General features: G+C 40.2%; 1 protein-coding gene across 1 annotated transcript; it reads left to right on the top strand.

Annotated features, from left to right (window-relative positions):
• The first annotated feature begins 5,042 nt into the window (after positions 1 to 5,042).
• AGTPBP1 (ATP/GTP binding carboxypeptidase 1) lies at positions 5,043 to 110,907 on the top strand. The gene is made up of 26 exons (XM_065406008.1): positions 5,043 to 5,102; positions 5,479 to 5,552; positions 15,656 to 15,786; positions 35,631 to 35,698; positions 36,413 to 36,476; positions 36,743 to 36,889; positions 37,504 to 37,635; positions 41,050 to 41,143; positions 41,493 to 41,530; positions 42,996 to 43,204; positions 44,232 to 44,409; positions 45,433 to 45,530; positions 47,085 to 47,201; positions 50,717 to 51,429; positions 55,850 to 55,933; positions 56,196 to 56,282; positions 56,369 to 56,517; positions 61,550 to 61,637; positions 62,413 to 62,557; positions 63,698 to 63,851; positions 64,659 to 64,839; positions 67,540 to 67,669; positions 69,972 to 70,103; positions 75,104 to 75,280; positions 79,093 to 79,253; positions 110,571 to 110,907. Exons 2-26 carry the CDS (start codon positions 5,521 to 5,523, stop codon positions 110,746 to 110,748), a joined length of 3,687 nt encoding a protein of 1,228 aa, XP_065262080.1. The 5' UTR covers positions 5,043 to 5,102; positions 5,479 to 5,520; the 3' UTR covers positions 110,749 to 110,907.
• The last annotated feature ends 33,272 nt before the right edge of the window (positions 110,908 to 144,179 follow it).

Genomic DNA, 144,179 nt, shown 5'->3' on the forward strand with positions numbered 1-144,179 from the left:
TGTACTGAAGTGCTTTACAAGTGGAGCCAGCTACAGAGCTAAAGTAACTAGGATCACAAGATATCAATTTGTTTAATTCTGAAGCCCACAAAAGCACTTTGGTGCAGTTCAAGTGTCTGAATGCTCTAGGTCAAGAGAAAAATAATGACAGGAAGAGGGGGGGGGGGAAAACAGGAGGAGACAATAAAAGAGATGGGGAAAGAAAAGAACGGGGCTGTTAATGTTAGCAACCCACATAACTAGAGAATTGTGTGCAAAGTGTACTGATGAATTATCAAAATCTCTCTTTAGTAGTCTGCTAGACCATGCAGTGAACTTGTATTTAAACCCTTAAAAAAAAACTAAAGAAATAATCCTCTGATCCTATCCACTTGCCCCACACTAAGATATTCCTTTATTGCTGGCAGTCAGACAGCATTACCTACAGCTTTCTTAAAGAGACGTTGTCAATTTGAAATTTAGTGAATTAAAATAAAAACTTAGTATTTTCAGATACCATATCTGCCCCATTCCCACTCAGAACAGGTATAGTATCTACAGGAATTTAAAAATAAGGTGTGTGGGGTTTTGTTTAGTCATATTTTTAATTACTAGATTTCCAGCTGATATTTCATATAGTCCAATATGCATGAAGTAATAATCCTCTATGGGCTCAAAGTTTACCAGTTACAGAGAAAGAGTCTAACTTCCAACATTAGGACTACCAACAACCCAACAGACCAAACCTGCATACAACTACACTGGACCCTCGCTAGAACACGGGATTTGGGATCCATGTGCTGTACCGCGGGGACTGCGTTAAAATGAATTGCAATTAAAGTAATTAAATTTGGGATCCATGGCTGCGACCGCATTATATGCGAATTCACGTTATGTAGATGCGCGTTCTACCGAGGGTCCGGTGTATATATTTTTTAAATTCCCAAATAAAAATGCTTCTTTAAGCTGGAGTTGCAGTTTTATGTACATAAAAACAGCCAAAATCCAGGAGATTCAAAGTTAAACTTCTCATTCAAAGTGTATTTAAATATATAAAGAGAACAGAAACAGAGTTTGGTATCAAACACTCTCTTAAATTTGCAACCCTGTCCATCCACAACATAAGCTTTGTATGTGTATGAGATCGGTATCACAGTTATCTATTCATTCAGGCTCTTATACTGGTGCTCAATTGTAATATGACCTGACATTTTAAGCTATTTTTCCAATTCAACCAGAAACATCTAAACACCAGAGTTCATGAGCTTTAAATTTATGATTAAACTACGTCAGTGATTTATGTAGCAGAGCATACATATCCTAAACGCATATATAAATTGGGTTTATGAGGTTTCCAGCCACAGGCAGCCCTAACTACTGCGCACAGAAACAGGTTAAAATGGTTACAAGAGTACCACAGCATTAAATGAGAAAAGTATATTAGAAAGGGAAGAAGTTAGTTGGTCTTTGGTTTATAAGCATGATGTGTTAATACCTTGCATTTATATAGCAGCTTCTATCTGAAACTCTCAACATGCTTTATGAATTTCAGTTAATTTAACCTCACAGCACATCTGTAAAACATCTTTGACCTTCCATTTTTCCACATGTGAAGAGGGAATAAGCAATTTCCCCGTAGGAACTCAGTGTTGGAATAATGTGACTCCACACCACTCACTCAATCCATTAAGTAATCTGCACGGTACCCAGGCATGCAACCTAAAAACCAAGGCCAGAAAGGTTTGCATTGAGGAAACCTATACATGTACTACACACACCCCTCTGTCTCTAGCCATGAATCCTGAGAGAGGAGCCAGTCAGACACTCAACTAGCACAAATCTAGAGGAGGTGAAACAGCTGACCCACATTGTGATTTTGGAAGTTGTACATGCAGTTATTTGTATTTTAAGAAAACTTAGAGACATTAACCAAGATCGGGGGCCATTGTGATAGACTAGTGCAGGGGTCGGCAACCTTTCAGAAATGGTGTGCCGAGTCTTCATTTATTCACTCTAATTTAAGGTTTTACGTGCCAGTAATACATTTTAACGTTTTTAGACGGTCTCTTTCTATAAGTCTATAATATATAACTAAAATATAGTATATAAAGTAAATAAGGGTTTTAAAATGTTTAAGAAGCTTCATTTAAAATTAAATTTAAAATGCAGAGCCCCCTGGACCGGTGGCCTCTGGCATGCGTGCCATAGGTTGCCTACCCCTGGACTAGTGCTTGAAGGGTTTCCCTTGACACCCATCTGCCCAATGAGTAAGCCCATTACCTTGGGTGAAAAGGTACCTATAACACAGGGGTGGGCAAACATTTTGGCCTGAGGGCCACATCTGGGAATTGAAATTGTATGGTGGGCCATGCATGCTCACAAAATTGGGGTTGGGGTGCTGGAGGGGGTGAGGGCTCCAGGGTGGGGCCAGAAATAAGTTCAGGGTGCAGAAGGGGGCTCGCACTGGGGCAGGGGGTTGGAGTGCTGGAAGGGGTACAGGCTCTGGTTGGGGGTGCGGGCTCAGGGGTGGAGCTGGGGATGAGAGGTTTGGGGTGCGGGAGGGTGCTCTGGGTTGGGATAGAGGGGTTTGGAGGGCGGGAAGGGGATCAGGGCAGGGGGTTGGGGTGCAGGGAGAGGCTCGGGTGCAGGCTTATCTCAAGTGGCTCCCGGAAGCAGCGGCAGTTCCCTTCTCTGACTCCTATAGGGAGGCGCAGCCAGGCACTGCCCCTGCAGCTCCCATTGGAGCGCAGGAGGGGGCCCTTGGAGCGGGTCCATTGGAGGGCATAGGAGCCGAAGCGGGGCCATGCCACAGCTTCCGGGAGCTGTGTGGAGCGGGGCCATGCCATGGCTTCCAGAGCCGTGTGGTGCAGCCCCCAACCCTGCGTCCCGGCTGGAGTGCTGGAGCGGGGTAAGTCCCAGATCCTGCTCCCTAGCGGGAGTTCGCGGGTCAGCTTAAAAAGGTTTGCAGGCCGGATCTGGCCTGTAGTTTGCCCACCCCTGCTATAACACCATGTTCCTGGAAAACATTTCTCCCTACCAAAATCAAGTCAATTCCTTCTCTCCCATCCCCCTAATCCCCACTCCCATCTCATCTCTCTTAGCATTGTCCTTTTCACTTTCATATGCACCAGCACACAAAGTTTCAAGACTCCTTAGCAAGCCTATAACTCATCCAGTTGTATTCTCAATCTTTATTGCCAAAAGAAGCAGGAGAGGGGAAAGAAAATGGAAGCACCATGACCAGACAATGAGTATATTGGCCAGGAATTGGGTTTCTCCCTGGTACCTGGCTGAAAAACTCCTCTATTTTGTACTTCTCTTAAGACTAGAGAGTCAACTTCTAAGATACCTATTTGTTGCAAACAAAAAAGGGTACTATATAGTAGAAATCTCATTTGCTCTGAATAGCAGTTATGTTCAAACAGTAAACAACCAGCTGAAGAAATAAGATGCGGATATATCCTGCCTGTGTGATAGCTTGCTCGTTGCACTCTTCCATGCTTGCTTATGTGATGTATACCCTTGTAACAGTGATGGAACGGGGGGTGGGGATGAAAAAAATCTAATGTCTTTAAAAATCACTTTAATCTAACCTGAGATCACAAACACTAAAAAGCTGTAATCATAATTGTATGGTTATTGCATGATATCACTACAGGGCAGAGGTAAGGTTGTTTGGGTGCCTTAACTGTTTCTTTCTTTCTTTAAGATGTTGGGATTTCCTATGTGTAACCTTAACTCTAAATTCCCTAGGGTTGTATTGCTTGGTTTAAAGATAAAGAAATAAAAATTGGAGATGTTGTTAGTTAATACAAGTTAATGAAACATTTTCTGCCTAGTAATATGAACAGGTTATTGGCAACATGCTTCTTGAAAATTTATAAGGATTTTTTTATTGCCGTCTTCTAACGCTTGTTTAATGTGCATTCTTCTATAGTAATATGAGTGTCCTCTCAGACAACTACCATAAAAGAACAATCTATGGTAACTTAATCATGTCTTCTCCCTCCAGTTAGATCTCTGGCCTGGTTTGAATAATCTGAACTTTATAACCTTGTAGATAAGGTATTTTGTGTAGTAGACCCAGTTGTAGTCCTTGTAACCAATTCTTCCCCCACCTCCCTCTTTTTATGGGAGGAAGCAGAGAAATTCTACATTTGAACATTGGTTGGACAAACTGGCCAGCCACCTGTTAGCCAGACACACACTGTTGGTGCTTCTTGTGAGAAGCCAAGCATTCTCCCCCCTCCCCCCCCATTGGTTGCTAGGAAAGGAAATTGCTTCAGGTAAGTGGAGGGGAGCTGCTGTTACGCCTCACTGTTTATATTGGTCTTGGCTTGTAAGTGTCTGAAAAGTTTGGAGTTGCTTCTGCTGTTGGTTTGGGGTTCTCTCTTTCTTCTATTGGCATCAGTATCCTATTTGCGCGTGAAGCATCCTATTCTTTCTCTCTATTTAAATTTTTGATAGTTCCTCCTTTCTCTCCTACAGATCACTTTATACCTCTTCTGCTGTTCTTCATCAGCTAGCTGCATAACAAAACTGGAAGTTTTGTTACTGCCTGTTATCTTCAAGTGGCAGTGATAATAACAAGATCTTGTAAACTTGAGGGCTAGTACGCAGCAGAGAAAGTTTCTCACCCACAAATCGCAAGAGGATAAGTGCCTTTGTTTTCCGAACATATTGTTTGAGTTTGTCTTGTACTTCAGTGCTTTATAACAAACATATGGCCTCTCAGAGAACTCTTCTTTGTATTATAGGGGGTCTCACTCACATTTTATCTCTGATAGAATCACTGAGATTCAGTTTATGGTCCTATAAACTGCAACCTTAATTGCTCAGAGGCACCATATAAAACTGAGAGAGACTCCGAGGACACTATGTACTTAAAAGGATAGGAAAACTAAGCTATTGGCATGCTGTGGTTTCTGTCCAAGAAATATTTTCAGGTCCTACTTAAATAAGAATACCAAACACTTTGTTTCTGACTGTGCATCTAGATTTCTAGTCTCAAAATTAAGAACATGAAGTGGCCATCAAGAAAAGGAGGTATAGTGTGGCATCTCAAATTTTTTCAAGAAATTTGGAAAAACGTACATGTTTGGCTCCAGGAGATGCCTAAGCAGGTAGCTTTCTTCTCTGGACATATCGCGCAAGTTGTTCATGATACATGCATTATGATAAAATTACTGATTTTCAATATCTTATCAAAGTCTGTATTCCCTGAGATTAGCATGATTAAACTATAATTTAAGACCTTACTGCATGCTTACTGCATTTTCAGTATTCTATTAATTTTGCTCCATTCCTTAGGCCCTATATGTTGAATTGGGAACAGAATTACCTTTTTTCTTCAGTGTACCAAGTACTCTTTATGAAATCACTTGTATTTAAAACTTCCAGTGCAGAGATTCTGAGCACTATAATATGATGGTAGCACTTCGTTGTACAGCAAGACAATACATTGCTAATAAGTCTTAATTTTTTTAATGTGTTTTACAGGTTATCTGAGATGGTGAATTGAAGAACTAAGTTTTTTCCAAGATGAACAAAGTAAAAACAACATCAGAGAAAAGGTAAATGTAGCAGTATATAGACTTCTTGAAGTTCAACCTAGTTACTTTTCCATGTAACGGATCTTGAGAACTTTACATTTTAAGGAAGCATAATACATTTTTTAAAAAAAAGGGCAAAAAATACAAAACCAATTATGTGGGTCCATAGGGCTACAGTAGTAATCAAACAGTTACTGTAACCTCTTCATATAAAAATAGCTTTAATTAAATGAATTATTTTCTTTTAAATAGTAACTGATTTGGAATTATTTTCTCTCTTGTATTGATCAGCATAGTGAAATGGATAACAGATGCTATCACCTTCCTAAGTGCATTTTTGTCATATTTGAATTAGACTTACTATATGAATAAACACTTTCAAAATTGCATTTAATTTCTTTGAAAGAAGTAGTAATAAATTACCACAACACTAAATATTTTGGAAGAAATATTTTGTGCATGCAGTTATCCAAACTGCGCATGCAAAAATGGTCATTTGGACACCTGTTACCTGAAACGCAACCATAGTAATTAACCTTGCAAATACTGTATAGGAAAACTATTACCTGCCTGTATTTGAGCACATCTCTGGGATTCCATCTCCGAATTTGTCTTGAATAGCAATCCTTCAAAGCATTGCATAACTACAAATATGAACAGAAGCACCAACTTCAGTGGGGCCATACGCATGTATAGAGAGATGTGCTCAAGACTGTCTATATTCCGAACTAAGGGGGTGATTCCCCTGTTCATGTACATATGTTTGCGTCGCTCTCATCAAGCTAGCACAAGTATAAATATCAGTGTAGCTGCAGTAGCATGGGTAGTGGCTGTAGAGGCACAGCTTAGCTGTGCAAAGTACATACCTACTGATTTCCGGCAGGTTTGTACTCAGCACAGCTAAGCCATGTCTCTCCTGCCACTAGTTTTGGATCCAGGGCTACACTGCTATTTATACTTGTGCTAGCTCAATGAGAGATAGCAGGGGAATCGCACCCTTAGCTTGTAGTGTAGAGGTAGCTTAAGTGGTTGCAAAATCATAGCCTTGACTTTCTTTTGTTTATACCAAGTACCTACGAAGAAGCTTCTGGGCATATGGGGGTGGCAGCAGTGGAAGCAAGCATACAGGCAATTTGAGTATACGGTACTACAAAATGTCAACAGTATTAAACTTTTCTCCAAGCACTTCAAAAGCAAAACCCCTGCCCATTCACCCCATCCTTTTTGGCATAACCTCATCCCATCCATTTTGGCAAAACCTTTCTCAGATAGCAATTTCAGTCAGGCAGGTTTCATGCTCATGAATGGTTATTGCTGAAGGAATAAAGTGTAATTTTATAAATCACATACATGACACAAATTTACATGTTGTGTTACCAAAACATGAGCCAGAGACATTTCCTGCTCCAAAGATCTTGCAGTCTAATATAGAGGCAAGGGTGTCAAAGTCAAAATGCTGATTACTGATGCATATATATGGCTGATGGCTCAACTCTTGAAGTTTATATATAAGGAACAGATTATTTCATCATTATGAAACTATTTAGAGAATTTACAAAATGTCTTATGAATGGAAGAAGCTTAAGACATTTGTAACAGTTCAGTTTGGTATTCACTGCAATAGCAAAACCATCTAGCTAGTTTGCTCTCTTGGAAAACTTTCTACCCCTCCAGTGCAAATAAAATTTGCAGGGTATTTTACCTTTCAATGTATTTCTCTATAGTATTCCTTTCTAAATTAGAGTATGGATTTACATGTTGGACCCATATGCCACCATGTGGATTTATCTCAACCACAGGAGGGATTTCAAGTTCGTTATGAGGATCTCTTACCCCCATTTGGAGTAGTCTTGGCTCCTTCGTTGTCCACTGGAGCCACGGAACAGTTTGACATTTGAGATTAGTGCTTGTTGTGTTCCCCACCTGGGCAGCTAATGAAAGACCGATCTTTAGAAATGGTCAAGAGATCAATATGCATCCCAGCCAGGGAGCATTAGTTTTTGGAAAGTGAAGTCCTTTCTCAGCAATGGGTATTCCTGAACTTGAGTTCCCACTAATGATGGTACCAGGAAAAAGGTATCCTTAACTGGATTCAGCTCAGGCTATATTGGCCTTTTGCATGGAAGGATAATCGGAACTAAACAGATGTAGATGAAGATAGTCATTTTGTTATTTTTTAAACACAGTTAATTTTGTTCAGCCATATAACTCAAAACAGATATACCTCTAATAATGAGTAAACTATGCGAAATACATTGCATATCGTAGACAGTTGGTATTACTGAGCTGTGTGCCTGCTGTGGTCATTAGAGTGTTGTGAACCTTCAAATATCCGGTTAAAATAAATTCACAAGCATTTAATTGGAACTGTTTTGCATTGGGCTCTGAAATAATAAAATAATAATAAAACAGAACAAAATGCACAAACCCCAAAACTGGGCTTAGAGAAACCTCTTATGAGAAATCTTATAGTAAAATTTGAGTTTGCTGGCTCACTGGACGTGTGACAAGCAATCATATTGGGAATGGGTCATATGACTTGGCCTCTGTGACTTTTCCCAATAAGCATTTCTTGATCTCTAAATTCACTGAGTTGCATCCTCAGTGTATACAGATAGAGGAAGTAGAGCAAAATAGCTGACAAACTATGAAAAGTACCAATGACTTCCTCCCTCTGGCTGCACTTCATTCTTAGTGATAGAATTCCTGTAGGAAGTGTAGCCCTAAGCCATTCTAAGATGACATCTAATGGTTGCTATAGTAACTCCTCAGGATTCAATTCTCTTTCTGGTCAAGCTCTAGAATTAGGTCATTGAGTAGAAACTGAGCAAGGTGTAGGATGTATTTAGCTTGCAGCGTAGTAAAAGTCCTCTGCAGAAGGAGTAATGGATATGTGTGAACCCATCATTCCTGCAGAAATACAGTGAGGATGCTTAGACCTCTTGGGAAGCGGGCAGGACTTGACAAATCCACTTACCAATGGCAAGCAGAGACCTTTACCTGGTGAGTGGGAAGACCTACGACATAAACTTCTGCAGAATTCCATCTCTTTTGAAAAGAAAATTTGTTTATGGCTGTGATGATACCCTTCCAAATATGAACCAATGCTCAGTTCTCTGTTCTTGATTCTGCAGACAGCTCCAGTGCCTCCATAGCTGCTAGTTTTCCCAAGCTGTTGTCGAGTGAAATGGACAAGAGTGGGCAGTTACAGCTTCTCACAGGATTCTGAATGGCAGCAGTGAGGGTGACCAGTTGATCCATTTAATTTAACTGCAGCTTGGTGGGGTGTGGGAAGCTACAAGCTGAAGCACAGTCAGGCATTGGCACTATCCACCGGGGAAAAAAGGTGACCCAAAAATAGCAGCCCTGCCCTGCAACAGTCAGTAGCTAGGACACTCTGTCTTACTGCAGCTTGGAGGCTTTAGGGTGAGAGAGGGGAAAATGTGCCTCTGCTCCCTGTTAGTAATCAGAAGGATTCTTGGGTGAGAGAAAATAGGCTTCACATTTATCAGAGATTGACACAAATGTTTGGAGACCCCAGACATGGCCCAGGAGCAGCATCTTCTGCTTTCCCAGGAATTTTGACGTACTTGGTTTCTGAACAGTGCTTTCCCTATGGAGCTTTCTGATGGCAGTGTCCTCTGTCTTTCTTACCAGCTTCTCTTAATTTTTCTGGCCCTGGGTAAACCTAGGAGGACCAGATTGCCCGAGACAAAGTTAGTGCTAGGTGTGAATGTAGATAATTTCTCTTATGGCTATTTTAAGCAGCTGTGTGTGAATCATACATAAACTGTTGTTGACCTTTTTTCCTGTTTGGTGTATACCAGAGTTCTAGGATTTTGTGTATTGTCATACATTATTCTTGTGGAGTAGTCTAAATTGGTCTTCCCTTAATTAGTGCTGGGTGTATATAACTGGTTAAGATGGGTGTTCATGAAGTTAAACTATACCTTAAAAGTTATAAACTAAAGGAGAGTAGGTCATGATAAAACAAACAAACAAACAAAACCCTCTAATCCTTATTACTGATAGATTTGATACCCAAAGTAGATGTCTGTAGTGGCTAGGCCCTGGCAAATCTTAGTTTTGATTTTTTTTTTTCTCCTTTGACTCTTCTTGCTTTTCTCTCTACCAGAACTGTCAACATTCTAGGGTTGAAATATCAGACTCAAAATGAAGTATACAACAAAAATAGAATGAAAGCTTCAAATGTTTAATTACTTTAATATTTTTAGTTATCTAGAACTTCATTTTCAGAATTCAGCTTTTCTGTTATCTATTTAAAAATCTCAGCCATAATATATGCTCTATTAAAGTAGTCTAGGTGACTGAGTCATCTTCCATTGGTGGTGATGAACATTTGCATCTAAATTCACAAGCTGCTTTGAAAACTTTAATCCTACAAATGTTGTCTCATTTCCAAAGAGGTATATTTGAGTTGGACTTTATGTAACTTGTGATCAAGTACAACTGGAGGTATATTATGGTCATTCTTACTATGGGACCCAAACCCATAACAACAGTATGATTCATGGAGCTTTTTACCTTTGCATTTTATTGTCACATACCTACCCTGACAGCTGCACTTCCAGCACAGCTAATAGCATGAGGCCTATATGGTGCTAACACTCCTGTCACCCAGGTCTCTGATTTAAAATACCTGTATTCTATAATTGTCTGGCGTTTATGCTTAAAATATATTTTTAAAAAATGACCCAAGCAGGATTAAACTCTGTGGAATGCTTCCACTAGAGACTAGCCCTCGAACTCAGAGTGCCACCCTGCTAGATGGGTATGCACTCTCTTGACAGAGCTTCCTAAGTCTACAGTTGGGGTGAAGTATCAGGGGGTAGCCGTGTTAGTCTGTATCTACAAAAACAACAAGGAGTCTGGTGGCACCTTAAAGACTAACAGATTTATTTGGGCATAAGCTTTCGTGGGTAAAAACCTCACTTTGGGGTGAGTGGATTATGGCGGTGTGGAGGGGCAGCAGCATGAATGTGTAGAGTGGCTGTGACTAACTGCTGTATTGATTATCTTATGCCTAGCTTGGTTTGCATAAATGGACATCAGTGAGTTTAATTTAGTTTCTGGATTCAAAGAATAAGTATTAATATAGCAAATCCTATCTAAAATTTAAAGAAAAGTTTAGTTCCTGCTTTATTTGAAAAACTCAACTCAGCCTTAACTGTGGAGTCAGGTCCATCTCTACAATAATCCTCTTATTTTTACACTTTCTGATTCTAGGTTTATCGTTTTCAAGACAGTTTTATTCAGTTAATGTTCTGAAGATAGTTAAGCTCTTTAGAATGTTCCTGGTTGGTTGCTATAATGCCAATTTCCAGCACCCTTTTAAGTCTAGACAAATAAGCCTCTTCTAAACCTTATGGATGAAAATCTTGAAGTATTTCTGAAAGATACTATTTTGTAGTGAGAATGGCTTATCCTTTCTAAATCTCTAAACGCTTCCAGTAAGTGTTGAGTGATTATGCTACGTGTTGACTGGGTTTGTAAAGTGCAGCTGAATGGCTCTTGATATGAATAAGGCAAGCTTGCATAGAGAAGTATTTAGAGACCATATTGCTTCCTGGCTAAATGAGGCAAAAATCCTGTTTGTTGTAAAACACCTAATGCCTTTACTGGGAGCTGAGCAGGATTGGGAGTACGGTGAAGTGAATGAGATTTGCAAAGAGTAATTATGAAAAGTTTTGAGTAGGGATCTTGGCTGTATTACTCCCTCTCATGGGTATGAATACTATGGCGGATGGATTGATATTTGTTGGATGGTTCGGTTTACTGGGGAATGGATTGGAGAAAGGTCTTGTATTTGAGTGCTTTCATCTACTGGAACCTTGGGGGTGTCTTGTGTTGTGTTATAGACCCTTGCAACCTGCTTTTGGAGTCCTTGCTCACCTACCTAAGTGGCAGATACAGTCATTCAGTGCCACTGCGGGATAGCTGAGAGGGTTCGACAGCATTACAATAAATTTAGTATATAGAGGCCTGGGGTTGGCTGAAGGGGCTTGGATTTTCTGTTACTTGCTGAATTAGGCAGGGGATTGGACAAAATAAGACCACAAAAGAGCAAGGGTAATGTAGCTAATATTAATCACACTACTCTAGTTTGTAGTCTCTTCTTTGGTGTACTGAATATTGGTTTTGAGCAACTTAACTCTCTTAATAAGCTGTTATTAAAATAAAGTTAATGCTTTTCATGATAACGTGCACGTGGTATAAGACCTGTCAGGATGACTGCAGGACTGTTGTTACTCCAAATGTTTCCTTCTGGGTTCTCGGCTCAGCATGAGGAAAAACAGGATTGGGGAGGTGTTGTGGCTGTACTGGTCACATTTGTGTTTAAATGTAGGATATTTTCCATCCCAAAACTACATTCAAGTATGAGAGTGAGTCATGAGAGACCAAAATGGAAATTCTTTCTTGGTGAACAAGCTGCTACAATACACAGTAGTTTCTAGTCAGGCTGGTTGGATTCCTGTCCATTTTGGGTCTAAAATTGTTGAGGATGAGCATCCTTGAAGATTACCATTGAACATTGAGTCAGCAGTCAGCTATCATGACTTCCGTTATAATCATGGGATCGTCCTGGGTGATTTCAAGCTCAGTGCATACATATACCACTGAATCTCAGTTTTGGATGGGGATTAGAGGTAGAAGTCTGGAATGAGGGATGTGAAGATTATCTGTTATCATGGAGTATTATCACCTCCTGTTTTAGTAGCAGTGCTCACCTCTGCCCTGGATGACTAGAGAATTAATTAGATTATGTCTAGTCTTGGAAGGATTACATTTTTATTGATAAATGTTGGTAAATGTCCGTTAACTGTACACACAGAAACTGACAGAAATCCACTGGTGATCAAAATTTGCAGATAGACAAAGTAAGAAGAATGCTCTTGAGAATTTTAGTTTGATTTAAGGATTTTCACTTTGTGTTCTTCTTTTGACATGTGGTGTTTAGCAGTTATAAAGCTTTTAATTTTTTTAATCTGTCTTATTAAATAATTGCCTAACCTGCCCTTTGCAGCTTTGAAAATTTAAATATTTAAAAATAATGGATAAAACCCATAATTTTGCACAACTGTGAAAACTTAAATTGATAAAATTCAAAAATGGTTAAAAATAAACATCGATATTATTCATCAGTTTTTTTTTAAAATCGATTTCTGACCACCCTAATGATCTCGTTGCACATACAAGGAAGCAAAACTGGAACAGCTGAGAGGGGAAAGGGAGATTGTCAGATTAAAACTTTTTTTTATACACTTTTAACTCAAACAGTTGAGAAGATGCATATATTTAGTAATGGGATTTAATGATATAAACTTTAGATTACGGAGGACATCTTCAAGCAGTTTATATCAGTTTTAAGAATAGGCCATGTTATTGGGCATAAACATGTGGCAATCTTCCTTTTACTTTGGTTTTGGTTGTGAAGTTATAGTTTAGATGCCAGTGTAAAGAAATTAAGTGTGGCTAGAATAAGTTTCCTTTGCTGCTGTTGCATCAAATTGTTTCCACAGTTATAAAACACTTGCTGTCAGCCATTTTTTTTTCTTGTTTTAACATTTACATCCAAGGGTAAATTCATCCTATGGCAAACTTAATAATAAGAGCAAAACCATTCTAAACTATTGCTCAAGCAATAATAATCCATCAACTTCTTTATAAACAACATTGTCACTATTTATAAAACTAGTGTCATTCTTTAGTTTTATTGTGAATAGCCAGAACTCACTGTACATCAATTAAAATAAGTTGTCATTTACTATTGCTGAACTGTAATGGAATGCTTTGCTGTGCCAGTTGTTCCTTAGAAACCATACTTGTACACAGCAATAATGTTAATCATGGAAATTTTTTAAACATATTTTCAAATGGTGGGGTGAATGTAAAAATGAAGAATGAATAAAATCTGATTAGTAGTAGTTTGTTTTAACTTTGTCAATGACATCTCAAGTATCTTACATTCTACAAAGATGAAGGTGATTTGATTTATGTTGTAGGCGATTTGAACTAACCTTAAGGCGTTTAATTAAAGAATATAATTAAATACGGTAGTGGGGGAGATAATATAAATATCTGGATAAAAGTGCTCCTTATGAAATGTATCTCCTCTTAAAACACCATCACTTTTATGTAAATGACTAAGACATCAAGCCAAGCTGTACTTGTGTACCTCAAAATGAGACAAAACTGTGACAGAATAAGTCATTCCCATCAATGTCAATTTAAAACATTCTGATTCTCTACAGTTCTTCACTTTTATGAACATTATAAAATAAAGACCCTCCCATCTAATAGTGATAGTTTATTAAGTTTTGTGCTGTATTTCTTCCAAAAAATATTTGCAAAACTTAAGAAACCAAACTGGTTGCATATATTCTCTAAAGATAAGCGAATAAGTAATAAAGAATGGGATTGTCTCAAAATGGTTTGCAGAGAGTATGAGGTAAAACTTAATACGGCTGTATTTTTTCACTGTTAGAGATTTATCAGAAAATGTTGAAAGTGAATGTTTGCTGTGAGAAAACAGTTGATATCAGTGAAAAAGTGATATTAAAACTTTCAGCCAGTTTTTTTTTTCTTGCTGCATGTGTGCAGAGTAAAGCCTAACACATGGATATGATTGACTACTCAGTCTTGTTAGGTAGGATAGCAGGAGCCAGGAAGGGATGGGAGACTCTAGATATGACCTCCTCTTGGGCTCTCTACAGCCTCTGCTTGAGACCTGAAACATTGCTATGGGGGTGTGGGAAAGAAAAGATAAGAACCCACTAGAAAGGTGACCTGTATCTCCCAAAGAAAACAGCATTATTTTCTCAGGATAGGGTTGTCTTCCATTTCTTCTAAGCTTTTTGTCTAAACTCTCCTTTCCTCTCCCTGGTGTGGTCATTTTCAGAACAGGCTTATTGTTCAAGCTGTCTGAGGAGGAATAAAAGTTTGGAAGAGCGGAAAAACGCTCAAGAACTGAAAAGTGATCCGCTCTTGTTTTTCTCCATAAACAGTAGTCTTTTTTGGGAGGGTGGGCTCTGGTTCTGTTATATTCTTGAGTACTTTATTTCTCCACATCTGGATGATTACACACCCTAAAGGCTAGCCAGACTTTGGGGCTTTTGTAGGCATTTTTGTAGACCAGTCTGGCAGACTTCAAAGCCAGGGCTACTGTATAGGCAATAAAATGTCAAAGTAGTTGAAAATGGATTCTGATAGGTGGATTCCCCCTCCTGTGGTAAAAATTCATGAGAGATGGCCAAGGAGGAAGTAACTTCTGCAAAGTCCCCATCCTCCCCTTCTAGTGGTGTTCTCTGGATGTTTTATTGGGGTGTAGGGTGAAAATTGTCCCCCTCACTTGTGGAATGAATCCTTGGGGGAGGCCCATAATGGCTTTAGAGCCTAAGTGGTTTTCCCCGTCAGACCCTTCCCCATGTTCCTTGAGAGCATGGCTCCACCAGAGATGTGCTGCCCGGGACTTCCCTGGTCATGGTGGCACTGGAGACACCCCTTGACAAGAGGGATCTTAACTGTAGAGGGGGTTCCATGGAAGATGTGATACAGCCCCAGTTTTATATAGTTATAGCTATTTTCCAATCAAGACTAAATGTTGTGGTGTTATAGGTATGAATTTGAAGAAATAAGTTGCTAATAACAGTAAATTTGTAATAGTACAAATTAGTTAGTTTTAATTAATTAGTCAGTCATGAATTTCCCATATGATTTCCTTGGGTAACCTCAGTAGTTGGGGTGATCCCTTATGTCCTTGGAAAATAATGGGAGTTTTGCCACTGAATTCAAGGGAAGCAGATTTAGTCCCTTTTAAGAATGTAGCAAAGACAACGCTGCCCTCCTCTGTACAGCTGTCTTAATGAGTGTGTCATTGATAGCAGGGAAGAAAAGCTAATTTTGAGAAGTAACTAAATAGAGCAAAACATTCTGTTTTAACTATAAAACTGTACAAACCTACTGATCTAAACCTAGTTCACTGAAGAACTAACTTTGACTTTAAAAAAATGTAACTAATTGGGTTTTGCCATGTGAGGCGAAACAAAATATTTTTGTCATATGTTGAATACGGATTGAAACATCAATATAAATGTTTCTTCTAGTCTTACTAACAATTCTCGGATTGTGGGTCTGCTGGCACAGCTGGAGAAGATTAATTCAGAATCTTTGTTGGTAGAAGCAGACACTGCCAGATATGTTACCTCAAAGATCCTTCATCTGGCTCAGAGTCAAGGTAAATATTTTATTTTACTTAATGTTTTAAAAATTGTCCCTTCTTATCTTTCTACACCTCATCCCAAAACACACTTGTATACAGCATATTTGACTGCCACATTTCAGCACTGAAGTTCTGTTGGTGTTTTCTCACCTTGTCCTTCAAAAGAATTTCTATATTCCTGTTTTATGTGAACAAACAGTGAGAAGTTGTATTTATTACTTGTCTCTATGTACTTGCATGTGGAACACAAGATTCTTCTATTAGGATAAGGTTCTCCTATCTGAGTTCTTCATAATCTGACAGTTTGCCTTATTGTACGGTATTTTTGGTCTCCTAAGAGTACTACCACGAGTAATTCTATCAAAATAAATGACAGTACTTTTGGATTAAGGTACTATTCTACATGAACAAGGATGGCAGAGTCAAGGCCCTTTCTGAGCTGTCTATCACTTCTGTCATAGCTTGTCCTTACTACTGTATTTAGGCATTCACATTAAAAAAATAAAGAGAAGCAAGCACTTGTATTGTTGCTTAAGAACATGCTATATAGAAATGATTGATTTTTTTTTTGGTAATTTACCTAAAAGGGGGAAAAATAACAAAAAGACACAAGTATTTTTTCTGCATCTCTTGGCTGAAGAATGTAACCTTGAAGGTCTTTGGGTAAAAGATTCTTTCTGGTACCCTAAAAACACATCCAGTAACACTCTGGAATAACAAAGGAGGAACCTCATTAATATATAAAGCAGCTAACTGATCAACAGAACTTCCCAGTACAGCCAAATCCATTGGAACAGCCTGGCAGACAGAAAGGGAATGGCAAATATCCCAAAGAATGATGTTGAGGTGGCTTTATTTCTCACATGCCCTACAATGGAGGCATCTTAGTTCTTTTCTTTCCTTCCTTCCTTTTGAATTCAGATTCCCCTTCCTCAAGTGCTGTATGATCTCAGTTTATTTTGCTTCTGTCTGAGAGCAGAGTCATTGGTGTCCACAGCAAAGATCTTTCAGTGTGTGTGTGGATTTCCTCTCAAACCTGTGACCTTTTCAGAAGAATTGAATTTTTAGTAACTGGAACTTGTTGTCCTTCCTTTTTAAGGAAGTCTGAGGAACATGTGCTAAATCTGAGTTCCTGTTGTCTCCTTTAGATTGCATATATCAATGCATCATTATTCCAACCTGCCATTTTACCATTCCTTCCCCAGTTCCTCAGTACTGTAGGCGAGCAGTCTAGCTAGTGTTTGGTGGCTTACCTAAGAACATAAGAGTGGCCATACTAGGTCAGACCAATGGTTCATCTATTCTGTCTTATGACTGTGACCAGTGCCAACTATTTCCAAAGGAATGAACAGAACAGGGTAATTATCAAATAATCCATCCCTTGTTGTGCAGTCCCACCTTCTGACAGTCAGAGGCTTAGGGGAACCTGTGCCAGTACCTTCTATGCAGAACCTTCTGCCCTCCTCCCAGTTCCCTTACTAGCACAGTCCATCATTCTATCTCCACCTTCCAGTAACTCATCTGAATGGTCTGGGTCGGGGTCGGCAACCTTTCAGAAGTGGTGTGCCGAGTCTTCATTTATTCACTCTGATTTAAGGTTTTGCGTTTCAGTAATACATTTTAATATTTTTAGAAGGACTCTTTCCATAAGTCTATAATGTATAACTAAACTATTGTTGTATGTAAAAGTAAATAAGGTTTTTAAAAAGTTTAAGAAGCTTCATTTAAAATTAAATTAAAATGCAGAGCCCCCTGGGCCGGTGGCCAGGACCCGGGCAGTGTGAGTGCCACTGAAAATCCGCTTGCGTGCCACCTTTGGCACGCGTGCCATAGGTTGCCTACCCCTGGGTCATACCACTGGCTTGTCTGCTTCAGAAAAAAATCCAAATAGCTAGAATCTGCAGAGAGAGGCAAGCTTGAATTTCTCTCCTCCCATGTCGTGTGTGTGTGTGTGCGCGCGCACCAGGCTGGCCTGGTGTAGGCTGCCATCTTTGTGGCCTGTTAGCAGTTCTCCACAGATCTGTGAAGTAAAGAATAATCTAGTGGATTATAGCAGTGGATCTCACTGTGATGAGTTGGATCACATAAACCCCCTTGGGAACTGACAACTGATGTGCCAAGACTACTTCTGCCCCTGCTTTCCCTGCCAGCCTGGGAATCCGGCATCCTGGCTTGCTGAACCAGACATGCCAGTCTGCTCCAACACAGACCCAGGGTCTAAACCACGTGTTCCAAAGCTGCAGACTTAACTGAAAGCAACTTACAGAAGTGTTTCTGTCTTTAACACTCAGATGCCCAACTCCCAATGGGATCTAAACCCCAAATAAATCTGTTTTTACCCTGTATAAAGCTTATTCAGGGTAAACTCATAAATTGTTCACCCTCTATAACACTGCTAGAGAGAGATGCACAATTGTTGGCCCTCCCTCCCTCCCCCCAGGTATTAATACATACTGTGGGTTGGTTAATTAATAAGTAAAGAGTGGTTTTATTAAATACAGAAAGTAGGATTTAAGTGGTTCCAAGTAGTAGCAGACAGAACAAAGTGAATTACCAAGCAAAATAAAATAGAACACGCAAGTCTATGTCTAAGAAAACTGAATACAGATAAAAACCTTACCCAGTAAGCTTCCTTTTACAGACTAGTCTCCTTCTAGTCTGGGTCCAGCAATCACTCACACCCTCTGTAGTTACTGTTCTTTGTCCCAGCTTCTTGGGGGTGGAGAGGCTATCTCTTGAGCCAGCTGAAGACAAAATGGAGGGATCTCCCAGGGGTTTAAGTAGACTCTCGTGGGTGGAAACCCCCTCCTCTCTCTTATGCAAAGTCCAGCTCCAAGATGGAGTTTTGGAGTCACATGGACAAGTCACATGTCCATGCATGACTGAGTTCCTTACCTGCCAAGCCACATTCCTGGGAAAGCTCAGATGTGGATTGGCGTCTTCAAGTTCATTGTTGGCTTAAGCGGTTCTTGATTGGGCACTTAATTTCCACATTCCTTTCTCAAGAAGCCGACCAAATGCTTTACTAGAGCTATCAAGCAAATATACAGCCAATATTCCTAACTTCAAGTACAAAAATGATACATGCATTCAAATAGGAGGAATGTGTTCAGTAGATCATAACCGTTACATAGATAGGTTACATGGCATATGTAGCATAAAACATATTCCAGTTATATCATATATACATTCATAAGCATATTCCCATGAAGCCTTATGGGGTACACAGTCACCTGTGACTCAATGTTACAATAGAAAAATGTTTCAAGAACGTCCTCCCATGTAGTCATAAAGAAAGGGAGGGTCTTTCTTGACCGACTTCGACCAATTTGTGACCAATTAGTTGAAAATTCCTGACTCATCATCAGCCTCTTAGTGCTACTGTACAAGCCAAGTGACTGTAATCCTGCCAAAAGATAAGTATTGGGGAAGAAGTGCCCCAAAAATGGTATAGTGGTCAAGCCACTTCTGAAGGGCCTATCTATAGAGTGCATTTTCAGACAAGAAAAGATGCCCAAACACCAGTATTCTTGCCAATCTCTTTTGGTACCCTACAGTTTCAGCCTTGTCTTCAGCGGTATTGTTCCTCGGCCCATTCAAGGTGATCAGGAACTGTCATCAGCAAATAGTTATAAAAGTGTCAGACTTAACTTTTGCCTCCTCCCAAACAAGGCATCCCGTTTGAAGTTAGTAATACCTTATTAGAATGGTTAAGTCAGATGGGGATCTGGAGGATTAATTATCACTTTTCCCTGGCAGCCTTTTTCATTCTTAGTGTGTCCTAAATTTCTTGTGCCTTTTTATATCAAGAATTGGAAGTCTTCTACAGGGACTATCTATGTCAAGATGCCTGAACCCAAGCTATTTCCTTACAGAAAGAGTCTTCTAAATTTATAAGAGATGCCAAAAGTGGAAGGAAACTATTAAATGCATTTCTTAATGTCAACATGTTTTCATTGCTACATTTTAAATATGTCAATTCAAAAGATCAGGTACAAATATAAATGAATATTTCAAATGAAGTTCAGATTATGGATATTTTCTTCTGTTTTTTCAAAGGCATCCCTCCTTAGCCCTGGCCGCCATTAGTCCCACTTTAACTTCAGTGGATGTTTTAGGCATCCATAAAGTTCTCAAAAATAATAGCAACAAACTAAATTTTAATGAGCCTTCTGTTTAAACTGTCATGTCTTTTCCTTGCCTTATTTTGTACTGCTTTACAGAACTCTTGTCTGGACAGGTGACATTTAAATCCCAGAAATAAAAACAAATTACGTAGCAGTTCAGGTTACGGTATTAAGAGCCCCCAGTACAGAAAACTTACATTTGGATGATTTATTTTACAAACTGTTAATGTTGGAGATGTTAATTATTTAATTGTGGCATTGCTTGTTACATGATATGGATTTTCTAAACACATAGAGGGACATAGTGCTTGCCCCAAAAAGCATACAGTGTAGGGTACCAATCCTGCAGACCACTCATGGTGATAAAATTAAGCATATGCAGTTTTTGTATAAGTGTTTACAGGCTCAAGGCCTAAGAACTTTATTCATAAATAATAGAGATCATTGGTTACTTATGACAAACTTAACAAAATTTCTCACAAACTGGGAAGGAGGTGTGGTTCTGGGATTTATTACCTTGAATACCAAAACCTTAATTACCACGTAGGTGTGGTGTGTTTGTTTATAATTTGACTAGGGTGACCAGACAGCAAGTGTGAAAAATCGGGACAGGGGTGGGGTGGGGTTAATAGGCACCTATATAAGAAACCCCAAAATCGGGACTGTCCCTATAAAATCGGGACATCTGGTCACCTTACATTTGACTAACGGTTGGCATGCCTATTAGTGGTTGACTTTATTGTGGATGAAATTTTTCAAGCTTTTTCATTAATTTTCTCATGCACTAACTGGGGGATGACAAAGAGCAGAGGTTTGGGATTTACACTGTGTGTGTAGATATGTAATGTGTATGTATATATGTGTATGTACTGTTGTACATACATACTAGACTTTTACATATATGGTAGGCTTCTATGATAAAGGCTAATTATACAGTGTGTGTGTATGTATATATGTGTAATATAAAAAGCTGCATTATTGAAGGTGTTTTTCTGTGGTGGTTTTTTTTTTTTTTTCCCCCCTCCCCTTTTTGGGGATTTTTTTATTTTTTTTAAACTAGGATTGCTGTAAACTAATACTTTGTAATAAAATAACATTACTCCATGCACTTTGAATAGATTGAAATACATCTATTAAAAATAGTTAATTTAGGGGACCTTCATTGACAGTGAAAGAACTTTGTAATATAACTGGAAAGAAAGGAACTATGAAGACAGTATAGATGAATTGTATAAAAGAGTAAAAATGGAGGACAGGTATAGCAATGTATTTATTAAAATTTTGATTAAATGATCATTTATCCCAGATTTTAAAGGGCCTCATTACAGTTAAAGAAAACTTGGAATTTTTTTTGTTACGAGATATGGTTGAGCCTATATACATTTATTTATTTATTTTCATATCTTGTTTTCTAAACAGTCTTAATATGCTTTTCTATTGGATTGATTTATTTTTATTTTGCTTGGTGCATTATTTAAAGCAGGCACAAGATGCCCCCTCATTAGATAGTTCATTTAATCACTATTGCATTGCCCATAGGGAATAAAGGGGTTAATTAGGGATTGGGTTAGACTGAAGAATCTCATCTAAAGAAATGTAGCCTAAAGTACAGCATTATCAGCAGTATGTGAGACACATGTTGGAAACATTGAAACTTTCCACACATCAGTGTAACTTTACCTCTTGATAAATTCTCATGCTAGTCTCTTCTCATTTTACATTTTCATTTTGGCAGCTGAACACTAGCAGGTTGATGTTTCTATATGAAGTCACAAATAACCTTGTAACTCATTTGTCAATCTGTTAGTTTTTCTTTTTTGTCTGCTTTGAAAACTAATGATAGTACATCTATTTTTTGCACTGTTTTAAGAGTCCGTTGTCTTAGATTCAGAAACTGGAGAAAGTTCCTGTCAAAGGCCATGTTAAATATGTCCCAAAGTAATATTTCATGACTCTCCAACTAAATACTTGTTGCGTTGTCAGAGCTATAATTTAAGAATTAAAGTATGGTAAAAGAATGGTGAATACAAGCCTGTCACAAGTTTGGGGCTTTGTAAGACACAGTACAGTATAAGTTTACTTAGTGCTGTTATATTGTGCAATAAAAAGATTAGTTTTAAGTTTATTTTTTCTGAAATTACCTTATTGCAATATTTTGAAAAGATTTTGCAGAAGGGAAGAAATGTGTACTAATTGTGTCTGAAGATTAAACTGATATTTTAAATTTTACAAGAAAACTTGCATTTAGCTGTGAGTGCTGTTAACCAGAAATTTCTTAATAGATGTTAAATGGTTGAATGGTTATTTTGGCTTGAAACTAGTTGGCAATTAAGGAAGACTTGGAGAGTTTTATGAAGATGTGCATTAAGTGTACCACGTACATAAGACCATGAATTCTTGAGTGTTTCTATTAATTGTACATGAAGTGTTCTCATTGCTAAGTCGAGCAAAAAAAGTTATTTTCTTGCATTTCTTTGGGGACCATAACAGTATGTTGCAATGATCACACATACTTACCTAAATCAAGTCACTGTCGAGTTAGGATTTTGAAAATCTCTTAAGAAAATCCACTCCACAAAACAATGTAATAGAAATTGAATTTTGAGGTGGCTACCACTTGTTTTCTGAAGATACACTTGTGATACTCTTTGGTCTATGTCCCTGCAGGTAACTAAGTCTGAAACTCAAATTCGAAATATTGGTTTCATCAGGGGGAGTCTTGTGCCATTCTTGCAATGGAAAATAGCTCTCTTTAGTGCTTGTTGTTGCTGTCCTTCCACAGTGTCTTAATTTTTTAAAATGTTTACTTCCTCCATAAGTGTTCCTCGGCAGTCTAGTTCCAGAAGGTCTGAGTTTATTTACTCTTGCTCCTCATCTGTATATATCCATCTGATGTCTCTTGACTTACACGTAGGCCTGGTCTACACTAGGAGTTTATGTCGAATTTAGCACCGTTACATCGAATTAACTCTGCACCCGTCCACACCACGAAGCTATTTAGTTCGACATAGAGGTCTCTTAAATTCGACTTCTGTACTCCTCCCCAACGAGGGGAGTAGCGCTAAATTCGACATGGCCATGTCGAATTAGGCTAGGTGTGGATGGAAATCGACGGTAATAGCTCCGGGAGCTATCTCACAGTGCACCATTCTGTTGACGCTCTGGACAGCAGTCCGAGCTCGGATGCTCTGACCAGCCACACAGGAAAAGCCCCGGGAAAATTTGAATTCCTTTTCCTGTCTGGGCAGTTTGAATCTCATTTGCTGTTTGGACATCGTGGCGAGCTCAGCAGCACTGGCACCGATGCAGAGCTCTCCAGCCGAGATGGCCATGCAATCTCAGAATAGAAAGAGGGCCCCAGCATGGACTGATCGGGAAGTCTTGGATCTGATCGCTGTGTGGGGCGATGAGTCCGTGCTTTCCAAGCTGCGATCAAGAAGACGGAATGCAAAGATCTACGAGAAGATCTCTAAAGCCATGGCAGAGAGAGGATACAGCCGGGATGCAACGCAGTGCCGCGTGAAAATCAAGGAGCTGAGACAAGGCTACCAGAAGACCAAAGAGGCAAACGGACACTCCGGATCCCAGCCCCAGACATCCCGTTTCTACGAGGCACTGCATTCCATCCTAGGTGCGGCCGCCACCACTACCCCACCACTGACCGTGGACTCTGAGGATGGGATATTGTCGACGGCCGCTTCCTCGGACATGTTAGCAGACGGGGAAGATGAGGAAGGAGATGAGGAGGACGAGGCAGTCGACAGCGCTTACAACGCTGATTTCCCCGACAGCCAGGATCTCTTCATCACCCTTACAGAGATCCCCTACCAACCGTCCCCAGGCGTTAACCCGGACACAGAATCAGGGGAAGGATCAGTCAGTAAGTGTTTTAAACATGTAAACATTTATTTGTAACAGAACAGGAATATTAACAATATTAACAATGGGTTTTTCATGATTAGTTTGCCCTAGACGCTTCACGTTTCAGTCCTTGGCAGTGCAACTATTGAAAAAAACCTAACAATGTCCGGTTTAGCATGATTGGTTTGCCCTAGGCGCTCTACTGTTTAGTCCCTGCCAGTGCAGCTACAGTAAAATCCGGTCTATATGTCCGGGGATAGAGCAGAAATCCTCCTGGGACATCTCCACGAAGCTCTCCTGGAGGTAATTGGAAAGCCTTTGCATCAGGTTCCTGGGGCGAGCGGCCTTATTGGGTCCTCCGTGGTACGAAACGTTTCCGCGCCAGGAGACAAGCAAGTACTCCGGGATCATTGCCTTGCAGAGCATGGCGGCATACGGCCCTGGTCTTTGCAGGCTTTCCCGAAGAATCCTTTCTTTCTCCGTCTCTGAAATCCTCATCAGAGTGATGTCGCTCATGGTGACCTGCTTTGAATTAGGTAGGGGAATGTTAGTATTGGGACTGCTTGCCTGTTCCTTTACAGAACTGTAACCGGCGGTTTACAGCCACGCGGTGGAGGCGGGAGAGGGGCAGCATACAGGGATTTTTCCCTGGGACAGCCGCGAGGGGGTGGGACAGGGGCAGAGTTCATGCTTGCCGAATTGCTGGCAGCAGGGACTGGCATTGCTTTGAACGTGAAAGGAGGCCAGTGCTATTATTAAAGTTTTAAGCAGCCACAAGTCTACGGCTTACCATGTCGGCCTGCTACACAAATTCCGCTGTCCTGCCCCGCTTGTCTGATCTGCACTGCAAGACCCCAGGCACTGAATGCGAAGGCCGAAAATTCGACCTTGTCCTGAGTGCGCATGTGATAGGTGCTGTGCATGGTCTTGTTCACAGAGAAAGACTATGTTCTTTGTTCACAACTAAATTTATCTTTCTGAGGAATTCACTCCCTTTTTCCCATCCCACAGCTGCGACTGTCTCCCGACCTAGCCTGGCATCACACTCCCAGAGGCTAGCGCATATTAGGCATAGGAAGAAGAGGACACGGGAGGACATGTTCTCGGAACTTATGGGCTGCTCCCAAGCCCAGGCAGCCCAGCAGACCCAGTGGAGGGAGAACTTGTCCCAAATGCACCGATCACACATGGAACGGGAGGAGAGGTGGCAGCAGGAAGACCAGCAGGCGACTCAAACGCTGCTTGGACTAATGAGGGAGCAAACGGACACGCTCCGGCGCCTTGTGGATGTTCTACAGGACCGGAGGCAGGAGGACAGAGCCCCACTGCAGTCTATCTCTAACCGCCCTCCCCCGCCACAAAGTCCCATACCCCCCTCACCCAAAGTCCCAAGAAGGAGGGGCGGCAGAGTCCGTGAAAACTCTCACTCCACCCCTGCAGACTGCTCAAGTACCAGAAGGCTCTCATTCCCCAAAATTTGATAAGTCCTTTCCATCCCGCCTCACCCAAGCCCCCGTCCCAGTTTCATCCCCCAGTTTCATGTGTAGTTGCTAATAAAAATACGTTTCTGTTAATTACTGTTTCCATCATGTTCTTTTAGAGGAGAGTCTGTCTGAAGGGGGGGAAGGGGGTTGGTAATTGGACAGGACAGTCACCTTTACCAGGGTACAGAGGCGGGGGCAGGTTCAGCAGCAGGGCACACACACATTGCAGTCACTAGTTACCCTGGTCAGTCTGGGAGGTGGTTTTCATGTTCGGGGGGGGGGGGGGGGGGGGGATGTGACTTTGTGGCGGGGGAGGGCGGTTAGAGATCTTATGCAGCGGTCCTTATCCTGGATCACAGAGCCACGCAGCAGGGGATCTGTAACCGTCCTCCCCCTGCCACAAAGTCACATAGCCCCCACACACAGAGTCCCGAACAGGAGGGGTGGCAGGCTCCGTTGAAACAACCAGTCCACCAGTGCGGAGCCTGTCATTCCTGGAGTTTAGAAGCGTCCTTTGCATCACTACACTACACCCGCTCCCCACCACAGTCTGCGTCCCAGGTTCAACACTTTACCGAGAAAACAGTAATAAAGAAAACGGTGTTCATTAACAAAATTCAAGTGATTTTATTTTTAAACGTGTGTTGGAAGGGGGTGAACGGGGTATGTAACTGGAGAGGATAGTGAACATTTACTGGGTAAAGAAACGGGGGCAGGTTCAGCTTCTCTGTAAACTAACTTAATAGTCACAGGTTACCCTGCTCACTCAGGAACCTAGCTTTCAAAGCCTCCCGGATGCATAGCGCGTCCCGCTGGGCTCTTCTAATCGCCCGGCTGTCTGGCTGGGCGTAATCAGCAGCCAGGCTATTTGCCTCAACCTCCCACCCCGCCATAAAGGTCTCCCCCTTGCTCTCACACAGATTGTGGAGCACACAGCAAGCTGCAATAACAATGGGGATATTGGTTTCGCTGAGATCACAGCGAGTCAGTAAGCTTCTCCATCTCCCCTTGAGACGTCCAAAAGCACACTCCACCACCATTCTGCACTTGCTCAGCCGGTAGTTGAAGAGTTCTTTTTCAGTGTCCAGGGCGCCAGTACAGGGCTTCATGAGCCAGGGCATTAGCGGGTAGGCTGGGTCCCCGAGGATGACTATAGGCATCTCCACATCCCCAAGAGTTATTTTGTGGTCCGGGAAGTAAATACCTTCCTGCAGCCGTCTAAACAGACCAGAGTTCCTGAAAACACGAGCATCATGAACCTTGCCCGGCCATCCGACATTGATGTTTGTAAAACGTCCCCTATGGTCCACCAGTGCTTGCAGCACCATTGAAAAGTAGCCCTTTCGGTTAATGTACTGGCTGGCCTGGTGGTCCAGTCCCAGGATAGGGATGAGAGTTCCATCTATAGCCCTACCGCAGTTTGGGAATCCCATCGCGGCGAAGCCATCTATGATGACCTGCACGTTTCCCAGGGTCACTACCTTTGAGAGCAGTAGCTCAACGATTGCGTTGGCTACTTGCATGACAACAACCCCCACGGTAGATTTGCCCACGCCAAAGTGGTTCGCGACTGACTGGTAGCTGTCCGGCGTTGCAAGCTTCCAGAGGGCTATGGCCACTCGCTTCTGGACACTCAGGGCTGCTCGCATCCGGGTGTCATTGCGCTTCAGGGCAGGGGACAGCAACTCACAAAGTTCCATGAAAGTCCCCTTCCGCATGCGAAAGTTTTGCAGCCACTGTGATTCATCCCAGACCTGCAGCACTATGCGGTCCCACCAGTCCGTGCTTGTTTCCCGGGCCCAGAATCGCCATTCCACAACATCAACATGATCCATTGCCACCATGATGTCCTCGGCGCGGGGTCCCGTGCTTTGTGACAGGTCTGTGCCACTCTCAGACTTCAGGTCCTCACCGCGCTGCTGTAGCCTCCTCGCCCGATTTCTCAGCATCTGCCTCTGGGAAAGGTGGATGATAAGGTGCGAGGTGTTGACAACGGCCATAACTGCAGCTATGGTCGCAGCGGGCTCCATGCTCGGAGTGCTGTGGCGTCCGCGCTGTCACTGACCAGAAAAGTGCGCGAACTGATTTCCCGCCGGCGCTTTCAGGCAGGGAGGGCGGGAGTGACGGTTGGATGACGACAGTTACCCAAAAGCACCCTCGACACATTTTTTTCCCCAGAAGGCATTGGGGGCTCGATCCAGAATTCCAATGGGCAGCGGGAACTGTGGGATAGCTGCCCACAGTGCACCGCTTCCAATGTCGACGCTTGCCCCGTTAGTGTGGACTCACAAAGTCGAATTACTGTCCTTAGTGTGGACACACACGTTCGACTTTGTAATATCGATTCCACATATTCGATTTAAGTAAAATCGAACTACTCTCGTAGTGTAGACATACCCTTAGTCTCTGCCCCAAGGGGCTTACCATCTCTTTTTTTGTTTGTTTTATATTTGTACAGAGCCTAGTACAATGGGGTCCTTTTCTATGACTAGGGTCGTTAGGTTTCTACTCCCTTGACTGCTCTGTTCATTGTGGAAAAAATCTAATTGAAATGGCTCAATTGTTTTCCCTAAAACAAAAATGTTTTGGCGTTTCCCTTCTGTCTGAAATTCAGAAATTTCTAGTTTTCATTCCAAATGAGAGCAAACTTTTTAAAAATGTCAAAACTTCCCACGGAACGGAAAGTCCTGAGTTTTGATTAGCTCTAGTTAACACAATGTTTAAATTTATGGGAGGAGTTCATGCTTTTCTTGGAGTTATTGTTTCAATCTGTCTGCTTAGTCACACAGACAACACTGCATCATTAATCTTTTAGGGGTATGTTTTCATTGCAGAGTTAGCCTTAATGATTGACGCTTGGGTCTGAGCACCTAGATTAACTTGTCTCGGGTGCAAGCAGCCACACTGCAAAGCCATACATGAGTTACTGTGTCCTCAGTGGTGCTGGACTCACCGGTGTGTGACTCTAAGACTTATGGGGGTACATCCCATGGTTCTCTGTGCTGCCCTAAGCTGAGCTGTTCTGATTCTTTCCTAGTGACTTGAGAAAGCATCAGAGGGGTAGCCGTGTTAGTCTGGATCTGTAAAAAGCAACAGAGAGTCCTGTGGCACCTTTAAGACTAACAGATGTATTGGAGCATAAGCTTTCGTGGGTGAATGCCCACTTTGCATCCGACGAAGTGGGCATTCACCCACGAAAGCTTATGCTCCAATACATCTGTTAGTCTTAAAGGTGCCACAGGACTCTCTGCTGCTTTTGAGAAAGCATGTTTGTCCTTCAGGATATGCAGGGGAATTGTGGGAAGGCATTGGAGGACTATTGGCAGCTGAGCGATGTAACCTGTGTCCTCATTGTGAGGGTGATGGGGGTGGTTCCCAACCTCAGTGAAAGTGACACCGGGGCACTCTTACATCCCCAGCTAGCCCTGGTTAAAAGCACACCAGACTTTGGGGGGAGAGGGTTTTGTGCATGATATGAGGGAGATTAGGAGCAGCACCTGAGTGACGGTCACCGTTAACTCTGCAGTGAATACATATGTGCATTGTATGTAATTTTCACTCCATAAATACTAGGTACTACTTTTTAATGAAAGTTTATATTCTGGAGAATCTGTGCAGCATTTTTGCAAGAGGATGATTCTGCAGCAGTTTGGTCAGTCATATAATCACAGTACAGATACAGGTTAGACTTACGTAGCTATTTCCATACTAACTCTTTTTTTTTTCAGTGGCTCATGGCTTTCAAAACTTTAAATTGGGGCTGTTTTTTATAGGTTGGCTTCACTCTGAAGTGAATGTTTGGTTTTGGAAATAACTGAATAAAAATGGTTCAGCTTGTGATGGGGGTGACCTGACCCCTTAAGATCAGTGGTGTCTAGGGGTCAGCCCACTGTCCTCATGTGGTGTGGTCATTTAAGATTTTGGCAGGTCTGATATACAAGTACCTAGGTGAAATTGGGCGAGAGGAAATGGTCTCAGGAGTAAGTAGTGTTTCAGAGGAATTCCCATTACTGTTTCCTTAAAGTACTGGGACAGGAGCTTGGCAACTGGGGCAAGACAAAGCTCCTATGTCTCCTGGAGCATTGGAATGAGTTTTGGGAAGGGGATCAGCGCATACGCTGCCACCTCCCTCATAGCAGGGCAGACATCAGCAGGAGAAGGCTGGCCTGCTGAGCGCTCCAAGGTGGAAGACTAAGTGGGAGAAAGGTCCAGCTGAAGGTAAAGCTGGCTCTAAGGCCCTACAGCTGGCCTAAACCACAGCCTTATCTCCATGGAGAAGAGCTGGGGGGATTCCTGTCTGTAGGAGGTACCTGCCTCCTCTCACTACCTCAGCTCTGAGAGGAGGGCTGGGGGGAGCTCCTGTCTTAGGGAGGGGAAACCAGGAGGACTGTTTGAAATACAGCCCAATGGCTGCCATAGAGGCCAAGGAGCCACCAGGAGTAGTAGCCTAAAGCAACAGGGAACCAGATCTTCTGGAGGATATGACCCCTGGTGTATGACTCTGAGGAATGATCTGCAAGTGACGGATGGTAGGAAACAGTAAAGGGGTGGGAGAGTGGTGCTTCAGGCAGGGTACCTGGCCTGTAACCCAGAGGAGTAGGTGAGCCTGGGTTCTCCTTCCTGTCCCCAGACAGAGTGAGGAAGTACAGGTTTCAGGAGAGGAAAGAGGCCAAGAATCAGTGGTGCAAGTAGAAATAATTTCTTTCCGGTACTGCACTCATGGGAGGGACACAGGAGAGGGCACGTGACCCTCCATGTGATTCCTTCCTCCCCACCCCAGCCTGGGGCCCCCACGCTCTCCCCGTCCCCTCTGACACCCCCGCTTAGCTGTTTAAAATTTTACAACTGTTTAACATGCAGTTGTAAAATGATGCTTTGGGCCCCTGGTGCCACCTGTACTTCCAGGTGTCATTGAGGATCCAGCAGCACCCCAAATTGAAAACTTCTTAAATGAAAGAAGGATAGGAAGGACAATCACCCCACTTTCCCTTAACACACTATCAGTGCCTCCCTTATGTCCAAACTAAGCTTCTGCTAGGTTGCCTTTATCTAAGTATTGCTCTCCGCCAGGCACTAGGAAATCAAAGATGCTGCGCCATCTGGGTTTGATGGAAAAGAGGCATAGAACTGTGTGTGCCATGTGCATCTTGATAGAACTACAGCCCAAATTGTTTTATTGTTTTCCTCACCATGATATACAGGAGGGGCAATCAAAATGAGCCTGGCAGAACATGCATGAGAACTGTCTGTGGACAGATAAGCAATTGATCAAAATCACATTCTCTTGGGGCCAAATCCTGTTCCCATTGAGATCAAAAGGAGTTTTGCTATTGAGTTCAATGGGAACAGGCTTTGACATTTGGAGAGGAAAGAACAAAACCACTCAAGCAAGGGCTATGTTGCTTATACCACAGGTATCAAAGGCTGCTAACTCATGTGAGAAAGTCAGCAGAGATCTGATCTTTGTCCATTGCAAGGGAGAAATCAGCAATCAATGAGGCTAGAACAGTTTCTGTACCATATGCAACTCATAAGTACATCTGCAAAGGATCAAGGAAATATGAAGGCTCCAGATTACCTTAAAGTCCTCAGTCCCTTGGTTAGAATGCTCCCATTAGTATATGTTCATAGTCTAGAGGCTGGAGCAGGAAAGAGGCAAAATGGATATGTTTCCAGGTCAGGGCCTTTTAGCTTTTTGCCAAGTGCCAAGTAAATGGAGATCTGTTCTTACTATGAAAGATGGTGTTTGGAGTCACATGGGCAAGTTACATGTCCATCACCCTTACCCATATTCTAGTTAGAACATGCACAAAAAGTCCATTAAGAATAGACAGGCATTTTCCAGGGTCCGTTGTGAGCTAAGTGTTCCTTAATGGGCCATTCAACTTGACTTGTCCCTTCATGTGCTGGCTAAATAGCTTGTGGGCGTTACCAGAGGAGCAAACATGTAGTAAACATAGCTAATATTCATAACTTCAGATACCAAGATGAATATACATGCATAGAAATAGCATAATCATAAGTACCAGCTATTTCACCTACATGACTATTCCCAAAAGAGATTCTGAAAAATCACAGCACATACCTGAGACCCTATGTGCCAGCACCATGCCCCACTGGAGTTTTATTATCTGTTATGTAACCACAGAACGGGAGCCAGTGACATGACTCCGTTTAGCTTAAAGGGGCAAGGTTAATTTTTAGCTGTTCAGGTGTGACTGCGCCTTTAGTCAGTGAGGGCGTACTGGCTGGCACACATTCAGGTTAATGGGCTTCAGTGTCCCTTTGCAGTTAACTTTTTAATGTTCATAAACCTCGTATGTGCTGAGGTGGCTTAAAGCATAACACAGGTTTTTAGGTTTGCAAATCTATGAACCTCTGCCTCTTTGAGATTTTATTATTATTATTATTATTATTATTTTTTTTTTTGGCTGGTCATAATGTGAGTGGATATCCTCTCCGCCCTCTGCTCATGAGATTGTGTGTCTTGTAGCACTCTTCTGAACACCAGTTAAAAGGATTTTTTTTATTTTTTTTCAGTAAGTGTGGACTGATTATTTTCTCTTAGAAGGTATGTAATTTTTTCAGGTTCACACTGATTAACACAAAACAATTGGGGCTGTTAAATTTTCTTCAAATTCCATAGAAAATTAAGTTCAGCTATATTTTCCAGTACAGTGATGAAATGGGTGTTCGTATATACAAACATTAACATGCTTAAATACTCACTTCCCCCCCAAATGATGTAGTATTTCAGTCTGTTTATATGGAATATGGGAGTTGGGTGAGGAATCATTTCAGCATATGTATGACTTATTAAAAGACAAAGTTTAATTCGAACTGTATCCTAAACTGCATTATGATATTGTACCCAAACATTGCATTTCAATGGGAGAGTCAACTTCCTTTATAGGAACAGAACAGACTCCTGAAACTCTTACCACAAAATTGGTCCATAGACATGCAAATAGTCCCATTGTCTTCAATGGGATTGATCAAATGATTAAGGGTTTACAGGATTAGGTTCCAAGTTTGTAAATTGTTTTAGATGAAACTGACAATGCCTGAGCTGTCTGATCAGAAGGAGCGTCATTCGAATAAAGGTGGGCAGATGTGTGAGAAATCTTGATCCTAAGATGAGGAACATATTTTCAGGAAAGTTCTTGGCAGATTCCTGAGGCTGCTGGTTTAAGGTCGTCAGTGTTCGGCATTATAATCTTCACTTATAGTTCTCTCACCCACAAAGCTGGAAAATGAGGCATTTGTTTTCTTTGTTTTGCTGCTCCAGTTCCAGTTAGCAAAATGCATGTTATACTAGTTTGGCTGCAAAGAAGAATTCTGTGTGCACTGGGGACAACACCTGATTCCTGTCAGGCTGCAGAACTGGGCTGACATCAGAATCCAAACATCCTCTGGTCAGTGCAAGCAGAGGCATTCCTTAATGATCTGGACTTGATGTGATGCAGTATGAATGTCATGGATAATTCAGACCAATGAGGAGAAACAGAATCAAAAACACAGTTTAAACACCTTCCATCCCCATCCTCTCCCCCCCCCCCCCCTTGAGGACTCCTGACCAATTTAACAGTACAATACAAATACATATGCTAACAAACTTAAACAAAGCCTTTGTTTAAGTTTGTTAGTGCACCACTACCTCAATATAACGCGACCTGATATAACACAAATTCGGATATAACGCGGTAAAGCAGTGCTCCGGGGAGGCGGGGCTGCGCACTCCGGTGGATCAAAGCAAGTTCAATATAATGTGGTTTCACCTATAACGCAGTAAGATTTTTTTGGCTCCCGAGGACAGTGTTATATTGAGGTAGAGGTGTATATGCATTGTGCTGTTAAAGCCATATAAAGAATGAGTGCCCTCCCTAGCTGTGTTCTGCTCCTTAAAGGAGCAGAGCGCAGCCCTCCTCTCTTCCTCCCCCCCAGCCCCAAGTCTTTCTGGTACCCCATACCCCCTAAAAATCTCTTGCTGATACTGTGTACTGGAGAGTACCACCCTACTTGAACTACTGCCAAGAATGAGGAGTCCCAGATGAAGGCAGAGGGCCTGGCATAGAGATCAATGGACTTTGGGTTTTTCCTGTTTTTGTTTAGACTTTTCTGTTAATCTGGAAAAGGGGACTGGACTGGTAAGTGACCTGGGTGGAGGGCTAGGCCATGGAAGCAGACTGTTGCAGACCTAGGACAGGAGATGCTAGAGTGGATGAACCACTACAACTCCACCTTCTGATGTGAGGAGGTGCTCTGGTGGGGAGTGTGTGCCAAAGCACAGCTATTCTGGAGTATGAGAAAAGTTTAAAAAAACAAAAACCTGCTAGCCTTACAACTCTTTTTTTCTTTAAATCGCCAATATCGAAACTAAACTGCTACCATCAAATCATGAATATTCCACTGTAGACTTTTTTCCCTGAATGCATCTTAGTAATGAACACCTTTATACTTAACTGGATTCAGGCAGGAGCCTTACAAATATTCATAGTGATTGATTTTAAAAATGGGGACAAAATTTTCAGCTGGGTGTCTGTATTTTCAATCAGGAGACATGTTCCGGAATCAAGAGTCTAAAGAGTACACAGTATGTAGTCTTTTGCTTTGTGTAAGATTGAGGATGCTGATTGTATTTCTGTGTTTATACCTGTGAAGTATACTGTGGATTCAATTCTGAGAGACTCTAGTCAACAGCAAGTGATAAGGGCCAGTGGAGTAGTCAAAGAAGACTGGAATCAATTAATTTTTTAGACTGAAGGTTGGGGAATGAAACCTACTTATATTTTGAGTTGTCCTTCACAATAAAAAGAGATTGTCTGTCTGAAATTTTTGTTGACTGTAAGGATTACATACCTCACTTGTGGATTTGTCTGTTAAATTAGTGTTTATTTATAGAAATCTATTCTATTACACAAAGCATAGGGACATGTATTTTCCAGTTTAGATGTGTAGTATGATCCTGATCTTTTATTGGTTTTATTATATTAGCTACTTTCTTGGCAGAGCATTTGTTTTCATTAATTGGTTTTCAGCACTTTTGAGTCTAAAATGTCTTTTTGTTCAGCTGATCGTAGGGCGTGCAGCATCTCTTCTCATACATGTGCATTTATCCCAACACACTCAGGGTATTGGTGGGGAAGTACAAAAAAAATCAGCCAAATATTAGAAGCAGGCAGAAACTATTTTGGGGGTGAATGATTGCACTTCAAATGACATGGATAGTGATTCTGATTATTTCTCTATAGTGTCAGTAAATAAAAGCTTAAGAATGTTGCTTGTTTTCCTTCCTCTTACTTTGATATTGCAGTTGGAAGTCAGGTTTCAAGGTTTGGCTTTTTTATTACTTGATTTGCCTCACCTGACGTGAAAAAGTCAAACCAAAATGAGCTGGTACATATCCAGAGAAAACCCTGATTTGCCTTCCATGGCTCTGTGCTCATGAGAAAGTAGATGTGCATGTGTTCCAAAAATAGTATAATAAACTCTCTCATGAGCTGTTTTTTGCAGTCTGGTGCCCATCCACAAGCAAACCAGAAATAAACTTTATTGGGATTATATGTTGATTTGTTTTGGCAGTTACATGAAGCAGGTAACATAAACCAGGAGATCAGGGAATCAGATCCTGAAAACCCCCATATTGAAGTACTATTTGCAAGTCATAGGATAGCAATAATTGTATTACCTCACCAATCACACATTTTCTGCACTTTACCCTCTTAATAAGGTGGAGAGGGAATCATAGGCTGTGGGCTTTCAGTGTCTAGCTCCGTAAATTGAACTACAGCTGCTTATTTCACCCCCTTTTCTTTTTCAAATGTCAGCATTACTGTGCTGCAGTCTGTAACAAGATTATATCTGATAATATGTTAACGCCCCCACTCCTGCACCTAAAAATCCATCTTCCGTCCTCTTTCCTTGTCTGGAATAAGGCTGCTGTATAAAAACAGCAGGAAATTGTTCTGGAAATCTCAAAAACTGACTTTCTCATGAAATTTCCAGAAATTCCTATTACTCTTACGTGACTCAGAAATATTGCACAAGATACCTTTCTTTGTAGTATTTTTGGCCAAAACTGTGGTGTGTGGAGATATGTACACTAAAAAAGAAAAATGTTAACCAAAATTAAAAATAAATTCAAAAGCAGTTCAAATTTTCTATTTAAAAATAGGTAAAGGTATGAATTCATTCCTACTGTATCTAAATCAGTTTGTTCACCCTAATTTTGATACGCTTTTGTACCCTAAGTGACTTTTTTTGTGTGCAGGTTTTCTTTTTCATAGGCTAGATTTTTCAGAATGTGGTATCCATTTTTTATGTTCAGAAATTACTCAACTAATGTTATAATCTCCTTTGAGGAAAAAATAATCTCTTGGACTTTCAGAAAAAACCAGGAAGGAAATGACTGCCAAAGGTTCCCCAGCAATAGAAGTTATCCTCTCAACATTAGAGGTAAAACATCTTATTCATGTACGTGTGTATGTCTAAGTTGTATAGTTTGCAAATATCAGACTTCCAATTTTTCAATATTCTTTAATTTTCTTGGCCACTACAAAAAGGTACTTGTCCATGGTCTTGATCATTATGTGATATCTAAGGCCTTGATGCAGCAAGTGTCTTAAGGACATGCCTAACTTTGAATATTCAAAGGAGCTACACTTGTACTTAAAGTTAGGCTATGTTTAGGTGCCTTGGTAAATCAAGGTCTAAAAATAAATAAGTCAAGTGGTTTGAGTTGCAGTCGGAACTCTGAGCAGTGTGTCAATCGTTGTTCAATTCTGATGTTTGAATTTTAACAAGAAATATACAGGTTTCTTAAAATATGAAGAAAAAACCCTCAAGTATTTACCAAAGAAAATTTTTTACAAGTAGAATTCAAGCAAAATAAAACCGCTTGTTTTGGAAATGTCTGTGGATCTCAAAAGTTGGAGAAGTTGGGCAAATATAAAACTACAGATGGTTTATTTGGGTATAAGCTTTAAGTATGCTAATGACTGAAGCTTGGTAGAAAGGGCATGTGTGGCTGTGGAAAATAAATGTAATAAGGTACTCCCATTAATAAGTCTTGAAACAAAACCTATTACTGTTACAAATGAAGCAAGGATACATCTGTGTCCAGTATGCCGTATTTGTTACCAAAACTAAAAGAATATTATTTAATTTCAGAATACAAGAGATCTTCAGACTACTCTAAATATATTAAATATCCTCATTGAATTGGTGTCAGTTGGTAAGTTTTAATCAAGTGGCAATTTTTTATGTGTACTTTGTGCAAATTGTTACATTTTTTTCAAGGCATTTAAGAAATAGCTGATTTACATAATTTTATTTTTCTGAGATTAAAAGTGATCAAAAGTCTAGTTTATGCATGTATATAAAAGTTGAATAGTGCCAATATTGCTTGGTTCATTGCAAATGGATATGAAGAAAAGACTAAATAGCTAGGTATCTTAATATTTTTTGACTACTGCTAATATTTGTATTTTTAATTTCAAGGTGGTGGTCGGAAAGCAAGTGTCTTAGTTTCTAAAGGAGGGACGCAGATCTTGTTGCAGTTACTTTTGAGTGCCAGCAAAGACTCCCCACCCAATGAGGAGTTAATGGTGCAGCTTCATTCCCTTCTTGCAAAAATTGGTCCAAAAGGTAATCATAATTATAATGGCTAATACTTTATCCATGTGTAATATCCTTCATGTGATGATCTCATAGAACTTTTAAAAGATTGTTTCATCACAGATACTAGGTAACTCTATCTGTTCTATTCTACATTGTAACGGTTTGTATAGTGTGCTCATCATTGTAGTAGTCGCTTAATGCACTACTGGAAGGCTCTTAAAATGACTACACACCTGTCACATCTTGTCCATTTACAATTGGATAAACAGAGAGAGAGAGAGAGAGAGATCAAGAATCAATTTTTGGAAGTGTTGACTAAATTAGGGTACCTCAAATTTTGAGTGCCCAACTTGATATTTAGGGCCTGGTTTTAGGAGCCTGATTTTGGAGGTGTTGAACCTTTCAAGATGGGCACCAGTGTACTCAACATTAGTGGATGAAGGCATGCATGCAGACAAGAATGGAAGAAGGGAATGGTGAAATGGAGTTCATTATGCAGAGGAGAGGGGTAGAGATGTAGAAATATATCTTTTTTGTCACTTTTGAATTAAGCTTATTTAGTTACAGAAGTAGAATAATTTAGCTTCAAAATCAAATTCAGTGATTTTTCTTTGGTTTTGGTTCTGTTCTATTTGTTACAGATAAAAAATTTGGAGTAAAAGCTAGAATCAGTGGCGCTCTAAACATATCTCTGAATTTGGTGAAACAGAATTTGCAGAACCACAGGTTAATCCTGCCATGTCTTCAAGTACTAAGAGTATACTCAACCAACTGTAAGTATTGCAAAGCATTCTTTTTTCTCTTTTCTATACAGTGCTGGGTAAAGTATTTGACAATGTTTAAAATGGAGAATTAAATTTTTTGTTTAATATTACATGATTACAATGACTGCTATTTTCTGAAGACTTTTTACTACTTTTAAGTGGTGTCCCCATGTGTGCTTCACTTCAGGTGCCCGTGCGCCTCTCGAGCCCTTGATTGGAGATTTGCAGTTAGCAGTGTCCGTTCGGCCCCTGCACGTGCCCTGTGCTGCCTCGTGCTGGATACCGAGTCTATATAGGGGTGTGCGGGTGAACAGCCATTAGTTCCTTTTCACCCGCTTCAGCCTGAGATGGAGCCTTAGTGTGGCAGTCTTAAGCTTGCCTTGGCTTTTCTAATATTTCAGTAGAGGTTAAGATAGTTTTTTATAGTTGTCAGTTGTCTGTATAGTTAGATGATGAGTGAAAGGATTGTTTGATTCCCCTTTCCCCTGGGAGAGACTTACTATTTTCCTGACAGGGCATGCCTGGCTTGTCAGGTTTCAAATGTTGCCTCTCCTGCTGAGAGGCTATAGCTGCGAGTGACCACCCCTCTGTGTGTCCATTTCTTGCGGGAGTCCCGCTTCTGCCTGGCTCTCACATCCAGGGCAAGGACAAACCGGGACATTAAATTCAGACTGCTAATGATGGAACACACTCTTCAGCCAGTTTCTGAGTCAGGTCAGGAGACCACCCCTCTTCCCCCTCAGACAGATCCAGCGCACGCTTCCTCTACGAAAGGGAAGACTTTGGAAGCTTCAGGGAAGGCTTCTAAAAAGAGGACCCTCACCTTAAGGAGCCAACTCTGAAGAAGTCCCAGATTCTCAGCGAGATCTAGAGTCTCCGAAGCGTTGACCTCTCAACTCTGTACTGTTGAGGTGAAGGACTCCTCTTCCAGCACTGGTGGGGCTGCAAAGTCCCAGAGCACGAAAGAGAGACACAGTTCTGATAGGGCCTCAGTACCTTTTGCCAGCGCGGCGGGCAAGCATAGACACTGGGGACTGGTTCAGTTCAGTCCAGCGGTTGGTACCCAGGCATGCAACACCCTCTGCACTGAGCAAGCAACAGCATCAGACGCCATCAGTGTCTACTTCAGTATGTCCACCATTCGTGGTACTGTTGGCTTTGCCGACTTTCGCCTAGGTCACTGCATCAGTGCCAGTCCCTTACTCGGTACTGTGACAGGTTGGGTCACAGTAACTCCATCAAGACTGTTACTAGATGTGCTGGGACACCACTGAGAACAAACCTCCTGCCAGAGAAGGCTTCCCTCCACTCCCATCTTGCTGAGCTAGACACACCAGTTAGCTACAGCACAGACCAAGAGGTTGGGCCACGCACCCTTCAGTTCACCGAAACTAAGATTCACTTAGCCCAGGGGCTTCTCAGTTAACAGGGACTTTCCCAGCACCCAGTATTCCATCTTTGTGGGAACCTAAACCCCAGATGAATCAATTTTACTCTGTATAAAGCTTATACAGGGTAAACTCATAAATTGCCTGCCCTCTAGAACACTGATAGAGAGATATGCGCAGCTGTTTGCTCCCCAGATATTAATTACTTACTCTGGGTTAATTTATAAGCAAAAGTGATTGTATTAAGTATAAAAAGTAGGATTTAAGTGGTTTCAAGTAATAACAGGCAGAACACAGTAGTTTCAAATCAAAGCAGTTTGCCTGAAAGGGGATTGTGTAGGAGTCCGCCTGATGAGCCAAAGGTGATTCTGGATGTAAGTAAAACTCAGGAGTTGGTAGTGGCTCAGCAGAGCAACGCTTCTGTGGAGCAAGGTAAAGATGAACTGGTGCTTACAAAGATTCCTGAAGAAAAAATTTTTCAGGGTAGTCTTTGCAAGCAGTTTGCTGCAACTGAAGGGTGTGGAAGTGATTTGATCAAGGAAGTTTCAGTTCCTAACAACCAGAAATTTTCTGTTGTGAATGGATCCACTGACTATCCTTTTGAAAGATCCAGTGTGGATCGCTTTGAGAAGGTGGAATGAAAATTGTTAAGAAAGTTAAACAGTCCTATAACCAAGTGGTTGTGCTTGACCAGTTTGTTGGGAAAACAATGTTGTTGGGACAGAAATGTCTCCATGTAGATTCTGTATATTGAAAAAATTCACCAGGGCAAATTCTGTTCACTATATTTTTCCAAAAAGTTGCATAACAGATGCCAATAGCACAGAGGGGAATCACCTACATCACTGCTGGTGCTGCTTGTTTTTGAACATTTCAGACTTCCTAAGTAGCCATCCTGTGTACATCCAGAGCCAGGCCCTTCCCCCCCACACACTTTTTTTTTTTTAATATATCCCCTTACAGCTAGATTATGGTCTCTCGTTGCAAGCTCTTATAGGAGGACATAGACATGTTTGTACAATGCCTAGCACAGTGGGATCCCAATCCTGATTGGAGTCTCTAGATGGTACTGCAATAGAAATAATACTGCAGGCACTCACTTCAGACAATGACTAGTGTACCTTTTCATCCTGATGCTGAAGGACACCCTCTAGTCATCGGAGCTTGATACATTTTCTTATGTTAATTTTAGAAACTATCCTCTTCTTGACAAAATATACATTGTAAGGGAGAAAAACCTCCTTGCTGTACATCTTAATAAAGGAGGGGGAAACAAAGCGTACACTGTAAATAATGATTTCCATTAGTTCTTATTGACCTGAAATAGAAACCAGCAGAGACTTCAGTGTGCATGTGCAACAGCAGGTTTCTGCCAACACTAACGTATATTCCCTTCTGTGATATTCACAGTCCTGCACCTTCCTGCAACGATTGTGCTGCCTCTTTAAAGTGAATGGCACATTAGCAAGTGCCTGCTTTTCTGAAATAATAGGCTGTGCAGTGCTTGATACCAGACTTCCTACTGAGCCCATTCAGACACACAACCAGCTATCCATCTTTGTGATACACTTCAATAGTACAGCTACAGTAGACCCTTGCTAATTAGCACTCACTGGGAAACTCATTGCAGATTCCTGAATTCTGAGAATCAGTAAATGAACAAACCATAAAGTGAAACATTTTGTGATGCAGTATTTTCACTTTTTTCAACAAGTATAGTTAACTTCAAAGCATATTAGTAAAGGCTCAGTAATATAGTTTGTAAAAACAATAATATGAAACTTCACTAGAGCACTCATATTAAATGGTTGCTGAGGAGTAATGTGGAATGGTGGATTCGTGAAATAAGAATTAGTAAGATGCTGTTTTGTCATTTTTGTTTCATGGTTTAAGCACAATAGTGCATATTATCTAAATTCAACTTGTAAATTCCCTCTGCTTGATTTTGATTTCAGCAAATCAATATTTTCAAGATTATTCTAATCTTCATACTACATTATTTCACAAAATCTGTTTTAATTTTTACTCCTTTCAGCTGTAAATGCAGTATCCTTGGGGAAAAATGGAGTTGTGGAACTGATGTTCAAGATCATTGGCCCTTTTAGTAAAAAGAATACTGGCCTTATGAAGTGAGTAAAAGTTTTTAACATACTATATTCAAAAATTTAAGATGCTTTTCAAACTTATTTTTTGATGAAAATATTTTTTAAAATAAAATCTTTCCTAGTATTTGTCAGTTAAATGACAAGGGGAGAACACCTCTTTCCACCCACAACAAACCCAAGATTCTATTAAGGCCTGTCCAGAGCCATGTAGCAAAATCTTAAAATTTGTGTTTATGGTAGTTATTGCCTTTTACCTTTGCACCCCTTCCTCATACATCAGTCACCTGTAAAAAAAAAAAAAATTTTGTATGGCTTTACCATGTTGTAGATTAAATTTACTAATTTGTTGTTTCTCTTCTTTTTATGTTGACAGGGTTGCTTTAGACACACTTGCTGCATTGCTAAAATCAAGTAAGTGACTACTAGAAACCATTTTTACTAAAATATAAAAACTAGATTAAAATAATATTAAGAGTCTGGCTGAAACCAAGAGAAGCCAGAAAATGTAGAATTTAAGTTGAAATTCATCATTAATATGATGTTCGTTATTGCCACATGTATAATACATAGTAACTCTTTATCCAGTTATGCAGCACAGAGACTACCTCACTTAGGCAGAGACTGACTTGGATCCTGAGAAGTGGAAGAAGCCTTTTTACAGATACTCAACCATGCCCCTCAACAGTAGAGTCTATGACCCTCTTCTCCCAGCCCTGATTGCCATGTGTCAGTGAGGGTGCTGGGGGATGGCACCAATGTAGTCTCCGTCATAGTCAGGCTGTCACTAAATAGGTCTTGGGGTCTAGAGTATGTGTCCTTTTGCTGATAGCTCTAACGTGCAGCTGTAGGTAAGTGACAGGGCCCATCCTTCTCCAATGGCAGCTGAGCCCGAGAGGAGAGTGATGACGACAAAGTCTACCCGCACTGACTCTTCAAGTATGTTATGGGCAGTGGTGCAAGTGGAATCCATTTCTTACTAGTACGGGGGTGGAAGGTATGTGATGTCCTCAAGTGACCCTCCACGTGACTCCTCCCCAGCCCGGGGCCCCCACGCTCTCCCTGTCCCCCTCCCCATGATCCCCTCTCCCCCTTACCCTTCGGAACCGCAATGGTGAAAGGAGCAGAACGTAGGGCCACTGGGTGGCTCCACGCCCGCAGCTCCTCCGGCGCGGCTGTACTGCCCCCAGCCCTGTCCTCTGGTGGGGCTGCTGTACAGATGGAGGAGACCCTGTGTGGAAGGTCTGGGGACGGTACAGCTGCGCTGGAGGAGCTGCGGGCATGGGGCTGCTCAGCAGTCCCACGTTCTGCTGCTCCTCTTTCCGGTATGCCGTACCAGCTATAAGTATCTTGCTGGTACGGTGTTCCTGACCGTGCCGCCCTACTTGCACTGCTGGTTAAGGGTCATGATCCTCTTCCCTCACAAGAACTGTATGCAAGTTATGGTAGTCGTAGAACTTCAGTAGATTGGGTAGGCATTAAGGGGTGATCAGGGCTTATGGAGAACACCTTCAGGGGGTTGACTGGAAGCTCGTTTGCATAAGGTCTCTGCCCCATTTTGTACTGCGCTTGCTATCCTCACGTTTGATCAGATTAGTACACAACCTGCCTCTGTGACTCTCAGGACTGTGTAGTAGTAAGTAGTTTTTAGGATTCATCCCTAAGAGAATGCCAATGGAAGGAAATATTATCTCAGAATAATGTTGGTCTGCTGCTGTGTAAATGCAAAGTCAAAGCTGAGATTTATGGAGAATTAAGAAGCTGTGTATTTTCAGAACAGGAGACCTTAAATGATGATATTTGTAGGAAAGATAGGAAGTATGGTAAGAGCTAGGTTATTATATGCTTTAGCAATCTTTAATTTCTTTTCTTTCTTAAGAAACGAATGCCAGGAGAGCGGTAGACAGAGGATATGTCCATGTGCTTTTAACAAGTTATGTAGATTGGCACCGTCATGATAATCGACACAGACACATGCTGATCCGTAAAGGAATTTTACAGTGTATTAAAAGTGTTACAAATATCAAGTTGGGAAGGAAAGCGTTTATTGATGCCAATGGGATGAAAATTCTTTACAACACTTCCCAAGTGAGTTTAATTTCTTTTTTTGCTAAGATTGCACATGAAGATTTTTTCTGTGTGCTATTATGGGTATGCTTTTATAAATGATCTCATGACTCACAGTAGTTGTCTTGTAGAAAATAAATGCTAACTTCTAAGATCAAAAGTACAAAACAGTTAAATTGCTTTTCACCATTGAATTGTTACAGTGTAAATTGTAAACTACTGTTCCGTGGTAAAAGTCTATTTGGCTTTTTTTACATCCGTGTATAACCATATATAAAACACTTGTAAATGTTTAGCTAATCCAAACCTTCATTGGTTAAATGTTTTGACACCCTGCCCCACAAAAGAAATGTTTCTCATGCAACAGAACCTCTAGTACATTGCTCCACTATTATTGGGAAGGGCATTAACAAATTTCCTGTGCTGAATTACAGCTGTCAAGGCTGGTACACCACCAGTTATGTGAATTGATAGGGGGTTTTATTGCTTTCCATTTCTAGTTCAATGCTGAAGGTCTCTCTCTGTGTCTTCTGCTTTACATCCTAAGATGCAAAGCAGAAATCATATACTAAGGTAGTGCATCATTGTCAAGGTCCTGTTCTATGTGGTGGTAGGGCTCTGCCCTGCTACAAGAACTAAGTTTAACTTCTGTGCTTGGTCTCATTCTTTGGCTTGGCTAAAGCTGGAGAGATGCAATGTGATGGAAGTGTTTTATACAACTTGGCAGTAATTTAGGCTACAATTGAGAGACTTTGAGCTCCAAAGAGAATACTCTTCCAAATGATAAAGCAGAGTTGGAGGAGGATCTACAGGTTTCAGACAAATGGAGTAGGCAAAGATTCTTTTATATATTCCATTTATTCAAGCAGTCTTAAAAACTTAGTATAACTATTTTTATATTAAATTCATGTTGTACTGGAGTTTTTCAGTGGCAATATAATCTAAAATATTCTAGTCTCTTGTATGCTCTACATGCAATGCTGTATGTTTCTAAAAACAGTTGTGTAGTTTGCATTCCATTGTTTTCATTCTTTCTTTTTTGTAACAGGATTGCCTTGCTGTGAGAACTCTTGATCCTCTAGTCAACACTTCAAGTCTTATAATGAGAAAATGTTTTCCTAAAAACCGTCTTCCACTACCAACTATTAAAAGTGTTTTTCATTTCCAACTACCAGTTATCCCTATTAGTGGTCCTGTGGCTCAGCTGTACAGTTTGCCTCCTGAAGGTATGGCCAGTTTGTAATACGTTGGCTTTTGTATATATATTTAACACTTCTCTGCTAGATGGATCAGACTTGCACATGTGTTTGGGCTCACCGGGGAGAGTGAATTAATATAGATTCTCCTTCAGCTCAGTGATAGGTCTGTGGTTTTGGAGCGGAGTGTGAAATTCTGTCTCCTGTACTATATAGGTGCAGGTTAGCTGACAACAATTTCGTCTGCACGTGTGTGGCTATGGGCTGAATTTACTTTCTTCCAACTGTCCAAATAGGCACTAATATTGCATTCATTAAGGAACCCATCAACAGAATGAGTGCCTAAATGATCTTTTACAAAAAATCTGCAAAATTCCTGCACAAAATCCATTTGAATTTTTAGAGTATTTTCTGTGATCCATAATAGGCCAAATTCACCAATAGTGTAACTGAATACGTATGCACTGAAGCCACTGGAGTATGCCCACTCGTATCAGCAGTGAATTTAGCCCAGTGTCCCTGAATTGTATCATGCAAACAGTTTAATGTGCTTACCTTAACTTTTTTTCCATTGAAATAAATTAAAAACACTAAGTCCTTTCCTTCATATTACTGGAGCCAGATCCAGTCCAAAATCTAGCAGTGCAAAGTGTCCAGAAAGGCAACTTAAATTCCCCAGCCCTGTTTGGAAGAGGTGGTCGCATGCTGAGCAGAGAAGGCACAGTCCGGAGGAGTTGGTCCAAAGTGTCTTCAGTGCATATGTTGAACATTTTCTATGTGAATATATATTTTTTTAAAGTGGAAAAACAGTTTAAATGTTCTTATTGGACAGAAATGTAATAGATGGTTCTGCAGTATTGCCAGCTGAGCCTTCTGTTTCTGATACAGCTGGTAATATTTAGCGTTCACATGTTTCACAGAAGTTTAATTTGTGTGGTATTGACAGATTTCAGTTGGTGAGTGAAAAAGTTTTACACATTACATTTTTTTCTGGAATGTACATGTTGTAGAAAACCTACATCTGCCTTACTTATAGAGCATTTTATATTACAGTGGATGACGTAGTAGATGAAAGTGATGACAATGATGACATCGAAACAGAAAGTGAGATTGAAAATGAAAATGAAGATGACAAGGACCACCTCTTTAAGGTTAGTACTAGACCCAATCAAAGGGACCAGATTTATACCATTAATATATTTTTTCATTACTTCAAAAGTTCACTTTTGCCGTACCCATAACTATATGTTCACGTATTAAGGCAATATCAGTAGTGAGTCCAGCTGGGATTTCCAAAGGGGCGTAATGGAGATGGGCATCGAGATAGTTGCTGAAAGTCCATTGAAAATGAATGGAAGTTGGGTGTCTTCTTCCCTTATGTCCTCTTGGGGGGAAAAAAAAATCTTCTATAGTTAAGATTCACGATTCCTACCTAGGGTAGGTCTAAAATATCTGTTTCACACATCAGTAATTTAATATATCTAGATGTTGGCACACTGACTCTTCAGAGGGCAATTGAATTTACATGCAGTTTATAGCAGAAACATTTAAAATGTTCCCTCTGAAGTATTGCTCTGCCATCTGCACTTTTTGCATTCCTTCCTAAACAACCACAATCCCCACAAACTGTACATATGCATGCACATACTTTCAGATAGTAACTTTGGCCCTGGGCCACATTTGACCTTTTTCAAATTAAATATGCATGTTTTTTGTCGGAGTGAAGTTTCCCGCCTTCCACTATCAAGCCCCACTTTTCCCACCTCCACCTCCATGTGACCCTCCTTTAGGATTTCCCCCATACCTCTTATGCAATCCTGCTGCACTGTCATCTCATCCAGAGCCCTTTCTCTTGCAGCCCCTCTGCCTAACATCCATAAAATGGATACTGATAAACAGATTATCAGTGTTTAAAAGCCAAATGTTGTAGGAAGGTGAAGTTGTGGTAAGGTGCAGGGGTGTTATGGAATGGAAAGAGGGAACAGTAGGAGTGAAGCATGAGGGAAGTCTGGGCTACATTAGGTTGCAATGGGGCAATACAGCGGGACATGCAGGAGAAATGCAATTCTTCAGGGCCAGTACAAGAAGTGGGATGGTGGAGAGGGAAGAGCATGTTGAGGTATCAGGGCTCTGCATGAGTCGTTATACAGGGTACAGTATGCATCAATACTGATAGTGTCTGTGTGAATAACTACCAGAGTTGAAACATGCTTATTAAAGCTGGGAAATGTGTACATCAAAACCTTACTTAACTTTGAGATAAGTGGTGGTGGGTTTTTTTTGTTTTTTTTTAGAGTAGGCCATAAGCCAAACTAATGCAAGTTGTTAAAGCAAGGGAGTAAGCAGTTAAATGACTTTATATCCCATCTGCACTCAGCTCATTAGTTCCCCCATCACAATCTCTATCCCAATCCGCAGCCCGCATAATTTTGTACTCATCTTGGATGATTTCATCTGAGAAATATATTACACAGGGATGTTTTACGAGATCTGTGCATAATACAGTTGCATACAGGCAGGAAAATTTGTGATGTGGTGATATGTCCAAGGTTTTCTGCAGACAAATCAGATTGCTAGTGTCTGGCTTATGTAAAGTATTAGTGCTTAATATATAACTGTTTTTAGATTGAAGATCTTTTTTGTAATTTAGCTGAGAAGTTCATTTATAATACTTGTGTAGTTAACTTTTTCTGTTGCTCTTGCAGAACGACGATATAGAGACTGATATTAATAAACTGAAACCAAGGCAAGAATTGGGACGACCCGTAGAAGAACTAAAAATGTATGAACAATTTTTCCCAGAACTTTCAGATAACTTCAAGGTAAAGCATGTTAGATTTAATGAGTTGTTGTTCTGCATATCTTGAATGCTCTGTTTTTAACTGTTCATAACTCTGTTAACTTCCAAGCTCTCCTTTTCAAACTTGATCATAGTCATCAATGGGGTACGTCTTGCTTGCATGCCAAACAGCTAAGTTCAGTTGTTTAAAGTTATTGTGTGGGAATAATGTTTTTAGCAAGCATAACTACCCCATGTCTGCATTTGTAATTTAAAAAAAGGCTCATGGTGTCTTGGTCACACTTGGATTGGAGATAGGGGAGAAAAGTGTGTGTGGGGGCGGGATGGAGTCCACATATAGAATGCTATGAGCATGTGAAACCAGGGTATACTTGGTAATGAATCTGTATTTTACCGTAGATTATATTTTAATTCTTTTAAATAACAATGAATGCTGGCTTTTAGTGCTAGGATGATGATTGCTGTGCTAAAAGGGCAATGGTCACAAGACCCCCCTATTGACTTTAGGCTCCAAGTAATCAATTGATTTAGCAGGTAGTATTAGTGGGTGTTCATGACATTAAATGAAAGTGACTTTAGCATGTTTGTAAACTGTAGATCTCTTCTGAAGCATAATTGTAAAAATGGTGGTATGGGATTCCATGTTTGTCTCAATAACTTCCAGAACAAACTTACTTGGTTTACAAATAAAAATGTAATTTTCTTACTTCTTGCCCTTTGAAATCAACTTGACTTGGAGCACAGGTTGAATTTTGCCCCTCTCTTGTTCTACACCACATATAATAATAATAATTAATAATAATAAAAATCTGTAGGCCAAACTGGATGCCATATTTAACTCTATAGTTTCAAAGTTGTCTTTTGTGTCACCTTTCACATTGCCTCTGTAAACCCATCACCTCCAGTGGTTTTGCACAGATGTAACTAATTTGAAATATTAGTAAACAATCCGTTTGATACACATGAAAGAATAGGATACAGGTCACTCTCTCCTTGCTATGGTAGCTGTGCTAATAAGAGAAAACAGTAAAAACTGTTTTTGGCACAATTGTAAAGAGGGCTCTGAAATAACAGAAGATCTGTTACGTAAGAGAGTGTCCCCTTTTTTTTTTTTTTTGTATGATCACTTTTCAGAATAGAACAGTACTTCAAGCATCTCATTTGTGTGTAATTTTGTGATGCGCAACAACTTTTATTATTGTAGTATCAGCTATTTGTATAATCAGCAACACATTTTTATTTGTAAACTAATCAAAGTTGATATGGAGTAATTGAAGCAATGGTTTGTCAACTCTAGAATACCATTTTAAGTAATTTTTAACTGTGTACCTGCATCTTAATTAGGTTACTGAGCTAGTCACTAATGATAATCACTTTTTCAGCTTACCTAGTGACAGTAGCAATATAAGAATTTTGTTTTAAGATTATAAATCAGTGTCTATCTTGCTGTAACTAATCAGAAAAAATATTTACTGTGTTATAAAAAATAAAATAGTAACTTTGATATTTCTAAACTGGTATAAAGTTGTTCTGTTGAAAATATAAAATCAACACTGAAAGTTTACAGATGACACACAAATTGGGGGTGTGGTAAATATTGAAGAGGACAGGTCACAGATACAGAGCAATCTGGATTGTTTGGCAAGCTGCATGGAAGCAAACAATATGTGTTTTAATATGGCCAAATGTAAGGAACAAAGAATATAGGCCTTACTTACAGGATGGGAAACTGTAAGCTGGGAATCACTCACTCTGAAAAAGACTTGGGGAGTCAGAGTGGATAATCAGCTGAACATGAGCTCCCTGTTCGGTGCTGTGGCCCAAAGGGCTAGTGTGATCCTTAGATGCATGAACAGTAGAAGTAGAGAGGTTCTATTACCTTTTAATATAGCACTGGTGCATCCACTGCTAGAATACTATGTCCAGTTCAGGTGCTCACCATTCAAGAAGGATGTTGATAAATTGGAGAGGGCTCAGAGAAGAGCTACGAGAATGATGAAGGAATTGGAAAATGTGATAGATTCAAGAAGCTCAATCTATTCAGTTTAACAAAGAGAAGTTAAGGGATGACTTGATCGGCCTCAGGGATAGCTCAGTGGGGGGAGGGATCGCTCAGCGGTTTGAGCATTGGCCTGCTAAACCCAGGGTTGTGAGCTCAATCCTTGAGGGGGCCATTTAGGGAACTGGGGTTGGACTAGATGATCTCCTGAGGTCCCTTCCAACCGTGATATTCTATGATTCTATGAATACCTACATAGGGGACAAATACTTGATAATGGGATCTTCAGTCTAGCAGACAAAGGTATAACAAGTTCCCATGGTTGGAAGTTGAAGCTAAACAATTTCAGACTGGAAATAGGGTGTACATGTTTACCAGGAACTGTTCCAATTAATCATTTGGAACAAGTATCCAAGAGTTGTGGTGGATTCTCTGTCACTGGCAACTTCTTCTAAATCAAGATTGGATTTTTTTTCTACAAGAATATGCTCCAGTTCCCCAAAACAAGTCCTTTTAGAAGTTCTATGCCCTGTGTTATATAGGAGGTCAGACTTGATGATCACAGTGTTCCCTTCAGGCCTTGGAAGCTATGAATAGCACAGCACTTTCCCACTGTTTGCATGCACATATCTGATGACATGAAAGACTTATGTTTGAAACAGTAAATACCTTACTGCAGAAAGATGACTTCTCATAGCTACTTTTTGTCTGACTTCTTATGGCAAAAGTACTACTTGGGGTTTTGAGGAAGGTGTACAAACAGTTTCCCTAGGGACTTTGACTGACTGTTGGCTTGGCAGACAGGAGACCTGTGTTCTTCCTGGCTCTGCTGTTGGCTTGCTCTGTGACCTTGGGCAAATTACTTGATCTCTTTGCCTCATTGTCCCCAGCTTTAAAATAGAGATAATGATGATTATGCACCTTTTGTAAAGCATTTGGTGATCTAAAGATGAAAAGCATCATATAAGAGCTAACTATTATTATCCTTTAGACTTCATACAGCAGGACACTGCTAAATCTGCATGAGGGAAGGGACTAGGAAACAATCAAAACTTGAGGGAAAAGCATTTTATTTCTTGTTTAAATATCTGAATGTTGGAAAAACTGGAAAGCAAATGGGTAAAAATTGATCAAGTGGAAAGTTTTTGTTTTAATGAGAGGACAAAGATGTTGTTGATGAACCTTTCTAGTCCTTATGTCAGCAATATTATATATGCTATATGATTAAATGCTGCACAACTTTTTAATTTCATGGCACAATTTAAAAAAAATTACTTGAAAGTTTTATGTCACTGAAGAATTGCCTCATTTAGGTGGTGGCATTTTTCATTTGGAAAGGGTTAACTTTTACAAAGTTTCTGTAGCTTAACAGGCAAACTTTTTAGGATTATGTTTATCCTGAATACCTTATTCCAAAATATACTTGTTTTATTACCACTAAAAATCATGGAAAAGAAAAGTGTCCTTTTATAAGCAAATACAAACAAACTTTTAAAATGTGAAAAATTGTTTCCTAATCATGTTCTTTCTTTGTAAAGGACTATGACTTAGTCTCCAAGGAACCAAAGCCTTTTGCATCTGATGCAAATCTAGGTGGACCTATTGTTGTTCCTACAGCAGGAGAGGAGCAGTCTGTAGAAGCAAATCACTCAGTCAAGGGAATTACTGTGAAAGAGAGCAATCACTTGCAAGCAGAGGAGTGTAATAAAAGGCCAGCCTTTTTGGATCTGCCAAAGAAAGATCGCAACAAAGACAATAGCTTACAGCAGCAAAGCGATCAAAAGAAACTGCTTTCGTCATGTCAGTGCCTAAGCTATGAAATAGTGAAAGGCTTGGACAGGATCACTTTGCAGAATACTTCAAAAAATGAACAGTATTACAAAACAGGGTGCGTAATGAAGAAAGAAAGCAAAACTAGCCTTACCTCACTCACTTGTAATAAACCTTGCCAGCATGTTTCATCTTGCGGAAGTGTTCTGTTTGAGGGACGATCTGTCCAGCTGGGAAAGCTGTGCTTCACGGGTGTTGATCCTGAGGAAGAGGATGATTCCAGCTCGCATTCATCAGGGGAGCAAGTGATGCTTGAGGTGCCTGATATATTGCCACTCCATGACCCTGATCTTTATATTGAGATTGTGAAAAACACAAAGTCTGTCCCTGAATATTCAGAAGTGGCTTACCCAGATTACTTTGGTCACATTCCACCTCCATTTAAGGAGCCTATCTTAGAAAGACCTTATGGTGTGCAGAGGTGAGTTGACATATTTCTTTGAAAGAGCAATTGTTGCAAGAATAGTACAAATGAGAAATTCATGTTTAATGTATAAAATTATCATCTTTGTTTATAGTCTTGTCTCTAAAACATTTAAAAAAAAATTATTCTGAAGGCAAGTGACAAGCTGGTACAAACTAGTAAATAAAGTAATGAAGTTCTATTGTGAAAGAAGTTTTTGGTGTAACTTTCTGTAATTAAAGCTATCTGAATGTTAAGCTACCAAAAAAGGTTTTCTGAAATGAGAAATACTGCCTTTAAAACTTAATGTGAAAATAAGCTGAAGGTGCAAGCAGTAAACGTTAAATTTCTAAAATTAAGCAGTGAATTATAAAATATTAACATTCGTGGATTTCAGCCTGGGATTAGGGAATGTGTTATCAACCAGAAGAATTTAGAGCTTGCCAAAAAAATGCAGTGAACTTGCATAGTGTCAATTCTTTTGACACTTCTTCTTTCTTCCTTCTGCAAGAAAGAAAAGTTTAGCTCCCAATTACATAAATCAGTGTACATGTGAATGGTCAGTTTCACCATCCCCTTTTACACTCCTTCACTGATCTTTCAGTACCTCAGGCATCTTATACTCTCCTCAGAATACTACTGGGTAATCTTATGCTTAGAGAAATCTTTACATTAAAGATAAAATTGGCATCTCTGTTCCAGTACTTATTTTATTTTGGTGCCTTAACCAATTAGCACATAACTTTCCCTTTTAAAAGGTGAATTTATGCCTAGGGCTGATTTGTGTAAACCTGAGTTTAGTCTGAGAATTTTCTTTATTTTACTTTAAGGTACTGGAATTGGAGTGAGGGGTATATTTTTACAGTCTGAAAGTTCTTAAAGTACATTCATGCTTGTCCTGTGGAACCAACTGGAATTTCATGTGAACCCTTCTGAACTTCATTCAGAAACCATACTGCCTTCATTTTATAAGGCACAGCATCCTAAAAGTTCAGTGGGTGCAGATAACTCAGTTGATCACATTACCACAATGGGATGGATTTATTGTAGGAAAACATTAAAAGTGAACTTGGTTTCTCCAGGAATTCAAGCTTTACAAAAACAAATTGAAAATGAGTATGGTTAAAGGCTAGGGCAAAATTTACAAAACTGCCATAGTGACTTAGGAGCTTAAGTCTACTGATTTTCTGTGGGGAATTAAGTACTTTTGAAAATTTTACTCCTAGTATAAAGTAAACCTCCAGGGGAAACTACCTGTTTCCAGGGTTTTGTAGTAAAGACATTACTGTAGGATAGGAGATGGGACTGCTGGGGGAGAGGAAGTGGCTTTGTGAGGCAGTTGGAAGTTTGGGGAAGAAACTCATGTCACTGTCTGTGTTCAGAACCCAAAACTGGAATTCCAAGAGCAGAGTAGGCTAAAACTCTATTCTCTCTACTCAATACAAAGGGATTACACTGGGATTGTGTGCTTTGGTGAGTCTCTCTCCCTCCCCCTTCTCTCTTTTTCTCTCTCTCTCACACACTCACACCAGACTAAGGGCTTGTCTACACTGCAACGTTGTCGACAAAACTTGTGTCTTTCATGGGTACTTAAAAAAGCCGCCCCGCGAAAGACAAAAGTTTTGCCGGCGCAAGTGGCAGTGTGAACGTGGCTTTGTTGGCAGAAGTGCTCTCCTGCCAACAAAGCTAATGCCACTCGCGGGGCTAAAAGTATTTTGTCGGCAAAAGTGCTGACAAAATACCGACAGAGCGTTCACACACGCTGACTTTTAGTGGGGTTGGGTATATAAATAGCTCTCTTCCCAAAGTTCTAAATTCTTTTGCTTGATAACTTCTAAATAATCTCGTGCCTGAGACCAAAATCCAAGAGTGTGAATCTATTATAATTGCTGCTGTTAAAAAACAAGAATTGCAGATAAGTAATCTTTTTTGCTTTTCCAGTTTTCCCTTTGTTTTTAAACATAAATGTCTTCAGCTAGCTTTTTTCCAGCCCCATAACTATTAGCTGGTTAAAAATGTCCAGTATCTTATTACCTTTATTTTTTTCTGCAGTTTTTCCCTTTTGTATGTTTTTCCGAATTAATTTCCATTTCCATTATCATTTTAATTTATGTCTCTTGTCACTGAGGTATCTGAGTACCTCACATCATTAATGGATTTTATTCTGACAACACCCTGCTGAGGTAGGGAAATTGTTCCCCATCTGTAAAATAGGGATAATGAGGCATAGGGTAGATAAAGTGACTTGCCCAGGTCATCTAGGAAGTCTGTGGTTGAGTCAGGAATTGAAGCCAGGTCCCAGTGGCCTATCTTCTAGACCATCTTTCCTGCTACACTGGTAACTTGGTACTTGTTGGGCTTGTGATTTCTTTTAAGATTGGTTACTCTTGTGGCTAGACTGTCCTGGCTTAACAAGAAATGGCCTTTCCTCTCCCCAGCAACATTTACTTCAAGTGCAGATAATTGCCAGCCTGAGCCCACTTTCAGACTGCACTACAGTACCCTACAGGGTTGATTGGCTTCCTTCTATTTTATTGCAGCTGCTGTGCATGTTTTCCCACACAGCTCTACCAATGTACACGCTAGCTTTTCCAGTCCAGGGCCTCCTTTGAACAGATACTGCCAATTATGCAGTGGTTTTGTAATATGGATAAAATGTCCACCAGGCATTTGTCTGAGACCACCAAACTCATTCTCATTTGCGACCCATTTAGTAGATGAACCTAGATCTCCAGAGGTGAAAGACTAATGCACTAACCCATTCACTCCACTGCCTAGCCCAGGGGTTCTCTCAACAAATTTTTTGGTGGCCTCAGAGTGCAGCCACCAACTCACTGATGGCCGTACTGACACCTTTTCCTAAAATACTTAATTAACTTTAGGAAAAACAACTAAATATGCACAGATACACACAAATCATTGTAATGTATGTTTGTAGGATTTTTTTTGGCAGAGTCAGTAATAAAAATAATGCTGCCTCCCCCTTTGGGAGTGATATTTGTAAATATCACAGCACACTTAGTGGGTACCTGGGATGCTATGAAAAGAGATACTTGATATTAACAAACATACAAGTATCGTTTTTCAGAGATCGCTAGTAAGTCTGCTGTGAAAAGTGATACTTGCATGTTAGTTAATATCACTTTTTTCCCTGAAGGGGTGGGGAGCAAAAGGGGAGGCAGCAAGGGCCAGAGGCGAAGGTGGGATGAATGCGGGGATGGGGGAGGCGGTGGGGGCCTGGGGCAATGGGGGGTTGGATGCGGAGCAGCGGGGCCAGGGGCGATGAGGATGGGTGATGAGTCCCACTGTTACGTGGCCAGAGCCAGGGATCGGACCCAGCTGCCACATGGCTGGAGCTGTGGGTCAGCGCCCAGGGCCAGTACCTGCCGCCACATGTCCAGAGCCCGGAGCTGGGTGCCAGAGCCTGGGGCTGCATGGCTTGAGCCAGGAGCCAGCGCTCGCTGCTGCACGGCCGGAGCTAGGGGTCAGCGCCATGAATCGGCACCTGGGGCTAGTTCCCGCCACCACGTGGCCAGAGCCCGGGAACAGAGCTGTGGGTTGGCGCCTGCTGCCATGCAGCTGGGGCAGGGTCCGTGCAGCTGTAGCCCGGGGCCAGCACCTGACACACAGCTGGAGACAGGTCTTGGAGGCTGAAGCCCTGCAGCTGGAGGCCAGGGCTGTGTGGCCGGAGCCAGGTGTGTGTGTATCAGTACCCACTGCCCTGCGGTCGGAGCCTGGGGCTGCACGGCTAGGCTCCTGAAGTCCTACCGCTGGAGCCTGCGGCCCAAACCCCCTCCCCCAAGGTGGGTCAAGAACTCAACTTGCTCCTGCAGCGTTGTGCCCCACCTCTCTCCAAAGGCAGTGCAGGGTGGCACATCCAGGAGCAACAAGGAGGGAGTGGGAGGGGCCGATGCTTCTCTCCGCTCCCCCCCCATCATTGCCCAGGAGGCTGTCATGGCCGCATGAAAAGCCCCTGGTGGCTGCATGCGGCCACGATGGCCGCATTTGAGAAACATTGGCCTAGCTCTTAAAATCCCTTATAATTTTAGTTACAGAAGGACTTGTATAAATTACTCTTATAACTGAATCATTTTCAAAGGTTACCTAGATTTAAGCACTAATATCAAATAATATAGCTAATCACATACTCTGAGCTTCTTCTATAATTATAAGAACAAATTATTTCATAAAAGTTAAATCCTAATGGGTTTTGTACATGCAGATTCAACCCCTGCACATGCAAGTGTTAGAATTGGTCAGCTGTGTATGCAGGTGCTTACATACCACAAGTGCACACATGGGGATGACATGGAGGCCTCACTGAAAATCAGGCCCTGCATGTTGTGTTATAGCTTTGGTTGACAATCAGATTGGTATGTACCATTTCTAACTGCTGTTCTAAAATGTATTTTAAGTGAGGACTCTCTTCTTACTACAGGACAAAAATATCCCAAGATATTGAAAGACTGATTCATCAGAATGATATTATAGACAGAATCATGTATGACCTTGATAATCCCAGGTAGGCTATATTTGTGGTAAAACAATCTTCAATTTGATGATTGCCAATTTTGTTTTCTTCAAGGAAACTATTCTGGCTTAAGATAAAGATGAAGTCTGTGGTAAAGCCTGTAGTCCTAATCAGGGCAATGCTGTACCTTTTTTGCTGTAATCCTGAATGTATTATTCTAGATAGATTTCCAATCAAAAATCTGAATTAACAAATGAGTTCCAAAGATCCATTTCACTTACTTAAAATGGTCTTTTTTTCCTTTCTTTTAAAGTTATTCAGTGCCAGAAGAGGGGGAGATTTTGAAGTTCAACTCCAAATTTGAGTCTGGAAATCTGCGCAAAGTTATTCAAATTAGAAAGTAAGATATCTTTCATTTTCTTATTTTGCATATGTACTGCGAATTTCTTATTTTAAGAAGACTTATTTCTCTTTGTTAATCTTCAGAAACGAGTATGATCTCATTCTGAACTCAGATATAAACAGCAATCACTATCACCAATGGTTTTATTTTGAAGTCAGTGGAATGCGGCCAGGCATTGGTTACCGGTTTAACATCATCAACTGTGAAAAGTCGAACAGTCAGTTTAATTATGGTAAGACTTCTTTTCAAAAGGGATGGAAAATTAGCATGTAGGGAGACCTACTGGACTAGCCAGAACAGGATACTTCCCCCCCACTGGGATCACTGGATTATTCATCTCTTTTTATTACAAATCAAACTCCTAATATTTCATGTGACGATGTCATTAGAAAACTAAAATAAGTGATTAAAAGAATCCATGTGTGCATGTGTTTAAAATTATTTTTCAAATGGAAAACCAAGGAAGTATTATTTGTTTGAGTAAAGCTGAAGTATAAGAATGCTGTTCCAGGCTCCTACTAAAATTGTGGTGAGGCTATTATCATAAGGTGCTGGAAAAGACCAACTGAGTTCTACATGGATGCCAAGAGGATGAAAACTGGGAGCCATTAAAGACCCTCCCTGAAAGTTTGTGCGTGTTTTAGTAAATGAAAATAAGTGCAAACAATGTCAAACAACTTTGTCTCCTGGATTTTGGGGATTTACGTGTGAGGGAAAATGTCATGTTGCTGAGAAATTAAATGTAATCAGTAAGTCCATGTAGGAGACCAGAATGAGCTATAGGTTTAAGTGGAAACAACTCAAGTTCTCTTTTCAAAATTGTTTATTTACATCCCCACTTTGGAAATGTTCATACATAGATATGTGATATCTGAAATTTCTAGCCAGTAGTGTCTGTTGAGGTTGGATGGACACTCTTCCAAACTACATGCTGACATCCAAGTGTGTTTTAAAAAAAAAAAAAAAAAAAAAAGAGCATGGTCCCCACTACTGTTCTTTTCTTCCATCCACCAAAGGATCAGTGGCCTTAGAACACTTCCTTCATCCTGGTTAGTTTAGTTTTTTTTAAAAGTTGTTTTTTCACCATTGTCATTGTGGGCATCCAGGGCTAGTTTTTCAGCCTTTCTGTGCCTCTGTACCAGTAGTTGGGTCTGCAAACCTCTGTGGCACTATTAAGGCAGACTTCAGGTGCTGTGGTTCTTGTGATGCCGCAGTGTTGGTCACAGACAGCTGTGTTCAATGCCTTCAGTACTTGAGCGAAAGATCAGACCTAGATAGATGTTCTATCTATCTTGCCTTCACTTCCTGAACTTGGAGGAAGCACAAAAATCCCATCAGACTCTTTTTAGTGGAGGAAGCTTGAGACTTAGTTGGCACTCTCGTACTGAATGTCAAGGATAGTCTGTTACTCAAAAGACCTGAATACCAAAAGAGCCTGCTTGTGACATGGATCAAAGCAGAATGTAAAGGTCAGTGGGAAGAGCATGAAGCCCTGCCATTTAGGCCCAAGAGTCCAACTAAGTGTCAAGCTATCCTCCATTTCTCTGGATAATCAAATTGAAAGTTAAATAGTGTTTCTCTGAATCTGCTGTGCAGCTAAGCAGAAAGAGAAGGCTCCATTTTGAATTATAACCCACTAAGAAAAATTCAGGTGCCCACTCAATAGTTATAATCATTGCAGGATAATACTGTTTCACAGAGCCCATAATTAAAATGGGGACTCATTGTCACAAGAAGTTGTTGAGGCCAAGAATTTAGTGATAACTCTCAATATTCTTGTTATCCATAGAAATGTCTAAACCCTCTTGAATTTTCCTATGAAATTTTTTGGAAGGAATATTAAACCTCCTGCTTGAAGGCTTGAGCCAATCTCTGATGGAGGTTAGGATGAGCCCTACTGTGAAGGACACCCCACCTCTGTTACACCTTCTGAAGCATCTGGTACTGTCCACTGTGGGGAGACAGGATAGCATGGGCTATGCAATTTTGCTATTCAGACCTAGAGAAACTCCTTACCTTGCTGGTTCTGCCCATCCTGGACTTTCAGAATGAGGCTAGAGCCTGTACCCAAACCAGACATCCTTGCACCGCATAGCTTGAATGCTGCCTGGATAATGTCTTCAGAGAGAAGCTGATCTGCTGCTGTTCAAGACATCTTGCTCCACAGTGGAAAACCTTTAACCAGGCTGACATAAAAAGCCAAATGAAAGAAATGTTTCTATTTAGGCAGTTCAACAACACCTTTCTCCAGTGGCCGCTCCAATTGCAGTGATACTAGACAGTTTACTTTCCTGAAATAATTGGGTCTGTCTCTAAGCCTGATAAGGGTTTAGCTGGCAGTGATCTCTGCAAATCCTCCCTATTTACAAGACCACATTGTCTTTTCACATCCCACAGTGAGGGCAGTCAGGACCAAGGGTCAGAGCTGGGTCAAACCTGAGGCTGGGAGTAGCGGAGGAGTCCATAGGTTCCAGGCCAGGGTCAATACCAAGGTTCAGAGTCAGGTTTCAGGGGCTGGGTCAGGAGATGAAGTCCAAATCAAGCTGTGGTCAAAGCCAGGAGTTCAGGAGCAAGGAGCAGGAATAGTCGTGTCAGTTACAGGAGACCTGGGCTGGTGCCTGGACATTTCCTAAAATACCTCTTGAGTTTATATGGGCCAGGGAGCCAATCAGGAGCCATGAGGCTGCAGGCTGTCAGACCGCTGGAGGCTTCCCATGGCCTGTGTCCACAGCAGGTCATGGGCAAGTGGAGTGCAAGCTTGTGGCAGCATGGAGATGTCAGCTGCCTGGCAGTTCTGCAGGCCTGGGTTCTAGACTCATGGGGCCTTACACTCACCAGTCAGGAAACACCCCTACTTCTTGAGACCCTACTTCACTAGTGATTATATTGATGGGGTCTCCCTCTGAGCCTACCGCTACTTGCTCTGTTTATCTGTGAAAACTGCCTTTCTGGTAGTGTTTTGCCTTTCAGATAGGAGGGATTCATGCCCTCAAGGCAGGCCCCCCATATATGGTCTTTCACAAGGACAAGGACTCCCTCAGGCCTCACCCTAAGTTTTCTATGCAAGGCAGCTTCTGACTTCCTTGTCAATCTGTCGATTCACCTCCTGGTTTTCTTTCCTAACTCACATTCTACGCCAGGTGAAATGAAACTTCACCTTAGATAGAACCAGGCCATTCAGGTACACACTTAAAACTTTCAAACACCATAAAGAACCTAAGAGAGAACCCATATCATCCCTGAGACTAAGTGGGCCTTGGTCTATATCAGGACTTGTTACAATCTGGATATGAAAGATCCCCCTAGACTTATTAGGGCTCAAATGGCCTCGGTGGCCGGCTTAGTTCACTTCCCAGTATCAGAGATAGGTAGAACAGCAACATGGAGCTTGAGCCACACATTTATCACTTGCTGTTCCTTGGTACGAGCTTCCAGGTCAGATGCTAGTTTGGGTAGGGCTATCCTACAATCACAGTTCACTTCTTAAAAAACTAGGCAATTAGTAGTCACCAAGAGTGGAATCTGTGTGGAGAATCACTTGAAATAAGACCAGATATGTAACCGATAACAGTTCTTTGCAATGTGTTGTCCACACAAACTTCTTGCTCAGATTTTTTTCTAAACTACTTCTAGCAACTCAAAAGTCATAATCCTTTCCCTGAAACCTTGCTATGAAACGTGTAAAATTCCTGTTAGAGCCAAGTGAACTATTCTTAACAAATAATGGACTCAAACAAAGTAAGTCCTATTATCTGCTTCCTAATTATCATTAGCAAATTTTGATTTTTATGAAGTTGCTGGATAGTCAAAACTGACTGCAGGCTTGTCTGCTCAGTGGGGTAATGCATACTATGGGACTGTGATTTCTAAAGCACACTAACATGTTGCATATTAATTGCTCTGTTTAGACCAGGGATGGGCAAACTTTTTGCCCCGAGGGCCACATCTGGGTGGGGAAATTGTATGCAGGACCATGAATGTAGGGCTAGGGCAGAGAGTTGGGGTGTGGGAGGGAGTGCAGTGTGCAGGATGGGGCTCAGGGCAAGGGGTTGGGGTGCAGGAGGAGGGGGCTCAGGGCAGGAGGTTGGGGTGCAGGAGGAGTGCGGGAGAGGGCTCAGGGCAGGGGGTTGGGGTGCAGGAGGGGGCTTAGGGCAGGAGGTTGGGGTGCGGGGTGTGGCAGGGGGTTGGGGTGAAGGAGGCGGTGTGGAGTACGGAAGGGGTCTCAGGGTAGGGCGTTGGGGTGTGGGCTCCGGCTTGGCGCCGCTTACTTTGAGCGGCTCTGGGCTAGCAGTGGCACGCAGTGGGGCTAAGGCAGGCTCACTGCCTGCCCTGGGCTCGTGCCGCTCCCGGAAGTGACCAGCATGTCCGGCAGTGGCTCCTGGGGGTTGGGTGTGGCAGGACAGGCAGCTCCAATGCGTGCTGCCCTCGCCTGTGGGTACCGCCCCCAAAGCACCCATTTGCCGTGGTTCCCGTTCCCAGCCAATGCGAGCTGCGAGGGGCGGTGTCTGCAGGCGAGGGCAGCGTACGAAGCCTTCTGCCCCCCACCCCGAGGGGCTGCAGGGATGTGGTGCTGGACGCTTCTGGGAGCGGCACAGGGCCAGGGCAGGCAGGGAACCTGCCTTAGCCCCACTGCGCCACAGGGCTGGCAATGCTGCCGGCCAAATTGAAAGCCCTGACGGGCCGGATCCGGACCACGGGCCTTAGTTTGCCCTCCCCTGGTTTAGACGCTGCTGCTATGCTCTGAAGGTTTGCTCACATGCCTTAATGTAGTACTGTTTGGCAAAGGAAACATTTTTTCTAATTTACCTGAAAAGCTCTGCTCATAAAACAGTTTGTTTTTCATTGGTATTGTGGTTATCCGGTTTTTCAGGTGGGTGGATTGAGATACAAGAAGGTTGAGACTTCCTATGAAATTTTATAGTGACAGTTGGTTAGATGTGATTGAATCTAGGATCTTACTGTTTTAGTGTCCATTCGAGCCACTGCATTATTTTTGAATTACATTTGGTCTTTTTGACCCATGTTTCATTTGTACGTTGCTCATCTTGAGTCATTTTTCATTTTATATGTCTCTCCGCTGTTAGTTAGAAGATGGTATGACTTTCAATCTTTATAATGGACTCTGTAGGTTAGACTTCCATAAAAAATGAAATGAATATAGTGTGCTTACATGAGACTGTATTCAGATGCGATCCATTGCTCGTTAGCTGTACAAACAGAATTCAGTGCCCTTAAGATAAAAATCTAATGCATTTTTCTTAAAGGTATGCAGCCCCTCATGTATTCTGTTCAGGAGGCATTACATTCCAGGCCATGGTGGACTCGTGTTGGGACAGATATTTGTTACTATAAGTAAGTATGCCAACAAAAAACGTAGGTAAGCAAATCTGTGTTATGTTGAAGATTAGAACAAAATCTAATTTACATGACTAGAACAAGCACAAACATGAAATGTATTGTGGTAATTTACTTTTAATATTTCTATAGCAAAGCAATTGTGTGGTTGGCTTTTTTTTTTTTTTTTTTTTTTTTTTAAGTTTCTTAGATGTTGACAAATGAATTTAGAAAATAAATTAAGTATTTTGTTAATGCTATGTTGATAAAATTTTCTGGGAAAATTGTATTAATTGAATAACTTGTGTATATAAATATTTAAGCATATTTGTATTAAGAATTTAACCTTAATACCTTTAATACCTCACATGTGGTATTGTTGACTTTCTTTTTGGGTTCCTGTGATGGAACCTTTTTCTAGGTATTTACTCCTTGTTTATTGGAGAGATCTTGGAGTGTAAAACAGGAAAACTGCTTATCTTTACAAATGGCCCTGTCGTGGGAGGAGCTGTAGGGTCCCCACTTATCATCCCTTCGGTTCAATGGCTGTCTGTTTTGGTTCCCCCTCCCACCCTCACCCCATTAAAATTTCCCAGCATTTCTACTCGAGTGCGTTTCTACCTGTAGTAGCAGCAGTGTACACAGCAGCATACAAATGTTGTAACCATCAGATGATCTCTCACTTCTCCGAGCCAGGAGGTTTTCATATTATGTTCAGAAATGATAACCTCTGATGTAGTAAAAATATCTACAAATCTCTAACACTTTTATGTTGGTTTCACTTCACTTTTAGGAATCACTTTGCTAGAAGTTCAATTGCTGCTGGTGGTCAGAAAGGAAAATCCTATTACACAATTACATTCACAGTGAACTTCCCACACAAGGATGATGTCTGCTACTTTGCTTACCACTATCCATATACGTATTCGACTTTAAGGGTGAGAGAATCTTTGAACTTGATTACTTGGATGTCCATTTATATTACTGTATCTCTTTCCATGAGAAAATGCTGATTGCTTCCAAATATTAGTTCATAGATACGAAAGTGTACATAAATGAAAGCATATATGTTGAAAAGAATAAAACACTCTCTCATCAAAAGTTCAAGTAAGAAAGGAATCAGTCTGTTACAATATATGTAATGAGTTTGCTTGTTTTTTAGAACAAAAAACTTCAAGAAATTTGACATGATCTTCATTTCCCCTATACAATATGTCTGATAATGATAGGAATTACAGCTATATCAGTAATTGACTTAGATGTTCCCTTCTCTCCCCTCCCTTCCCCCCAAAAAGCATTGAAAACACTGACAGCAGGAGAGTATGGATAAAAGCTGACAGCTGGATATAACTCCCCTGTAAAGTTGCCTAGAATGACAATTGTTTACCATGATCTAGATCTGTCTCCCATTGAAGTCTATTGAGAGTTTTTCCATGGACTTCGGTGGGAATTTGATGAGGTATACATGGCTAAGATGATAGTGTCAAATTTAGTCTAGGTTCTGTCTATCAGATCTTATCTGTCTACTTATACCTTGCTCATTATGGATGTATCTGAACTACTAAGATTAAGATTACGAAGTATTAAAAAGGAGATGTTTTCAGGATAATGAATTGAGTAAAATTGGGGTGTTGTGAGGTTTTGTTGATGTTTGTAAAGCAAAGTGAGCTGCTTAACTAGAATGTGCTGCATTGGTTATATTAACAAAAGCAGATCTGGGACTCAACATATAGAATAGATCAATATTGAATGAGGCTGATCATTTGGGACCATTCAGAAACCAAGTGGCTGCTCCTTGAGGGAGTATCATTTGGTTAAAAACAGAATAAAAGGGTGGTGCATAGAAGTGGAAAGTGCTCCAAAAAAAATTAAGACTCAAAACACTCTATACAAAAGAAAACATTAGTCAGCTTATAGATGTAGTGGAAACCTAAAAGGTATTTCATGGCCAAAGTAGTGATGGGAGAATTATCTTCTATACCTGGAACAATACAAATTAAATACTTAAATAAATCTTTATTTATCATATACAAAATTGCAAAGGACTTAAGTACCTTTTCATCATTTTGGGGATGAAGATGCATCTTCAGAAATTGGAATCCATGCACAACCCTCAGCAGATCTATTTTCGACAAGATACTCTGTGTGAGACCCTGTCTGGGAACAGCTGCCCTTTAGTCACTATCACAGCCATGCCGGAGTCGAATTACTATGAACATATCTGTCAGTTCAGTAAGTACAAATTCTCTCTGATCCACTTAAAATTATGTAATGTTACCTCTTTCTAAAAATGTTAATGCTTCATTTGTCTGCAATTCTTGGTGGGGTCCTTACTGTAAAAATAGCAAAACTCAGTTTTATATTCATGAGATTACCACTGGTTGGTCTGCTCACATTTATAATTTGCTTTTGTGTTTAAACAAACAAAACAACCCCACCTGATTCTTGAATTGTTAAAGATAAATTTTGGACCTGCATGTTTTCTAAACATGATTTTTCTTTCTAAAAAAAAAGTACTGTCAACTGCCAAACAAGATTTATTCTTATGCTAAACTTTTTAAATGTTATTTCAAGACAGTCCCTAATTCCTCATTCTTTAGTGTTCTTCATGATCTCATAGAAATTCTTTTTAGTGCAAAAATGTATTTTCCACGGAGCCCATTTCATAAATCTCACATAAGGACTGGTGATTGTACCACCATATGGCCCCCAAAGCATCCCATTTTTTCCTGAATTTCTCTCCCTTATGAAGAGAGGAATTTCAATTGTATCATGTAAGTTACCAATCATCAATTCTTTTAACAGATGGTGTTTATGTAGTTGTTTTTTCATGTTGCATTAAACTTAAAATCCATTGAGGCACTTGTGTAACAATCAATATTTATGATAAAATCCTGTCATAAAGAATCCCGAATTGATGCAAATGCACTTGTACAGTATTTTTCAATCACCATCCACCAACTCGAGATATTTATTGTTTTCAAACTGTTTTAATTTACTTGTTTTACATCTTGCAATTTTTGTGAATGCTTCTTTTAGGGAATCGTCCTTACATTTTCTTATCTGCTCGTGTACATCCTGGAGAGACTAATGCAAGCTGGGTTATGAAGGGAACATTGGAATATCTTATGAGTAATAACCCCACTGCCCAGAGTTTACGAGAATCCTATATTTTTAAAATTGTCCCTATGCTCAACCCAGATGGTGTCATCAATGGAAAGTAAGTTAAACTCTGCTCACAAAAGTACAATTAATTAAAGATCTTTCTGTATCTTGTAATAAAAACAATGTCTAAGTCTTAAAATAAAAATGCAGTAGTTTTCCAGAATTAACACAGTCAGTATTTAGGCTCGATTTTTTTCATATTTGGATTTTTAGTCTTTTTCCAGTGGTTTGCTAGCTAACAAAACTACTATAAACAAATCTTACTGACAAAATATTTTCCCAATTTTCTTTAGTCAAACATATGTACTAGTAATTTTAAGAGCCTCCGTGATCCAGACTATGAAAAACTTCCTTTTATATACTGTCTGTTTTGAGATGGCACTTTTTTCTAAGAATTAACTGTGGCTTTAAGTCATAGCCCTGGGTACAAGCAGTAACATGGAATTTAATAGGGAGGCTTATGCCAGTGAGAGTGGAAGAGGAAGCGCAGCGTACATAGTGATGGGGCCATAGACTCATCCATTGATGTCATGTGTACCAGGTATGCGACAAATTCATTGGAATGTTAGAACACTACTGCAGCACAGTTGTTGGAATGGAGGGCTAGCAATGAAGTAATTAAAGTATGAGCCAAATATGTAGCATAGGTTAAGGTTTATATACTGTAATGAATCCAGATTTCTCACAAAGCTGTCTTCTAGTACTTTTTTGTTGGTGAAGAATCAGTAGTGTAAATGTATTCCTATACAAGAAGGTAATGCTGTCTCTGTGTTGATTTCTTTGAATTTTACTATTAAAATATTATGTTCTCAGGATAGTGTTTTTGTAAATTGCATTTATAAAAATAAGTCCCTTCACAGAACTTGCTTTTGCAATATGGTTTTCCAGAACATATTTTATCATAGTTTTACATATACACATGTACCCCTCACAAATATCTCTTGGTAGAGCAATAGATAGGATGTGCTGTTTGTCTGCCCTAAATTCTCAACTTCTTAAAGTCCCCAGATTTCTGGTTTAAAGAACACCAAATTGACACAATTTTATATCTTGTTATTAACTAAGCCTAATAACTAAAATAAGGTTTATACAAAGATATTTCAAATAATTAAAAATAAAGGTCAAAATCCAACAAATTTTACACATTCTCATCCAAAAATTAATAATCCTTACATCTAATGCAAGAAAAGATGATGGTTTATAATCGCTCTCAGATAGAAGGGTGTTATTGAAGTCAATTCAATATTCAAACACTTTGTCAAAAAAAGGACTAAAGCAGGGGAAAAACAATTCCCAATTTAATTCACTAAGGCTTAACCACAAGGTTCCACACTGCTATTCTTTAATATTCGTATCGCCACCCAGTCCCCAAAGGGATGGTCACAGATGTTTCAATATCATTTTTTTAATAAAGAATTCTAGGAGAAGCTCAACTTACTACATTCGGCTACCAAGAATTTAGGTGGAAATAGTTTTCTGAGGTTAAATCTGTAACTTCTCTTTAATTAGTAAACATGACAGCAGGTGTGACTACTTGCTCAGAAAGTTTCTTAAAGGTGCTGATATGTGGCACATAAATAGCCCCTCTGGGCTTCAGAGCTGCTCAGTTGTCCCCCCTGCCCCCAGCCATACTTACTCACAGACACTCCAGCAATCACTCACTGGTTAAAAACTCATGCTAATGCATGAATGCCAAGGATATGTCTCTGCAGATTGAAAACCAAAAATCTAAAATAAAATACTTAAAATGTCTGTATGAACTTGTTAAACTTACAGTACTTCTTAAGTCTTTCTGAAACATTGCTTGCTGTAGACACTGATCTTCCTGGTTTCTGTTAGTCTTCTACTAGCTAGTTGGTCTCCTCAATGCTACCAGGCTTGCCTGTGACAGGTCTTGTATGTTGGCTGATGATGGGTTCCATATCCCTGTCAATTGTCAGTCAAAGCAGGGGTGTAGACAAAAGCCTTGCTTGAAATTATGTGGCTTCTGGAGTTGTGATGGTGTATAAAGGGTACATGAGTTCTCTTTGAAGCCACTATTTTAAAGGTTCACCGCCATGCTTCTTTCTTGATGATCTGAATAAGATTCCATTGAAGTTACCAGGCTTCCCATCCAGTTAGATTTGATTTGATCATCTTAATGGAGATCGGGATATTTCCACAAATTAGCAAATTGTATGAAGAATTCTAGAAGAATTCAACAGATTCAGCAAATCTATCACTGAACATCGCTGACAGTTGACTGTCTGTCTATTTAGCAGTTCCAAAATATCAAATTGAGCAGACAAATTATGGTCACAAGATCATGAACTAGACAAAAATATTGAACAATAAAATCATTGACCATCTTACAAAAATTTAAATTTAAAAGGCTAGTAATTTTTTTTAAATTAGAACTTATAAATTTGGAACTGAATCTGTTGACTTATCACACACATTCAAACATCCAATTTTCACAACAGATAATTTTACTTCCTCTAATCTCAGAGCAAGTAAGTATGCAAATATCTTTAAATAAAAATTTACTTCCCTTTAATTTTATCTGATCCAAGTAAAATATATTAGTAACCATTAAATTAACTCTTCTGCAAGAATAAAAAATGTTCTTAATACAAACTTGAATTTAAATTCACTTGACCACACAAATTGAGTAGTTGTGTCACAGGCAAAACTTGAATTAGTGAGGGTAACTTTTAAAATAAAAGTGAGGTTATATTGTGAGACATACATTTCTTTATAAATTTGTCTTTCATAGCCATCGCTGTTCTTTAAGTGGGGAGGACTTGAACAGACAGTGGCAAAACCCAAACCCAGACCTTCATCCCACAATTTACCATGCCAAGGGCTTACTACAATATTTGGCTGTTATAAAACGTTTGCCTCTGGTGAGTATGTGTGTTTGCCCAAAATAGGCATTTCAAAATCATTTTAGCTTTTTGTATAGATACTGTCTCGCTCTCTGTAAAAGAAAACACATTTATAGGTCCTTGCAACTGCTTCAGATGCTTACAAATGTGACTTGGAGGGTTCATCAGAAATTTCTGGAACTATTTCTAGTTGTATTGAACGAGAGCAATCACTTTGGTTAATGCTGCAAAAATATTTAGTTATAACACCCCAGTTTTGATTCTTGAGCCTTTCAGTACTGCCTATCTAGCATTTGTTTGCAGGTGTTGTTGAGTTAGAGGATGGAAAAAAGCCTCATGTTCTGAACATCGGAGTGTTCCCCCCCCCCCCCCGTTAAGACAGTTGTAGTAACAAAAACAGTTGAATTCAGAAAGTTTTAGATATGCTGCGTTGCTAGATTTGAAATTTTCTTTGGAAATGGCTTAGTTTTATGAACTCAAACAGCAATTTGGAACATATGCAATATGCCTAAACTTCACGTTGGTACTTATGTTGTACAGTATATGTGCATAACTACATAAGCCCCCAATCCTGCCAAAATGTATGCATATTCTTAATATTGCACTTGAGTCATCACTTTGAAACCAATGAGATGTCCTTGCAGAATCAGGACCCAATGGTCAAATCATGGTGTCCGTGTAGGGTTTAATGTGGAAGGGAGAGACGGGATTCTCCCAGCCATTTTCGGTCTTCCTCTTTCCACTCTTCCTCTTAGGAAGTCCAGAAGAGAGGAGCTCTAATCCTTATAGGAGGCACATGAGTGTAGAGCTCTTCCCTCAGTCCATGCACATTTTCGTTTTACTTTTCAGTATGCAGTTAAGTTAGCTATGCATATAGACCTCTACCCCGATATAACACGAATTCTGATATAACGCGGTAAAGCAGTGCTCCGGGGGGGTGGGGCTGCGCACTCCAGCGGATCAAAGCAAGTTTGATATAACGCGGTTTCACCTATAACACGGTAAGATTTTTTTGGCTCCCAAGGACAGCGTTATATTGAGGTAGAGGTGTATGTGTAGCAAAGTCTTCCTTAGTTGTGTGGTTTGAGTTCAGGAAAAATTTTCAGTCCATCAAAAATCTAGTGTGCATGCAGCTTTGAAAGGCTCATAACTCCATTTAACCATCTTATTTTTAGTAGAACACTCAAAGGTTCTATAGCAGGATTCTTTTTATGTCAATTTTTTTAACCCCAGCCATTACAGCTGTAGACAAAGTTTTAAAAAAATGTTAAATAGGGTTGAAGAGTAGTTTCTTTCACTCTCCTCCTAGTAAAAAATGACTGCACAGATTGAGTAAAACATAAAAAAATAAGAAAACCTTTGGCAAAGACCAGTTTCTGTCTGACAGATGAGTTTCAGGAAATTATGAGTGAATGAGAACAGGAGTTTGAACAGGATACCACTCTGAAAGCTTAACTCTAGTTACTGGTTGTTGCTATTGCTTCTGCTGTGATAAAAATGTTAGTCATGCACTCTCATAGACTTTAAGCTCAGAAGGGACCATAATGATCTTCTAGTCTGACCTCCTGCAGGCCACAGAATCTCACTCACCCACTCCTGTAACAAACCCCTGACCTATGTCTGAGCTATTGAAGTCCTCAACTTGTGGTTTAAAGACTTCAAGATGCAGAGAATCTTTCAGCAAGTGACCCATGCTGCATAGGAAAGTGAACCCCCCCCCGGGCCTCTGCCAATCTGCCCTGGAGGAAAATTCCTTCCCGACCCCAAATATGGCGATCAGCTAAACCCTGAGCATGTGGGCAAGACTCACCAGCCAGACACCCAGGAAAGAATTCTCTGTAGTAACTCAGATCCCACCCTATCTAGTGTCCCATCACAGGCCATTGGGCATATTTACCGCTAATAGTCAAAGATCAATTAATTGCCAAAATTAGGCTATCCCATCATACCATCCCTTCCATACACTTATCAAGCTTAGTCTTGAAGCCCGATATGACTTTTGCCTCCACTGCTCCCCTTGGAATGCTATTCCAGAACTTCACTCCTCTGATGGTTAGAAACCTTCATCTAATTTCAAGTCTAAACTTCCTGATGGCCAGTTTCAGTTTATTCTGAATTTGCTGAAAAAACAAACAAACTATGCTTTCTTCTTAATAAACAGGTTGATTGTATAATGTGCCTTTCATTTGCTAATGCTGGTGTTTTAGTATGTGTAAATGAATGCAATTAGGATGAGAGATGAGGAAATATATAAAACTTTAAATTATTTGATGCTGTAGCCTGTTTTAAAACATTGCTTTTATTTCTCCAATTTTTGTAGGTTTACTGTGATTATCATGGTCATTCTCGTAAAAAGAATGTATTCATGTATGGCTGCAGCATCAAAGAGACAGTGTGGCACACTAATGTTAGCGCTGCCTCTTGTGACCTGATTGAGGACCTTGGTTATAGGGTGAGTAAAAGTTAAACCTTCAAGTAAGTTGTCAAAGTGTAATTATATCTTGATTTCCTCATGTTGTTACTTCCCACCCCCCAAGTAAGAACAATGTTAATCTGGTGTAAAATGAAAAGGTGCCTATGTACTTATGCTTTGTCAAAGTATTCATCCGCAATAATAGGTGGTGGTTGCTTGTCCCTAGGCTATGTCATTCTCTAGGTACAGGAGATGGTGTGGGGCATCTGCAACATACGACAATTTATGCTTTGGGATTTGTGCAGTAAGACACCTACAGGTGCACAGATAAGTGTTACTGAGTAATATAATTTACTCATAATGCTGGCTCTAAACTAGAAAGTAACGTTTGATTGCTTTAACTTTTCTCTCTCTGAAAAGCGCCATGGGCAACTTTGTTTCCTTGTTTATGCTGTTTTCAAACCTGAGCGACGGTGTCATTGTATAGAGTATGATTACAGTCTCCCTGTGCAATTTGCATGCACAGTATAAAAACAATTCCCTGACTTCCATAATATGTAACAGACTATTTTTTCAGACATTTTTCAAATAACTTCCACAACTTTGTGTACACACCATGCTGCTTTACAACATCTATGCCCACTTAAAACTATCACTATTTTTATGTTTGTGAATGTTCTTGAACATTTAATAGAATAATAGTACTCAAATATCAAAGAACAGGTATATCATTTGTTTACCTTTTTTAAAAAGTCAGTTATAGTATAGATATAATTACCTCAGTATTTGTAGCATTGCATATGCTTCCCTACTTTCTCATATACACAGAATACCTCAGAAATACTACACGTACTAAGAAACATTATTTAATTGGTTTCATTATCTAAGACAATTTGGAAGTGTAAGGGTGACTGCTGTAGTGGGGGGGGGAAGTAAACTTCTGAAAACAGAAAAGCATTCTGGAATCTAGGAAGGTATTTCAACAAAGTAATCAGTAATGTTGTGATACTTAATCTGTAACAGTAGAGCTGTGTATGGTTCTAACAGAGTCCAGGGGTCTAATTATAGCTCTTCTTTCTCTGCCTAGCTTCATGCAAAGTTAATAGAGTGCCAGTCAGAGGAATACTCTTTATATTTCAGGGAGTGCCAAACAGTTGGATTAGATCACTGTCATGTAGCCAGGAAGGGGAAACAAAGAAAAACACCCTGTTCCCTCTGAGAAGGAGGGATGTAGACAAGAGAGTCAATGGTCATAAAATAACAACAAATAATCATTCATTTGACACAGCTGATTGTTTTATCTTTATTCTTCTAATTAAACAAGACAAAATATTTGTCTATATTTCATTAAACAAAAATGAAAGGTAGAAGTAATTCAGCTTTTCAAAACAACATTATTATTAACTGGGCTAACAAACTAAGCAATATTTTAGTAGATTTTTTTGAAAAATGTTAAACTATGAACAGAATTATGAACACTTCCATATTTTAGTATAGCAAACACTTTTATCATACTCTTTATTTATTCACTTCATTGATGGATTTAGATCAGTTATTACAGGCAAGGCTAGTAGCATTGCCTATTATTAAGGCTGCTGATCACTTCCCATTGTTAGATCCTGTTTTCACTTGCTTACAAAACTTTACCCATTCCATCTGAAATTTTCCATGAGGATCTCTGCCTCATCTTAATTATTTTGGAAAAATTCAAACTAAAGAGTTGAGCCATTTTTGATAATGAAGCTAGGGAAAATACATTCTGCTCATATTAAATTTGCGAACTTTTTTTTCTTTTCTTAGAAACTCCTATGCAGGAGCAGAGTCGTGAAATTAGTCAGGGGATGGCCTTTGTGTCAAGGATGTGACTTTTTCTGATCCCCCTGAAAATCTGCCCAAGTTATAAACCTCTGAAAGAGTGCAATTTGCACATGCTTAACAAAGATTTGCTAGAGCTTCACAACTAAATTCCCAGAAGATTCCATGAGCACTAAGCATGCTCCAGTCTGGGGCAGTGAGGAGATTAGCAGAACTGTCTCTGTAATTGTGACTGGGTTGCTGCAGCCTGTGCCAGGTCCAGACCCTGGAACAGAAAGCAGGGTAACTCTCTGGCTCTGTGCCCCTCCTGCTGACACCTAGGTAGCGTGGAAGAGGCACCTAATCTGAATGCAGAGGGAGCAAGAGCTAGACCTGGTGGGAGATTGGAAAGGGGAGGGAATAGATTGGAATAAGGAGTCTGGGGAAGGGTGGGGGTTGGGACTGGAGACTGGCAGGGTTAGGATATGAGGGGAAAACTAGGAGTTGGGGTGGAGGGAGTCTACAGTTGGCTGGGTAACAAGAATCTGACTGGGAGCTGGGTGAGAGGAGACTGGAACTAGGAGCCAGTGGATTGGAGGAGACTGAGACCCAACTAGGAGCCAGGGGGAATACTGGCACTTTCTGGGCAAGGAGACTGGGAACACTGAATAGTTGTTCATTACATGAGCACCATTCATCTTGTGCACTGAAAGAGGCAGAGGTCCTGTGGAAAAAGTAGTATATGATCATGTAATTAGACTGTTTCATACTGCATGCTCACGAGGGGGCTGTATTAAGGTTGCATGGGTAGCCTTAATTCTGGAAATTCCTAACTTTTGAGTGCTTGAATTTGCAGCCATAATGTTCTTTTAATGTAATTTTTGCTGTGTAATATTTCCCAGTGAATTTGGTGTAGAAATCTATTTGATAAGGATTTTTAAATTAAGAGTTCAAAATAACTTTTTTTGCATGGTCACAATGACTATAAAATAATCTTTCCTGAAAATAAGCTTCTTATTGTGTAGTTTCACTGCCACCTTGTGGCAATCACAAATATATACAGGCTTTTTTCTTTTTTACTTTGAGGATGATTTTTTTTTTTTTTTAAAGGAGGCCCAATATCTGCACCTGTTTGCATACCTACTTTTTTCTTCACAGCTGTGCTCACCGATCAGGTGATTGCACTTGTTAGATTCATAACTAGCCATTTACATGTACAAACAGTTATGCATGCTTTTTGGTGCTCAGACGTAAAAAAAAAAAAAAAATCCAAATGCTACTGGATTGTTTCCCTTACAATTTCTTAGCTGTCTGATTATTTACAATTTCATTATCCGCCTCAGTCACTTAAATCTTGTGAATCACTATGAAATTTCAGATACTTGCACCAGTTTTAGTAACAATGTAAGTATTGTTATAGACCAGCCTCTTGAGTTTTTTGACAAGGACTGAAATGTCTGAGCCGAGTCTATATCAGCACTTGAACCATTTGCTAATGAAAATGGGTACAGAATTTTTATAGAAGTGCAGTGTGTCCATATTGCTAGAAATGGAGAGAGTAGTCTATCATATGGCCAAACAAATTAAAATAAGTTGAAAACATATAACTTTTTTGCATCTATCGCATGCAGCAACATATTTTTGACTGAAGTGAAATCATTTCTGTGAACTTTCCAAGAGTGAAGGATAAGAATCAAAGAGAAAAAGACCTGCAAGTGAACAGCTGAAGTTAGTATAATATTTTTCAGCTATAGAAGAATTGAAGATGCCAAATACTGGTTAGCACTTACATTTAAAATATGAGGTTTTGGTGTACATATAACAGTTGAGGTTTGTAGGGTGAGTGGTTATCTCTGGCATAATTTAATACAGCTGCTCCCAGTTTTCTTATATTTAAGGATTGCCGATGCCTTAGGCGATCACCTGATATTTGAAAAGCTATTTTATTAGGTAGGATTTTCAAATCACGTATGAAAATCACTCTCAGGCATCCTTGTTTAAATAAACCCTATGTCAATATTATTTCCCAAGTGGCATAATCCTAATGCAATTTATCTATATAATGTACTCAGTGCTTCAGAGCGCTGGGCTGAAATGTTGCTGAATAGTCTCTTCATAATAGTGCCTTTTTACATACCTTTTTACTCTAGCGATTTTGACTATTGCTTGTAGTTTATTTAGTTAGAACAAATGATATCATCTGAATAAGTCACCAAGTCCATATCAAGTTGATGGCTGTACCTGTGAAAAATAGAGGAATTAATTTAAAGGCGCATTTTTCAAATAAAGCCCCGGTTCAACATAAGCCTGATCCAAAGCTTTTTGAAGTCTATGGAAAGACACCCATTGACTTCAGTGGGCTTCAGATCAGGCCCAAATGCTTACACATATGTTAACTTTCAGCTTATCCATGTTCAACAAAGCACAAATGATAAACTTGCACTGACTTTAAAGTTTAAAATTAAGCGCACATAGTTAAGTGTTTTGGGCCCCAATCTAGCAAACAATTGAAACATGTACATATACACTCACTTAATTAATTAATGGAGATATCCCATCTCCTAGAAATGGAAGGGACCTTGAAAGGTCATCGAGTCCAGCCCCCTGCTTTCACTAGCAGGACCAAGTACTGATTTTGCCCCAGATCCCTAAGTGGCCCCCTTAAGGATTGAACTCACAACCCTGGGTTTAGCAGGCCAGTGCTCAAACCACTGAGCTATCCCTGCCCCCTGTGAATAGTTTTGTTGAAGTTGAATTTATTCATATGCTTTAAAGTTAAACATACACGTAAGAGCTTTGCTGAATCAATGTCAGAAATACTATATAGTATTTTAAAATACAGAACTTCCTATACATTAGACTATTGAAACTGAATATTAATCTAAATTACATTTTCCCTTTTGCACTTCACTCAGCTGCAACAATAAAAACAAATTAGTCATGCATATAGTCAAATCTTTTCTACTAGACACTTCACGTTCTATTTTTTTTATGCACTTGACTCTCACACTATTTTAATAACTGGGTTGCAAACGCTATCAGGGAATTTTTGAAGATGGGGGAAGAATGAATCGGTTGGGTTCTTGGCTTTTTTTTTAAATAATGAAAACATTACTTTGGATGGATTTTGCAAAATCTTTCTTCTTTTTTTTTTTTTTTTGAGATCTGAACTGTCTGATTAATATACTGTGGTTTCACATTTTCGTAAAAATAAATTGAATCTTTTTCAAATTACTATCCTATAGACTCTTCCTAAGATTCTCAGTCACATTGCCCCAACATTCAGCATGAGCAGCTGCAGTTTTGTAGTTGAAAAGTCCAAGGAATCGACAGCACGTGTAGTTGTCTGGAGAGAGATAGGAGTACAAAGGAGTTACACAATGGAGAGCACGTTATGCGGCTGCGATCAGGGCAAATATAAGGTAAAGAAACTAGATGAAGTGAAAGCCTATGTGTGGATTGAGTTTACCTTTTACATTGATATCACTTTCCAAAACCCAGCTTGTCTGTTTTTAAAAAAGGTGCGTGAACATCCTGTTATAGGGCTTTTTACATTATATTGCGCAAAACAGTCTATTTCAATATAATGTAGATTCCTTCATTATTCGTTTGGATCTGTCATTCTAAAAATGTAATGTGCATGTTCTGTTGATTGTCCATATTAACAAGACTATTAATAATCAGTTACCAGTACATTGAACTATTTTAATAGAGACTTCTTGGATACATGACCATTAGCCAGCTTTTGCAATGGGGGGAGCTCTCCTCTTGGTACAATCTGGACTTATCCACCAGACATTAGGTAATGTTGCCTCCAGAACTCTCCCCCATGGCAGCAGAAGGAGGCAGATAAAGCCAAATATTTTCATGCTATTTTAGCAGCTTGCTGTTCAGCAGTGAATAAAATTCGCCTCCTTTCCTGCCTCCCACCCCCAGCACTGTGTTTCCAGTGCAGCGCAAGCCTATTGCCCTATGCCTTTTTTTTTGCGCAGCAGTTACCCAACAACAGTTAAATATTGCTAAAAAGTACAACCAGTAGAAAAGAGTGGATGACCTGAAGCCTCCTTCATCTTCTTTCCGTTCCCACAGTGCCTCAAACATTGCTGCAGGCTGAAGCAGAGAGGCAAGCTGAAGCAGGCTTAGAAAGTAAATGACCCCTGAATGCCAAAACATCCCACACAGTAGCTTCTCCTTTTTGCAAGCAGACCTCAGCCATGTTGAACAGGTGGACCAGAAGGCTGCAAACCAGGAAGACAGTAGACAGTGAGGTATAATTATCCTATTCCAGCACGCCAAACCAGGCTCTCTTGGCCTATTGACAAAGCACACACCTCAGCAGGCTTCTCAGTAGGCCCATGTAGAGTACATTAATTCCTACTTCGTACTAGGTACACAAGTGTCCCTATGATAGGTTGGTTCCAAAATATTTCCTGACCACCTTCTGTGGTCCTGAGATGGGGATGCTTTTAGGGTTCCTATCGATAATAGTGCATCCAGGAGTCCCACAAACCAAAAATCTTCAGAATACTTTTTAGATAAATAAGGTAAAGTATGGGATGCCAAACTGAAATTTAAGTAAATTAACTTCCAAAGGCCTCAGATCAGTCCTCAGGTAAAAAAAGAGTAGAAATCAAATGGAAAATCTATCCAGTTGAGTCATACTGAGAAATCAGTTATCCAGAAAGGAAAACCCCTTCATGCTTATTACAAACCAACCAAGAAAATCAAATCCCTGCACAATAATCTTTTCTTTGGAGTCAGTGCAATGAGAGAGATTTCCATCTTCCTATGAAGGCAAAGAGGACATCTGGGATGCCTGGCCTTTAGAAATGCCGACTCTCGTTATGAGAAGGAAATAATGAGATTCATCTGGCAGCTTAAGATCAATTGATAGAACAAGAAAGAGGCAAAAGTCTTCCAAGAAAAAGTACAGAAAGAGTGTGTTCCTCATCTAACTTGTCTTCTACTGAGAAATGAGTGATGTCAGGATTTCAGATGAATGAAGTAATGGTAGAAACATAAAAAAATCTCCAAATGTATCCCATTCAGTGCTGAAAAAGGAAATTATCTTCCTAAAAAGAGGAAAGATCTTGACAGCTCAGACCAAAAGGCAGACACATTCCCTCAAATATCTGAACAGTATGATCTTCCCCCTCTCATAACTTTAGAAGCATCACCAAATTCAAATGTGAGTATCTATCAAAGCTTAAAGAGACGCATTCAAAAATTCTATCCTGTGTTGAGGGAAAAGATGGAGTATCCTTGCCAGAGATGATGCAGAAGTAGCCTCCCTTCTAAAGAAGATGGGTATCCCATCAAACTATGAATTTGTATTCTGAAACCCCACTGATAGGAAGGTGGAATCCTCAGTCAGGAAGGAAGTCAAGTCCATTTTATTTGAAGCTTTCTTATCTGAAGTTGAAATAATGCTTGAGAGAAATGTGTCTGGACACAACCTTGTTTTAGCGGATTCAGTGAATTCTCTACAGTGTGTAGCTAGATCCATGGTCACAGCTATTGCTAGAGTTATCTGGGCATGGAAAATGAATACCCAGACAAAACAACTAATGACCATGTCTGAATGCTCTGGATGAAAGCTATTCAAAGAGCCACTGTATAAGATGGTTATTTAAGCAATAGCAAGAGGAAAACTACCTACCGTCAGTAACTTCAAGACATTCTAAAAAGGTAATGTAATCTGAACTACAGACACTACTCCTTTTCATACTGGCAAATACAATTGACAGATCATAAACACTTTCTCAGGAATATGGCTTCACTATTATTGGTAGAAAATTCTTAATGTCTGGGAGTCATGATACCGACTCAGAAAAGGGAAGGCTTTTAAAGAAGAAGCAAAGATTCTTTGAACAATAGAAGTACTTCTATATGAACGGCAACCAAGTTAAGCTCTTGAAGATGCTCATATCTTACAGCCTATTCTGACTAAGGTTCTGAGAACAGTGGGGGTGGGAGGGAGAGCACATGACTAGAAATACTACCTCACTGGTCCAGGAGCCCCTTGTTTTCCGGTATTTGATATGGCAATGGAACCCCTGGTGAACGAACCATTATAGGAAGACTCTTCTCTGCCAAAGGCAATCATTTTCCTGGCCCCTGGTATCTTGAAACCAGTTGCCTGAAATCTGAGTGCCAACAACAAAGTAAAAAGGGTTATTCATCCAAAGCAGTCTCCACCTTAGTTATAGCAAAGAAAAATTCATGCAGCACATTAAATGCCACATCTGAAAGAAAAATAATATACATTTGTAAAGAACGGAATATAGTATGAGACTTCATCTAGCCCAAATTCTACACATCCAAAATTACCTCCAGACAGCTGAGCCTGGGTTTGAAAAGAAACTCGATAATGATTATAAGAATTATATGTAATAGCAATTGCAAAAATTCAAAGGATCAGATTGCAGAACAGACATTTATTTTCCCTGCATCCTTAATTAAACTAAACCGTACCTTGCTCCATCAACATCCATGTGAAACAATCTTTGCTGACTGAAGCAGACTTTTGAGCCCATCACTTCCTAGAAATCAAGAGAGTATTCACTGTAGCAATAACTTTGGACTGAAAAATTTCAGTTTGGCAACTGTGCAATACTGCTCTATGAAAGAGTTAAGTATGATAGTTTCTATTAATTCTTATTCATGAATTATTAAAATGAATTATTTATTCATTCATTCTTGGTAAGCAATAATTTTGCAAATTAGTTTTTAAACAAATTGGTGTATTTTACTGAATTTTATACACCCGGAATATACTCATTTTTTTTTTCATTCTGACAGAACTTCCTGAAGAAAATTCTTTTAGATTAAAATTTAAATACTGTAAATTCAGTTTCTGTGAAAAATGACTTAATATTCAACTGTTCTTCCTTTCCGTTAATGAATTACAGAAGACTGATAAACTGTGATTTAAGAATCTATGATCTCTCTTCAGTGCTACGTGTGTAACCCCCATTTGCATCGATGGGAATTAAGCTCCGGCACAGAGAGCAGAATATACCTCTGAGATACTGAAGTCTTCTAGAAATGGCCATTCTATCCAAGATGAAAATTAACCTTTGAGTTTTGTAAATTCCTGCTTTCTAAGCATTTATGTAAAAATTCTTGTCTGCATTTCACAGCTAATTTGGAGCAAACTATTGTAAAATATAACAAAATACTGGAATGTGGTTATAAGCTAATAGAGTGTATCTGTATTTTATTTCATGCATAGGGGTTACAGATAGGGACACGAGAACTGGAAGAGATGGGAGCCAAATTCTGTGTTGCCTTACTGCGTTTGAAAAGACTGACCTCTCCACTGGAATTCAATCTGCCTTCTAGCCTCCTTGACATTGAAAATGAGTTGATTGAATCAAGCTGTAAAGTAACAAGGTAAAACAAATTAATTGCATTTGTCTTTCCAAAGAAATAAATTATCCATACAGTGTCTAAAACATTAAAAAATCAGGCAAAAGCTTACACAAATGAAGGTTTTAAAAATGTTTAGAATGTGTCCTATTGTCACAAGTGTCATGTACGTTATTAAATGTTGAAAGGTTTTATTATTTCATATTGTAAAAAAAAAAAAAAAAAGGTTTGACTACATTTGAAGCAAACTGGAATATCAGATAGCTTGAGAGAACAAAAAAACAAATTGGTAATTATGGGCCAGATTTGTTAGTGTAAACGTGTACAGCTCCATTGACTTCTGTGCCAGTTTACCCCAGTGGATGATTTGGTTCCATAATTCTAATTCACCTAGGGACTGTATGCTTCAGTCATTGTTTACTATCAATAAAAGGTCTGTGTGGAAGTGTTAATGGATAAAACCCATGGATGTTTCTACAGTTCAGTGGAGGCACTATAATTGATATTTTATTGAAGTGAATTAGTATGGGGGAAGTTAACTTCACAATTCTGCTGTTTTGTGTTTTGACACTAGACAATTCCATCTAAGGTTGGGTTGCCAGAATGGTATTACAATGGCTTAAATTGAGCTGGTTTCTCTTTGCAAGAGAAAAAGACACACGCTTTCAGTTTTAAACAAAAATATTGCAGAGTACAGCAAAAATGTGGCAAAAACCTATAGAAACTTGATCTGCGCCTCTCCCTCCCCAATGATTTCCCCCCGGTCCCTGGTATTGGGACAGTCACTTGAAGAATCCTGTTGGATATATTTCAGTAAGAGGCTTTTAGTTTTCTGTAAGCAAACTGTCATAGTAACAGGTTCTGTGCCTGACAATCTCTGTAGGGGGAAGGTGCAGTTCTTCCATCCCTTAATGAGGGCACACAGGGTGAGATGCTATTCTGACTTTGCTAATGGACTTAGCAAATGCCCATTGAGTATGCTCATTATAAATAAAGACTAGCTTTTAAATTCTTTCTTCCTCCCCTCCCCAGTTGTAGCATGGATTACTAGAGACAAACTAGTTTTGGAGGTTGTCTAATGAATTTAAGAAAAGTCTGGAGTTTGATTAGTTTCATTTCTTTTTATTAGAAAATGTCTGTCTTCCCCTCCTCTTATCTTCCCATAATTCAGAAACCACTAAATGGAGTTTCCTCAAACTTTCTATTCTTAGCGTCAGCTCAAAGGAAAATATTTTGGAAAGCTTTATCCCAAACAATACTCTTTAATGAAAACAGATTATAATAGAAATATATTAACATTAATTACAGCTTTTGTGAAAGCTGTAACTGCTACTTACCTAGTGGTTTTTATTCAAGGATCTCAAAGTGCTTTACAGTTTGTTAAATCCTGCAATATCCCGGTGAGCTAGGGACATGTTTTATAATTACAACCATTTTACAGATGGGTAAACTGAAACATAGGGGTTAAGTGATATCTTACCCACAGTTGCAAAGGAAATCCGTGGAAGAGGTTTTCATATGGAAGTATGTGGCGTTTAGTTCATGTATTATAAAACTTCTATTGTTTTACTCTGTTTAAAAATGTAGTTTTGTTTGAATATAATCAGTACTTACACAATCCTAAAGTAACAATAATCTTATAACCAGATTAAATCACTGAAGTATAATTTGACGTGTAAATGATATCACTTTGAGTAACCATTAATAAATGTGTGAAGAAAAAGCATTTATGGGTAGTCTGGTACTCTATAGCTTTGAGGTGCATTTTCCTTCATGAAATATTCTCTGCAGATCCCTCTTGTAGGAGTTTGTATGCTATGCCTCACAATCAATGGAATTATTTAAAGCAACAAACTCTTAGGAGATATGTGTATGGACCATGGGTTAAAGAATACTTTTCCCCATTAATGGTCTTTCTCCATCTGCTAAGCAAAAGCAGTCACAAAACATTGATTTTCATCTCTTGTTTTGATTGGTGCCTTTTTAATAAAATAAATAGTAGGGTATATAATGGCTATTAATAGTTTTGTACTAATTTTCAATGTTTTTAGTTCATCTAAGGTTTCAATTCTATTCAAACTATCAAAATGTTGCATCTCAAAGTGCTTGGGCTTTAAAAAAAAATGCTTTTTTGCAATAGTTGCAGGGTTATCTTTGACTAGACATGTTAGACACCTGAGGTGAAGGCAATGATTTCAAGAGGGCTAGTCTTTCAATTTTTTACCAGTTTACTATTACCAAACCGCTAACCGAAGATTTCAGTTGTTTGCTAAATGTACAGTGGAAACTGAAGCTAGTTTTATGAAGGAACAAAGGAGGCAAACTTAAAAGCGACTGGTATTCTCTGATTATATTGCCTCTCCGATTCAAACAGACCCTCCCTTCTCTTATTTGGAGAATTTATGTACTTGGCTGAGATAGAGAGGAACTGAAGACAGGTAATTGGAAGGACAGGCTTTTCTTAACTGTGATTTGAAGTGGTTAGACCAATGGTCAGTTTGTGCATGCCACCTACTTGTTCATGGCTTTAAACAGTTCCACGGCTCATAAGATACACGATATTCTACAGTATGGGTCTGCAGAAGCAATATAAAACCTTCCTCTTAGCTAGCTCAAAGTGATTACAGTTTGAGGTGGATGAGACCAAGAATGTCAGGTCATTGACAACAAGGAGATATTAGGAAAAGAAAAGAAAAGGAGGATTACTGGGGGAAAAATATTTGGAAGGAGAGGAGAGGTGATAGGCCCCCAGGGAATGGGAGACTGTTCTAGGGGGCAGCTTGATAGAAGGCATAAAGTAGAGAGAGTAAACAATAAGGAGTGTCAGGTGACGAGCAGAAGATGGCGTTAGCAGTGCCATTGTGAATAGACTGGAGAAGGGAGAGATGTAAAAGAGCAGATCAGGAAGAATGCTGTATTGGCAAGGTGAGAGAGTACCAAGTTGTGGACGAGGGTTTTAGCAGTGGGAACAGTGAAGGGGAAGGGTGAACTTGGTATGCTTAAGTAAAAAGACTTAGCAGAAGATAAATGGAGAAATCAAAGGCTATTACATAGAGGTTCCAAGCATGAGAGGCAGGAGGGATAGCAAAGCTATCTAGAGTGGTAGAGAAGGGAGGTAGAAAAGAGTGATAAGGAGAAAAGGAGTGTTCAGTTTCAGGGAGAGTGAATTTGATATAGTACTGGGATCCAAAAAAAATGTCTGAGAAACATTTGGAGATGGTGGACTAGACGGGGGAAAGAAATAGATTTGGTTTGGGACTCAACTGCAGTGATATCTCTTACGCAACTACTTAGGACTGACAAAAACTGGTGATTTGCTGGGAGTGGACATCAAATTGAGATGAAGCAGAACTGTGCTCCAGTGTCCCTAACAGTACTGAATAGTCTATTAGAACAGGAGGTTGCCTAATATAATTTCTTGCACAGGATTCACTGTAGTTTGTATCTGAATCAATGGGAGTGTATGTGCTGATCAAGAGTGGGTGTAGAGGGAACACAAGAAAACAAAGGCAATGTGCTCCAGTGGATAATTCTGCCTTATCTATTTAAATATTAAATTTAGAGATTGTTTCTTTATACAGTATTGTTTGTATAGTGGCCACCATGATGTGGCCTTGATTTCAGTTGGGGTCACTAGGCATGACCATAATATGAACAGTAATAGCAGTGTCCAAAAAGACAAACAGGGAAGAGAATGAGGATCAAATAAAGTAGTCGTCAGCAAGGTGAGAGGCCACAGAAGTTCAGAGTCTTCCTGGCTAGTGCACAATGCCTTTTCTGTGCCATCAAGATCTCTTGCAGGCTGGTGGGGAGGGAGGGAATTCACCCTCGTGATGGAAACAGCCTGCCCTCCCCAACCTCCCTTTGGGGATCAAGCCAGTGGAGGACTGCATATTATTGTCTACAAAATACAGTAATTGTTTATTTAAACAATTTAAACTTAAGATTTTAAATTTGCAGAAACAATATAAATCATGTCTTCCATCATGTTTGCTTAATTGTGTAACACAGAGAAAGGGTTAGGATGACCTGAAGAGTAGAGTTAATTGCAGCTACAAAACACATTAGAACAGTAGGTCACTGGAAAGGTCATTTAGTCTTCATCCATGTAAACCCACAGAGTGGCAAATGATATTTACAATCTGTCAGTTTCTAGTTATTGTGCAGTTACATCATTAAAACTACCATAAATATAACCTGTTAGAAGTTTGAGGTTTACTTTCCTTTGAACAGAGTACATTTAAATCAGGAGGCAATTAAAGAAAGATAAACCTCTTCAATAAAATGAAACAGTAATGTTTTTATGTTTGGGATGCCTTTATTTATTCTATTTAATTTTAAGTGTTCACTCTATTGACATAATTTCTACAGAAAACATCTTGTAAGATTTTCAGGAGATTAAAAGTGCAATTGAGTGTGTTGGCTGTAACCTCTAAAACATCTGAAATGATTCTATGCATATGTTTTCACTGCATGTTAACCATGAGGTAAAAAATTGCAGGGTTAGTTAACCCATTATAGTCTAATTTATGAGTATGTGACCACATGTACTGTGCTGTCACTTCCTCCACCTTATTCCTGAGGGCATTCTGCACCAAAAAATTAAAAATTCTGCGCACAATATTTTAAAATTCTGCACATTTTATTTGTCAAATAAATGTGGAAGCTCCAGCATGGCATTGGGGAGCACAGGCTACTGGCTGCACAGAGGTGGGAGATCACTGTGTAGCTCCCCCCGGGACATGGACTCAGCGGTGAGGCTGCACCCAACCCTGACACAGTGCAAGGACCCAGCCTCCCCCAGAAACACCCCAGAGCCCTGCCCTTCTGTCCCAGGTGTGGGCAGGCAGGCTCAGCAAGGCAGGATCCAGGCGTGGAAGGGCATATGGGCGGGGGGGATCCAGGTATGGGTTGAAAGGGTTCTGTGTGGGGCAATCTGGGTGCAGGAGGCTCAGTGGGGGATCTGCGTGCGGAGTGGATCTGGATGCACAGGGGCTTGTTGCAGGGTTCTGGGTGCAACGGTAATGGGACTCTGCAGGGGGGTCCAGGTGAAGGTGGTTGTGGCTCAGCAGAAGGGGTGTCTGGATGTGGGGGGGATAGAGCTCGTCAGGGGGTCTGGGAGTGGTGGGGTCCAGATGCTGGGGGAGTGGGGCTCAGTGGGGTGAGGATCCAGATGCAGCTGGTTGGGGCTTGATATGGTGGGGGTGCGGGTGGCTTGTCAGGATGGTTCAGGTGCAGGGGAAATGGGGCTGATCAGGGAAGTTCTGAGTGTAGGGGGGATGAGGCTCGGCGGGAGGGTCTGGGTATGAGGGGGTCTGTATGCATGGGGGTTGCTCGGATGGGGGAGCAGCTCCCTGTACAGTGATCCCTCCTCCTGCAGCTGAGGAGCTGGCGCAGGGTAAGAGCCACCAGCTAGGTCTTCCCCAGTCCTGCCCCCTGCCCCACAGTGATTTACCTCTCTACCAGCTGCCTTGGGCACCCGAAACATACTGTTGGGGGTGGGGGTGGTCACATGACTGGTCTTGTGGCTTCCTTTTGCTTCCCCATCAGAAAGTCATTTTTCTGTGGGAAAGCAAAGAAATCTGTGGGGGACATCAATTCTGTGCAGAATTCCCCTAGGAATACCACCTGCACTGGCTCTGTATCTGACTGTGACAAGCAACACAGTTATCTGCGTGCAGATCCCAAAATGTGTAGCAACATGCTTTGTTTTAGATATAGCAAATACTAATCAGAAGAGGAACTGAAATGAACTAAAATGACAGAAAAGCATGAGTCAAATGAAAGCAGCCATTAATTACAAAATAACTAATTCTCAAGATATGCATGGTAAGAAAAGTGGAGAAAGGAAAGTTCTTTTAAAACCTTGCACTTTTCTATCTTCATTTAGCTTTAAATGACAAAAAGGCATAGCCAACTAATTGACTATACTTGTGGTTCAGTATTAAGAATGTTCAAGAGACTAAATAACCAAGCTCAGCCAAATTTATTGGCTAAAGATAAAGCAATACAGTACAGGAAAGAGAGAGTTAATCCATTACCAGTCCTACCCAGGAGGCAGTCTCGCAATGTGTTCGGTTCACCTTACACAGAAGATGTGCTTCCCAAAAGCCCCCTTAAACTCACAATCTTTTATAGATGGCTGTTTACAAGTTACAGAACGCTGTTCACCATGCTTAAAGTTTAATTGGCCAGATTGTGCCATTTTTGTCTTTGGTGCCTCCATGTAGTTTCCGATCTTTTGTTTGAATATTAAATTCCAAATGCTAAAAGGCATGAAGATACTCCCTAACAGAGAACATTCATACATTTACATTATTCATACATACACGACATTGTACCTTAAGACTAGTCCATCTACTTTTTGACAGTTATTGTATTTGCTTAAGCCAGGAGTTGAGCTATTCTTGTCCCTGGGCATCGTAGGATGTATGCCTTAGCTTAAGAGTGCAAGAATAGTCATAGTACAGTTTAGCATGATTACACCCCCCCACACACGCATGCATTATAATAATGCAATGGGCATAATACATATTAATGTGTTGTGTGTGAATGTGTGTGTAACCTACATACATTGGCTAACAACCTTCAAAAGAGGCTAACAAGGTGTTAAATGGTTCGCAGCTTGGGGTCTTCCTTGTAACTCAGGGTGAGGTGTTGTCTCCCTGTGTGGCACTGATAGAGGTGTATGGATGACTGAATTCAGTTAAGTCTGCCGTGAAGAACAAAACTTATGTGATACAATGACACTGAGGTCGGCTGAGGCACTCAAGCTAACATCCTGATTTAAATGAAAAATGGTTTAGGCATTTTCAGTGAAGGGAGCTCAACTCTGGAACTTGCTTGCCCCACTGCTGTTTCAGAGGCTAAATTTGTTGATCTTCAGGTCACTCTGCAAAACTCCTCTCTTTTCCCAGGGTTTTTGGGGAAAAACTGAGTGGGTTTTTTTAAATGTGGAGAGAGTCCTGATTTGAGAGGATTTTATATTTTGTACATTGGTTATAATATGTTTAATATTTTACAGGGTTGTCAAGCAATTAAAAAAATTAATCACGATTAATCGCGCTGTTAAACAATAGTAGAATACCATTTATGTAAATATTTTTGGATGTTTTCTACATTTTCAAATATATTGATTTCTATTACAACACAATACAGAGTGTACAGTGCTCACTTTATATTTATTTTTGATTACAAGTATTTGCACTGTAAAAAAACAAAAGAAATAGTATTTTTCAATTCACCTAATACAAGTACTGTAGTGCAATCTCTTGATCATGAAAGTTGAACTTACAAATGTAGAATTATGTACAAAAAAAACTGCACTCAAAAATAAAACGTAAAGCTTCAGAGCTTACAGGTCCACTCAATTCTACTTCAGCCAATCACTCAGCCAAACAAGTTTGGTTAAAATTTGCAGGAGATACTGCTGCCCGCTTCTTGTTTAAAATGTCACCTGAAAGTGAGAACAGGCGTTCACATGGCACTGTTGTAGCCAGCGCCGCAAGATACATACGTGCCAGATGCGCTAAATATTCATATGTCCCTTCATGCTTCAGCCACCATTCCAGAGGACATGCATCCATGCTGATGATGGGTTCTGCTTGATAACGATCCAAAGTAGAGCAGACTGACGCATGTTCATTTTCATCCTCTGATTCAGATGCCACCAGCAGAAGGTTGATTTTCTTTTTTGATGGTTCAGGTTCTGTAGTTTCCATATCTGAGTGTTGCTCTTTTAAGTCTTCTGCAAGCATGCTCCACACCTCGTCCCTCTCAGATTTTGGCCAGCACTTCAGATTTTTAAACCTTGTGTTGAGTGCTGTAGCTATTTTTAGAAATCTCACATTGGTACCTTCTTTGCATTTTGTCAAATCTGCTGTGAAAGTGTTCTTAAAACGAACATGTGCTGGTTCATCATCTGAAATATATGGCAGAATGCAGGTAAAACAGAACAGGAGACATACAATTCTCCCGCAAGGAATTCAGTCACAAATGTAATTAACGCATTATTTTTTTAACGAGCATCATCAGTATGGAATCATGTCCTCTGGAATGGTGGCTGAAGAATGAAGGGGCATACGAATGTTTAGTATATCTCACATTTAAAAACCTTGCAACACCAGCTACAAAAGTGCCATGCGAACGCCTCTTCTCACTTTCAGGTGACATTATAAACAAGAAGTGGGCAGCAGTATCTGCTGCAAATTTTAACCAAACTTGTTTGTCTGAGGGATTGGCTGAAGTAGGATTGATTGGACTTGTAGGCTCTAAAGTGTTCCATTGTTTTATTTTTGAATGCAGTTACTTTTTTGTACATAATTTTACGTTTGTAAGTTCAACTTTCATGTTAAAGAGATTGCACTATAGTATAGTATTAGATGAATTGAAAAAAGCTATTTATTTTGTTTTTTACAGTCCAAATATTTGTAATCAAAAATAAATATAAAGTGAGCACTGTACACTTTGTAGTCTATGTTGTAATTGAAATCAATACATTTGAAAATGTAGAAAACATCCAAAAATATTTAATAAATTTCAATTGGTATTCTATTGTTTAACAGTGCGATTAATCACGATTAATTTTTGGAGCTAATTGTGTGAGTTAACTGCGATTAATCAACAGCCCTAATATTTTATACTTGTTCCTAGAGTTCCAGGTGGATGTATTTTAAAATAAATCTAAATAGAGCACTTCAGAGATATGCAAAGCTTCACTTATGGCCTATGCTTTTTGTATAGAATGTATGGAACAAATGATCAGAGCTGATTGTTGGCGGAAGGATGCCTGTGTATATGGACTAGAACCTCAGCTGATGTAAATAGGTGTTGCTCCATTAACTTCAATGAAGCTATATTGATTTACACCAGTTGAGGTTATGGCACATAAAAGCTTGAAATAAATGTCATAGTTGCCCAAAACAGGTAGATCCATCCCTGTGACAGAGCTTTAGGATCTGATTTTCAAAAGTGAGCAGGAGTTCTGAACCACAAAGCAGTTCTAAGTGAAATCACTGGGTGACATTCTGTGGCCAGTGTTATACAGAAGGACAAACTAGATGATTTTAATGGTCTTTTTCTGTTCTTAAAATTATATATTTGCTGAAACCTACTTTTTCTAAATTAAATGATGCAGTTGTCTGTTCTTTCCCCCCCATAAGGTTTTAGTCAATAATATTCTTAAACTTTTGTCCCTAAATGTTCAAAAATCACTACTGACTTTGAGTGCCTAAGTTTTGGAGTGCCTGATTTTCAGAAAGAGTCCTGACTTCAGAAGGTGCTGTGTACTAGCCTTCTGCAAATTAAACTCCTTTAAGGTGTCTCAGGTTGTGCCCCCAAAATACTAGTTACTCTTGAAAATTTAAATTAAAAAAATCAGATATTACCAGAAGTGTCAAAAACTCTCTATTCTCTATTTTCTTTTATCCCAGAACAAGTTTTCACAGCCAAATTATTCCTTGAAACTCTTTTCAGTGGAAATATTGATTGTTTTAACCATACTGGACTATTAGATACCATAACTGTTTTCAAAATGTTACTACCTGTTACAGGTTCCTTATTGTATGGGTACCAGTCTATTGCATATGGTCCCAATTTCAGAGTCCCACATGCTTCCAAGCCAACTGCATCTGAGTAGAGTGTATTCACTGTTTCTAGCTCAAGGTCTACAGGCCGCACTCCCAGGATCAGATATTGTCTGTTACCTTTCTTTGGGATGTGGGGAACCACCACCCAGCTGCCCTAGACCTCCCAAATCAGTGTCTAAGACCTACTGAGTCCCTCTCCAGTTGCTGCTTACACATGCTCCCTCAGAGCTTCACTTAAGTTGTGGGCACTCCAGCCTTCTAGTTTAATTCCTTCTGGGACACATTGCAGGTGGAGCAAGGAACACAGACTTAGCAAAGGAATGTCTTAACCACAGAAATTTTACTTTTAAAACACTCAGTGGTTACAGATCTTTGAAAACAAACAAAAGTCTTGTCAGATCTCACCCCTTCTGGTGAATCTGTGGTTTGACAGTGTGTTTTGTTAGGATAGTCCCTCCTGCTCTCACCCTCCTGCATATCCTCCTTACATATGGCAATTGTCAGCCCCCACCTAGCTAGAGCAGCTTCCTACTCTCAAATAGACATCTCTCTGCCATGTGCTCCACTGGAAAACGCCACTCCAGCCTTCAATCATACAAACCTCAACCCCTAGGAACCCTCAGTAGGAAGTCTGTTGCCTCTCAACTGTTGGCCCTTTTCCATAGAACTGATGGCCTCAGATTGTGGTCTGGATTACTTCTCAGTAATAAGAGACAAGGACCTGAAGAAGAGCTCTAGGTAAGCTTGAAAGCTTAAACAGAAGTTGGTCCAGTAAAAGATATTACCTCACCGACCTAATATCCTGGGCCCAACATGGTGGCAACAATAGCACTGCAAACAATTCTCTGTGATAGTCCTTTACACCTTGTTGAAGCACTTTTCCTGAGCTCGACATGTTTTTACTCTCAGCAAATTCATCATACAAAATGGAGTTTATATTTTGAGATTGACGTATCCTGCTCTGTGCCATGTGTATTTTGTCAAAGGGAGCCTTAGAGAAATCATTTAATTATCTTGAGCATGTACAGTAGGCCTAAGTAATATTCCAAAGAATTTTTGTCTGGAAATGAACTCAAAAGGAATTTTTGGTAGTGTGTAAATTACAAATGGCATAATAAATTTCCCTTCACAGTTGCATTACTTCTATCTCAAATCCATTAGCAACAAACTGATTAAAATATTTCTAGTAGAGTTTGATAGATAAGAGGATAAAGCTCTTTGAATCAAATTTGTGGCTGTAAGTGATATAGCTTTTGTGGTTCCAGATTAATCCCTATGGTGCACACTAGAAAACAACCACATATAATTCAACGTAATTTGTATTGATTGCATTTATTGTTTAAGATTCCATCTGAGACATCACTGAGTTTGCATTTTATCTTAGCCCTAGAGGAGGTTGACTTCCCAGGTCACAACTAATAAAGTTATTTGTTAGGCTTCATTAAGAGATTGTGGACCAGGTTTCCCAGTCTTCTAAGGTTACACGGGGCTAAGTGGCTTTTAAAATAGCCAGATATAGACATTAGAGACTTTCTCTTGAATATGGGAATGCTTTGTTTCCTCCTACACTAGCTTCACCTGACCAACACACCCACAACTGGTATAAGTGGAGAGGATGGGGCAAGACATGGGCATTTGAAAGGTGGAATTGGGTAGGAAGGGGGATGGTAGAGAATAGCTGCTTCCATAACACCTTACCGCTTCAGTTCTCAAAAAATTACAGTCCTGTAATGTATTCATGAAGGAGAATAGAAATTTAATTATAGTTCTTGACACTATTTCGTGTCTAATTTTTTTTTTTAATGGTTTACTATTTGACTAATCAAAATGACACTAGAGGTCCTCATTGATCATCAGTTAACAGGACTTCGAACTAATTTTGGTGAAGTATTAAAAGGCACTTGTTATCTTGATTGAGTGATAGTGCCAACCATTATTACCTTAAACATCTGGAGGAATTATTTGTGCTTCAAGTAAAGAAACTTTTTTTATAGGTCTGTGACCAATAAATACCGAACATGGAATGCTTCATTACTCTCAAGGAAAACTGAACACTAGAGGAAAGCTAATAGTTATGACTCCAATTCTGCTGGATGCTGTATGGAGGAAGATTCTTAAGCCTGTACACTGTCCCACTGAAGTCTGTGCAGGCATAAGTATCTCCCCATGTGGTCCTGGGCCTCCGTATGATAACAGAATTTCTCTTCTGCTGCAATTGTCAAGATTTTTGTTTCCAGATTCTTAGAGCATTTTATAAATGTGCCAAAGTATAAAGGTGCCTTCAGCATGTAAAGGATTACAAGGTTCCCATCAGATTAGGTGATCTGATGGGGTTATAAAAGAAAAAGGGAAGCTGGTACAGAAGGGGCTGTCATAGGGGATGGATATGTCCTGACTCCTTCAAGTTGGCTGAGCTGGAAAGGTGTTTGGTGTCTATTACCCTGTAGTTTGAATTGATTTGTTCTGGTTTTGAGTTGGTTGGGGTTTTTTTGGAAATAAAGCAAGACCTGAAGAAAGGGATGTGAAGAGATCTGTAGTTGGAACTTTATTTTTCCTTCCCCAGTTGGTGAGTTTGCATGCCAGCTTATAGTGAAATGTTCTAAATACTTATAAAACCCTAAGTGCAATGTTTGAACAAGTTTTGTCACTTTTTGTTTCACTGGTTTTATTTACATTTGGAATTCCTTTGACATCAAAGCCATGTATAGTAATATAGATTTTCTTCTATTTCTATGAAAATCACTTTATTTCCCCCCCCCCATTGTGCAGTTAAAGGAGAGGTGGGTTTTTGGGGTTTTATTTATTTATTTATTTATTTATTTTTGGTATTCAGTACTTGCAGGCTTGCAAACTATTTTCACTCATGATGTATTTTGTAGTTTGTTACAGGAAATGTTATAAAATTGAATAAAATGTATGTAATCCATGGATGATGATGATGATGATGATAAAATAATTCATTCATATCCAGATCCTTATTGGGTAGCATTCATCCCTGGGACAAGTCCTATTCACCATATCTTACACCTAAGTTTCATCCCATGAGAGAACAAGCTGTTTTGCAGATGTGTATCATTTGATTCTTTCTGTTTAATTCATAGGGAATCTAGTTTTTACGTGCTGAAAGTCATTACAACCTAGAAGAGCTGATTTCTACTACAAATGTATAGGACATAATGTAGTGAATGTTTTGTTCTGATTGTTCAAAATTCGTATCCTTCATATTATATACGGAGCCTGTAAGGAAGAGGGAGGGAAGTGATATGCAATACTAGTGATGCACCATTTAACTTTCCTGGAATCATGAGCTTGGACAAGAATTGGTTACTCCACATGTTGCCTGGATAATGCAGGGTAGCACAACTACACTTCCTATACACAATTAACTTTTGAAAGGGGGAAATATTTATCAGAGTTCCAAATAATATAAGACACTTATCACTCCAGAACTTAAGGGAAAGAAAAATCAGAAAACAGTCCACTTAGGCCATGTCTACACCAGAAAGTCTTCCCAGTAGCATTTGTGCCGACATATAGCTGCTGACATGGTAACCTCACTAGGGCATGTGCACACTTGGCTGCCTTTTCTGGTGCATGCATCCTCACAGCACGAGGTTGTATCGACACAAGACATGATGTCCTGTGGATAGACATCCCGATGTTTCCTATGCCGCTATCCAGTGCACAGCCTTGTGCACCACTTTTGTAGTGCATTGTGGGACACCAGCATTCCTCTCAAGGAGTTGTGGGAACTTTGGGGTGTCAGGTTCCCACAGTTCCCTCTGTTCCAGCCCCTAAATATTTTTTTTGGTACTTTTTTTTTTTAATTCCCACAGTTCCTCCCTTCCATCCCATAATCTGCTCTTCCTTGTGTCAGTTTTTAATCTCTCTGCCACTTCAGCAGAATCATGGATGCTGAACAGGTCAGTGGAGTTCTCATGTCTGTTTTAGAGACAGGGAACCTGATTGTTCTGTGTTTGTGGAACTTTAACTATCGCAGAGGCCGGTCATAGAGCAGTGAAAATGAGAATACTGAGAAAGCGTGGATTATGTGGATAGTTGCATGAAAATTGCCAGCTGTTAGCGCATTAGCGCAGTGCTTCTGGGCTCATGAAACAAGCACCGAGAGGTGGGACTGGATTGTGATGCATATCTGGGAGGATTATCAGTGGCTGCAGAGCTTTCAGATATGGAAGGCCTGGAGTAGTATGCTGAGCTCACGTAAGCCTTCCTGTATAGAGATGCCAAAATGAGAGCTGCTTTGACGGTGGAGAAACAGGTAGTCGTTGTGCTGTGGACGTTTGTGGCCCTGATTGCTATCTGTCAGTGGGCAGTCAGTTTGACATTGGCAAGTCTATGGAGGGGGCAGTAGTCATCCAGGTGTGCATGGTTGTTGAGCTTGTCCTGCTGCCCAGGATTGTGAGTCTGGGCAAAGTTCAGGAAAGAAGAAAGGGATTCAATTCAATGGACTTCAAAAATTGTGGTGGAGCGACAGGATGTGTATTTGCCCCTCCCCCTGCCCTCCCAACTTTGCTTCTGTGTACATAATCAGAAACTGTTACTTTTCCTGAGTTACAAAAGTGTGATGGATCACCAGGGATGTATCACTGACATTATCTCTGGATGGTCAGGGAAAGTGCATGATGCTTGCCTCTTTAGGGATACAGGATTTTTGAAAAGCTGCAAGCAGGGACACTTTTCTTGGAATGGCACATTTATATCAGTGAGGTTGTAATGCAAACTGTTGGGGACCCAGGCTACCCTTTGTTTTCCTGGCTCATGAAGCCATACACTGGGCACTTGGACAACAGGAAGGAGAGACTGAACTGTCATCTGAACAGTTGCAGGATGACCGTTGAATGTGCATTTGGTAGACTGAAAGTACTCTGGAGATACCTCATGAGTAGCCTGGATCTCAGTGAGCCAAATATTTCTATTATTTAATATTGTGTTTTATCTAATTGCTCAGCAATGGGGGGAATATTCTTGGCAGGGTGGGGGGGAGGAGGAGAGGTGGAATGACAGTTGATTTTTTTTTTTTTTTGAATGACTAGCCGCTTGAGCACATTGAGCTGCTATATGGCTGAAGGAGGCCGTAAGAGTGACAGTGTGTCATAGTCAGGCAGCATGCTGTTTTTGTTAGTTTGTGTCTCTTCATGAATAAACTGCACTTGGCTTGTATATGAATTTTAAATGAATTGTTAACACATTTCATGACTCTGATGAGGGGAATCAGATTTAGTGGGGGGTGGTCACGTCTGTTGTGTAAGACAGTATGTAAACCAGGATTTTCACAAAGTAAAACTACTGGGCAGTAACAATCAACAAAAATACTTGTAAATCATTTAAGAACAAAGTGCAAGGTGCTGATAGCTTCTGCATGAATCACAGGTCAGTGTATAAATACAAATAGCAATTCTTCTTGTTTTCCACTGGGTTCAGTGGAAGTGATAATGTGGCATGCTATGCTGGCAGGGAACGAATATGGCCCAGGTCCCAGGAAGATAGAAATGTACATGCAGTGTAATGGCTGCTGGTGTGCAAGTCTTCTGGAGTTTTGCTCCATAAAGCTTTGTAGCACTTGGGTTTGCTGTCTGAGGAGCTGTATAATATCTTGGTGCAGTTTCCTGTGCACCTCCTAGGTCCTTCTGTCTTTTTCCTCAAATGAGCCTTCCCTAGTTTCTTCTTGTAGCCTAATTGATGAATTGGTGTATTGATTATTGATTGATCTTTTAGAATCAGATCATTAAGTGGTAGCTAAGGGTTTGGTCTCCTGAGAGGCTACAGCATCAGGAAGATTACCACCGATATTAGATTGGTATCGCTCACATCTGCTGGGGAACCCCAGAGTGACAGTCATTATCTTCATCATCTTTGTCATCACTAGCGGTAGTCATCCTGATGTCTCCCATGGCATATAGGCCAGGTAATACCTTTTATAATGAGTTATGCTGATACCCATTTTGGTTCATACATATTCATGTACTTATCTATACTTTCACACCCCACTACATTTGGGGTGCCCCAGTTTTCATAGGCTAACTTGTTAGTCCCCCTTATAATATTAATGTTTACGTTACTCAGACACCAAACAGCTTGTGGTTAGCATGTTGCTGACACCCCATGTCTGCAAAAATCCAAGAATATTCTAGCTGGCTTTAGCTGGTACATTGCAATATACATTTCTTAAATATCAGCATTAACACATGTATGTACTGAAACAGAACACTTTTTTGTGTGGCTGTAAGTTTATTTATGGGTCAGCTGCTCATGCCAGCCTAATTCAGGTCGAAGGCCCTGTTTGACTAAGCTAAATATCTTACAGACCTGGGGCCTGTAGGTCTTGTGTTACAGCGTTAATCCACCCCTACCTCTTACCTATATACTTATTATAAGCAAATACACCCCTCTCAATATTATACCCAGTATTGGTATCCTACTTATAGCCTTATCCTATATCTATTTTAGCATTAGCTACATTGTGCACTGGCCTCAGCGCTCCTGAACAGATGAATGAACATGTCCTTCCTTGTCTGTTTCTTCATTCTCCTAATCAAGGCCGGGCCTGTAGGAGGTGCCCCTCAAGGATACCTCAGCCAAGGCCACTGATCAACTGCCAGAAAGACATTGTTAGATTTAAAAGGTTAGCAAACAGGAAAAGATAAGTGACAAACCTCCCTAAAACTTTACTATAAAGATCTTCATGCAGATATGAAGTCAGGCTTGGTATGGGGCTGTGCAGCAGTTATCAGCATGGTAAGTATGTGAGAATGTAGCCATGAAGGCTGGGGTAGATTGTAGGGAATCCCCGGTAATAACTGTAGGGATAGTGAAGTCAGTATTGCTGTACTTATAGGCAGTGATGATTTTGGCTGCTGTATCACTCATGAGGGTGCTAAGGCGCAGAGGAGGCAACTGCTCGAGTTTTCCTGGGTCCATATGTTGCTGGGCTTTCAACAGCTCTGTTAGCACTCAAGCTCATGGCAGAGTGGTATGGGAAAGTGCCCTACCGTGGTGGGAGAGACCATGGCAGCCCGTCCTAGAAATGTGCAATCAAAGAGTAAAGAATGCCTATTTGAAAACTTCATCAAGATCGTGCCAGGACAAAAGGGATGCCCTTGAACTCCACAGGTGGAAAAGGGTGGTTTCCGCTGCCTACTTCTGCAAGCCAGTACAAAGCCAAGCCACCATAGCCAGCAGCATACTGTCTACTTTTCTACCCCATAATCCAAGCACAGCATGCAAGAAATTTGGTTTGAATTTGGACAATCATATTGGAAAACCAAAGCGCTGAGTTTTTAATGTTTACATAGCTGGATTTGCACTGCACTTTTCCCCCACAAAAGCCAAGGAAATCCAGGATGTCTCTGAGATCAGGCTGCAGCATGAGGTTTGCCTGAACTTTCTTTAGCTGCAGTTTTACCTGGTGCCATACTTGTGCACTGAGGTAGCAAAAGTATGTTGGCAAAGATGAGCCAGAATTCTTTCAACTGGTTGTAAAGCAGGGCCAGTGATAGATAAATGCTGCATGTGCTTTGAGCTATATTAGATGCATTCAGTGTGGGGGGAAAAAGAACTTTGTTGCTTAGAAGGGGATTTCCAAATGCTCCTAAGACAGGGTTAAGTTTATGCAGACTTGTGAATTAGTTTGTGCTGTATTTTATAAGAAATAGCATAACTTTTTCTCACTTTGTGGGAACAACGCATTGTGGGTTAATCCTGAGGAACACAGAAAATGCCCAAGAAGAATACTATTGGTCCATTTTATCTGGCATGCTGCCTCTTCTATTAGCCAATACATGATCCTTTTGAGAGAAGAAAGCAATCCATAACACACGCAGCCAATTTTATAATACCACAAGGGAGGCCCCAATTCCCTGCCCTGTGCTTTATCACTAAATCACAGTGTGTCTGTAGTATGTCTCCTTTCAAAAATTACCATTTTTCCCCCTAGTAAAAAAATGTTTCCTTCAATTTTTTTAAATAGTGGAAGACTATGCTTAAAAGAAGAGACGGATAAAAGAAACAGCTTAAAAGTTATCTATTATGCCCTAGAGTGCAGCTAAATAACTGTTGCTAAGATTTCTATCATTTTCTGTGAATGCATACAGAAGCAGTGAAGTACTGTATATTTGAAAGCTTAGTAACCATGGAAGGATTAATTACACAGACACCACAGGTCACACCCCCAGTTACATTGGCATAAAGTTTGTCAGGCTGTTTTTAATAATTCATAAATAGCCTCTGGATTGCCACCCCCCAGAATGACAATAGAATTGAAGTGTTGGAGATCTGCCATGTTAAATGCATTCCAGCTGTTGTTCCTTTTACCCCAGCTAATTAAATGAGAACTTGTGGGACCTCGCAGGCATGTGACAGGATTGTAGGGCTAGTTTGTCAGACACTGCGTGCAGTGGTTTGTTTTTAATCCATTCTGCTTCCGGATTGTGTAGCTGCCCTTTGTGAGCCCTTCATTCTACCTAAAAACAGGTGTATGTTTCTCTGCAGTAAAGAGAGTAACACAACTTCAAGTGGTTATTCACATGGTTTTTAGACTTTGTTAGTAAACTGATCCTTTAAAAAAAAAAAAAAAGTTACAAGAAACTGTTGGCTCAATTTACAATATCTGTTTGTTTTTCTCTTTTTGTTCCCTTTATTTTGATTTATGCAATTAAAAACAATAGAATACTGCTATCCTGTGTTTTACATGCCCTTGACAACCATTATAAATACAGTCTCATGAGAACACTGAAGACCCCACGTTTAAAAACAAACATCTCTAGCGCTCAAATTTGATCTATCTATTTTCAAATGTATGAAAACATTACCGTGATTTTTAATTCATGTACCAATCCTTACTTTTCTTAATAAAAAATAATCTGTGTCCCCCCCTATGGCAGCCACCCGGTGTATCTGGGGAACTACATAGGTCCTATGATACAAAATCTTCAAACTCAAAATTCCTGTATTTTTAAGTAATAGCCACATATAAACACCTTTTACGTTGCTGCTGTCACATGAAGAGTATGTGTTTCAAATTTTTGATGAAGACAATACAATATAGTAATCTGTTAGTTAAACACTTTCCACATCACATGTGTTATCTCAACTTTTCCAGGTCAGCAGCCAGTCATCCTGTTTCTGTTGATCATAATAAATTGTACAGAAGAAAGCAATTTATTACTAGAATTTATTTATTATTTATTTTTTATTGTACAGAGGAAAGCAATTTATTACTAGAATTTATTTATTTATTATTCTGTAAATCAAATCAAAATGCAACTAGGAAAATGAGACTATGTAGTAATAGTGCAGGAAACATAGCAGATGATTGGCTGCTCCTGGTCTACCACTTTGCCATGTCGGATAGAGCCTAATCTTTGCTCGTCTTTGCTGCTAAAAAATGATGGTTACTTCCAGTGCAATAACTAATGTGCGATAGTTACCTCATTGTAAAATCCCAGTGGAAACAAGCTCCCTCCCTGTAGTTTTTCTGTGAGGCAAGCAGGGGAGGTCGACACTATACCCTTCACTCGGGGTTGATATTTATTTTGCCTCTTGGTTAAACTACAGTGCCATGTCTCCAGTAGGAGTTTACAGCAGGATAGCTATCACACACTAGTTATCTCACAGTAAAAACACATTTTTTAGCAGTGAAGACAAAGCTAGTATTGTTGCAGGGATCTGCAATGTTGTGGAGGTAACAGGCTGGTCTCCCCCATGGGGATGGAGCACCTCACAAAGGTCTGTAGTGACCTAAATGAAGGAAGGTAGGGAGGAATGAACACCTCTTGTCATTCTCTGATGCAACAGCTCTAACTACAATTTGGGAAGTAACCTTAATGAGCTGTGAGAGAAGTTGCATTTGGCCTTGGAGGGAGGGACAGCTAACATCACTGAAAGGTTGGGAATAAAAGTGAAAATGTAGGAGGTGTGATGGGAAATAACACATGGGAGTGCTTAAAACCTCTTTTAACCATCCTGATAAAGTCAAAATTGTAAGCTATTCTGTAAAATGATGTGCACAAGGTGGATATATAGTTTGTTGTGAAATAACAGTACTCCTAGAATAGTTATAAAAGATAATACAAGCACATAAGAGCTGCCATACGGGGTCAGATCATGATACATCCTGTCAGGTTTCCTATCTCCTACTGTGGCCCATACTAGAGCTTCAGAGGAAGTGTACAGAACAGGGCAATTATGGAGTGATTCACCGTGTTGTCCAGTCCTGACTTCTGTAAGCCAGAGGTTTAGGGTCGCCTCAAGTATGAGATTGTGCCCCTGACCATCTTGATTAATAGCCATTGATGGATCTATCCTCTATGAACTTATCCAGTTCTTTTTTTGAGCCCAGTTATACGTTTGGTGCTCACAGCATGCCAATGAAATATATTCCACAAGTTAGTTGTGCATTGTGTGAAAAAATGCTTCCTCTTGTTTGTATTAAGCCTGTTGCCTGTTAATTTCCTCAGGTGACTCCTGATTTTTGTATTGTGTGAAGAGGTAAATAATTCATCTCTATTCACTTTGTCCACACCATTCAGGATTTTGTAGACCTCTATCATATTCCTCCTTAGTTGTTTCTTTTCTAAGCTGAGCAGCCCTAATCTTTTTGGTCTCTCCTCATATGTAAGCTATTCCACAACCTTGATTTTCTTTTGTTGCCCTTTTGTGAACCTTTTCCTGTTCCATTCTATCCTTTTTATATCACTCAACATATAGATTTTGATAATGTATTAAATTTGTGCAAGAATTATTACTACTTTTCTGATGCTTGACTGTTTTTGAAATAATTCTCTGGTATAACTCATCTCAGCAGAGTTCTGTCGTGTGTGTGTGTGTGTGTGTGTGTGTATACACAACATAATCTAAACACCTGCTATTGTTAAGGTTGAATTCTGCTTTCCATTCTAACCTTGCTTTTCAGTTACTCATAATTTTTGCCTTAAATTTGAGGAATTTGGAGTGAAATCAGGTGATTTTGTTTTTGAGCTACTTGGTAATAAAGTATACGTTTTGCTCATAAATTTCAATCAGAAAATTTTGCTCTCTGATAACTTGCAAAGGACAGAGGCTAGAAACTTCAAATGTAGCTTGTCTTTCAGTGACACCTACAAAAAAAAAAAAATCAAGCCAGCTTTGAAGAATGGTTCAGTCACTTTTAAATTAATGAATATTTTGAAGTTGGATGCAGCTGCAAAGAACCTTTCAAAAACATATTTAGGATTCCCCATGCAAGGGCCTTGGTAGAGAGAGTGAGCATTGCAGCCAAATGGTTATTCATGAAAGGAATTGGACCAGTTAAGAATGCTTCTGTTAGTGCCACGGCGGCACGGTGCTTCAGTAACTTATTTTTTCCATAGTGGGGAGCATTCATATTATGCCTCGGATCAAGGAACTTGAAGCCAAATACTTCAGATTTTTCTCACTTCTTTCATTCTTTTTCTTTAAAAGTCATGGGAAGTTAAATGTTGTCTTAATATAACATTAGCACTCAAGTCAGGAAATTCTAAATGTTAAGTTGCTTCCATTATGTTCACTTAGTCATATTGTATTAAAAACTGCAAAATGTACTACTTTCACATATAAACCTGTGTGTGTGTAATATAAAATGTGTGGGAACATCCTTTAACTTGTGGAATAGACTGGCTTTTGACAACTTGTTTCTGTCTTAATGGTGCATTAAAGCTAATTAATGTTTGTGTGTGATTTTTTTTTTTTAAAGGCTTCTGCCTGTTTGATTGTCATAACCAGTTCTACCAGTGTATACCTCTGAGTCTGATCCTGTTCCATTGATTTCAATGGCAAAGTTTCCATTAAAATCAGTGGGAGCAGAATCAGATCCCCCTAGGATTCCCTAGGTACAGGGAATATCTCTCTGATGATAAAAACTTTCAAACCATTGAGTACTGTTTAAGTGACATAATATGTCACATCACTGAATAAAGGCATAAAACCAAGTGGGGCCCCTTTTTATAAGGGGGTATTTTGACCTAATCCTTGCACATAAACAGCATAGTCCTAAAATCTTTCCACTCTTTTGCAAGAAGTCATTGGTGATATCTCAAATCAGGCATTAGTGGAACAGTTTCATTTCTACTGTACAGCTTTTCTCATTCATTACTCATGCATTAATGACCCCCGCTTCTGGAATTGGGAGGAGGTCCAGTGTTGTTCTGAAGGCTCCAGGAGTAAGTGCCACCCTTCATCGCAGGCCCCCAGATTTTCTGCTGCTGTTGGTAGAAAAAGTTGGCAATTCAATTTCTCCCAACAATTTTGTATTCTAACTTTAATTTGCATTTTTGTGCACTAGCGACCTATAATCAATCATTCCTCTCCTGGGTTGGGTATTTGGTAGCACAGATGTTTCAGTCAGCCAGATGTGCCACTTCAGCACCTCCCCTCTTCGAGTCCTCTGCCCCCCTCGGGCAATGTGAACTGTCCTGCAAGCACTGCACTGAATCGAAGCAGCATTCCCTATGTGCAGTGACATTCACAGGCTCTACATAGGGTGAAATACATAGCCAGCCAACCCTCGCACTGCCAGCGCACAGGGCTCTGAGTTGGACTGGCAGCTCAGGTCCCCTCCCCTTCCCTCCCCTGAGGAGCCACACCTCCAGTGCAGGAAAGGTGGGAATGGGTCTCCCTATCTCTCAACCCCTTCCCTACTCCACAGGCTTTGAGTGCACATTAAAGCATAGGGAGCACTTCAGGTAGTTTTTAGGTAGTTAACCTGTGGGATCAGGCAGGCAACCTTTCAGGTTCCTGGAGATATCTAGCAACTTACTTCTACAGACAACATATTTGTACCAATACCCTTCCTCGGTTGAGTATAAACAGCCAGGGGAAGTACCATGCATGCACCAAACACCTCAGCACCCCGCCACTCACCCCAACAAACTTTCTGTGCAGGACTTTTCCAGGACAGGATGCCAGTGGCTTGCCAGGAATTCATTAATATTAATAATATATCTTTCCTTTCAAACGTTATTTGATGCATGATTTTGTAGAGACACCATCTCTGATATCTTGTGCATATAAGCATACAGTGAGAAGCTGTTTGGAGGAACAGTAGAGAAATTAGTAGCTGAGATAACAGTGAGGGTTGAGGCCTCTATGAAAGCCAGCATAAAAATCCATTGGTCACTATGAAGCACCCGAGTATCCAAGAAGGAACGGTTACTTTAGCAGAGGTAAAAATCTGGAGCAGAAGCTTCCAAGGAAACCTAATTACATTTTCTACCAGACCAACAAAATTCTCAGTGTGACAATGATGAAACGAGCATTCGTATGTGAGAGCTCAAAATCCCTTCTTTCTAATCTACTCTCCACACCCAAAGTCTTCAGACATGGCTAGTAGTAGTCACAGCAAGGCACAGGTTGCAAATTACACATGCATAGACAACATACGAATCGGTGCCCTGCCTGCGGGGGGAAAAAACATTTGTAACTGTGTACGGGTTGATTTTGGCAAACCAGTAAAGTGCCTGAAACCACTATGGCTTATTGCTAAAAGCAGCCTAGTCAGCAGGTTTAGCTTAACCAAGGCAGGGGAGGGGAGGGGGGTTTGGGTGCCACAGAAAGGGCAGCTTGACCCCACGTCCTTCCTGATAAGAATTGTGTTGAAGTTGCTGATACATGCATTTTAAAAGAGCAGGATATGCCCCGGGAATGTCTACTGGGGCCTTAAGGCTACAAACTCTGGAAAAAACCCACACCTGGTTAATCAATAATCAGAAGAAACCTCTTGCTTGACCATTGAAACTGCTTACTTAAGTTTTCTTTAAGGGACATGTCATTCTATTACTAATGTATAAATAAGGGGGAAAAGTTTGAGGCAGTTGGACTTGTTTGGACTCTCCCTCTGGATACATCTTGCAGTCCCCACCGGCAGATGGAAGATTTCGTCACTGGAAGCCTGCCGCTGTGTCACTCAAGAGCCACACTCAGCTTTGGTAATTATCAAGGGTTGGAGGTGTTTTCCTAACCTGTTGCAGACGTGTGTAAGTGCTTGAGACTAAGTAAAGTTTAGCTTTAAGTGAAAGCACTCTTGTGTTGTATTGTTTGTGCCAGCCATTGGTTGGATGGCCATGTCTCCCCTGATTTATTTCCCGACACCACCTCGCACAGAGTAAAAGTTACCAAGAGCTTTGGGTTGAAAGAACCCTGGGTAACAACTGGACAGCTGCTTAAAAGGATTAATAACCGCCAGTTGTTTAAAATCCTGAAGAGCTTTGAACCCAATGAATTGCTCATCCAGGGGTCAAAACAAGGATGGCTCAAACTGTAATTTTATCATCATGATGAAGATTTGCATAGATCCAAAATTTCCTTGCATCTGTCATTTCCTGGCAATGCTCATCCATAGCCAATTATCTCCAGTGGGCAGGATTGCTGGTTTCATCCTGTGAGTGGGTTTCTCAAAATACATCTACGAAAGCTTCTCCTTAGGACAGGGGATTGACAGTGGCGTGTCTGAACAAAACTCTCTCTCTCTCTCTCTCTCTCTCTGACATGGCCATATGGGATCGAGCCAGTGATCCAATTAGTCAGTATCCTGCTTATGATGCTGGCCAGTACCATCTATGTCAGAAGAAGGTATAAGAAGCCAAATAGTGAGCTATTACAGTGCTCACAGGGAAGTATTCTCCTGCCTCCCGTTAGAGGCTGGTTTATGATTGAGGCATATATATTGTATCCCTTCCAAAATCAGAAAGTAAGCAGAGGTCGAAGCTTCTCTGTGGCAATGGAAGTAATGCACTGGGCAGAGAAGAATTTGTTTTCAAGACAATTCACATAAAGGATACAGAAAAGAGGAAACCAGAGAGAGTTGAAGTCCTCTTAATTCTCTACTGCCCAAAAGGCAGGACTTCCTATACAGCCAAGGAACCCATACTGGACCTACAGAAAAGACCGGATCCCTTGAAGCAGGGGCTCCTTCATCCAGACCACGAACACCAATAGTCAACAGCCGATCATTCAAAGAAAAGTGTAGTTCAGTATGAATTCTCTTAGCTTCTGGTATCCAGACAACCAGGAACTCAACCAGGAATGTCATACATTGATCTGGGACATATTTACATTTCTGGTGAAATGTAAAATAGAATTCTTTTTGGGGCAGGACTGCCTCTTTATTTGTACCATTCCTAGGACAATGGGTCCTGACCTCTAAATGCTACTTTAATGTAAGTATAATAATAATCACAAAGTTATGGTGATTTCAGCTACATTGGAGTTTCTCAGAATAGTTGATTTGGAGACCTACAATCAACATGATGGAAACACGGATACAAGTCCTAGTGGCATTCTGTAGATAGGCATGTTGGACTCTCCGTTTGAGTATCATCAAAGGACAAGATTAATCAAATGACAGGTTATACAAGACAAAACCATTTACCTCCAAAAGGCAGGTTGTGGAATTACTTCCCTTGTCTATACAAGAACCATGCTGCTGTTGTCCTAAGAAATGATGTTAATCTTTTATAGCTCCAGAAACCTTTCTGTTCAAGATAAATTCCTCCTTCCATAGTGCCTGGGAAATAGTCCAAGGCCATAGTGTCCCAGTTGAAATGTTTGTGTTAAATAAGGTAACAGTTACTGTACATACTTTTCTGAAGTTGCTGATGTAATAATATGTCTGAGACAACAAAAAAATCTCCTTTTTCAAAGACGAAAGATGTATGCATTCAGAAGCAGTGTAATTAATGAAACATAGTAATTACACTGCTTCTGAATGCATACATCTTTAGTCTTTGAAAAAGGAGATTTTTTTTGTTGTCTCAGACATATTATTACATCAGCAACTTCAGAAAAGTATGTACAGTAACTGTTACCGTATTTACCACAAATATTCCAACTGTGACACAAGCCCTCCTCTTCCTTAACTTGGGAGAAAGAGGACAGGCCAACATTTTAAAGTACTTTTCAGTATTTCATTACATCTGGATGTACTTACCTTAAGTTAACCAAAGCATTTTCAACTGAGTCAGCAGTATGTTTGATTTACAAAAAAAAGAAAATAATAACTAGATTTATTTCCCTCTGGTAATGCACTTTAACATTTTAGGCGATGAATTAAACACTTACATAATTTATTTTCCTTTAATTATTTTGAACTCTTTTCCCAGTATTTTCCCCCAGTTTCCCCAAAGAGAAACCATTAGACTACATGTAATAATGGTCCTGTAGTAAGAAATATGGTTGTGATGCTGACAGGTTTGATGGGCTCTATGAATGCAATGAAACAAAAACACATGATTCTGGTCATAACTAGTGGAATTTATTCGCATTATCTATCTTTGCCTGATGACTTGACCTTGTTCAGAAATTCTGGTGCCTTGTTCAGTTCTATAAGGCTCACTCAGTATGTTCTAGGTTAGTGGTTCTCAACCAAGGGTACACAGAGATCTTCCAGGGGGTACATCAACTCATCTAGATATTTTCCTAGTTTTACAACAGACTACATAAAAAGCACTAGCAAAGTTACTACAAACAAAAATTTCATACAGACGATGACTTGTTTTATATTGCTCTATATAGTATACACTGAAATGTAAGTACAATATTTATATTCCAATGAAGAAGTAAGCAATTGTTCAGTTATAGTGTGCTGTGATACTTTTGTATTTTTGTCTGATTTTGCAAGTATTTTTAAGTGAGGTGAAACTTGGGAGTATGCAAGACAAATGTAACTCCTGAAAGAGGTACAGTAATCTGGAAAAGTTGAGAACCACTGTTCTAGGTTATCCAGTGTTTTCAGTTTATAGATTTGGTTTAATTATAGCAGACACAGATTGAGCTTTAGGATTTCTCATATTACTTTCTCAGAGTTAACAAAGAGGAAATTTGGGGAAATGGCAAGGAGGAGACAAGCTCTAGAAATGAGAGGAGAGCTACAAATGCTACATCCCCATCTCACTTTGTGGGAAGGTTGATGGCACCCGGCTCCTTTTGATTGTGAATAGAAGTTGGACACCTAACTGCTTTTCAAATTTGTCCTTTAGATCTTTCCTTCTCACATAGGAAAAACCATAGAAGGGGCAAATTACTCAAGGGAACTCCGTAAGTAGATGTAAATTGAGTTCCATGAGTGATATTGCCTCCAAGGGAGGGATTTTTTAACTACTGTAGGAGCATGGCCTTCCAAGAGCTTGGCTATCCAGAGATCTCTGGGTAAATTCTAAGGAACTGAGGACATGGAAAGCTGGTTCCTTTGCACTACTCCCTGACTCCTCTCCTCCCACTTTTACTTCCCTGTCAAAACTCCTTTGGCAGCAATCACGGGTTCCTTGCCAGTTATATTTCTGTCTCTCACTGATACTATGTGCTGGTGTAACTTTCAGTCTTTGGGCAGAAACTATCTCAATCTCTTCTTGTAAAGCACTGTAAATATCCTGGTGCAAGTGTGTTTTAATAACAGTTATAGAAAATTTTTGCTTCCTTCAAGGTTGACTTCTCCTGCAGCTGAAGCATTTGAATAATGAAAAATGAGACTGGTGTTTTGTATCAGGAAAAAAACAAAACGAAAAATCATGAGTTTGTTGTGGCAAAAATAGCTATTTTAGCTGGGGGGGAAATCACAACTTTTTCAAACAGATTAGTGTATTTTTATTGGTAAGTATACCAAAACATTAATTCAAATAGGAAAAATACATAACATAAAATATTGCTAAAATTATTAGAAAAATTATAGTAGGTCTTGTTTTGATAAAGCATTTTATGCATTTTAAAATTACATGATTTTCTAGATTTCCTGTCATCTCTAAACACATTGTTGTATAAAGGAAGGGTAGCTTTTGAAAAGCACTGTTTGTTTGAGAGTCTGAGTCCTGCAACACTCATCAGTTACACTTAGTTTTCATTGAGAAGTTTATCTTCACACTTGTAAGGGTAAAAATTAAATTTAAATAAAATATCCGAACACTAAAGACGTTTTAAAGGGGTCACTTGAACAGCTGTGACTTTAAAGAAAGCACACACATTGTGGAATCCATGACAAACCACCAGTCTTAATAATAATAAACCAATTTATTATTAATTTTTTGTTTTAAAAAGGAAAGCAAGAGATGATAGAGGAGGAGGGATTATTGAGTATGTTAATTAGAAACAACTCAAGGGAAAAGTTAGGAAATTAAAATCCACAGAATCAGCATGGAAGGCAGCTAAAAAACATTGAGTCCCAAGATATGTCATGATATTAAAAAAACTAAATTGATTAAACAGCAAGGTTCAAGTGTTCGAGTCACAAAAAATATAGAAATCCAGCACAAGTGAGAACAGTGGAGTAGAGTCTAAATGTTGTTAGATGCATTCTAAAATACAGATTAAAGAGGGCTAAGAAGAATTTTGAAGAACAAATATCAAAGGATGATATGATAAATTAACTACATCAGAAATAGAGCCATCGAAGGGCCTGTTGACTGTTAACTGTACCAGACCCTCGGATACCTTTATGATGGGTACAGAAGGAAATGAAACATGTAGACAAAATAAGCACATTCTAATATATTGATTTCAGTAGAATTTGAATGGGCAATAGTAGCACAGTGGGTGCATTGAGAGCCAGGTAAACGTGTTAAAATGAAAATAATTTCGGAGCCAGACTTAATAGGGGCAGATATTTAGGCAAACTTCTCCATGTAGCTTTGCTAATCCTGACCTGTAATTAACTCTTCTAGTACTGGACTTCTCCTGAGTGGAGAAAAATAATTATTGTATTGATAGTGTTATGATTAGTAAAAATTTAATCAAAGATTAAACTACCCTTACATTTCTAACCTGAGATTTGAGCACAGATTGGCAATTGCAAATGTCTAATGTGGTGCATTATATTACTCTGCTTCGTTCCCTGGATTTTAAAAAGATGATCATGTTAAGATTAAAACTTGGCTTACCTAAATGTTACCTGATGCCTCTTTTGAGACAAAGCCGCAGTATTGACTTGTTCTTAATACTACTTGCTAGTTGTTGACCTAAAACTGAGTTAAAATAGCAATAATTTTCTGTATATCTTACACTGTCTTGTATGTGTATTGCAACACAGAATTCAGAATGTAGACTGGGACATAGTCTGTCACTTGGTAAACAGAATGTAAGCTCCTAGAAGTGAAGGTGGCTTGCTGAAATGTCCAGTTCTCTGCATAATCATCAAGACAGTTGCAACATGTTCTGGACTGTGTATGTGTAAAAAAATTTTTTTTTTAAACTACAGTAAACTTACCTTATGGAGAGAGTATCTCTTGCAGAAGACTCCATTGCATTCGCTGTTGTCCGAAGCTACATGCAACTAAACAAATCAATTTTATAAGTGTCTATTTTAATACATTTTTATACGTTAACTTCATGCTAGCACTGGCTAGAAAAACATGTCATTTGCACTGCAAATATTAGTTTTGTTAAACTTTGAGTTCTCACAACTGAGTTAATGAGGGCAGAGTTCAGAATTAATGGCTGCATTTCCTGTGAATTGAATTACACAGAATATCCTGCAATTGCAGTGGGAACTCCTTGTATGTGTAACCTAGCAAATCAATATCTGTGTTGAGTGATCCGAAGCAGAAATCCCAGAATAGTCTATACACTTGTTGAGATGAGAGGTGTTTTGAGTGTGGTTTCTTGCAGCGAGTAATTTTCCAAAGAGTTGAATGAAAATTTCAACCTGTTTTCCTTCAAATGAAGTGTTGGTGGATTATGATTTTCTAGAGGAAGAAATAGTCACATCGTTAAATCACGGGATGGGGAGTCAGGAGATCTGGCTTCTGTTACTGGCTCTGCCACAGATGTTCAGTGCAATGTTGTACCTCAGTTTCCCTATCTGTAAAACGAGGATACCTTGAAGACTTAATTCATTAATGCTTGTGAAGTGCCTTGTGAGCCTCATGTAAAGGCACTAGAATAACAGTCTCATTATAAGTTTATTTGTGCCAGTCGAAGTACCTGATTGTATCCTTCTCCTTAACCCTTCATATGTTGCTTGTCTTTTTGGAATGTAAATTAATTAGGGCAGACACCCCAATATATGTATGTTCAACATCTAGCATAATTAGCCCTGGCCCTAGTTGGGGCCTGTGGGTGCTACCAGAATATTAAATAACAATTGTTGGACACATTTAGTTTTGTATTGCATTTCTTTTTGCAGTATTTATTAAGCACAATAAGCTCTTAACCCTTATTCTGAAAAATTTAAAGCGTAAATGTAATATGCAGTAGCCTAGTCTCTTTTTTGTGTGCCAATTTAATTTGTTAGGCCTTTGATTTTCAGTACTTTTAAAACCTTTTTTAAACTAAAAGAAGTCCAGGTTTTTTGTCATGTTCCCAGTATGTGAATCTTAGCTGTCAGTTGCACACTTGACTTGAGGTTTGAAGGGACAGAGAATAAGCTCAGTGAAAAATATTTGCACCAAATTTCAGCCCATTGAAGATTAAAATGATCCTTTGCTTGCCCTCTAAAAGAGCTTTAGAGTGGAAACAGTAATGAAATAAATGCAGAGCTACTGTCAAGAGATCCTATAGTGTACCTCAAGAAAAACTTGTAAAAATTCAAATGTATAACTTTGTTTGAAATGCTTTGTTTAATGATCCTAACACAATAACCCAGAGCACCCTACATGTTCCTAACACACCTGTTGTGTTTTTATGAGTTGTATCTGGTTATTATAGATTCCTTAGTTCCCGCTCCTCCAGTGTAGAAACATTTGGCACAAACCTAATGGAAAATCTGTGTGATTTGATTATGAATTAAAATGGAGAAGTTGCAGATCCTTTCTGGGACCTCCTCTGAACTCAGAGCTATTTACCTTATGAAATATTTAGAAGCATTTAGTGCTTTTAAGCAAATAGCTTTATCCTGTGTCCCAAGGGAGAATAATAAAGCTGGGGATGAAAAATTCACTTTTTATTTTTTTCTCATAATAGGAAACTTTCGGGTGGTGAAAAAGGCACATTTTCAGTCTTCTTGGGTTTACTCTAATGGTCAATAACCATTTTAGAATCTTGGAAGAAATTAGTTTAGCACATTACTGTAGAATCCATTTTGAATATCCCATAGTCACTTACCCAGCTTCCTAAAGTTAACTGCTGCCTGTGAACTGCAGGATTTAAGATGAGACTTTTAAAAAGGAATCTATGCAAAGTATGAGAAAGTTTTTAGCAATTTGCAAATAACCTTGATAATTTTACATACAAAAGAAGGCTTAACACCCTGCTTTGTGAGTACTTGAGTTTTCATTTACAAACTAGTCAAAAGTGCTCTTTGTAACATTTTCCAAACTAATTAATAACTTTTTTTTGTAATTAAAACATATACGTTTACAATCTGAAAATGAGCTTATAATTTAAAACACTAAAACTGAAAGCTCTTAAGGGCAGGGTCTGTGTTTTCTTACATCTGTCCAGTCCCTATCACAGTTAATACATAGTGTGTATGTTATATAATAGCACCTAAAAAACTAACTTATTCCAGTTCAATGACTTTTAAATTGTGTATAATTTTTTTATATTTTACATATGTATCCTATGTAGTGTGTGTCCATGATATTAATTTGTCAGCTTTATAAATGTCATTTTGGCTCACAGTTTATATGTATTATTCAGGTTAATTATTCCTATTAGCCTGATTTTCTTACATTAAAACAAGTATCATTTTGAATTATTCATTTAGCTCAAGATAAGGAAGTACATTGTCTAACTGACTAGCTGAATTTAAATCTTTGAAAGCGATTAATGCAACCTATTGTGTGTTGTCTTACTACAGCCCCACTACATATGTTCTGGATGAAGATGAGCCTCGCTTCCTTGAAGAAGTTGATTACAGTGCAGAGAGTAATGATGAGCAAGACATTGAATTGGCTGATAATGCAGGCGATTATGAACCCTCTGTTCAGGAAGAGGGGCTTTCTGACTCAGAAATGACAAGGACACACCTGCCTTGAGCCATCTTTGTAAACGCAAAGAAGAAAATGAATATCCTGGTTTTTAGTAGACAGGAAACAGGGAAGTATCTGGCTTTCAAGAGGGTTGGCTCAAAGAGACAGAAGTAATTGAAGCCTGTTTAGCTGAAAGACAATAAATGTGTTTCTGATTTATGATAATATTGGCATTTGTTTTATTTAAGGAATTCAGTGCCTTCATTTGGCACTGACTATATCAAACAGTTGCTTTACTATTTCATTTTCTACCAAGTATTGTTGCATGGCTTTTTGTGTCCTTAACCCTCTATAATCTCCAACAAATGGATTATAAATTGTAGTGTGTCGGGTACAGAAATTAATATTAAAATTCCTTGTGGTACATACCTTTTGAGTTTCTTCCTGAAAAATACATATGTACAGGTTTTTTAATTAATTTGTGTGTTTATTGAGGCTGAGGTTTTTCTTCAGAATTATGTTAAATGTTTGATTGTTTGAAGTAATGCAGAGCTTGCTTTGAAACAGTTTCATTCTACAGTTACTAAATTAAACAAAAATGAAAATTTGATCAATTGTTGCGCTTGTTTCTTGATCCTTTAATACACTGAGGTTATATAGTTTTACAGCAGCCATGATTTAAAATATACAATGATCTAAATTGCCTTTTTTTAAAAAAAAGTTATTCTTGCAAGATGGTTCGGTTAGTCCACTAGTCAGAAGCATTTTATGGTGGCTACTGCACCTGCACCTACTACGAATTTTATGTTTGCATAAAACTCTTCCCTGAAACACAGCATCTCAGGTGAAGAGAGAGTGTTCATCTCCACAATCAGTTAATTTTTAGCTTTGGAAACAAGTTTACTCAGTGACAAGAATTGGCTAAATGTGTATACTGTCTGTATATTTTGCTACTTATTTGTTAACAACTTTTCTTATTTAATATTCTTGTCAAATTCTTGTATTGTCAAAATGAGTTCAGTTCATTCTGGGCATGTTTTTTAAGGGGAAAGGTGGTATCCATTTTGGTTTAGAGCAGGGGTCGGCAACCTTTCAGAAGTGGTGTGACGAGTCTTCATTTATTCACTCTAATTTAAGGTTTCGTGTGCCAGTAATACATTTTAATGTTTTTAGAAGGTCTCTTTCTATAAGTCTATAATATATAACTAAACTATTGTTGCATGTAAAGTAAATAAGGTTTTTAAAATGTTTAAGAAGCTTCATTTAAAATTAAATTAAAATGCAGAGCCCCCCGGACCAGTGGCCAGGACCCGGGCAGTGTGAGTGCCACTGAATATCAGCTCGCGTGCTGCCTTCGGCACACGTGCCATAGGTTGCCTACCCCTGGTTTAGAGTCTTCCTGTGAGTCAGATTGTCATGTTCTGGGAATGAACAAAGTATTTTTGCACCTCCCCTCCACCTCTGCTGCTCCATTTTTGCTTAGAATAAAATTTAATGTGGAGCTGAAGTTGCTGCCAAATATTTATAAAACTGAACTTTTGCTACAGCAAAAAGTTTAATTATCCTTGCTTAATGTGACCCAGTTCTGACTCTTTATTTTTTGAAAAAATGGTTGTATAGCATAAGGGGAAATCTAAAAGCATCAAGCAATATCTTTCTGTACTGCAACAGGTCCCTAACTAAAGAGAGATTTTTAAGTGTCAGCAGTGCAAATGAAATTGATGTGTGTTTTTCTTTTCTTTTTTTTTTCTTCTTCTTCTTTTTATTTGGTACATGAAATAAAAACCATAGAGAGCAAGATGGCCCAGGGGATGGTCAGTGGAAATGTGAAACCTTTTACCAATAACTCACTGTTTCAAATCCAGTTTAGGTAGGTAGCAACAGTCTGTGCCATCTTGGTTTTGAAATTGGGGTAGAGGAGAGAAATGCTGGCATATTTGCCCTTGAAATAGAAATGGCGTGCTCTTATGCTTATATTTTTAAAAAAATTAAATTATCAGCTGTGAGAAGTAAGGGAATGATAGAACCACCTATATACTCTCTCCTCCAACTTTTTCTTTTTAAGGACTGACCATCTTAATTGTTCTGTGACCTATATTGGATGAGTAGGCAGGCTCAGTCCAACAAATGGATTATAAATTGTAGTGTGTCGGGTACAGAAATTAATATTAAAATTCCTTGTGGTACATACCTTTGAGTTTCTTCCTGAAAAATACATATGTACAGGTTTTTTAATTAATTTGTGAGTAGGTGGTCAGACAGCAAAGTGACCATCACAATTGGCACTTTTGGCAATAATGAGAGACCAGGCACTGAACCTGGTACTCTCTTATCCCCTCTTACCACCTAGAGGTCATTCCTCTAGGTCAGGATTGAGACATATTAGCAGGGCAGTGTAGGGAAGCTCATATTGCTCCCATTGTGTTGTACCTGTTCTGTGTATAAATAGTCCTTCTGTCTCCAGAACTCTTACCCTAGCACCTTTCATAAGTAATAAATTCACTTAAATTAACTTGCTGTATTAACACAGCAAGTTAATCAGCATCTCTGTGTGTAGATTGACTTAGTAGTAATATAGTATCAGGGGGTAGCCGTGTTAGTCTGTATCCACAAAAACAACAAGGAGTCCGGTGGCACCTTAAAGACTAACAGATTTATTTGGGCATAAGCTTTCATGCATCTGAAGAAGTCTGTTTTTTACCCACGAAAGCTTATGCCCAAATAAATCTGTTAGTCTGTAAGGTGCCACCGGACTCCTCATTGTTTTAGTAGTAATATAGATTTCAACACTTTAATACTGTGGCCTAATTACATTTAATTAATACATTCCTAATGTTAAGAACTCCATGGTCTCAATAGTGCAGTATCCTTAATGCCCATCCTGTGTGTGTGTGTGTGTGTGTGTGTGTGTGTGTGTATAAGCTCTGTTTGGACTAGTGGTTCTGGAAGATGAAACAAAAGAAGTTATAAATGACTACTTAATACATATTTATTCAGGATGTTTGTTACAAACGGATACTTAAATACAAGTCTGAAATGTAAACACAACAATGTTTCATTTCAATCTAGGTTTTGAGAGGCTAACTGAACCTTGAATCCATTGTGCATGAGAATTTCAAGAGCATGTTTTATATACCGTACTGTACATGACTCAGAATCTAGGTGCTAGTTATGACAGATGGAATTCTAGTCTTAATTCTAAATTTTCTTGATTTTTTTTTTTTTATGACTCAATATTCTTGCAACATATTTTTGGTATTATATGATGGCTTTAATACAACCATGACAGATTCTTCATAAGAAAAGAGGCTATGCCTTTGCCTCCCTCCAAAATAATGATGAGTTTTAGTAACATAAGCATGCATCTGGCGAAGTGGGTATTCACCCATGAAAGCTTATGCTCCAATACGTCTGTTAGTCTGTAAGGTGCCACAGGACTCTTTGTCGCTTTTTACAGATCCAGACTAACACGGCTACCCCTCCAATATAAGCATTTGATTTTGATAACATAAGCATTTGATTTTGATTGTGATATTTACTCTATGCTTCTGAAAACTGAATGCTTTGCATTGCTAGATCATGAATTTCAGTATTCCCCATCCAGGTGTGATACAGAGACTGTAACACAAACTTGATATTCTTCCTTCACCAGTGACATCTTTCCTTGAATGTAATGTAATTTTCAAAGATTGCCATTTATGCCAATTTGTATGTGGTGGTTTTTGGATGTGAAATATTGTGCAAGTCTAATTGAACAAAAAGAACCAGTGTTCATTTCAAATAAGGCAATAGTAGCAGTAAACACTTACAAAATCAAAAAAATTCAGGTATCCGATATCTTTTCATTGTAATGCTGTACTAGACACAATTGTGGCAGTATTATTGTGCATGCCCAGATATAAATATATTAAGAAAATATATAATAAAGGAATAATTATAATCGCCTTGTTTCCCTACACATTTTATTGGATAGAAAATAGAAATAGTTAATTTTGTGGTATTTTCCTTTTGCCAAGTATATTTAATGAGAGCACTTATGGTCCAGTTTTCAGTGTGAGCTGGGGTTGCTCAGCATTTCTGAAAATGAGGCCATTAATATTCTAATTCTGTCAGTTTTTAAAAATCTAAGAAGGCAGCATGCTGCATTGTGTTAAGCTTTTCATTCACAGGTTAATGGGTAGAATCAGTTTTAGAAAACTGATTGCTTTTGGTACTTGTAAAAAGTACCATACTGACCAAATTGGAGATCACCATTGTACAGATACAGCAAGAGACGTAACACTGTACATTTTCCTACACTACATAACTAATATGCTTCTCTCCTCATTTAGGGGAGCACTCTAGGTGTATGGTTTAGTCTCTGCCTCTTCATTCCTTGGCAGCTCAACTGAGGCTGGAAGCAAGAGACCCAGTTAGTGCCTACTGAACATGTTTTTCTGATGTCAATGGTACAGTTATAATTTTCATTCAGTATTAAGAACAAGACCCACAAAATGGTTTATAGGATGGAGTCCTAATACAGTACAAGAACATAACTTTCATGGCTATGCATTGGAGCTAGTATATGAGGGCAGGTAAGGGATATTCATGAATTGGCTATGATATTGTTTCACAAAATAAATACATAAATAATATACAGAACCACATAATATATTCCTTAAATTATACCACTTGCAAGATCCCCCGTACCAGCTACATGCTTCATCATTGTCTTTGGTAGCAGAGAAGTCTTTATGATGATGAGAGAGAGCCAGGAAGACTATAAGGAAAAAGGCTGTTGTATGATCTGAATGCCTGTCTGACTTTCTAAAGTATGGGGCATTTGGGGAAAAAAAACTTTTTGTTTGTTTGTTTAAAAAAACTCTAATCACATGCAAAGACACATGTTGTCATCTAAAATGCTAAACAGCTTTGACAAATGGTAAATACTATGTAATCAGTCTTAAATTGTATGATTTCATTATTTTTGAATAATATCAAGAGACTGATTTCATCTCTGAGAAGCCTATAAGAAATTTAAAGTAAATACCCTTAACCACCTCCTACAATTAGACAAATTAACCGAAGATCAGTTATCCTGTCACAAAAAATGAAATCTGCTACATTGTTTATGATGGCTTGAGTTTGACTAAATTAAATAAATTAGATTATTTTCCATTATTGTAAGTCTAATTTGAATCAACTCAAGAGGGTTCTGTGCCTTGTGTGATAACCATTAGCCAGTCAGAGAAATGGTTGCTGTTTAATTCATGGTACAGCAATATTAACCAGGAACTGTAAAATTACTTCAACAGAGTAGAATAGCACAGGTTTTTCCTTTTTATTGCTGCTGCTGCTGTTGAGGACAGTGGGGGAAAGTTGTCTCCAAGGGAAATGCAGCAATGTAGTCAGAAGAGAATTTCAAATGACTAACATCAATGCTTTGTAGCACTTGCAGCTGTATATTATTGGGTACCGTAAATACAGAATTATTACTTATCTCCCCAAAATTATAGGTATTTAAATTTTGGTAAAGAGAAAATGAAGATACGTGTGTGAGGAAATGGAAGCAAATCAGATCCTAGTACATCATACGGCATACCTGCCTATGTTACTCTGACCTTATCCTCACACACTCATGCATTAGATTCATAAAACTAGCTCCAAACTACTTCATTTACATGTATTTAAGGTCACTTTTTAGTTTAGAGTGATTTAAAATAAAGAGAGAATGAGCAGTGGTCTGAACTCAGGACTGGGACTCAAGAACTGCAGGCAGCTAATCCTAGCCCAAACTGGTTCCTTCTTTTTCCTTGAGAAAAATCACTTAATGTGTCTGTTTGTATTACTCCAACTACAAAAAGGGGGACGAATAATAGCCTATTTTTCAAGTGTATTGTGAGGTAAAGATGATGGCTTTTGTTGGTTTTGGACTCCAAACAGAGGAAGAGGATGAGTAAACTAAATCTACGGACAAATACATTTGAATGTATTCCCGTTTTGGAGAAGTCATTTGGCAGCTGATGCTCAAGTGGCATCCTTGATAGAACGTTTCTGAATTGATCTCACCCTGATTCAATGAGTCTGTGCCCCTCTCCTTGCAAATACTGGATGCAGTTCAAACTTGTCCATGATGCTCTGAGTCTGGCCATGTTGCTTTGCCCTCCCATTACATTCTCTGCCTCCAGCAGCACAAAAAGTGTAGCAGTTCAATGCTACTGCTTCTTCTAGCATCCTAGCTTTTAAAAGCCTATTTTGGGGCAGAAGCAAGTAGAATCTCCTCATAGACCAAACTTACCAGATCTGTGTTCCCCTAACAGAGGCCACCTGCTGAGCAGCTTCTCTTCTGTAGTTCCATCCTACATCATGGTGGAGCAGGCAAAACAAAGCAAGCTGAAGGCCAAGGGCCATTCCATCTGCAAAGAGATCATATCAAGAGCTGCAGAAGGGGAAACTCCACAGCTGCTCCAAGCCTAAGCAACCTTTTTGCTGTCACACTAGCAATGGACTCAATCTGGACAGCATGCTGTGTCCTCTTCCCCACACCAGACAATGAAGCTAAGTTGGTCCTCTTCAGTAACAAGGGCTCAACAGACTCTTAACGAGGATTCTTTGAACGAAATCCAAAAATTCCCCCAAATCTCCTAGTCCAATCCACTTAAAGAAAAAAAAAAAAAAAAAAAAACAGGATCCCTTCTCAAATGCTTATTGAATGAGTAAGTGAGCCACTTGGCAGGATGTCTGTTCTGCTATTTGCTTATTCCCAAGGGAAGGATCTGGGGTGTTACAAGGATCTACCTACACGTTACTCCTTCAGTTGCATATCAAAGGCATAGGACCATCCTGAGGTTAAGTTCCAGATGGGAGCCCCAACCTAAAAAAAGCAACTGCTATTCCGAAAGGGCTGAGAAAAAACCCTTGTGTAATAGACAAAAGAAAAATAAAAGTCAAACACCAGGAAGCACAAGAAAAAGTCACACAACGCCCTAGAGCTCAACAGCATAAGCTCTTTCCCCAGAGCAAAGGAAGGTCTCTTCTTTGGCCACAGTCACCACACCACCCCGCACCACACCATGCCAAGGAAGCAGGAGTGTTTTAAACAATGGGGAGAAAGATGGTGGCTTCTGTTGATGTTGGAATCCAGCCAGAGGGAGAGGATGAGCAAACTAAATCTAAGGTCAAATATATTAGAATGTATTCCCATTTTGGAGAAGTCATTTGGCAGCTGATGCTGAAGTGGCATCCTTAATAGAAGTGGCATTTCAATTTCTGTTGAGGCTGTTTTCTTCCCCCAAAAACCCTGCAGATAGGAAGATAGAGACCATCTTTGTTTTGTCTGCCTTCAGAATCTAACTGGAGACCACCTGTTCTACCAGGACCATAATGTTCTGGTGCGCTGTCCTTAAAAGTTTAGGCTTAGATTTTAAAAAATGGTTGTCTAAACTTTGGCACCTAAGCAGAAGTGGTCTAAGAGCAATGGGAGCTTCTGGGAGTTAAGCACTTTTCTATGTAGATGCCTTAAAATTGGCTACTTTGGTCTACCTAATAATGACATTGAAGACCTGATTGTAGACACTGGTGGCATTTCTATCACATCTGTCTACAAACTGCCATACAAATAATTCAAGTTTACTAGTCCACATGACAAAATGTGGGTGATTGGTGACTTTAAGTCACCGTGTCAAATAAAGCTATAACATAACTGATGAAAATGGTGAACTGGTTGAATCATGGGCAGATGCACATGCTTAATTCATGACCACAAGCTCCCCAGTTCTTTTAACAGCAGCCAAGGGAAACGTGGCTATAACCCTGATATGGCATTTGTTTGCAACAACGTAACTGGTTCATGTAACAATCTTAGTTTGGGTCTGATTCCAGATCAATGCACCCTTAACACTGAACTCAGTACCAGTCTGCTAGTGCTTTAGTTTTAAGAAAGCAGAATGGAAGAGCTTCACCAATGGCCTTGATGCTGTTGTAAGAAAAACTGAACCAATTCCAGCATGTTGTCTTGAAGTGTATTCTGTGAAGCAGCAAAACAAATTATGTGCCAGGACTAACATCCAAGTTACCAGATCAGAATACAAAATACATCTCTACCCCAATATAATGCTGTCCTTGGGAGCCAAAAAATCTTGCCGCGTTATAGATGAAACCGTGTTATATCGAACTTGCTTTGATCCGCCGGAGCGTGCAGCCCCCCCCCCCCCCGGAGCACTGCTTTACCGCGTTATATCCGATTTCGTGTTATATCGGGTCGCGTTATATCGGGGTAGAGGTGTACAAGCAGAGGTTTGAAGCAGACCTATTCTCTGAGGATACTATCATAGCTCTTGAAGAACTGGTCTCTGCACTAAAGGAGGAAAAACAAGTCGTGGCAGAATCTCATTGAAAGTGTGGACATGACCAACAGCAGAAAGAAAGCATGGATAACCATTCAGAAGCTTAACAATGACCCAAGGAAGGCAGAGCAACACTACAATATTACTGCAGATCAGAGTGCACACCACCTTCTACAAAATGGCACAGCACTGAACAAATAACCCAAAACACTGATTAAGCAGCAAGAACACTGCAAAATTTACAATTTTGGGGCACAGTACACAGTGACCAAATTAATCTCCCGAAGTAATGTCCTTCAGAGTAGCAAAGCCACTGGTCTAGATGGTATTCGCACTGATCAAAACAAACACTTAGAACCAGCAACAAAGAACTGGTTACTCAAATTGTTTAATACATGTTCAGACACATACAAACTACCCAAGGTCTGGTGACAAGCATGGGTTGTGGCACTCCTGAAGCCAGGGAAGGATGCAACAGAGCTGAAAAACCTTAGGCCTATATCACTACTATGTCACCTCTACAAGCTGTATGAGCATCTCATCTTAAACTGCCTATCACCACTCATTTAAAAGCACCTAATCCCAGAGCAATCTGGATTCCACCCAGGCAAGTGATGCACCAATCAAGTGCTGAACATCAAAGATAGCTTTGAAAAGGATATGGTAACATGCCCTGTTTATTGACCTATCGGCAGCATACAACACAGTGAATCACTGAAGGCTCTTCACAAAAAAAAAAACATGATGAATGATCACCTCATATGACTGATACAATTTCTCTTAAAGAACTGATGTTTTTACACTGAGCTATGTGGGAAGAGGAGCTGATTGGTGGCACCAGAAAAATGGCCTACCACAAGCATACTCTTGCCAATACTCTTACACCTACATGAAAAATCAGCCGATCCATCTTGATCACTGATGGTTACCCAACTGGACATCTGGTGCACAGGCTTCGAAACACTCAATGAGGATGTCAAATGCATATTGACTTTGCTGATTGCCTTCCCGCAGATGCAGAGAAGGATTGGTCAAACTGGAGGTGTTTAAATAACCTCCAAAGAAGAATCAGCAGGTCAAAAGTCAATATGCAAAAGTGGGGCTATTCCAACAACACAGATGTCTATGACTGTGGTGGAACACAAATCATGGAACATCTGTTGGTCTGTGGCTCCTGGAGGAACCAGGTACCCTGGAAGAGCTCACCAGGGCTACTGACCGAGCCATAATGTGTGCCCGACATTGGAAAAACCTATGACGGGTAGGAGGACAGGAGAAGAACCAAGGTATGATGTAGTCACAAGGAGAAACAGACATTTGCTGCTGGAGGAAAGGTTCAACAAAATTTGTTCAAATCATTGCACAACAAGGTGCCATCCATCTGTCTGCCAATCTTCTAGGTGAAAATTTCAAAACTGATCATTGATTTTTGGATGCCTTAATTTTTGAATGCCCAACTTTTTGTCACTTTAAAGTTTCCTGATTTTTTTCAGAGGTTGGATACACAGCACTTACTGAAAACCAGGCCCCTTTGTGTTTCAAGTTGACCACCCAAAAATTAAGGCACTCCGATTCACTGGTCACTTTTGAAAATTTTCGCACTAGTCTCTTGGATGGATTACTACATTGATAAGACTGTATACGAGTTTTGGGGATTCCTCCTGGCCCATGCCCAACTAAACCTGCAAAGGAAAGTGAAGGTACCATCAAAGGGAATTTTTCCCTTAGTTGATGGAAACAGGAGACCCATATAATGATAATATTTTCATAGTCCAGATCCCAAATCTTTGATTGGATGCTAGCCTTTCAGGATTGACAGCATGCCTGGGACACCACAAAATTCATAGGGCATGGTCAAAAGTCATAGAGACTTCAGAGAATGTCTCCTCAAGATGAGTAGTTCAGCTGACTTTCAAGATTTCCAGAAGCAACTGATTAGTCCACATCCTGACCTAATCAGGGAGCACAACAGCAACAACATATGTGAATTGGCAAGAGGGCACAAGAATCTTAAGTCTAAATGCCAAAATGATGCAGAATCTCTTGTGGGTGGAAGGTCACCTAGCTTCTGTCAGTCAGTTCACAGAAAAGTGTTACTGAATACAAAGGCAGACTATCCATGTCAGTGGTCCCCAACGTGGTGCCCGTGGGTGCCATGGCGCCCGCCGGGGCATTTATGTGCACCCGCCTAGTGCCCAGCAGGGGAGAGAAGCCACGGCCCCGCACCTGCCGGGGACAGAGAACTCCGGGCTGCAGGCTGTGGGCGCCGGTGTTCTCGGTCCCAGGCAGGTGCATTGCCATGGCTTAAGCCAGAGAGAAGCCGCGGCCCCGCGCCTGCCGGGGACAGAACTCCAGGACTGCTTGGGGTGGCAAAAAGCCGGGAGCTGGCCCTGGCCAGAGCCCTGCTGCTGGAGAGCCAAAGCATCATCCCCTGGAGCCAAGCCTGTGCTGTGGCAGTGAGAGGGGCTCCTGGAGTGTGTGAGGAGCCGGGGAGGGAGGGAACCGGGATGCAGGAAGGGAGGAGGTGTCCTGCTGCCGCTGCCGCTACAGCCACTGCTGCTGCTCTGAGTCTCCCCAGGGCGACGCGGCGTTTCCCCGCCCGAGTGGGCTGTGCAGGGCACCGCCGGGCTGGGCAGGGGGCGTGGATCCCGGCTCGCGCACTGATGGGGCGAGTGGCTGGGCAGTCCGAGCTGCCAGGGAGCTGCCCCCGGACCCAGCCCGCCATGCACCTCCCCCGCCTCAGCCCCGCGCTGCTTGCCCCGGGCCCCCACTGCGCCAGGGGTGGGGAGAGGCAGAGCCCGGCTCCGAGCAGGGCAGCAGGGGATACTGCCCCACCGGGGGATCCCCGCGGCTCGGGCACCTGGGGGTCAGTGTCCATCCTCTCGGCTCTGCCTGCATGGGGCTGGGGAAGCACCTGTCAGCGCCTGCCCCTCTCAGCCCTTGCACCCCCCCATCCCGCTCGCAGCCTCTTCACTTGTACCTCCTCCCATCGCTCCTTCGCCAAACCCCTTCCCCTTGTACTCTCCCTTCACCTGCACCTCTCCTCCCACACCTCCCCCTTCCCCTGCACCTCTTCTCCCGCAACCCTCCTGATACCCCCTCTCCTCCTACACCCTCCTCTGCGAGTACATCACACCCTGCTTCTCTGCCAGTGTAGAGCCCCTAAGCACCCCAACACCCGCTTCTCTGCCTGAACCCTCTTTATTAGATCCCCATCCCTTTCCGGGTACAAGGTTTGAGGGTTAGTCCCTATGCCTTCCATGTGCATTTGGGTGTGGGTGGGGGAGGGCACTGGTGGGGGGGAGGAGAGCCCAGGGCTGGGGTGGGGGGCAGCCAAAAATTTTTTTGCTTGGGGCGGCAAAAAACCTAGAGTCGGCCCTGTCCCGGCAGGCGCCTGCTGGGGACAGAGTACTCCGGGGCTGCGGGCACCAGTGTTCTCTGTCCTCGCAGCTTCTCTCCGGCTTCTCTCTTCTCTCTGGATTCATATATTATGTAATATTAAATATGATGTTTTTTGTATTATTTAATGTACAAATATAAAATAAGCCTTGAAAAATTGTTGGCGCCTGCCACACTCTTCTGAAAACATGAATGTGCTACTGGCCACAAAAAGGTTGGGGGCCACTGATCCATGTCATCAGCAGATAGACTACTTTCTATCCCAGGGTTTGCTTCTGCATCCCAGTGCAGATTATTTGAATATGACAGCTTCGTTATTGAATGAAAAGTCCTAACCAAGGTGAGATACTATTCCAAAATAATATATATTCTCCTATCTACTTTCTGAACAATTATGGACAAGAGTCTCAGATTCATGTGAGGATTGGGAAATCTACTTCAGAAAACTAGATGTTCCAGTTCTTCTGCATTTCTCATAATATAGCTTTGACATGGACCTCTGCCCTTCCACTGTTACATCTCCTGTATTGTCATGAAATGGTGTCATAAACGCAGGCTCATCCAAATCTTCAGTAGATCACTCAGTGACATCAAGATTTTTTTAAGCTAGTACTTAACCAACTAATAGGCTTAAGTGGCATCTTTCCCGCCACTGTATGTCCTCTCAATAAACACATGCTTCCTGCTTCAATCACATCGGCAAGAAGAGTCTTTTAAACCACTCCTTTTATTAAGCAGAAGCCTTACTGCATCTTCCATGGTGAAAGATTTGTGGTTCCATTCTTTACCAAGGCTAATGCTTAATTCCTGCAATGTGTTGAGGACTGTGTTCAAATTGCAAACTATCACTTTAAGCCGTGTGGGGGTTGGGGTGGTCCTGGTCTTGCTTGCAGGCTACAGGGTTCTGTAGCAAAGCTTGTGATTGGAGTCAGTCCAGAAAGAGCCATCTTAAAGCAAGGTGGGGTGCATTGTACCTCTCTGCCTTAGGAAACCTGTTTTCTCTCTGGTTTTGGGCTCTTCTGAGTTATTGTTCTGAATTTCCTAAGACATAAAGTAGTGTTACGTTGCATCCTTCCAGCAAGTGTTTGTTTTTCATTTCTCTGTGTGTATGCTGTGAACATAAGAATTCCATACATCAGAAGAAATATATTTCTTTGCTTTACCCAAAGCCTCAACCTCTGAAGAAGAAGGATGGCACATGGTGTGAGAAGAATTGCTAAAATTTACTTTAGTAGAACTAACTAATTCAGGTAAACATTATCTGTATTCATTTCCTGTCACCCTAACGACCTATACCTGAAAGCACCTTCAAGTGTGGAATTACTGAAGCACATGTAGCTGCAGATAAACTAATTCCAGAAGGGATCAGAGCTGCCCAACACATTCCAAAGCAGCCTCCTGAGTGGACAGGGCACCAGTCCCCACAGAGGAAATCTGTGAAGCTGGAGTCATCCATCAAACATCTCTGTATTAACATTCCATGCTTGAGGCTAGCTTCTCTCCTGCATCCCTGCTCTGCTCCACACAGAGAGTGAGATGGGGGAGGAGTCAGAGAGTAAGTTATGGCTCCATGATTTTTGGGTCAGTCTGTGCTGGTCCTGACCCTGGCTTTAAGAGTAGCCTCTAGTCTGGTTAACTTATTCTACTGACATATGTTCCATATGGGACCATACTCCAGTGGAAGATCATCATAGCAGAGTGGACATCTGCCACACCCTCTCCCAGCCTCTCCATTCACAGGGCTATGGGAGGTGACTGGTATAGGAACTAGCTTCTCTAGCTTTGGACCAGTGGGGAGAGTCCCCACCACCAGGGGGCAATTCTCTTTTAGAATCCAACCTCTTTCCACGGCCTGAGTGGTGCAAATCAACTGGCTCATAATCAAGAATCTAACTTTTGGTCTCCCATCCAGTACAGTAGAATCCTTTGTCCTGAATGTGCTCCATGCAGGGATATTAAATAGATTAGAAATATTAATTTTTAGAAATTGTATAACTCTAGGTAATGGAGTGCCTTTTCTCTGCCTCCTTACTAATTTTTTCTTATTGCCAATGTCTCAGATTGAGGAAGAGAGCAGATTCCATAATGGAATAATGCAACGTATTACTTGATGACTTATCTTGGATTGGCTGAATTGGGGAGAGATAAGTTCACCAGTGGCCTCTTTGATTCACATACATAGTTATCACAGTTGAATAAGGTGATACTATTAAGAGTTTACATTGACCTACTAATATGAATTCAGTATTTTGACAAAGCTTTGGAAATAGTCATCAGATGTGAAGCTGGAAAGAATGTGCCCAAGCCCTGGGGCTTAATGGGCAAGAGGAGCTGGGTCCAGTGTTTACAGGACCTAAATGCTTCTGACTGGAGGAGACCTCAGTGTCAGAAAGGAAATCAGGTAAAAAAATTTCTTTACCAAACTGAAAAGTGCTATCTGCCTATAACTGCTAAATAATTAAGCAGCAAGTAAGCAGTATAAAGAAAAATCCATATAGCTCACGTGTTATGCATTGCGGTAGAGAAAAAGATGAGCCCAAATATTATAAATGCACTTGTTCTGACTCTTCAAAAAATCATTTATTTATTAATCCAATTAAATGGTTAGTTGATGAAGTAGTGAAATGGTAACATCTTCAGAGTGTTTTATCAAAATGAAGAAATAGCAAAATCCCTAGGAGGTAAATAAGTATTACCTACATTTTATTGATAGGGAAACTGAGGTAGGGAGAGCCTAAGATTAGAGGAAGACTAGGAGTACTTGTGGCACTTTAGAGACTAACAAATTTATTTGAGCATAAGCTTTTGTGGGCTACAGTCCACTTCATCAGATGCATAGAATGGAACATATAGTAAGGAGCTATATATACACATACAGAGAACATGAAAAGGTGGGAAGACTGGCCATCCCAAGAACACAGCCTAGATTTCCTGACTCTCTGTCCTAACCACAAGTCCAACCTTCTTCCCTTATGTTGATGTCCTTTAATTCCTGATACTTAATATAAGTAAATAACTTGGGAGAAAAGTATAGTACATAGTACTGAGAAAACACTGCCATTTTCCAGCCCACAGTTTGTAAAATGATGAAGGTAGCTGTATCATATACTCATGCAAGGGTATAAAATATTGATTGCCATAATAAAGGCTTACAATAACTGGTAGTATTACATGTGTACAAGATACCCATCTCCCCATGATGCCAGATATTGGAGTAATCCCTTGAGAAGTGATGTAAAGACATTGAAAACCATTCCATATGTAATATATCTTATGCGATAAGGCTTTAGTGGTATGCTTAACAAAACCCAATGTCTCATATATCCATCCTAAATTTCAGCTTTTCATCATACAAAATTGACTGCTTGTATTCATTTGCTGCTTCATTTTTCTAGTCTGCATGCCAGGAGTGTTAAGACCAAATAGAGCACACGTAGACCAACCAAATCAAATAGAACACACGTTATAACTTCAGTTGTTTTGGAATGGAAAAACAAATGGTCTATTCTATGTGTCTTGATCGGAAGCTAGAATCCTTTGAAGGCACAGACTACCTGCTGATATTAGATCATATTTATCATGTACTATTGTTTTTTCCTTAGTCGGCACCTGTAAACTATGGTGAAGCACTTCAGTTAGCCTAGTGGAGAGGTGGAGAATACACCTTTAATAAATAACATTGAACCAGAAGGTGGCCATCCCAATGGTCATTCAAATAATATCTTCTGTACTTTCTTTGTGCTGAAGTTTTATTTATTGTTAGTGTTTCTGTTTCATTCCAAGGCAATTGGTAGTGGCTAGAGTAGGTATATACCTGGTAAGCGAAAACACCATGGGGGGCTAATCATGTTACAGAAATTAACAAAAGTACCTATTTTCAGTAACTGGAATAGTTTTTGGTTTAGCAGTTTTCCTTCCATTTATACTCCCATAGGAACATAAGAATTTCCCTACTGGATCAGACTAGTGATCCTTCTAGTCCTGTATGTTTTCCCTAGCATTGGAATATATGATGTCCATTTATTTCTCTCCTCTGTCAGGTAAACAATCCCAATCTTTTCAGTCTCGCTTTTGTATGAGAGTTTTTCCATGCCCTGAATCTTTTTTGCCACCCATTTCTGAAGTCTCTCTATCTTCTGTTGTATCCTCCTCTTGAGAATGTCATCCATTATTTAAAACAAAAAATGTACAAATATTCTACAGTAATAGACCAAAACATTACAGTATCACTATTGTAAGTTGTTGTGTTCTGGGCCATTATTGTAGAATGCTTTAGTGCCTTTTAAAAAGAATTTTATTCAACACACCAAAGATTCATCATCCTAGAAAACAAGTTTCAAATGAGTCTTGGAACTGAGAATGCTGGGCTAGCTTCATTTCATAGTTACCTCCAGTCAGCTTTCCATAGAAATATTATAGAAAATAATACTGCATATTTTTAATCAAAAGTGTCTCAAAACAGTCCATATAAAAGTCTTGCTGTTCCTTTTGTAAACACATACAACTGATGATGTCTGGTAAAAATGCATAATGGTTCTACATGTAACCTAAAGACATATTGTTTCTCTTTGATGTAATGCACCAATTTCATATGAATACATGAAACACTGATTTTTCCTCTCCATTTTTATTAGTGTTCTATTTGTGTATCTCTTTGGCTCTCACTTCAAAATGGTTTTAAGTTTGCACAAGGGCAAAACAGATGTGGAGACAAGATGAGGATGTCTTGAAAGCATAAATGGATTGAATGTTTCTTAGAAACCGTTACTCTTTTATGTTTAAGTATTTATTTGATTAAAAAGGTTATTAAAATTAAATATTAAAACAGGGTGGATTAAAAATTGATTACTTCAATATTTTTAATCTGTTTTTTCACCTAAAGTGAATACATTATATCTTTTAAAAATAAACTTGTTTAAAGTTAGGTTGACATAATTTAAACTTTATGTTAAGGCCTGAATTTACTGTAACCTTTTAAATTATTTAAATACATTTTAAACTGCTGCCTCAATGAGCCATCCTCAAATTTTAATGAATTAATGGGTGCTGCTTTTTAAATTGTATACAGGATCAGGGGGAAAATATCTAACTTTTGAGGTCTACTCAAGCTTTATAAATACATCGCAGTCATAGAATAATAGAAGTGTAGGACTGGAAGAGACCTCAATAGGTCATTTAGTCCAGTCCCCTGCACTCAAGGAAGAAGTGGTGCAGGGGACTGTACTAAATGGTGAAGGGGTGGAGTGGGGGCAGGGCCTGGGGCTGAGTGGGGGTTTACCCCAGGGAAAATTAGAAGCCGGCGCCTGTCCTGGACACCACGCTTTAGGAAAGTCACATTTCAGTTAAAATATTTGTTTTTCCTGTAAGTTAATATAAAAATGGGCGCAACTTTACCAGGCTACTTCTGTTTTCTGAATTTTATGGTGTTTTAAACATTTGAATTCTGCAGCATTTGTTCAAAGTTTTTTAGAAATGGAGAAAAGAGGAGATTGTAGTTATCTGTTTTTGCAGGTTAGGAAAATTAGCCATTGTGATCACATCTTAGGGAAGATCTGACTGGAGAGTTGGTAGTCCCAAGAGAATCTATCTATTAAAGTGTGGCCCCACACTGTGGAAAAGCTTCAGGATTCCCTGCCTTAGATCAAGACATTGAGTTCTCTGGCTGATTCTGCTAATGATTTGAAAAGTGACTTGTCCCAAGTCACTTATTTCTTCTGTTCTTCATTTTACCCATCCGAGTATACATCACTTTTCTATATGGTACAAATTGAACCCTCACCAGTGACGATGTTATGGTACAACTCCAAACTGCTCCAGTGCTGGCTAAAGTGTCTGTCATTACATTGAATGTAATGTAATTCTTTTCTTGCGGAGAAAGCTGGAAAGTTAAGTGTATATCAAGGCTGGATCACCTTGAACAAGTAATAGAATTTCTTTGTGCTTCATTTTACCATTTGTATAATGAGAATGATGACCCTTCCTAATCTCTCAGGGGTGTTGTGGGGATATATATTCACTAATGTACATAAGATACAGATACTACAGCGAGGAGCACCATAGGAAAGCCTCGAACAATAATAATCCGTCTCCATGCAAGTCATTGTCATTCCAGGGGATGCAGCAGCAGTAACAAAGTGTCTCTTGGTTCAGTTTAAAAAGAAAATTAAACCTCAAGAACTAGGATTATTTTAAGAGTATCTAAATGCAGCAAACTAATAATCTTGCAGAGAGAGTAACAAAAAAGAATGTCTAATGACAGCTGGAGAACTGTCAGGTACTCCCCCTGTGTTGGAGCAGATAACCCCTGCAGATAACCCAGTGCAGAAAGGCTAAAGAACTCCTGGGGTCACAATCAACCTCAACCCACTGCAACTGTGTGGCTTGTGAAGCATGGGAATGGACCCTTAAAAGGGGGGAGCTCAGTTATGGTGGCACCCTGAAACAGGTAGAACTAGCATCCAGGGCTCCCACCCCATGGCCCTTGGTTACTTGCTGATGATCGGCTTGGGAGCACTGCCAGCCCAAGCTCTCTTGGGCGGGGGGGAAGACCTGTTTCTTTTGTTAAAATCCCCCAGACTAACTCTGCTTTTAACCACACTGGAGGGTGGGAGTGGAGGCTTTCTAACAGGCCTGAAAGGCTGCTTCCCCTCCTTTATGTGAGGAAGGGGGCTTGGGCTGTGGCCCTATTTAGCTTTACGTTTGGACTGTTTTATAACTCCTTCTGGAAAGGGGTGTACTTGCTAAGAGATACAGCTGGAGGGCAATACCTCATAGCTCTGGACTGGACCACAGGACTGCCTGTAGCCTGAGGAATGATATACAAAGTAAACCAAAGGGGTGACCTCGAGACACAACTTTCCACCCTTCAACCCTCCCCCCCCCCACTACTAATCACATCCAAGCCCACCAGGAACAAAAGGTCCCATTGTAACCCTGAAGATTAAAGTCCTCTGTTTACCCTTACGCATAGAACAGGTACAGCACAGACAGCGGCACTTCATGCTTCCTTGCTCTGCCCCTCCTTTGTGCCTCCCCCCTGATCTGGAAGGATCATTTTTAGGAGCGGCCCTTGGACTGTCTGTGAGTGTGCTAGCAAGGATTTTTATACTAGTTAATAACTGTGCACTGATAAATCTGATGCCCTAGGGGGCAGCCTCATGCTGTCTGTTGCTTCCTCTCAAAAAGATTTAGCCTGTGCCATGACAATGAAGAGCTGCAGTAAGTTCAGATAACATACAAAGCCATGATGCCTATTGTAAGACATAGGGGTGTTGATTCATATCGAAGTGGATTTTCTGATGTTGGGACAAGTTGCCCTGCCTCCCTGCTGAGAGCCAAAGTCCGTGGGTGTTGGAATGGGGCAAAGGCTCATAAATCTCAACACAATCTGTACGGGGACAGTGTAATCGAATAGTTTTCACAAACTTAAAGGTGGCTTACATGGCAACCATAAGCCATGCTCCCTTTCAAGTGTACCTTATGGTCAGCTGTCCTAAGGTGGTATGGTCTGCAGAAGACCACAGCTTTATGCACAGACAATGCCATTCTATTCACAACGCTTTTGAGTTCCCCTCTATAATACAGTCCAAGGTCATCTTGTTAGAGTGCCATTTTCTCTCATTTATTATAAACTTTACCATGGACTTTAAATTATTTGCTCAGTACCACGAGTTACTGGTACCCCATTCTTGCTTCACGCGACTTTTCTGCGAACACTCCTTTTCAATTATTACTTGTTAGTGCATCACTTCCTAAGGGAAACTCTCTTTTACTAGTGTTAGTGATTTACTGTTTTAATGGGAAGGACAGCACAGTCATACAAGGGCATAGCTACAGGGTTGGTGGTCTTATAACCTGAGACAATTGTATGAAACTATAATGGTAGTGTTTGTGATTTACTGTTTTAGTAGATTGGACATTACAAAAGGACTTGGGTTAATCTGCTTAACAAGCTAGTGGCCCTATACTGGGGGCCAGAGCAATTGCATGAGCCTGATGGTAAAATAGGTGCAGAATCTTTTTTTTTTTTTTTTAATGGGAGAGTAAGATGATTATATTCAACCGAGTCATGTATTAAATTGTATTACTCCTTAGTGCATCATAAGGGAAACACTCTCTTATTAGTATTGGTGATTTACTGTTTTAATGGGAGGAATATATGCCCAAATACTCTTGAAGAAAACTAAATAACCCCAGGTGATCGTATTAGTCCTGCTCATATGAGCAGAAATTACTTTACCATCTTTTAGTGTGTATATATAAAGAATAATCCAAACCCTAATCCAGTTTGCAGTACTTTAGGAGACAGCCATTTCACCAAGGAGACTGGCATCAACTGACTTCAACGGGGCCAGGATTTCATCCCATATTTGCAACCTATATGAGGTAGGTAAATGAAGATGAACTAGAGAATATTTGTAAAGTGCTTGGCAATGAAAAGTACTTTCGTCTCCTGTTGGTTGATTGGGCAAATATGGTTCAAGGATAGAACAATAGAAAGATAACTGGTTTATATTTTAACATATTCTCAGGGTTAGCATCAGTTTATTGATAGCTGTAGAAACCTAAATAGCCCCACCGCACTTAACTGCATTAAAACATATATATATTTATGCTACATATGCTTAGTAAATGTATCATCATGAACTTTTCTGTATTTTCTTTCTTATAATTCCCGATGGATTATGCTGTATGTGTGTTGAGTATTCTCTCTCTTTTATAACATATCTTTCCTAACTAATTCATTCGGTGGTACTGCTCCAATTTTTCTAGTAGTAAATTTTGAAGTCACAGACATTGGCTTTTGACATTACTGCAGAAACTGTACAGGAATATAATTGGAAATGTGAATACTCCTGTTTCACAAACAGCTTGGTAGTTAGCAGTTATGGATAAAGTGATTATCAAGGAAAGAGTCTATCTCTGTCCCTCATTTAGCTGTTGCTTTAGTATTACTTCTGGGGTTAATGATCCAAAGAGTAAACATTATTTGAAGCCAGGACTTAAGGCATCATCAAATGTGCTTGTTTTTGAAGATACAACTGACTCCTTAACCCAGTAACTTTCAAGCATGAGTGTGGAGTCCAGTTGCACTGTTCATGCTAGAACTCAATCACAAATGCCTTTACAGATGTGAATGTCCACTGGGATTGTACAGAGGAGACTAGTATCACTTCTTGATGTTTCCTGTCAGCCTATGAACTGAACCAGATAATTTACTATCCCAGCTGCCCTAAACCAAACTGAAACAAGCTGCAACTTTGTCTTGTTTTTTAAAGAAGTCTTTGTGGTGGTTGATTTATTTTCTTTGTGGTTCTGGAATAGCCTCTGAAAAGTATACTCTCTCTGTCCTCTAGCAAGAAAGAACCAAATATTTCAGCTCACATTTGGGGAAGAGTTCATGGCTGACTATGGCTTACATGTGTCTGATGATGCACTACCAGTTTTTCTTCATTTTCAGTGTTCTTGTTGACATGTACTGTACTGTGGGTTAGGATTTAAGAGGAGGAATAAATGGATTAGGGTTGTAGAAAATACCTTTTGGCTTTCTTCTGCAAGGTGTTGTAGCTGAGAGCACTAAACCCCTTTGCAGAATCATAATGCAGACTGGCCTATATTAATACTGGGCAGTGTAGAAATTTGGCCAGAGCAGATGATCTACAGCAGTACTTCTCAAAGCCGGTCCGCCACTTGTGCAGGGAAAGCCCCTGGTGGTCCAGGCCGGTTTATTTACCTGCCGCATCCGCAGGTTTGGCTGATCGCAGCTCCCACTGGCCACGGTTTGCCGCTCCAGGCCAATGGGGGCTGCGGGAAGGGCGCCCAGCACATCCCTCAGCCCGTGCCGCTTCCCACAGCCCCCATTGGCCTGGAGCGGCGAACTGCGGTCAGTGGGAGCTGCGATCGGCCGAACCTGCAGACGCGGCAGGTAAACAAACCGGCCCAGACCACCAGGGGCTTTCCCTGCACAAGCGGCGGACTGGCTTTGAGAAGCACTGATCTACAGGATTAGACTGAAGGACAGGGAAAAAGGGAGTGTCCAAGAGCCATGATAAGTACTCAGGCTAGCTTCTCTCACTGTCATGGCTACACTTGTTTTTAGTGCACTAGCTTGATCAGAGCTAGTGTAGGTAGTAGGGTTGTCAAGTGATTAAAAAAATTAATTGTGATTAATCGCGCTGTTAAACAACAATAGAATACCATTTATTTTAAATATTTTGGATATTTACTATATTTTCAAATATATTAATTTCAATTACAACACACAATACAAAGTGTACAGTGCTCACTATACTTATTTTTTATTACAAATATTTGCACTGTAAAAAACAAAACATTTTTTTTCAATTCACCTCATAGAAGTACTGTACTGCAATCTCTTTATCATGAAAGTTGAACTTACAAATGTAGAATTATGTACAAAAGGAACTGCATTCAAAAATAAAACAATATAAAACTTTAGAGCCTACAAATCCACTCAGTCCTACTTCTTGGTCAGCCAGTTACTCAGACAAACAAGGTTGGTTACAATTTGCAGGAGATAATGTTACCTGCTTCTTGTTTACAATGTCACCTGAAAGTGAGAACAGGCGTTCGCATGGCACTGTTGTAGCTGGCGTGCTCCACACCTCATCCCTCTCAGATTTTGGATGGCACTTCAGATTCTTAAACCCTGGGTCGAGTGCTGTAGCTATTTTTAGAAATCTCACATTGGTACCTTCTTTGCATTTTGTCAAATCTGCTGTGAAAATGTTCTTAAAAGGAACATGTGCTGGGTCATCATCCGAGACTGCTATAACATGAGATATATGCAGAATGCGGGTAAAACAGAGCAGGAGACCTACAATTCTCCCCGCAAGAAGTACAGTCACAAATTTAATTGACGCATTATTTTTTTAATGAGCATCATCAGCATGGAAGCATGTCCTCTGGAACCGTTGCCGAAGCATGGAAGGGGCATACAAATGTTTAGCATCTCTGGCATGTAAATACCTTGCAACACCAGCTACAAAAGTGCCATGCGAATGCCTGTTCTCACTTTCAAGTGACATTGTAAATAAGAAGCAGGCAGCAGTACAGTATCTTCCGTCAATGTAAACAAACTTGTTTGTCTTAGCAATTGGCAGAATAAGAAGTAGGACTGAGTGGACTTGTAGGCTCTAAAGTTTTATACTGTTTTGTTTTTGAGTGCATAACTTGTAACCAGTTGAGTTAATCGCATCAGTTAACTGCGATTAATTGACAGCCCTCGTAGGTATGGGTAGGTCTGCTTAGACTGAAAATGACACCTTCCAGCTCCCATGTTGGCATACTCTTAAGGCCTGATTTTCAGTGATCAGCACCTACGACTTCTGTTGAAGCCAACGGGATTTGTGGGTGCACAGCACCCCTGAGAAATAAGGGCCTTACCTTTTTTTCCTCCCCACTTCTGCCCCGCACTTCATGTGGAAGTCTGAGAGATTGATTTCAGCTAGTGACACGTGAGCAATGGATTTGGGAGCTCAAATATGTTTTATGCTAATTGCCGCATGTTTCTTGTGAGCGGAACAATGTTACCTGTAACATAAGGACTTCATAATATTCTGTAATCTCCCTTTTCGGGGTAAAGGGGAATCCATGCTACTACATAAACAGATGTGAGAGAGGCAGATAAACACCAGTGCCTCATTCCCTCAAGCAAATTTGGGCATGTGTGATCCCAGATGCGAATGATTATCATCCTTTCAGACTTATTTACTGATTGGACAACACAGAAAACAAATGTAGCACCAAGTAATGAAAAGGCTTTTTAATGTAGTGTTTCACATAAAAAAAATCATTATGTCATCACATGGCAACTGAACTAGAGGTCTTGAATGAGAAACATTAAAATAAAATTAAAAAAAAAAACCAAGCCAGCAACCTTCAGCTGAGCCCTTGTTGCTATGGTTACCTCAGATGCATTGTTTTCCAGAGCAAGTTGAAAGTCTGCTGCAAAACTGCTGGGCTTAAATGACTGCCAGAGAGGTTATGCTGACAGTGTAGAGTAAGTGAGGAATTCAGTAACAGCATGGCAACCTGTTCCCTGTCACAGGGTTTGAAGAAACATATAATCCATATCAGGGCAAATGCGGCCCTGCCTTTAAACCTACACAGAGCAGAATCTGGACAATTGTATGCTAAGAGCAATTGATTCGTTCAGGTTAGGATGACCTCCTTTCATGCAGCAGTCTGGAAATAAAAATGTCATCACCTCAGCATGTAAATCGCAGAATATTTAAACCAGCCTGTGTGTTTGTATAAAATAAATTCAAAATGTACCTTTAGTTAAGGTGCCTTATTTTGAAAAGGTTACTAAGCTGCTGTGTCTATAGCTTTTTATTTTTTCTAGCTTGTAAAATAAATGTTATGAAATCAGAGAGGTGGGGTTATGGAAAATAAAGTCAGGTTAATAAATTGAGACCAGAGATAGGAAATAAGATACAAAATCATCATTTGGTTGAGAGTCCTTTCAGGACTGCAGGTTAATCTTAAATTACAGTGCTAATACAGGAATAAATGTTCTTTAAAAAAAAGTCAAATCTTTTTATTGTTTTTCCAGAAGGTGGCCATATTTTACTGCTACCCATTATAACTAAATTCAGATACTCCACAACCGTGATTCTTGAAGGTCTGACCTGCTGTTTCTATCTTCGAGGAAGGGAGGGAGAAGTGGAAAGTGAACAATCATCTCCAAAATGTTTTGCCTCCCTCCAGGGGGCCCTCGCCTCTAATCAGGAAATTGTGGTTTGATATGCAGATAAGTAAAATCTTGATACAATCCACACATTGGCTTGAGGTTCAGGAATCAGCCTTCATATATTTTGTTGTAAGACTTCCAGTGAAAGAAGAAGAACAAAATCTCTCTTGGCTAGTAATCACAGAACTTCTCAATGTTTCTTTTGTTTGTTGTGCTTGATGCAACTGGTTCTTTGTAATACTCTAAGGCATTCTGGCTTCCTTAGCATGAAGCACAACTGTGTTTGCATTGTTTAAAATTCTTTCCCCCCACTAGTTTGGGTTTGTTTCTCTCTATTTGTTTATAACTCATTGGATATTGGACAGCTGATTGTCATATCATGGGAAAATAAAGAATCTGTTAAGACAAGCTAGGATGAGAGGATTTCTGAAATCCTGCTGATGAGCACATGATAGATGCCTGGATAACTTCAGTTGTAAAACTTTTCTGGGAAGTTTACAGGATAAATGAAAAGGAAGCAGGTAGATTCTGGAGGGCATATGGACATGCATGGCTTCTGAATGCATTTTTTTGAAACTAGAAAAGCAAGATGTAAATACTTATGAACTGCATGTGAACTACATCAAAAATGAACAGTAAATATGGAATGTTGACTTCATAACTGTTCAGCTAACGTCACTGTCCTTTTCAACAGGACAGACATAAAGCATATGTGGATATGAATTTACCCCAATCCCGTAGCTTTGATTTGGATTTCATTCCACGAGAAGACTCAGTGAGTAAGAGCACAGCAGGTTGCACCCTGAGGCTGAAAGAAAGATAGATACTTAAAGGGTCTGTGTGTGGTATGCAGTCCCCCTGAAGATGAGTGAGACCCCAGTTTAGATTGCGGGAGGAGAGCACCACCTACTTGTCCCTGAAAAACCCTGAGTGATGGAGAGCAGTAGTTGACTGTGAATAATAGTCTCCTTAGATCTTTGTTTGACAAGACCCAACTTTGGTTTAGTCCTGCTCTGCACAGGGACGGAGTCAGAGTTCTCCACTGTAGGTTTCAGGCCATATGTGACTTGCTCCTGTGTCCAGACAGAAGAAACCAGGTACTAAAATGCATTTTAAAAATCCAGATATGTAGCCAGATAACTGGATTACACTGATTCTAATATATTAATGTATTCCATTTTTTATGATAAATGAATCAAATGTTTCTAGAAATGGTTACACACAGCTTTGAAAGCTTGCCAGGGCCTTAGATAATGCCATGACAACTACATACTATCTCAGTATTTCAGTACTCTAGGAATTTATTTTTTTTAGTATTTTTATTGCAGTAGCTTCCAGAGGCTCGGGATCAAGGCCTCATTGTGCTGCACAAACACATATAAAGACATAGGCTCTGTCCCAAAGAGCTTACAATGTGAGAAGACACAAAAGATATTTATAGGGTGGTGAGGAGAGGGACACAATCCAGTATATATAACTTGTGGATACTTTGCCAAAGTACATATTGGGAAGAAGTCTATTTATTTATCTAAGGCAACATTGGAAAAATGTTAAGGCTGACCATTGTGTTTCCAATAGCAAACCGAGGGGAAAGCAAGTAGAAATTGCAAACAGCAGCTGTATGCACACTGCATCTGCATGGCTTGCTTTATTATACCGTAAAAATTGTTTAATCTATTTTATCAAAATTAACTGGTAAAATGTACTTCTTGTGACAGACCCAGACCAGTGGGGTACAGGAGTCTGGTAGAGGGCAAATATACTGGTCACTGGATGAGTAGTTTTCTGTTCCCTGAGTGACCAGAGCAGGGGCTGCACTAGAGTAATCAGGAACCTGCTAGAACCAGTTAAGGCAGGCAGGCTAATTAGGACACCTGGAGCCAATTAAGAAGAAGCTGCTAGAATCAATTAAGGCAGGCTAATCAGGGCACCTGGGTTTTAAAAAGGAGCTCACTTCAGTTTGTGGTGGGAGTGTGAGGAGCTGGGAGCAAGAGGCACAAGGAGCTGAGAGTGAGAGTGAGGGTGAGGGTGAGGGTGTGCTGCTGGAGGACTGAGGAGCACAAGCGTTATTAGACACCAGGAGGAGGGTCCTGTGGTGAGAATAAGGAAAGTGTTTGGAGGAGGCCATGGGGAAGTAGCCCAGGGAGTTGTAGCTGTCATGCAGCTGTTACAGGAGGCACTATAGACAGCAGCAGTCCACAGGGCCCTGGGCTGGAACCTGGAGTAGAGGGCGGGCCCGGGTTCCCCCCAAACCTCCCAATTGACCTGGACTGTGGGTTCTCCCAGAGGGGAAGGTCTCTGGGCTGTTCCCCAACCCACATGGTGAATCTTTGAGGCAAGAAAATCCGTCAATAAGCGCAGGACCCACCAAGATAGAGGAGGAACTTTGTCACACTCTACACAAGATTGTGATTTTTAATATTGATAAGGGATCTTTCAACTTATGTTAACCATCTTTGATCATTTCACTGTATTGATCATTTATGACTTTATCAACATCTGTCAATATGATTGCCAAGCTCCCAAACTTCCATTCTTTCTGCACATTCATAGAAACAACAACATAGTTTCAAACTCACTGAGCAAGGTTAAATTCACTTGAGGCAGTGGGGCACAAATATCAATAGGATCTTTACAGGATGGTTATGAATAGATATAAAAATGATTTTACTGTAGAGTAATACATGTGTGTCATTTACTCAGGGATCAGAAATGAAACGTTTGTTGTATTGACCAATTTTTGTTTCCCTTTGGTGTAGTGAGATTTAGCTCAGCCCTATTAGGAACTGATTCTCTATTTTGCACAGCAGGTGCCCCCAGAGAGCACAGTTTGTTACAATAGTGGAGGTGGTCAGGCACCAAATTTTCCATTTTGCTGGAACTTTAAAAAAGCTAAACATTTCTGAACTTGAAGGTTTGGTTCAAGTTTAGTTGAGAGGGGAGATTTGGAACAGTTCTGATTTTATCTGAACTAGCTCATCCATATCCACAAACCAGCATTGTTCCCCCGCTCTCTACCCCATAGTAGTTCAGTTGAATATGAAAAGACAATATTCCTTTTCCAACTGCTGTGTTTGTGGATGGAGTAAGTTTACTGTGCTTTGTCACATGTGAAAATAATATTGTGTTGCTAATTAACTGTGTTCCCCAGGTATGTGAGCTATACATCCTGTTCATTATACAGTAAGTTGGGAGCTGCCATGATGGTTCAGGGAATTGGTAATGGGTGAAAGAGCCCTTTTTATATAGCTCATAGGCCAGCCATCCATTCTCAGCAGTTATGGAAAGTTGATATTATGAGAGAGCTTTTTGGTAGCCTCTGTCTGTGAAATAAGTTGGTAGTCTCAGTTCAAATGCCAGTGAGAAGAGTCCAGATGACAAAAAACATCCTCCTAGCTGGCATCTTTGCCTGGAAAAGGGGATTCTAATCTGGATAATGGCATTTTTGAGTGGTTGAGAAAATTGCTAAATTCAGTTTATAACACAAGGAAAATTGGCAACAATGCAAAAGTTAAAGGAAGCAGTTCAGTAAAATGTTGGTACTGTGATTAAATTGGCAACACACACACAAAGAATCCTGATACATTTCAGGCAAGCCAGAGCATCAGAAATGTTTAGCGAAAGTCTCTTGCTCACTTTTGGCAAACAGAGGGACACCAAGCTGAATGGGCAAACTTTGGAAGTACGAGGAGGAGCTCTTCAGTTTTGTTTAGATCTGGTCAGTTCAACAACAATAATGGGAATTTGGTTACTGAATGTGTAATAGGAGCTGTGAAGTGCACAGAAATAGGCTCAAGCTTCACAGTTGTTAGACCAAACATGCTAATAATTCGAGGGAATGGAGGAGCTAAAACTGAACTACCTAACTGGTCTGGGAAGCACAAACCCATTCAAAAATGAGGAAAATTGTCTGATTTAGTAGCGAAAGAAATAATAGCGTATCAATGTAGAGACCAATTATATGAATTTGAAGATATTTGTACCCCATTTCTTGATTCATTTGTATAATGCCAGACTTCCATTCCACCTGACTTCTCTACTCTTTTCCTTCCCTCCTACCCCCCCTCCCCCGCCAACCTTGGATCTTCTCCTTTCCTTTCCTTTCCTTTCCCCCCCCCTTTTTTTTTTTTGGCATATTTGTGTATCTTTCTCTCCTTTTTTTTTTTTATCCCCACCCTAACATGTTATATTTGTATAATATTGACTAGTCTTGCAGCTTTGACAAATTGTAAAGTTGCATAATCACATGATTTTATTGGATATTCTGTGAAATGTGCTGTGTTTGGTAAGATATACAGCTGTAAGTCATTCACCTTTTTGTATTTTTATTGTTTGTTTATTAAAATTAATACAAAAATTAGTCACAAAAACAGGGAAAAGTGGACCTGTGGACATTGAGGACAAAGTCTGGATATCCAAGATAGTGGATGAGCTAATAATTGGCTTGGATTTCATCCTGGATAATAACTGTAATAAATGCTGGGAAAGATGTTTGCAAATTCATTCTGCGGAAATCCCCTTTAAAGATGTGGCCGAGGTGAAACAAGTGGGTTGTAGGCTATTCGTTTCCAGAGAACACGTCCTACATCCAGGGGCAGAAATCATTCTATCAGCTACATGTTGTGGTAACTTTCCAGCAAGGGATAGATGGGGAGTGATTAAGACCAACTTTGTGACCCAGGATCTCAGGGGAACTTTAGCTGTTAACGGTCTTCTGGTTTTGAAGCAGGAATGGGTCCCTGTTTCTTTCTTGAATGTTTCTGACAAACAGAATATAGTAAAAATAATAATAAAAAAGGAACCATTTCAGTGATCCCCAGAATGTGTTTTAGCATTTTCAGAGTTGGAAAAAAGGCCCTTGTGACTGCAGCTGTTTAATTTCTCGTGGTTCAAAATGATCTTCATCGTAGACACAGATGCTAGTGCTTATGGATTGTGGGAAATGTTGACATGAGAACAGAAAGTCCATCTGAGAAGGTGCCAGGGGGACAGAATCATAGAACTGGAAGGGACCTCGAGAGGTCATCTAGTCCAGTCCCCTGCACTTGTGGCAGGACTAATTATCTAGACCATTCCTGACAGGTGTTTGTCTAACCTGCTCTTAAAAATCCCCAGTGATGGAGATTCTACAACCTCCCTAGGCAATTTATTCCAGTGCTTAACCACCCTGACCGTTAGGAAGTTTTTCCTAATGTCCAGCCTAAACCTCCCTTGCTGCAATTTAAGCCCAATGTTTCTTGTTCTATCCTCAGAGGTTAAGAAAAGCAATTTTTCTTCCTCCTCCTTGTAACAACCTTTTACATACTTGAAAACTGTTATCATGTCCCCTCTGTCTTCTCTTTTCCAGACTAAACAAACCCAATTTTTTCAATCTTCCTTCATAGGTCATGTTTTCTAGACCTTTAGTCATTTTTGTTGCTCTTCTCTGGACTCTCTCCAATTTGTCCACATCCTTCCTGAAATGTGGCACCTAGAACTGGACACAATACTCCAGTTGAGGCCTAATCATAACGGAGTAGAGCGGAAGAATTGCTTCTTGTGTCTTCCTTACAACATTGAATGTCAATTTGCAAGCTCCCAAAGACTGAGATTGTAGCTGAGGTTGGGAGAATTGTGATTGTAATGAATTCCTCATTCCCCAGAATGGGCAAAGTCCATTCCCAGTTAGCAGATTCCACAGAAATAGACATATAATATGAGACCAATGAAAGTGACTCTTCTAGGTTGCCTTAAAGGAAACTGAGCAGGGAGAGGAAAACTCCAAGGAAATTTGCACGGGAGTAGAATTGACTTGGGACGGTGACATGAAGTGTCATGAGAGAAAAACTCTATATGTAAACAGTTAAGCTTGCATAAATTTTAATTATTTCATTTCTTCCTGTTATAAGTCATTCAGGGTGTTGTCATTTTAAACTTCATTGAGGACAAGGGGCAGAGCTGAGATGGGGGTTGTTATACTGAAAGGTGTTAATGGCTGCCATCACACCCGTGCAGGGTGTATATATGTGTTAGATACAAGGACAATCACAAACCTCATTAAAGCCAATGAATGTGCCAGACACACTCTTTCAGTCTTAACTGAAGAAGCAATCAAGGCCTTTATACAGTATAGTAGGCAGGTTACATGGCCGGTCAGAGCTAAGCCATGTAGACTGAGGGGTTTCCTTGGTTGCAAACACAGGGGCTAGGATATCTGTTACAAGCATTGTGTGTTGGAACTTGAGGCAGAAAGCCATAAGCTGTTGTGAACATGACCCTGAGAAGAAGCAGTGACATAGGGCTTCTTGGGCACAGAGCTTGCTGGAGAGGTAGGCATGGGGATTTCTGAGCATGCCTGCCTGCTTGTGATTTTTTTCTACTATGTTCAGGGAAATGGGACTTTGTGTACATTCTTTGTAATTAAACAAGATTACACCAAGAATATATCTGACTCATTGCACCAGTTTCTTCTCCTAACAGAAACAACCCCCCCAAATATTGGCTAACCACTCAAACCAAAGGGGCAACACTTCACTACGTCCTTTGCAAATATATAATATGTCGGACATATAGGCATATAGTCCGGTAGACATCAAGTATAAACTTTAATTGGCTATATTTTTAATAAGTTTGTTAATGGATTTAATAAGTAGCTTTGAAGCAGCTTGACTTTGAGCTGTGATAGAGTGAAGTAACCTTTTGCCCAGGATTCCAGATGTGGTGACCGTTTTCCTGTTTTATTTATGAGGCCTTGTCCATCCTGAGGAAGTGTAAGCATGAGATGTATGACTGGGTAAGGAACTACTTTTGTATTTCTTTTCTTCTGTAAATCAAAGGACAATGGGTCATAAGTTATGACCAAGATGACAACAGGTCCCTATAGTCAAGGGGCCTTCATTCTTCTGTCAATTCTAAACCAGCATTCACCAGAATGTGCCAAGATATTTTCCTCTTTAGTGAAGTCTATTTTCCTACATTTCAACTCTCTCCCCCAATTCTTCTTAACAATATAGCTGCACAAAATAAATTCAGACATTATTTGAATTGGGGAAAGTGTCCCCAAAGCTTCATTCTCACTCAAACAGATCTGAACTCCCCGCCCCCCAAATTTTTCAAAATATTTAATCTTCAGGCACAAATAAAACTTAGGAAATTTGAGTTTGAAAATTAAAAGTTTCAGAAAGTTTGGAATAATTGAAAACAGTGGGTTATAATGAAACACTTCAGCAGCTTTAACTCTAGCTGTTAGTGCTCCAAGTAAAATATTAGTAAAGGCCTTGTCTTGTATTGTGTTGAAGTGTTCTGAGAGAAAATAGGAGGCAGAACAAGATAACAAGAAAGACAGGTAAATGCCTACATATAATTTTAAGATTACTGCAAAGGAGTCCCCTCAGTACTGAGAATGAAATATTAGTTCTTTTTTCCATCTTTATTAGAAGTTTTCTGTGTTCATAGGAATTTCTGTTTTGATCCCAAGCATGCTGATTATTCACTCTTGTTTTTGTGTACGTGTGTGTGTTATCTACAGTTCCGGGAAGGATCATGGGAATATTTTATTTGTCAATAAAACCTGAGGTTGACCTTTCCCTTTATTGGCTGGGACACATGCAAGAGAAGTTGCAGTCCTGTTTCAGATGTCTCAAGAGGGAGAACTGGGATTTGAGTCTAAAAGAGCAATTCAAGAAAAATATTTTAAGGTTCCTGTTGCCAGGCAAGGCTGTTTAAATTAGAACTTGGAGCTACAGCAGTTTTCAACAGGACACGTAATGAACTGGCCCTAACCAAATAGCAATATATTTCTTGGCCTGCTTATTGATACCATCTCTGCTGAATTGACTGCAGTAATACACTTGTCCCCCTCTTTTATTAGCCCAAGTTAAGAGCAAAGTTGTGAACAGTGTCTAGTGGCAGCTGCCTTTTCCCAAATTACGGAAAACCTTGAATTTTTTTTCAAAAGTTGTTCCATTGTTTACAGCCTCCACAGATGATTTAAATGTTCAATCACTCAAAAAACCCTCTGCATTTTTATTTGGTATGGAAAATCAAGTATTGCTAGAATTTTGCATTTCCCACTTCTAGTACTAGCTAGTTGGTAGGGAACAATGGCTAGCATAGGTCTGAGTCCCATTTGATTTCTATTCCCTGCTCTGCTGCTAACTTGCATTGTGATTTTAGGCAAGTTAATTAAGGGTATGTCTACACTACGAGAGTAGTTCGATTTTACTTAAATCGAATATGTGGAATCGATATTACAAAGTCGAACGTGTGTGTCCACACTAAGGACAGTAATTCGACTTTGTGAGTCCACACTAACGGGGCAAGCGTCGACATTGGAAGCGGTGCACTGTGGGCAGCTATCCCACAGTTCCCGCAGTCCCCGCTGCCCATTGGAATTCTGGGTCGAGCCCCCAATGCCTTCTGGGGAAAAAAATGTGTCGAGGGTGGTTTTGGGTAACTGTCGTCATCCAACCGTCACCACCGCCCTCCCTCCCTGAAAGCGCCGGCGGGAAATCAGTTCGCGCACTTTTCTGGTCAGTGACAGCCCGAACGCCACAGCACTGTGAGCATGGAGCCCGCTGCGACCATCGCTGCAGTTATAGCCGTTGTCAACACCTCACAGCTTATCATCCACCTTTCCCAGAGGCAGATGCTGAGTAATCGGGCGAGGAGGCTATGGCAGCGCGGTGAGGACCTGAAGTCTGAGAGTGGCACAGACCTGTCACAAAGCACGGGACCCCGCGCCGAGGACATCATGGTGGCAATGGGTCATGTTGATGTTGTGGAACGGCGATTCTGGGCCCGGGAAACAAGCACGGACTGGTGGGACCGCATAGTGCTGCAGGTCTGGGATGAATCACAGTGGCTGCGAAACTTTCGCATGCGTAAGGGAACTTTCCTTGAACTTTGTGAGTTGCTGTCCCCTGCCCTGAAGCGCAATGACACCCGGATGCGAGCAGCCCTGACTGTCCAGAAGCGAGTGGCCATAGCCCTCTGGAAGCTTGCAACGCCGGACAGCTACCGGTCAGTCGCGAACCACTTTGGCGTGGGCAAATCTACCGTGGGGGTTGTTGTGATGCAAG

This window comes from Emys orbicularis, chromosome 6 (assembly GCF_028017835.1).
Source record: "Emys orbicularis isolate rEmyOrb1 chromosome 6, rEmyOrb1.hap1, whole genome shotgun sequence".
Lineage (NCBI taxonomy): Eukaryota > Metazoa > Chordata > Testudines > Emydidae > Emys > Emys orbicularis.

What these genes read in the sequence shown, in the direction of transcription:
- AGTPBP1 (XM_065406008.1), top strand. Translation starts at nt 5,521, where the DNA reads ATGAACAAAGTAAAAACAACATCAGAGAAAAG. An exon ending in TATGACCTTGATAATCCCAG is followed by an intron (nt 55,934 to 56,195) that starts GTAGGCTATATT and finishes TTTCTTTTAAAG; the next exon opens with TTATTCAGTGCCAGAAGAGG. An exon ending in ATACGTATTCGACTTTAAGG is followed by an intron (nt 62,558 to 63,697) that starts GTGAGAGAATCT and finishes TTGGGGATGAAG; the next exon opens with ATGCATCTTCAGAAATTGGA.